The sequence below is a fragment of the Phyllobates terribilis genome, unplaced genomic scaffold (genome assembly GCF_046119375.1).
Source record: "Phyllobates terribilis strain yellow unplaced genomic scaffold, ASM4611937v1 Scaffold_1__5_contigs__length_1240528914, whole genome shotgun sequence".
Classification (NCBI taxonomy): domain Eukaryota; kingdom Metazoa; phylum Chordata; class Amphibia; order Anura; family Dendrobatidae; genus Phyllobates; species Phyllobates terribilis.
In genome coordinates, this window is record NW_027362761.1 from 72807268 (window position 1) to 72929163 (window position 121896).

Here is a 121896-nt window from a genome sequence, read left to right on the forward strand (position 1 = left end):
TGACAGGAGCCCATAGATTCTCCTGCTTCCAATAATATATACTTGACAGGAGCCCATAGATTCTGCTGCCTCCAATAATATATATCTGTCAGGAGCCCATACATTCTCCTACCTCCAATAAGATATATCTGTCAGGAGCCCATACATTATGCTGCCTCCAATAATATATACCTGACAGGAGCCCATACATTCTCCTGCCTCCAATAATATATACCTGACAGGAGCCCATAGATTCTGCTGCCTCCAATAATATATACCTGACAGGAGCCCATACATTCTGCTGCCTCCAATAATATATACCCGACAGGAGCCCATACATTCTCCTGCCTCCAATAATATATACCTGACAGGAGCCCATAGATTCTGCTGCCTCCAATAATACATACCTGACAGGACCCCATATATTCTCCTGCCTCCAATAACATATACCTGACAGGAGCCCATACATTCTGCTGCCTCCAATAATATATACCTGACAGGAGCCCATACATTCTCCTGCCTCAGATAATATATACCTGACAGGAGCCCATAGATTCTGCTGCCTCCAATAATATATATCTGTCAGGAGCCCATAGATTCTGCTGCCTCCAATAATATATACCTGACAGGAGCCCATAGATTCTGCTGCCTCCAATAATATATACCTGACAGGAGCCCATAGATTCTGCTGCCTCCAATAATATATACCTGACAGGAGCCCATACATTCTGCTGCCTCCAATAATATATACCTCACAGGAGCCCATACATTCTCCTGCCTCCAATAATATATACCTGACAGGAGGCCATACATTCTCCTGTCTCCAATAATATATATCTGACAGGAGCCCATACATTCTCCTGTCTCCAATAATATATACCTGACAGGACCCCATACATTCTTTTGCCTCCAATAATATATACCTGACAGGAGCCCATACATTCTGCTGCCTCCAATAATATATACCTGACAGGAGCCCATACCTTCTGCTGTCTCCAATAATATATATCTGTCAGGAGCCCATACATTCTGCTGCCTCCAATAATATATACCTGACAGGAGCCCATACATTCTGCTGCCTCCAATAATATATACCTGACAGGAGCCAATACATTCTGCTGCCTCCAATAATATATGTCAGGAGCCCATAGATTCTGTTGCCTCCAATAATATATACCTGACAGGAGCCCATACATTCTCCTGCCTCCAATAATATATACCGGACAGGAGCCCATACATTCTGCTGCCTCCAATAATATATACCTGACAGGAGCCCATACATTCTGCTGCCTCCAATAATATATACCTGACAGGAGCCCATACATTCTGCTGCCTCCAATAATATATACCTGACAGGAGCCCATAGATTCTGCTGCCTCCAATAATATATACCTGACAGGAGCCCATAGATTCTGCTGCCTCCAATAATATATATCTGTCAGGAGCCCATAGATTCTGCTGCCTCCAATAATATATACTTGACAGGAGCCCATACATTCTGCTGCCTCCAATAATATATACCTGACAGGAGCTCATACATTCTACTGCCTCCAATAATATATACCTGACAGGAGGCCATACATTCTCCTGTCTCCAATAATATATATCTGACAGGAGCCCATACATTCTCCTGTCTCCAATAATATATACCTGACAGGACCCCATACATTCTCCTGCCTCCAATAATATATACCTGACAGGACCCCATACATTCTCCTGCCTCCAATAATATATACCTGACAGGAGCACATACATTCTCCTGCCTCCAATAATATATACCTGACAGGAGCCCATACATTCTCCTGCCTCCAATAATATATACCTGACAGGAGCCCATAGATTCTGCTGCCTCCAATAATATATACCTGACAGGAGCCCATAGATTCTCCTGCCTCCAATAATATATACCTGACAGGAGCCCATAGATTCTGCTGCCTCCAATACTATATACCTGACAGGAGCCCATACATTCTGCTGCCTCTAATAATATATACCTGACAGGAGCCCATAGATTCTGCTGCCTCCAATAATATATATCTGTCAGGAGCCCATAGATTCTGCTGCCTCCAATAATATATACCTGACAGGAGCCCATAGATTCTGCTGCCTCCAATAATATATACCTGACAGGAGCCCATAGATTCTGCTGCCTCCAATAATACATACCTGACAGGAGCCCATACATTCTGCTGCCTCCAATAATATATACCTGACAGGAGCCCATACATTCTCCTGCCTTAGATAATATATACCTGACAGGAGCCCATAGATTCTGCTGCCTCCAATAATATATATCTGTCAGAAGCCCATAGATTCTGCTGCCTCCAATAATTTATACCTGACAGGAGCCCATAGATTCTGCTGCCTCCAATAATATATACCTGACAGGAGCCCATAGATTCTGCTGCCTCCAATAATATATACCTGACAGGAGCCCATACATTCTGCTGCCTCCAATAATATATACCTGACAGGAGCCCATAGATTCTGCTGCCTCCAATAATATATATCTGTCAGGAGCCCATAGATTCTGCTGCCTCCAATAATATATACCTGACAGGAGCCCATACATTCTGCTGCCTCCAATAATATATACCTGACAGGAGCCCATACATTCTCCTGCCTCCAATAATATATAGCTGACAGGAGGCCATACATTCTCCTGCCTCCAATAATATATACCTGACAGGAGCCCATACATTCTCCTGTCTCCAATAATATATATATCTGACAGGAGCCCATACATTCTCCTGTTTCCAATAATATATACCTGACAGGACCCCATACATTCTCATGCCTCCAATAATATATACCTGACAGGAGCCCATACATTCTCCTGCCTCCAATAATATATACCTGACAGGAGGCCATACATTCTCCTGTCTCCAATAATATATATCTGACAGGAGCCCATAGATTCTCCTGCCTCCAATAATATATATCTGACAGGAGCCCATACATTCTCCTGTCTCCAATAATATATACCTGACAGGAGGCCATACATTCTCCTGTCTCCAATAATATATACCTGACAGGACCCCATACATTCTCCTGCCTCCAATAATATATACCTGACAGGAGCCCATATATTCTGCTGCCTCCAATAATATATACCTGACAGGAGCCCATACATTCTCCTGTCTCCAATAATATATATCTGACAGGAGCCCATACATTCTCCTGTCTCCAATAATATATACCTGACAGGACCCCATACATTCTCCTGCCTCCAATAATATATACCTGACAGGAGCCCATACATTCTCCTGCCTCCAATAATATATACCTGACAGGAGCCCATAGATTCTCCTGCCTCCAATAATATATACCTGACAGGAGCCCATAGATTCTGCTGCCTCCAATAATACATAACTGACAGGACCCCATACATTCTCCTGCCTCCAATAATATATACCTGACAGGAGCCCATACATTCTGCTGCCTCCAATAATATATACCTGACAGGAGCCCATAGATTCTGCTGCCTCCAATAATATATATCTGTCAGGAGCCCATAGATTCTGCTGCCTCCAATAATATATACCTGACAGGAGCCCATAGATTCTGCTGCCTCCAATAATATATACCTGACAGGAGCCCATAGATTCTGCTGCCTCCAATAATACATACCTGACAGGACCCCATACATTCTCCTGCCTCCAATAATATATACCTGACAGGAGCCCATACATTCTGCTGCCTCCAATAATATATACCTGACAGAAGCCCATACATTCTCCTGCCTTAGATAATATATACCTGACAGGAGCCCATAGATTCTCCTGCCTCCAATAATATATACCTGACAGGAGCCCATAGATTCTGCTGCCTCCAATACTATATAACTGACAGGAGCCCATACACTCTGCTGCCTCTAATAATATATACCTGACAGGAGCCCATAGATTCTGCTGCCTCCAATAATATATATCTGTCAGGAGCCCATAGATTCTGCTGCCTCCAATAATATATACCTGACAGGACCCCATACATTCTGCTGCCTTCAATAATATATACCTGACAGGAGCCCATACATTCTCCTGTCTAAAATAATATATACCTGACAGGACCCCATACATTCTCCTGTCTCCAATAATATATATCTGACAGGAGCCCATACATTCTCCTGTCTCCAATAATATATACCTGACAGGACCCCATACATTCTGCTGTCTTCAATAATATATACCTGACAGGAGCCCATACATTCTCCTGTCTCCAATAATATATATCTGACAGGAGCCCATACATTCTCCTGTCTCCAATAATATATACCTGACAGGACCCCATACATTCTCCTGCCTCCAATAATATATACCTGACAGGAGCCCATACATTCTGCTGCCTCCAATAATATATGTCAGGAGCCCATAGATTCTGTTGCCTCCAATAATATATATCTGACAGGAGGCCATACATTCTGCTGCCTCCAATAATATATACCTGACAGGAGCCCATACATTCTCCTGCCTCCAATAATATATACCTGACAGGAGCCCATAGATTCTGCTGCCTCCAATAATATATACCTGACAGGAGCCCATAGATTCTGCAGCCTCCAATAATATATATCTGTCAGGAGCCCATAGATTCTGCTGCCTCCAATAATATATACCTGACAGGAGCCCATAGATTCTGCTGCCTCAAATAATATATATCTGACAGGAGCTCATACATTCTCCTGCCTCCAATAATATATACCTGACAGGAGGCCATACATTCTCCTGTCTCCAATAATATATATATCTGACAGGAGCCCATACATTCTCCTGTCTCCAATAATATATACCTGACAGGACCCCATACATTCTCCTGCCTCCAATAATATATACCTGACAGGAGCCGATACATTTTCCTGCCTCCAATAATATATACCTGACAGGAGGCCATACATTCTCCTGTCTCCAATAATATATATCTGACAGGAGCCCATAGATTCTCCTGCCTCCAATAATATATATCTGACAGGAGCCCATACATTCTCCTGTCTCCAATAATATATACCTGACAGGACCCCATACATTCTCCTGCCTCCAATAATATATACCTGACAGGAGGCCATACATTCTCCAGTCTCCAATAATACATACCTGACAGGACCCCATACATTCTCCTGCCTCCCATAATATATACCTGACAGGAGCCCATATATTCTGCTGCCTCCAATAATATATACCTGACAGGAGCCCATACATTCTCCTGTCTCCAATAATATATATCTGACAGGAGCCCATACATTCTCCTGTCTCCAATAATATATACCTGACAGGACCCCATACATTCTCCTGCCTCCAATAATATATACCTGACAGGAGCCCATACATTCTCCTGCCTCCAATAATATATACCTGACAGGAGCCCATACATTCTCCTGCCTCCAATAATATATACCTGACAGGAGCCCATAGATTCTGCTGCCTCCAATAATATATACCTGACAGGAGCCCATAGATTCTCCTGCCTCCAATAATATATACCTGACAGGAGCCCATAGATTCTGCTGCCTCCAATACTATATACCTGACAGGAGCCCATACATTCTGCTGCCTCTAATAATATATACCTGACAGGAGCCCATAGATTCTGCTGCCTCCAATAATATATATCTGTCAGGAGCCCATAGATTCTGCTGCCTCCAATAATATATACCTGACAGGAGCCCATAGATTCTGCTGCCTCCAATAATATATACCTGACAGGAGCCCATAGATTCTGCTGCCTCCAATAATACATACCTGACAGGACCCCATACATTCTCCTGCCTCCAATAATATATACCTGACAGGAGCCCATACATTCTGCTGCCTCCAATAATATATACCTGACAGGAGCCCATACATTCTCCTGCCTTAGATAATATATACCTGACAGGAGCCCATAGATTCTGCTGCCTCCAATAATATATATCTGTCAGGAGCCCATAGATTCTGCTGCCTCCAATAATATATACCTGACAGGAGCCCATAGATTCTGCTGCCTCCAATAATATATACCTGACAGGAGCCCATAGATTCTGCTGCCTCCAATAATATATATCTGACAGGAGCCCATACATTCTCCTGTCTCCAATAATATATACCTGACAGGACCCCATACATTCTCCTGCCTCCAATAATATATACCTGACAGGAGCCCATACATTCTGCTGCCTCCAATAATATATGTCAGGAGCCCATAGATTCTGTTGCCTCCAATAATATATATCTGACAGGAGGCCATACATTCTGCTGCCTCCAATAATATATACCTGACAGGAGCCCATACATTCTCCTGCCTCCAATAATATATACCTGACAGGAGCCCATACATTCTGCTGCCTAAAATAATATATACCTGACAGGAGCCCATACATTCTGCTGCCTCCAATAATATATACCTGACAGGAGCCCATAGATTCTGCTGCCTCCAATAATATATACTTGACAGGAGCCCATACATTCTGCTGCCTCCAATAATATATACCTGACAGGAGCTCATACATTCTACTGCCTCCAATAATATATACCTGACAGGAGGCCATACATTCTCCTGTCTCCAATAATATATATCTGACAGGAGCCCATACATTCTCCTGTCTCCAATAATATATACCTGACAGGACCCCATACATTCTCCTGCCTCCAATAATATATACCTGACAGGACCCCATACATTCTCCTGCCTCCAATAATATATACCTGACAGGAGCACATACATTCTCCTGCCTCCAATAATATATACCTGACAGGAGCCCATACATTCTCCTGCCTCCAATAATATATACCTGACAGGAGCCCATAGATTCTGCTGCCTCCAATAATATATACCTGACAGGAGCCCATAGATTCTCCTGCCTCCAATAATATATACCTGACAGGAGCCCATAGATTCTGCTGCCTCCAATACTATATACCTGACAGGAGCCCATACATTCTGCTGCCTCTAATAATATATACCTGACAGGAGCCCATAGATTCTGCTGCCTCCAATAATATATATCTGTCAGGAGCCCATAGATTCTGCTGCCTCCAATAATATATACCTGACAGGAGCCCATAGATTCTGCTGCCTCCAATAATATATACCTGACAGGAGCCCATAGATTCTGCTGCCTCCAATAATGCATACCTGACAGGAGCCCATACATTCTCCTGCCTCCAATAATATATACCTGACAGGAGCCCATACATTCTCCTGCCTTAGATAATATATACCTGACAGGAGCCCATAGATTCTGCTGCCTCCAATAATATATATCTGTCAGGAGCCCATAGATTCTGCTGCCTCCAATAATTTATACCTGACAGGAGCCCATAGATTCTGCTGCCTCCAATAATATATACCTGACAGGAGCCCATAGATTCTGCTGCCTCCAATAATATATACCTGACAGGAGCCCATACATTCTGCTGCCTCCAATAATATATACCTGACAGGAGCCCATAGATTCTGCTGCCTCCAATAATATATATCTGTCAGAAGCCCATAGATTCTGCTGCCTCCAATAATATATACCTGACAGGAGCCCATACATTCTGCTGCCTCCAATAATATATACCTGACAGGAGCCCATACATTCTCCTGCCTCCAATAATATATAGCTGACAGGAGGCCATACATTCTCCTGCCTCCAATAATATATACCTGACAGGAGGCCATACATTCTCCTGTCTCCAATAATATATATATCTGACAGGAGCCCATACATTCTCCTGTTTCCAATAATATATACCTGACAGGACCCCATACATTCTCATGCCTCCAATAATATATACCTGACAGGAGCCCATACATTCTCCTGTCTCCAATAATATATATCTGACAGGAGCCCATACATTCTCCTGTCTCCAATAATATATACCTGACAGGACCCCATACATTCTCCTGCCTCCAATAATATATACCTGACAGGAGCCCATACATTCTCCTGCCTCCAATAATATATACCTGACAGGAGCCCATAGATTCTCCTGCCTCCAATAATATATACCTGACAGGAGCCCATAGATTCTGCTGCCTCCAATAATACATAACTGACAGGACCCCATACATTCTCCTGCCTCCAATAATATATACCTGACAGGAGCCCATACATTCTGCTGCCTCCAATAATATATACCTGACAGGAGCCCATAGATTCTGCTGCCTCCAATAATATATATCTGTCAGGAGCCCATAGATTCTGCTGCCTCCAATAATATATACCTGACAGGAGCCCATAGATTCTGCTGCCTCCAATAATATATACCTGACAGGAGCCCATAGATTCTGCTGCCTCCAATAATACATACCTGACAGGACCCCATACATTCTCCTGCCTCCAATAATATATACCTGACAGGAGCCCATACATTCTGCTGCCTCCAATAATATATACCTGACAGAAGCCCATACATTCTCCTGCCTTAGATAATATATACCTGACAGGAGCCCATAGATTCTCCTGCCTCCAATAATATATACCTGACAGGAGCCCATAGATTCTGCTGCCTCCAATACTATATAACTGACAGGAGCCCATACACTCTGCTGCCTCTAATAATATATACCTGACAGGAGCCCATAGATTCTGCTGCCTCCAATAATATATATCTGTCAGGAGCCCATAGATTCTGCTGCCTCCAATAATATATACCTGACAGGACCCCATACATTCTGCTGCCTTCAATAATATATACCTGACAGGAGCCCATACATTCTCCTGTCTAAAATAATATATACCTGACAGGACCCCATACATTCTCCTGTCTCCAATAATATATATCTGACAGGAGCCCATACATTCTCCTGTCTCCAATAATATATACCTGACAGGACCCCATACATTCTGCTGTCTTCAATAATATATACCTGACAGGAGCCCATACATTCTCCTGTCTCCAATAATATATATCTGACAGGAGCCCATACATTCTCCTGTCTCCAATAATATATACCTGACAGGACCCCATACATTCTCCTGCCTCCAATAATATATACCTGACAGGAGCCCATACATTCTGCTGCCTCCAATAATATATGTCAGGAGCCCATAGATTCTGTTGCCTCCAATAATATATATCTGACAGGAGGCCATACATTCTCCTGCCTCCAATAATATATACCTGACAGGAGCCCATAGATTCTGCTGCCTCTAATAATATATACCTGACAGGAGCCCATAGATTCTGCTGCCTCCAATAATATATATCTGTCAGGAGCCCATAGATTCTGCTGCCTCCAATAATATATACCTGACAGGAGCCCATAGATTCTGCTGCCTCAAATAATATATATCTGACAGGAGCTCATACATTCTCCTGCCTCCAATAATATATACCTGACAGGAGGCCATACATTCTCCTGTCTCCAATAATATATATATCTGACAGGAGCCCATACATTCTCCTGTCTCCAATAATATATACCTGACAGGACCCCATACATTCTCCTGCCTCCAATAATATATACCTGACAGGAGCCGATACATTTTCCTGCCTCCAATAATATATACCTGACAGGAGGCCATACATTCTCCTGTCTCCAATAATATATATTTGACAGGAGCCCATAGATTCTCCTGCCTCCAATAATATATATCTGACAGGAGCCCATACATTCTCCTGTCTCCAATAATATATACCTGACAGGACCCCATACATTCTCCTGCCTCCAATAATATATACCTGACAGGAGGCCATACATTCTCCAGTCTCCAATAATACATACCTGACAGGACCCCATACATTCTCCTGCCTCCAATAATATATACCTGACAGGAGCCCATCTATTCTGCTGCCTCCAATAATATATACCTGACAGGAGCCCATACATTCTCCTGTCTCCAATAATATATATCTGACAGGAGCCCATACATTCTCCTGTCTCCAATAATATATACCTGACAGGACCCCATACATTCTCCTGCCTCCAATAATATATACCTGACAGGAGCCCATACATTCTCCTGCCTCCAATAATATATACCTGACAGGAGCCCATACATTCTCCTGCCTCCAATAATATATACCTGACAGGAGCCCATAGATTCTGCTGCCTCCAATAATATATACCTGACAGGAGCCCATAGATTCTCCTGCCTCCAATAATATATACCTGACAGGAGCCCATAGATTCTGCTGCCTCCAATACTATATACCTGACAGGAGCCCATACATTCTGCTGCCTCTAATAATATATACCTGACAGGAGCCCATAGATTCTGCTGCCTCCAATAATATATATCTGTCAGGAGCCCATAGATTCTGCTGCCTCCAATAATATATACCTGACAGGAGCCCATAGATTCTGCTGCCTCCAATAATATATACCTGACAGGAGCCCATAGATTCTGCTGCCTCCAATAATACATACCTGACAGGACCCCATACATTCTCCTGCCTCCAATAATATATACCTGACAGGAGCCCATACATTCTGCTGCCTCCAATAATATATACCTGACAGGAGCCCATACATTCTCCTGCCTTAGATAATATATACCTGACAGGAGCCCATAGATTCTGCTGCCTCCAATAATATATATCTGTCAGGAGCCCATAGATTCTGCTGCCTCCAATAATATATACCTGACAGGAGCCCATAGATTCTGCTGCCTCCAATAATATATACCTGACAGGAGCCCATAGATTCTGCTGCCTCCAATAATATATATCTGACAGGAGCTCATACATTCTCCTGCCTCCAATAATATATACCTGACAGGAGGCCATACATTCTCCTGTCTCCAATAATATATATATCTGACAGGAGCCCATACATTCTCCTGTCTCCAATAATATATACCTGACAGGACCCCATACATTCTCCTGCCTCCAATAATATATACCTGACAGGAGCCCATACATTTTCCTGCCTCCAATAATATATATCTGACAGGATGCCATACATTCTCCTGTCTCCAATAATATATATCTGACAGGAGCCCATAGATTCTCCTGCCTCCAATAATATATACCTGACAGGAGCCCATACATTTTCCTGCCTCCAATAATATATACCTGACAGGACCCCATACATTCTCCTGCCTCCAATAATATATACCTGACAGGAGCCCATACATTTTCCTGCCTCCAATAATATATACCTGACAGGAGGCCATACATTCTCCTGTCTCCAATAATATATACCTGACAGGACCCCATACATTTTCCTGCCTCCAATAATATATACCTGACAGGAGGCCATACATTCTCCTGTCTCCAATAATATATACCTGACAGGACCCCATACATTCTCCTGCCTCCAATAATATATACCTGACAGGAGCCCATATATTCTGCTGCCTCCAATAATATATACCTGACAGGAGCCCATACATTCTCCTGTCTCCAATAATATATATCTGACAGGAGCTCATACATTCTCCTGTCTCCAATAATATATACCTGACAGGACCCCATACATTCTCCTGCCTCCAATAATATATACCTGACAGGAGCCCATACATTCTCCTGCCTCCAATAATATATACCTGACAGGAGCCCATAGATTCTCCTGCCTCCAATAATATATACCTGACAGGAGCCCATAGATTCTGCTGCCTCCAATAATATATACCTGACAGGAGCCCATAGATTCTCCTGCCTCCAATAATATATACCTGACAGGAGCCCATACATTCTCCTGCCTCCAATAATATATATCTGACAGGAGCCCATACATTCTGCTGCCTCCAATTATATATACCTGACAGGAGCCCATAGATTCTGCTGCCTCCAATTATATATACCTGACAGGAGCCCATAGATTCTCCTGCCTCCAATAATATATACCTGACAGGAGCCCATACATTCTGCTGCCTCCAATAATATATACCTGACAGGAGCCCATACATTCTCCTGCCTTAGATAATATATACCTGACAGGAGCCCATAGATTCTGCTGCCTCCAATAATATATATCTGTCAGGAGCCCATAGATTCTGCTGCCTCCAATAATATATACCTGACAGGAGCCCATAGATTCTGCTGCCTCCAATACTATATACCTGACAGGAGCCCATACATTTTCCTGCCTCCAATAATATATACCTGACAGGAGGCCATACATTCTCCTGTCTCCAATAATATATATCTGACAGGAGCCCATAGATTCTCCTGCCTCCAATAATATATATCTGACAGGAGCCCATACATTCTCCTGTCTCCAATAATATATACCTGACAGGACCCCATACATTCTCCTGCCTCCAATAATATATACCTGACAGGAGGCCATACATTCTCCTGTCTCCAATAATATATACCTGACAGGACCCCATACATTCTCCTGCCTCCAATAATATATACCTGACAGGAGCCCATATATTCTGCTGCCTCCAATAATATATACCTGACAGGAGCCCATACATTCTCCTGTCTCCAATAATATATATCTGATCGGAGCCCATACATTCTCCTGTCTCCAATAATATATACCTGACAGGACCCCATACATTCTCCTGCCTCCAATAATATATACCTGACAGGAGCTCATACATTCTCCTGCCTCCAATAATATCTACCTGACAGGAGCCCATACATTCTCCTGCCTCCAATAATATATACCTGTCAGGAGCCCATAGATTCTGCTGCCTCCAATAATATATACCTGACAGGAGCCCATAGATTCTCCTGCCTCCAATAATATATACCTGACAGGAGCCCAAGGATTCTGCTGCCTCCAATACTATATACCTGACAGGAGCCCATACACTCTGCTGCCTCTAATAATATATACCTGACAGGAGCCCATAGATTCTGCTGCCTCCAATAATATATATCTGTCAGGAGCCCATAGATTCTGCTGCCTCCAATAATATATACCTGACAGGAGCCCATAGATTCTGCTGCCTCCAATAATATATACCTGACAGGAGCCCATAGATTCTGCTGCCTCCAATAAAACATACCTGACAGGACCCCATACATTCTCCTGCCTCCAATAATATATACCTGACAGGAGCCCATACATTCTGCTGCCTCCAATAATATATACCTGACAGGAGCCCATACATTCTCCTGCCTTAGATAATATATACCTGACAGGAGCCCATAGATTCTGCTGCCTCCAATAATATATATCTGTCAGGAGCCCATAGATTCTGCTGCCTCCAATAATATATACCTGACAGGAGCCCATAGATTCTGCTGCCTCCAATAATATATACCTAACAGGAGCCCATAGATTCTGCTGCCTCCAATAATATATACCTGACAGGAGCCCATACATTCTGCTGCCTCCAATAATATATACCTGACAGGAGCCCATAGATTCTGCTGCCTCCAATAATATATATCTGTCAGGAGCCCATAGATTCTGCTGCCTCCAATAATATATACCTGACAGGAGCCCATACATTCTGCTGCCTCCAATAATATATACCTGACAGGAGCCCATACATTCTCCTGCCTCCAATAATATATACCTGACAGGAGGCCATACATTCTCCTGCCTCCAATAATATATACCTGACAGGAGGCCATACATTCTCCTGTCTCCAATAATATATATATCTGACAGGAGCCCATACATTCTCCTGTCTCCAATAATATATACCTGACAGGACCCCATACATTCTCCTGCCTCCAATAATATATACCTGACAGGACCCCATACATTCTCCTGCCTCCAATAATATATACCTGACAGGAGCCCATACATTCTGCTGCCTCCAATAATATATACCTGACAGGAGCCCAAAGATTCTGCTGCCTCTAATAATATATATCGGTCAGGAGCCCATAGATTCTGCTGCCTCCAATAATATATACCTGACAGGAGCCCATAGATTCTGCTGCCTCCAATAATATATACCTGACAGGAGCCCATAGATTCTGCTGCCTCCAATAATATATACCTGACAGGAGCCCATAGATTCTGCTGCCTCCAATAATATATACCTGACAGGAGCCCATAGATTCTGCTGCCTCCAATAATATATATCTGTCAGGAGCCCATAGATTCTGCTGCCTCCAATAATATATACCTGACAGGAGCCCATAGATTCTGCTGCCTCCAATAATATATATCTGACAGGAGCTCATACATTCTCCTGCCTCCAATAATATATACCTGACAGGAGGCCATACATTTTCCTGTCTAAAATAATATATATATCTGACAGGAGCCCATACATTCTCCTGTCTCCAATAATATATACCTGACAGGACCCCATACATTCTCCTGCCTCCAATAATATATACCTGACAGGAGGCCATACATTCTCCTGTCTCCAATAATATATATCTGACAGGAGCCCATAGATTCTCCTGCCTCCAATAATATATATCTGACAGGAGCCCATACATTCTCCTGTCTCCAATAATATATACCTGACAGGACCCCATACATTCTCCTGCCTCCAATAATATATACCTGACAGGAGGCCATACATTCTCCTGTCTCCAATAATATATACCTGACAGGACCCCATACATTCTCCTGCCTCCAATAATATATACCTGACAGGAGCCCATATATTCTGCTGCCTCCAATAATATATACCTGACAGGAGCCCATACATTCTCCTGTCTCCAATAATATATATCTGACAGGAGCCCATACATACTCCTGTCTCCAATAATATATACCTGACAGGACCCCATACATTCTCCTGCCTCCAATAATATATACCTGACAGGACCCCATACATTCTCCTGCCTCCAATAATATATACCTGACAGGAGCCCATAGATTCTCCTGCCTCCAATAATATATACCTGACAGGAGCCCATAGATTCTGCTGCCTCCAATAATATATACCTGACAGGAGCCCATAGATTCTCCTGCCTCCAATAATATATACCTGACAGGAGCCCATAGATTCTGCTGCCTCCAATACTATATACCTGACAGGAGCCCATACACTCTGCTGCCTCTAATAATATATACCTGACAGGAGCCCATAGATTCTCCTGCCTCCAATAATATATATCTGTCAGGAGCCCATAGATTCAGGTGCCTCCAATAATATATACCTGACAGGAGCCCATAGATTCTGCTGCCTCCAATAATACATACCTGATAGGACCCCATACATTCTCCTGCCTCCAATAATATATACCTGACAGGAGCCCATACATTCTGCTGCCTCCAATAATATATACCTGACAGGAGCCCATACATTCTCCTGCCTCAGAAAATATATACCTGACAGGAGCCCATAGATTCTGCTGCCTCCAATAATATATATCTGTCAGGAGCCCATAGATTCTGCTGCCTCCAATAATATATACCTGACAGGAGCCCATAGTTTCTGCTGCCTCCAATAATATATACCTGACAGGAGCCCATAGATTCTGCTGCCTCCAATAATATATACCTGACAGGAGCCCATACATTCTGCTGCCTCCAATAATATATACCTGACAGGAGCCCATAGATTCTGCTGCCTCCAATAATATATATCTGTCAGGAGCCCATAGATTCTGATGCCTCCAATAATATATACCTGACAGGAGCCCATACATTCTGCTGCCTCCAATAATATATACCTGACAGGAGCCCATACATTCTCCTGCCTCCAATAATATATACCTGACAGGAGGCCATACATTCTCCTGCCTCCAATAATATATACCTGACAGGAGGCCATACATTCTCCTGTCTCCAATAATATATATATCTGACAGGAGCCCATACATTCTCCTGTCTCCAATAATATATACCTGACAGGACCCCATACATTCTCCTGCCTCCAATAATATATACCTGACAGGAGGCCATACATTCTCCTGTCTCCAATAATATATATCTGACAGGAGCCCATAGATTCTCCTGCCTCCAATAATATATATCTGACAGGAGCCCATACATTCTCCTGTCTCCAATAATATATACCTGACAGGACCCCATACATTCTCCTGCCTCCAATAATATATACCTGACAGGAGGCCATACATTCTCCTGTCTCCAATAATATATACCTGACAGGACCCCATACATTCTCCTGCCTCCAATAATATATACCTGACAGGAGCCCATATATTCTGCTGCCTCCAATAATAAATACCTGACAGGAGCCCATACATTCTCCTGTCTCCAATAATATATATCTGACATTAGCCCATACATTCTCCTGTCTCCAATAATATATACCTGACAGGACCCCATACATTCTCCTGCCTCCAATAATATATACCTGACAGGAGCCCATACATTCTCCTGCCTCCAATAATATATACCTGACAGGAGCCCATAGATTCTCCTGCCTCCAATAATATATACCTGACAGGAGCCCATAGATTCTGCTGCCTCCAATACTATATAACTGACAGGAGTCGATACACTCTGCTGCCTCTAATAATATATACCTGACAGGAGCCCATAGATTCTGCTGCCTCCAATAATATATATCTGTCAGGAGCCCATAGATTCTGCTGCCTCCAATAATATATACCTGACAGGAGGCCATACATTCTCCTGTCTCCAATAATATATATCTGACAGGAGCCCATAGATTCTCCTGTCTCCAATAATATATACCTGACAGGACCCCATACATTCTGCTGCATTCAATAATATATACCTGACAGGAGCCCATACATTCTCCTGTCTCCAATAATATATACCTGACAGGACCCCATACATTCTCCTGTCTCCAATAATATATATCTGACAGGAGCCCATACATTCTCCTGTCTCCAATAATATATACCTGACAGGACCCCATACATTCTGCTGTCTTCAATAATATATACCTGACAGGAGCCCATACATTCTCCTGTCTCCAATAATATATATCTGACAGGAGCCCATACATTCTCCTGTCTCCAATAATATATACCTGACAGGACTCCATACATTCTCCTGCCTCCAATAATATATACCTGACAGGAGCCCATACATTCTGCTGCCTCCAATAATATATACCTGACAGGAGCCCATACATTCTCCTGCCTCCAATAATATATACCTGACAGGAGCCCATACATTCTGCTGCCTCCAATAATATATACCTGACAGGAGCCCATACATTCTGCTGCCTCCAATAATATATACCTGACAGGAGCCCATAGATTCTGCTGCCTCTAATAATATATATCGGTCAGGAGCCCATAGATTCTTCTGCCTCCAATAATATATACCTGACAGGAGCCCATAGATTCTGCTGCCTCCAATAATATATACCTGACAGGAGCCCATAGATTCTGCTGCCTTCAATAATATATACCTGACAGAAGCCCATAGATTCTGCTACCTCCAATAATATATATCTGTCAGGAGCCCATAGATTCTGCTGCCTCCAATAATATATACCTGACAGGAGCCCATAGATTCTGATGCCTCAAATAATATATATCTGACAGGAGCTCATACATTCTCCTGCCTCCAATAATATATACCTGACAGGAGGCCATACATTCTCCTGTCTCCAATAATATATATATCTGACAGGAGCCCATACATTCTCCTGTCTCCAATAATATATACCTGACAGGACCCCATACATTCTCCTGCCTCCAATAATATATACCTGACAGGAGCCCATACATTTTCCTGCCTCCAATAATATATACCTGACAGGAGCCCATACATTCTCCTGTCTCCAATAATATATATCTGACAGGAGCCCATAGATTCTGCTGCCTCCAATAATATATACCTGACAGGAGCCCATACATTCTCCTGTCTCCAATAATATATACCTGACAGGACCCCATACATTCTCCTGCCTCCAATAATATATACCTGACAGGAGGCCATACATTCTCCTGTCTCCAATAATATATACCTGACAGGACCCCATACATTCTCCTGCCTCCAATAATATATACCTGACAGGAGCCCATATATTCTGCTGCCTCCAATAATATATACCTGACAGGAGCCCATACATTCTCCTGTCTCCAATAATATATATCTGACAGGAGCCCATACATTCTCCTGTCTCCAATAATATATACCTGACAGGACCCCATACATTCTCCTGCCTCCAATAATATATACCTGACAGGAGCCCATACATTCTCCTGCCTCCAATAATATATACCTGACAGGAGCCCATACATTCTCCTGCCTCCAATAATATATACCTGACAGGAGCCCATACATTCTGCTGCCTCCAATAATATATACCTGACAGGAGCCCATAGATTCTGCTGCCTCCAATAATATATATCTGTCAGGAGCCCATAGATTCTGCTGCCTCCAATAATATATACCTGACAGGAGCCCATACATTCTGCTGCCTCCAATAATATATACCTGACAGGAGCCCATACATTCTCCTGCCTCCAATAATATATACCTGACAGGAGGCCATACATTCTCCTGTCTCCAATAATATATATATCTGACAGGAGCCCATACATTCTCCTGTCTCCAATAATATATACCTGACAGGACCCCATACATTCTCCTGCCTCCAATAATATATACCTGACAGGAGCCCATACATTCTCCTGCCTCCAATAATATATACCTGACAGGAGGCCATACATTCTCCTGTCTCCAATAATATATATCTGACAGGAGCCCATAGATTCTCCTGCCTCCAATAATATATATCTGACAGGAGCCCATACATTCTCCTGTCTCCAATAATATATACCTGACAGGACCCCATACATTCTCCTGCCTCCAATAATATATACCTGACAGGAGGCCATACATTCTCCTGTCTCCAATAATATATACCTGACAGGAGCCCATAGATTCTGCTGCCTCCAATAATATATACCTGACAGGAGCCCATAGATTCTCCTGCCTCCAATAATATATACCTGACAGGAGCCCATAGATTCTGCTGCCTCCAATACTATATACCTGACAGGAGCCCATACACTCTGCTGCCTCTAATAATATATACCTGACAGGAGCCCATAGATTCTCCTGCCTCCAATAATATATATCTGTCAGGAGCCCATAGATTCAGGTGCCTCCAATAATATATACCTGACAGGAGCCCATAGATTCTGCTGCCTCCAATAATACATACCTGATAGGACCCCATACATTCTCCTGCCTCCAATAATATATACCTGACAGGAGCCCATACATTCTGCTGCCTCCAATAATATATACCTGACAGGAGCCCATACATTCTCCTGCCTCAGAAAATATATACCTGACAGGAGCCCATAGATTCTGCTGCCTCCAATAATATATATCTGTCAGGAGCCCATAGATTCTGCTGCCTCCAATAATATATACCTGACAGGAGCCCATAGTTTCTGCTGCCTCCAATAATATATACCTGACAGGAGCCCATAGATTCTGCTGCCTCCAATAATATATACCTGACAGGAGCCCATACATTCTGCTGCCTCCAATAATATATACCTGACAGGAGCCCATAGATTCTGCTGCCTCCAATAATATATATCTGTCAGGAGCCCATAGATTCTGATGCCTCCAATAATATATACCTGACAGGAGCCCATACATTCTGCTGCCTCCAATAATATATACCTGACAGGAGCCCATACATTCTCCTGCCTCCAATAATATATACCTGACAGGAGGCCATACATTCTCCTGCCTCCAATAATATATACCTGACAGGAGGCCATACATTCTCCTGTCTCCAATAATATATATATCTGACAGGAGCCCATACATTCTCCTGTCTCCAATAATATATACCTGACAGGACCCCATACATTCTCCTGCCTCCAATAATATATACCTGACAGGAGGCCATGCATTCTCCTGTCTCCAATAATATATATCTGACAGGAGCCCATAGATTCTCCTGCCTCCAATAATATATATCTGACAGGAGCCCATACATTCTCCTGTCTCCAATAATATATACCTGACAGGACCCCATACATTCTCCTGCCTCCAATAATATATACCTGACAGGAGGCCATACATTCTCCTGTCTCCAATAATATATACCTGACAGGACCCCATACATTCTCCTGCCTCCAATAATATATACCTGACAGGAGCCCATATATTCTGCTGCCTCCAATAATATATACCTGACAGGAGCCCATACATTCTCCTGTCTCCAATAATATATATCTGACAGGAGCCCATACATTCTCCTGTCTCCAATAATATATACCTGACAGGACCCCATACATTCTCCTGCCTCCAATAATATATACCTGACAGGAGCCCATACATTCTCCTGGCTCCAATAATATATACCTGACAGGAGCCCATACATTCTCCTGCCTCCAATAATATATACCTGACAGGAGCCCATACATTCTGCTGATTCCAATAATATATACCTGACAGGAGCCCATAGATTCTGCTGCCTCCAATAATATATATCTGTCAGGAGCCCATAGATTCTGCTGCCTCCAATAATATATACCTGACAGGAGCCCATACATTCTGCTGCCTCCAATAATATATACCTGACAGGAGCCCATACATTCTCCTGCCTCCAATAATATATACCTGACAGGAGGCCATACATTCTCCTGTCTCCAATAATATATATATCTGACAGGAGCCCATACATTCTCCTGTCTCCAATAATATATACCTGACAGGACCCCATACATTCTCCTGCCTCCAATAATATATACCTGACAGGAGCCCATACATTCTCCTGCCTCCAATAATATATACCTGACAGGAGGCCATACATTCTCCTGTCTCCAATAATATATATCTGACAGGAGCCCATAGATTCTCCTGCCTCCAATAATATATATCTGACAGGAGCCCATACATTCTCCTGTCTCCAATAATATATACCTGACAGGACCCCATACATTCTCCTGCCTCCAATAATATATACCTGACAGGAGGCCATACATTCTCCTGTCTCCAATAATATATACCTGACAGGACCCCATACATTCTCCTGCCTCCAATAATATATACCTGACAGGAGCCCATATATTCTGCTGCCTCCAATAATATATACCTGACAGGAGCCCATACATTCTCCTGTCTCCAATAATATATATCTGACAGGAGCCCATACATTCTCCTGTCTCCAATAATATATACCTGACAGGACACCATACATTCTCCTGCCTCCAATAATATATACCTGACAGGACACCATACATTCTCCTGCCTCCAATAATATATACCTGACAGGAGCCCATAGATTCTCCTGCCTCCAATAATATATACCTGACAGGAGCCCATAGATTCTGCTGCCTCCAATAATACATACCTGACAGGACCCCATACATTCTCCTGCCTCCAATAATATATACCTGACAGGAGCCCATATATTCTGCTGCCTCCAATAATATATACCTGACAGGAGCCCATACATTATCCTGTCTCCAATAATATATATATCTGACAGGAGCCCATACATTCTCCTGTCTCCAATAATATATACCTGACAGGACACCATACATTCTCCTGCCTCCAATAATATATACCTGACAGGACACCATACATTCTCCTGCCTCCAATAATATATACCTGACAGGAGCCCATAGATTCTCCTGCCTCCAATAATATATACCTGACAGGAGCCCATAGATTCTGCTGCCTCCAATAATACATACCTGACAGGACCCCATACATTCTCCTGCCTCCAATAATATATACCTGACAGGAGCCCATACATTCTGCTGCCTCCAATAATATATACCTGACAGGAGCCCATAGATTCTGCTGCCTCCAATAATATATATCTGTCAGGAGCCCATAGATTCTGCTGCCTCCAATAATATATACCTGACAGGAGCCCATAGATTCTGCTGCCTCCAATAATATATACCTGACAGGAGCCCATAGATTCTGCTGCCTCCAATAATACATACCTGACAGGACCCCATACATTCTCCTGCCTCCAATAATATATACCTGACAGGAGCCCATACATTCTGCTGCCTCCAATAATATATACCTGACAGGAGCCCATACATTCTCCTGCCTTAGATAATATATACCTGACAGGAGCCCATAGATTCTCCTGCCTCCAATAATATATACCTGACAGGAGCCCATAGATTCTGCTGCCTCCAATACTATATAACTGACAGGAGCCCATACACTCTGCTGCCTCTAATAATATATACCTGACAGGAGCCCATAGATTCTGTTGCCTCCAATAATATATATCTGTCAGGAGCCCATAGATTCTGCTGCCTCCAATAATATATACCTGACAGGAGCCCATAGATTCTGCTGCATCCAATAATATATACCTGACAGGAGCCCATAGATTCTGCTGCCTCCAATAATACATACCTGACAGGACCCCATACATTCTCCTGCCTCCAATAATATATACCTGACAGGAGCCCATACATTCTGCTGCCTCCAATAATATATACCTGACAGGAGCCCATACATTCTCCTGCCTTAGATAATATATACCTGACAGGAGCCCATACATTCTGCTGCCTCCAATAATATATATCTGTCAGGAGCCCATAGATTCTGCTGCCTCCAATAATATATACCTGACAGGAGCCCATAGATTCTGCTGCCTCCAATAATATATACCTGACAGGAGCCCATAGATTCTGCTGCCTCCAATAATATATACCTGACAGGAGCCCATACATTCTGCTGCCTCCAATAATATATACCTGACAGGAGCCCATACATTCTCCTGCCTCCAATAATATATACCTGACAGGAGGCCATACATTCTCCTGTCTCCAATAATATATATCTGACAGGAGCCCATACATTCTCCTGTCTCCAATAATATATACCTGACAGGACCCCATACATTCTCCTGCCTCCAATAATATATACCTGACAGGAGCCCATACATTCTCCTGCCTCCAATAATATATACCTGACAGGAGGCTATACATTCTCCTGTCTCCAATAATATATATCTGACAGGAGCCCATAGATTCTCCTGCCTCCAATAATATATATCTGACAGGAGCCCATACATTCTCCTGTCTCCAATAATATATACCTGACAGGACCCCATACATTCTCCAGCTTCCAATAATATATACCTGACAGGAGCCCATACATTCTGCTGCCTCCAATAATATATATCTGACAGGAGCCCATACATTCTCCTGTCTCCAATAATATATATCTGACAGGAGCCCATAGATTCTCCTGTCTCCAATAATATATACCTGACAGGACCCCATACATTCTCCTGCCTCCAATAATATATACCTGACAGGAGCCCATACATTCTGATGCCTCCAATAATATATGTCAGGAGCCCATAGATTCTGTTGCCTCCAATAATATATACCTGACAGGAGCCCATACATTCTCCTGCCTCCAATAATATATACCTGACAGGAGCCCATAGATTCTCCTGCCTCCAATAATATATACCTGACAGGAGCCCATACATTCTGCTGCCTCCAATAATATATACCTGACAGGAGCCCATACACTCTGCTGCCTCTAATAATATATACCTGACAGGAACCCATAGATTCTGCTGCCTCCAATAATATATATCTGTCAGGAGCCCATAGATTCTGCTGCCTCCAATAATATATACCTGACAGGAGCCCATAGATTCTGCTGCCTCCAATAATATATACCTGACAGGAGCCCATACATTCTGCTGCCTCCAATAATATATACCTGACAGGAGCCCATACATTCTGCTGCCTCCAATAATATATACCTGACAGGAGCCCATAGATTCTGCTGCCTCCAATAATATATATCTGTCAGGAGCCCATAGATTCTGCTGCCTCCAATAATATATACCTGACAGGAGCCCATAGATTCTGCTGCCTCCAATAATATATACCTGACAGGAGCCCATACATTCTCCTGCCTCCAATAATATATACCTGACAGGAGGCCATACATTCTCCTGTCTCCAATAATATATATATCTGACAGGAGCCCATACATTCTCCTGTCTCCAATAATATATACCTGACAGGACCCCATACATTCTCCTGCCTCCAATAATATATACCTGACAGGAGCCCATACATTCTCCTGCCTCCAATAATATATACCTGACAGGAGGCCATACATTCTCCTGTCTCCAATAATATATATCTGACAGGAGCCCATAGATTCTCCTGCCTCCAATAATATATATCTGACAGGAGCCCATACATTCTCCTGTCTCCAATAATATATACCTGACAGGACCCCATACATTCTCCTGCCTCCAATAATATATACCTGACAGGAGGCCATACATTCTCCTGTCTCCAAAAATATATACCTGACAGGACCCCATACATTCTCCTGCCTCCAATAATATATACCTGACAGGAGCCCATATATTCTGCTGCCTCCAATAATATATACCTGACAGGAGCCCATACATTCTCCTGTCTCCAATAATATATATCTGACAGGAGCCCATACATTCTCCTGTCTACAATAATATATACCTGACAGGACACCATACATTCTCCTGCCTCCAATAATATATACCTGACAGGACACCATACATTCTCCTGCCTCCAATAATATATACCTGACAGGAGCCCATAGATTCTCCTGCCTCCAATAATATATACCTGACAGGAGCCCATAGATTCTGCTGCCTCCAATAATACATACCTGACAGGACCCCATACATTCTCCTGCCTCCAATAATATATACCTGACAGGAGCCCATACATTCTGCTGCCTCCAATAATATATACCTGACAGGAGCCCATAGATTCTGCTGCCTCCAATAATATATATCTGTCAGGAGCCCATAGATTCTGCTGCCTCCAATAATATATACCTGACAGGAGCCCATAGATTCTGCTGCCTCCAATAATATATACCTGACAGGAGCCCATAGATTCTGCTGCCTCCAATAATACATACCTGACAGGACCCCATACATTCTCCTGCCTCCAATAATATATACCTGACAGGAGCCCATACATTCTGCTGCCTCCAATAATATATACCTGACAGGAGCCCATACATTCTCCTGCCTTAGATAATATATACCTGACAGGAGCCCATACATTCTGCTGCCTCCAATAATATATATCTGTCAGGAGCCCATAGATTCTGCTGCCTCCAATAATATATACCTGACAGGAGCCCATAGATTCTGCTGCCTCCAATAATATATACCTGACAGGAGCCCATAGATTCTGCTGCCTCCAATAATATATACCTGACAGGAGCCCATACATTCTGCTGCCTCCAATAATATATACCTGACAGGAGCCCATAGATTCTGCTGCCTCCAATAATATATATCTGTCAGGAGCCCATAGATTCTGCTGCCTCCAATAATATATACCTGACAGGAGCCCATACATTCTGCTGCCTCCAATAATATATACCTGACAGGAGCCCATACATTCTCCTGCCTCCAATAATATATACCTGACAGGAGGCCATACATTCTCCTGTCTCCAATAATATATATCTGACAGGAGCCCATACATTCTCCTGTCTCCAATAATATATACCTGACAGGACCCCATACATTCTCCTGCCTCCAATAATATATAACTGACAGGAGCCCATACATTCTCCTGCCTCCAATAATATATACCTGACAGGAGGCTATACATTCTCCTGTCTCCAATAATATATATCTGACAGGAGCCCATAGATTCTCCTGCCTCCAATAATATATATCTGACAGGAGCCCATACATTCTCCTGTCTCCAATAATATATACCTGACAGGACCCCATACATTCTCCAGCTTCCAATAATATATACCTGACAGAAGCCCATACATTCTGCTGCCTCCAATAATATATATCTGACAGGAGCCCATACATTCTCCTGTCTCCAATAATATATATCTGACAGGAGCCCATAGATTCTCCTGTCTCCAATAATATATACCTGACAGGACCCCATACATTCTCCTGCCTCCAATAATATATACCTGACAGGAGCCCATACATTCTGATGCCTCCAATAATATATGTCAGGAGCCCATAGATTCTGTTGCCTCCAATAATATATACCTGACAGGAGCCCATACATTCTCCTGCCTCCAATAATATATACCTGACAGGAGCCCATAGATTCTCCTGCCTCCAATAATATATACCTGACAGGAGCCCATACATTCTGCTGCCTCCAATAATATATACCTGACAGGAGCCCATACACTCTGCTGCCTCTAATAATATATACCTGACAGGAACCCATAGATTCTGCTGCCTCCAATAATATATATCTGTCAGGAGCCCATAGATTCTGCTGCCTCCAATAATATATACCTGACAGGAGCCCATAGATTCTGCTGCCTCCAATAATATATATCTGTCAGGAGCCCATAGATTCTGCTGCCTCCAATAATATATACCTGACAGGAGCCCATAGATTCTGCTGCCTCCAATAATATATACCTGACAGGAGCCCATAGATTCTGCTGACTCCAATAATATATACCTGACAGGAGCCCATACATTCTGCTGCCTCCAATAATATATACCTGACAGGAGCCCATAGATTGTGCTGCCTCCAATAATATATATCTGTCAGGAGCCCATAGATTCTGCTGCCTCCAATAATATATACCTGACAGGAGCCCATACATTCTCCTGCCTCCAATAATATATACCTGACAGGAGGCCATACATTCTCCTACCTCCAATAATCTATACCTGACAGGAGGCCATACATTCTCCTGTCTCCAATAATATATATATCTGACAGGAGCCCATACATTCTCCTGTCTCCAATAATATATACCTGACAGGACCGCATACATTCTCCTGCCTCCAATAATATATACCTGACAGGAGCCCATACATTCTCCTGCCTCCAATAATATATACCTGACAGGATGCCATACATTCTCCTGTCTCCAATAATATATATCTGACAGGAGCTCATAGGTTCTCCTGCCTCCAATAATATATATCTGACAGGAGCCCATACATTCTCCTGTCTCCAATAATATATACCTGACAGGACCCCATACATTCTCCTGCCTCCAATAATATATACCTGACAGGAGGCCATACATTCTCCTGTCTCCAATAATATATACCTGACAGGACCCCATACATTCTCCTGCCTCCAATAATTTATACCTGACAGGAGCCCATATATTCTGCTGCCTCCAATAATATATACCTGACAGGAGCCCATACATTCTCCTGTCTCCAATAATATATATCTGACAGGAGCCCATACATTCTCCTGTCTCCAATAATATATACCTGACAGGACCCCATACATTCTCCTGCCTCCAATAATATATACCTGACAGGAGCCCATACATTCTCCTGCCTCCAATAATATATACCTGACAGGAGCCCATAGATTCTCCTGCCTCCAATAATATATACCTGACAGGAGCCCATAGATTCTGCTGCCTCCAATACTATATACCTGACAGGAGCCCATACACTCTGCTGCCTCTAATAATATATACCTGACAGGAGCCCATAGATTCTGCTGCCTCCAATAATATATATCTGTCAAGAGCCCATAGATTCTGCTGCCTCCAATAATATATACCTGACAGGAGCCCATAGATTCTGCTGCCTCCAATAATATATACCTGACAGGAGCCCATAGATTCTGCTGCCTCCAATAATACATACCTGACAGGACCCCATACATTCTCCTGCCTCCAATAATATATACCTGACAGGAGCCCATACATTCTGCTGCCTCCAATAATATATACCTGACAGGAGCCCATACATTCTCCTGCCTTAGATAATATATACCTGACAGGAGCCCATAGATTCTGCTGCCTCCAATAATATATACCTGACAGGAGCCCATAGATTCTGCTGCCTCCAATAATATATACCTGACAGGAGCCCATACATTCTCCTGCCTCCAATAATATATACCTAACAGGAGGCCATACATTCTCCTGTCTCCAATAATATATATCTGACAGGAGCCCATACATTCTCCTGTCTCCAATAATATATACCTGACAGGACCCCATACATTCTCCTGCCTCCAATAATATATACCTGACAGGAGCCCATACATTCTCCTGCCTCCAATAATATATACCTGACAGGAGGCCATACATTCTCCTGTCTCCAATAATATATATCTGACAGGAGCCCATAGATTCTCCTGTCTCCAATAATATATATCTGACAGGACCCCATACATTCTCCGGCCTCCAATAATATATACCTGACAGGACCCCATACATTCTCCTGCCTCCAATAATATATACCTGACAGGAGCCCATACATTCTCCTGCCTCCAATTATATATACCGGACAGGACCCCATACATTCTCCTGTCTCCAATAATATATATCTGACAGGAGCCCATAGATTCTCCTGCCTCCAATAATATATATCTGACAGGAGCCCATACATTCTCCTGTCTGCAATAATATATACCTGACAGGACCCCATACATTCTCCAGCTTCCAATAATATATACCTGACAGGAGCCCATACATTCTGCTGCCTCCAATAATATATATCTGACAGGAGCCCATACATTCTCCTGTCTCCAATAATATATATCTGAAAGGAGCCCATACATTCTCCTGTCTCCAATATTATATACCTGACAGGACCCCATACATTCTCCGGCCTCCAATAATATATACCTGACAGTAGCCCATACATTCTCCTGCCTCCAATAATATATACCTGACAGGAGGCCATACATTCTCCTGCCTCCAATAATATATACCTGACAGGAGCCCATAGATTCTGCTGCCTCCAATAATATATACCTGACAGGAGCCCATACATTCTGCAGCCTCCAATAATATATACCTGGTAGTAGCCCATAGATTCTGCTGCCTCCAATACTATATACCTGACAGGAGCCCATAGATTCTGCTGCCTCCAATAATATATACCTGACAGGAGCCCATACATTCTCCTGCCTCCAATAATATATACCTGACAGGAGCCCATAGATTCTCCTGCCTCCAATAATATATACCTGACAGGAGCCCATAGATTCTCCTGCTTCCAATAATATATATCTGACAGGAGCCCATACATTCTCCTGCCTCCAATAATAAATACCTGACAGGAGCCCATAGATTCTGCTGCCTCCAATAATATATACCTGACAGGAGCCCATAGATTCTGCTGCCTCCAATAATATATACCTGACAGGACCCCATACATTCTGCTGCCTCCAATAATATATATCTGTCAGGATCCCATACATTCTCCTGCCTCCAATAATATATACCTGACAGGAGCCCATAGATTCTCCTGCTTCCAATAATATATACTTGACAGGAGCCCATAGATTCTGCTGCCTCCAATAATATATATCTGTCAGGAGCCCATACATTCTCCTACCTCCAATAATATATATCTGTCAGGAGCCCATACATTCTGCTGCCTCCAATAATATATACCTGACAGGAGCCCATACATTCTCCTGCCTCCAATAATATATACCTGATAGGAGCCCATAGATTCTGCTGCCTCCAATAATATATACCTGACAGGAGCCCATACATTCTGCTGCCTCCAATAATATATACCCGACAGGAGCCCATATATTCTCCTGCCTCCAATAATATATACCTGACAGGAGCCCATAGATTTTGCTGCCTCCAATAATACATACCTGACAGGACCCCATATATTCTCCTGCCTCCAATAACATATACCTGACAGGAGCCCATACATTCTGCTGCCTCCAATAATATATACCTGAAAAGAGCCCATACATTCTCCTGCCTCAGATAATATATACCTGACAGGAGCCCATAGATTCTGCTGCCTCCAATAATATATACCTGACAGGAGCCCATAGATTCTGCTGCCTCCAATAATATATACCTGACAGGAGCCCATAGATTCTGCTGCCTCCAATAATATATACCTGACAGGAGCCCATAGATTCTGCTGCCTCCAATAATATATACCTGACAGGAGCCCATACATTCTGCTGCCTCCAATAATATATACCTGACAGGAGCCCATACATTCTCCTGCCTCCAATAATATATACCTGACAGGAGGCCATACATTCTCCTGTCTCCAATAATATATATCTGACAGGAGCCCATACATTCTCCTGTCTCCAATAATATATACCTGACAGGACCCCATCCATTCTTTTGCCTCCAATTATATATACCTGACAGGAGCCCATACATTCTGCTGCCTCCAATAATATATACCTGACAGGAGCCCATACATTCTGCTGTCTCCAATAATACATATCTGTCAGGAGCCCATACATTCTGCTGCCTCCAATAATATATACCTGACAGGAGCCCATACATTCTGCTGCCTCCAATAATATATACCTGACAGGAGCCAATACATTCTGCTGCCTCCAATAATATATGTCAGGAGCCCATAGATTCTGTTGCCTCCAATAATATATACCTGACAGGAGCCCATACATTCTCCTGCCTCCAATAATATATACCTGACAGGAGCCCATACATTCTGCTGCCTCCAATAATATATACCTGACAGGAGCTCATACATTCTACTGCCTCCAATAATATATACCTGACAGGAGGCCATACATTCTCCTGTCTACAATAATATATATCTGACAGGAGCCCATACATTCTCCTGTCTCCAATAATATATACCTGACAGGACCCCATATATTCTCCTGCCTCCAATAATATATACCTGACAGGAGCCCATACATTCTGATGCCTCCAATAATATATGTCAGGAGCCCATAGATTCTGTTGCCTCCAATAATATATACCTGACAGGAGCCCATACATTCTGCTGCCTCCAATAATATATACCTGACAGGAGCCCATAGATTCTGCTGCCTCTAATAATATATATCTGTCAGGAGCCCATAGATTCTGCTGCCTCCAATAATATATACCTGACAGGAGCCGATAGATTCTGCTGCCTCCAATAATATATACCTGACAGGAGCCCATAGATTCTGCTGCCTCCAATAATATATATCTGTCAGGAGCCCATAGATTCTGCTGCCTCCAATAATATATACCTGACAGGAGCCCATACATTCTGCTGCCTCCAATAATATATACCTGACAGGAGCTCATACATTCTACTGCCTCCAATAATATATACCTGACAGGAGCCCATACATTCTGCTGGCTCCAATAATATATACCTGACAGGAGCCCATACATTCTCCTGCCTCCAATAATATATACCTGAAAGGAGCCCATACATTCTGCTGCCTCCAATAATATATACCTGACAGGAGCCCATACATTCTCCTGTCTCCAATAATATATACCTGACAGGACCCCATACATTCTCCTGTCTCCAATAATATATATCTGACAGGAGCCCATACATTCTCCTGTCTCCAATAATATATACCTGACAGGACCCCATACATTCTCCTGCCTCCAATAATATATACCTGACAGGAGCCCATACATTCTGATGCCTCCAATAATATATACCTGACAGGAGCCCATACATTCTGCTGCCCCCAATAATATATACCTGACAGGAGCCCATACATTCTCCTGTCTCCAATAATATATACCTGACAGGACCCCATACATTCTCCTGCCTCCAATAATATATACCTGACAGGAGCCCATACATTCTGATGCCTCCAATAATATATACCTGACAGGACCCCATACATTCTCCTGTCTCCAAAAATATATATCTGACAGGAGCCCATACATTCTCCTGTCTCCAATAATATATACCTGACAGGACCCCATACATTCTCCTGCCTCCAATAATATATACCTGACAGGAGCCCATAGATTCTGTTGCCTCCAATAATATATACCTGACAGGAGCCCATACATTCTCCTGCCTCTAATAATATATACCTGACAGGAGCCCATAGATTCTCCTGCCTCCAATAATATATACCTGACAGGAGCCCATAGATTCTCCTGCCTCCAATAATATATACCTGACAGGACACCATACATTCTGCTGCCTCCAATAATATATACCTGACAGGAGCCCATACATTCTGCTGCCTCCAATAATATATACCTGACAGGAGCCCATAGATTCTGCTGCCTCTAATAATATATATGTCAGGACCCCATAGATTCTGCTGCCTCCAATAATATATACCTGACAGGAGCCCATAGATTCTGCTGCCTCCAATAATATATACCTTACAGGAGCCCATAGATTCTGCTGCCTCCAATAATATATACCTGACAGGAGCCCATAGATTCTGCTGCCTCCAATAATATATATCTGTCAGGAGCCCATAGATTCTGCTGCCTCCAATAATATATACCTGACAGGAGCCCATACATTCTGCTGCCTCCAATAATATATACCTGACAGGAGCCCATAGATTCTGCTGCCTCTAATAATATATATCTGTCAGGAGCCCATAGATTCTGCTGCCTCCAATAATATATACCTGACAGGAGCCCATAGATTCTGCTGCCTCCAATAATATATACCTGACAGGAGCCCATAGATTCTGCTGCCTCCAATAATATATACCTGACAGGAGCCCATAGATTCTGCTGCCTCCAATAATATATACCTGACAGGAGCCCATAGATTCTGCTGCCTCCAATAATATATACCTGACAGGAGCCCATACATTCTGCTGCCTCCAATAATATATACCTGACAGGAGCTCATACATTCTCCTGCCTCCAATAATATATACCTGACAGGAGGCCATACATTCTCCTGTCTCCAATAATATATATCTGACAGGAGCCCATACATTCTCCTGTCTCCAATAATATATATCTGACAGGAGCCCATACATTCTCCTGTCTCCAATAATATATACCTGACAGGAGGCCATACATTCTCCTGTCTCCAATAATATATATCTGACAGGAGCCCATAGATTCTCCTGTCTCCAATAATATATACCTGACAGGACCCCATACATTCTGCTGCCTTCAATAATATATACCTGACAGGAGCCCATACATTCTCCTGTCTCCAATAATATATATCTGACAGGAGCCCATACATTCTCCTGTCTCCAATAATATATACCTGACAGGACCCCATACATTCTGCTGTCTTCAATAATATATACCTGACAGGAGCCCATATATTCTCCTGTCTCCAATAATATATATCTGACAGGAGCCCATACATTCTCCTGTCTCCAATAATATATACCTGACAGGACCCCATACATTCTCCTGCCTCCAATAATATATACCTGACAGGAGCCCATACATTCTGCTGCCTCCAATAATATATGTCAGGAGCCCATAGATTCTGTTGCCTCCAATAATATATATCTGACCGGAGGCCATACATTCTGCTGCCTCCAATAATATATACCTGACAGGAGCCCATACATTCTCCTGCCTCCAATAATATATACCTGACAGGATCCCATACATTCTGCTGCCTCCAATAATATATACCTGACAGGAGCCCATAGATTCTGCTGCCTTCAATAATATATACCTGACAGGAGCCCATAGATTCTGCTGCCTCCAATAATATATACCTGACAGGAGCCCATACATTCTCCTGCCTCCAATAATATATACCTGACAGGAGCCCATAGATTCTGCTGCCTCCAATAATATATATCGGTCAGGAGCCCATAGATTCTGCTGCCTCCAATAATATATACCTGACAGGAGTCCATAGATTCTGCTGCCTCCAATAATATATACCTGACAGGAGCCCATAGATTCTGCTGCCTCCAATAATATATACCTGACAGGATCCCATAGATTCTGCTGCCTCCAATAATATATATCTGTCAGGAGCCCATAGATTCTGCTGCCTCCAATAATATATACCTGACAGGAGCCCATAGATTCTGCTGCCTCCAATAATATATACCTGACAGGAGCTCATACATTCTCCTGCCTCCAATAATATATACCCGACAGGAGGCCATACATTCTCCTGTCTCCAATAATATATATATCTGACAGGAGCCCATACATTCTCCTGTCTCCAATAATATATACCTGACAGGAGCCCATACATTCTCCTGCCTCCAATAATATATACCTGACAGGAGGCCATACATTCTCCTGTCTCCAATAATATATATCTGACAGGAGCCCATAGATTCTCCTGCCTCCAATAATATATATCTGACAGGAGCCCATACATTCTCCTGTCTCCAATAATATATACCTGACAGGACCCCATACATTCTCCTGCCTCCAATAATATATACCTGACAGGAGGCCATACATTCTCCTGTCTCCAATAATATATACCTGACAGGACCCCATACATTCTCCTGCCTCCAATAATATATACCTGACAGGAGCCCATATATTCTGCTGCCTCCAATAATATATACCTGACAGGAGCCCATACATTCTCCTGTCTCCAATAATATATATCTGACAGGAGCCCATACATTCTCCTGTCTCCAATAATATATACCTGACAGGACCCCATACATTCTCCTGCCTCCAATAATATATATCTGACAGGAGCCCATACATTCTCCTGTCTCCAATAATATATACCTGACAGGAGCCCATAGATTCTCCTGCCTCCAATATTATATACCTGACAGGAGCCCATAGATTCTCCTGCCTCCAATAATATATACCTGACAGGAGCCCATAGATTCTGCTGCCTCCAATACTATATACCTGACAGGAGCCCATACACTCTGCTGCCTCTAATAATATATACCTGACAGGAGCCCATAGATTCTGCTGCCTCCAATAATATATATCTGTCAGGAGCCCATAGATTCTGCTGCCTCCAATAATATATACCTGACAGGAGCCCATAGATTCTGCTGCCTCCAATAATATATACCTGACAGGAGCCCATAGATTCTGCTGCCTCCAATAATACATACCTGACAGGACCCCATACATTCTCCTGCCTCCAATAATATATACCTGACAGGAGCCCATACATTCTGCTGCCTCCAATAATATATACCTGACAGGAGCCCATACATTCTCCTGCCTTAGATAATATATACCTGACAGGAGCCCATAGATTCTGCTGCCTCCAATAATATATATCTGTCAGGAGCCCATAGATACTGCTGCCTCCAATAATATATACCTGACAGGAGCCCATAGATTCTGCTGCCTCCAATAATATATACCTGACAGGAGCCCATAGATTCTGCTGCCTCCAATAATATATACCTGACAGGAGCCCATACATTCTGCTGCCTCCAATAATATATACCTGACAGGAGCCAATAGATTCTGCTACCTCCAATAATATATATCTGTCAGGAGCCCATAGATTCTGCTGCCTCCAATAATATATACCTGACAGGAGCCCATACATTCTGCTGCCTCCAATAATATATACCTGACAGGAGCCCATACATTCTCCTGCCTCCAATAATATATACCTGACAGGAGGCCATACATTCTCCTGTCTCCAATAATATATATCTGACAGGAGCCCATACATTCTCCTGTCTCCAATAATATATACCTGACAGGACCCCATACATTCTCCTGCCTCCAATAATATATACCTGACAGGAGCCCATACATTCTCCTGCCTCCAATAATATATACCTGACAGGAGTCCATACATTCTGCTGCCTCCAATAATATATACCTGACAAGAGCCCATACATTCTGCTGCCTCCAATAATATATATCTGTCAGGAGCCCATAGATTCTGCTGCCTGCAATAATATATACCTGACAGGAGCCCATAGATTCTGCTGCCTCCAATAATATATGTCAGGAGCCCATAGATTCTGTTGCCTCCAATAATATATACCTGACAGGAGCCCATACATTCTCCTGTCTCCAATAATATATACCTGACAGGACCCCATACATTCTGCTGTCTTCAATAATATATACCTGACAGGAGCCCATATATTCTCCTGTCTCCAATAATATATATCTGACAGGAGCCCATACATTCTCCTGTCTCCAATAATATATACCTGACAGGACCCCATACATTCTCCTGCCTCCAATAATATATACCTGACAGGAGCCCATACATTCTGCTGCCTCCAATAATATATGTCAGGAGCCCATAGATTCTGTTGCCTCCAATAATATATATCTGACCGGAGGCCATACATTCTGCTGCCTCCAATAATATATACCTGACAGGAGCCCATACATTCTCCTGCCTCCAATAATATATACCTGACAGGATCCCATACATTCTGCTGCCTCCAATAATATATACCTGACAGGAGCCCATAGATTCTGCTGCCTCCAATAATATATACCTGACAGGAGCCCATAGATTCTGCTGCCTCCAATAATATATACCTGACAGGAGCCCATACATTCTCCTGCCTCCAATAATATATACCTGACAGGAGCCCATAGATTCTGCTGCCTCCAATAATATATATCGGTCAGGAGCCCATAGATTCTGCTGCCTCCAATAATATATACCTGACAGGAGTCCATAGATTCTGCTGCCTCCAATAATATATACCTGACAGGAGCCCATAGATTCTGCTGCCTCCAATAATATATACCTGACAGGATCCCATAGATTCTGCTGCCTCCAATAATATATATCTGTCAGGAGCCCATAGATTCTGCTGCCTCCAATAATATATACCTGACAGGAGCTCATACATTCTCCTGCCTCCAATAATATATACCCGACAGGAGGCCATACATTCTCCTGTCTCCAATAATATATATATCTGACAGGAGCCCATACATTCTCCTGTCTCCAATAATATATACCTGACAGGAGCCCATACATTCTCCTGCCTCCAATAATATATACCTGACAGGAGGCCATACATTCTCCTGTCTCCAATAATATATATCTGACAGGAGCCCATAGATTCTCCTGCCTCCAATAATATATATCTGACAGGAGCCCATACATTCTCCTGTCTCCAATAATATATACCTGACAGGACCCCATACATTCTCCTGCCTCCAATAATATATACCTGACAGGAGGCCATACATTCTCCTGTCTCCAATAATATATACCTGACAGGACCCCATACATTCTCCTGCCTCCAATAATATATACCTGACAGGAGCCCATATATTCTGCTGCCTCCAATAATATATACCTGACAGGAGCCCATACATTCTCCTGTCTCCAATAATATATATCTGACAGGAGCCCATACATTCTCCTGTCTCCAATAATATATACCTGACAGGACCCCATACATTCTCCTGCCTCCAATAATATATATCTGACAGGAGCCCATACATTCTCCTGTCTCCAATAATATATACCTGACAGGAGCCCATAGATTCTCCTGCCTCCAATATTATATACCTGACAGGAGCCCATAGATTCTCCTGCCTCCAATAATATATACCTGACAGGAGCCCATAGATTCTGCTGCCTCCAATACTATATACCTGACAGGAGCCCATACACTCTGCTGCCTCTAATAATATATACCTGACAGGAGCCCATAGATTCTGCTGCCTCCAATAATATATATCTGTCAGGAGCCCATAGATTCTGCTGCCTCCAATAATATATACCTGACAGGAGCCCATAGATTCTGCTGCCTCCAATAATATATACCTGACAGGAGCCCATAGATTCTGCTGCCTCCAATAATACATACCTGACAGGAGCCCATAGATTCTGCTGCCTCCAATAATACATACCTGACAGGACCCCATACATTCTCCTGCCTCCAATAATATATACCTGACAGGAGCCCATACATTCTGCTGCCTCCAATAATATATACCTGACAGGAGCCCATACATTCTCCTGCCTTAGATAATATATACCTGACAGGAGCCCATAGATTCTGCTGCCTCCAATAATATATATCTGTCAGGAGCCCATAGATACTGCTGCCTCCAATAATATATACCTGACAGGAGCCCATAGATTCTGCTGCCTCCAATAATATATACCTGACAGGAGCCCATAGATTCTGCTGCCTCCAATAATATATACCTGACAGGAGCCCATACATTCTGCTGCCTCCAATAATATATACCTGACAGGAGCCAATAGATTCTGCTACCTCCAATAATATATATCTGTCAGGAGCCCATAGATTCTGCTGCCTCCAATAATATATACCTGACAGGAGCCCATACATTCTGCTGCCTCCAATAATATATACCTGACAGGAGCCCATACATTCTCCTGCCTCCAATAATATATACCTGACAGGAGGCCATACATTCTCCTGTCTCCAATAATATATATCTGACAGGAGCCCATACATTCTCCTGTCTCCAATAATATATACCTGACAGGACCCCATACATTCTCCTGCCTCCAATAATATGTACCTGACAGGAGCCCATACATTCTCCTGCCTCCAATAATATATACCTGACAGGAGTCCATACATTCTGCTGCCTCCAATAATATATACCTGACAAGAGCCCATACATTCTGCTGCCTCCAATAATATATATCTGTCAGGAGCCCATAGATTCTGCTGCCTGCAATAATATATACCTGACAGGAGCCCATAGATTCTGCTGCCTCCAATAATATATGTCAGGAGCCCATAGATTCTGTTGCCTCCAATAATATATACCTGACAGGAGCCCATACATTCTCCTGCCTCCAATAATATATACCTGACAGGAGCCCATATGTAGCGTCGGCGTCTCTGCCTCCTGCTAGGCAGGGACGCCGTTCCCCTCACCTCTCCGTGCCCGGCGGCTTCCTCCCGCTCTGCTGGCAGCGCGCGCCGCTTCCAGGCCTCTGTGCTTAGGGCGCGCGCGCACGCGCCCCCTCTCTTACAGGGGCCGCGCTCGCCGTCCTAAGGAGTCCCCGGCCAATGGCCGGAGGACCTCACCATATATAAGGCACCTCCTCCAAAATGGAGGTGCCCGAGCAATGTTGTTGCAAAGCCTTTCAACTCTGCTTCAGCCCTCAGGTCCCGTTACCAGTTACCTGCCAGTTACCTGCCAGTCACCTGCCAGATTCCTGCCTGTTACTTATCTATCTGCGGTCCGACAGTCTGCTTACCAGCCCTGCCAGTCTGTCTATGGATCAGTCTGCCCGCTCACCTGGGAGCGCTCACCTACTACCTGTCTGCTAGCCTACCTGGAGGCTCCGCCGTCACGTGCTGTGACCACCTGCCTGTCCAGAGACTCTTGCCCGCTCACCCGCTACCTGCCCGCTAGCCTACCTGGAGGTTCTGCCGTCACGTGCCGTGACCACCTGCCTGTCCAGAGACTCTTGCCCGCTCACCCGCTACCTGCCCGCTAGCCTACCTGGAGGCTCTGCCGTCACGTGCCGTGACCACCTGCCTGTCCAGAGACTCTTGCCCGCTCACCTGGGAGCGTCCACCTGCTACCTGCCTGCTAGCCTACCTGGAGGCTCTGCCGTCACTTGCCGTGACCACCCGCCTGTCAAGAGACTGTCCCCGTCACCTGTCGTGTCCTCCTGCCCTTCTACCCAGAGACTGTCCCCGTCACTAGTCGTGACTACCTGCCCGCCTTCCCTGGGAGCCATCCGCTTCCTTACAAGGACTGCCCCCTTGTATAGTTGCTCAGAGGTTCCAACTCCCAGACCCGTTACAGTTTGCTCGGGCCATGGAACCCGGTGGCACCCAAACTCCCTCGCTCTCGGACCTATGCCATGAACTGTCCCGTCAGAGGTCCCAACAGGAGTCCATCCTGAGCCACCTGCGGAACGTCAACTCTCGCCTGGACACTCTGACTGCTCCACCAGCAACCACCGCTAGTGTCTTGACTCGCAACCCGGCAGCGCCGCTGCCCACCAATACCATGGCATCCTGCCCCGATCCTCGGCTTTCTGCACCTCCTCGCTTCGGAGGCGACCCCGCTCAAGCTCGGGGCTTCATTAACCAGTGCACCCTGCACTTTGAACTCCTGGCCCACCAGTTTATCTCCGACCGAGCCAAAGTGGCATTCATCATGTCCCATCTCACTGGGGAGGCACTGGCATGGCTTAACCCTCTGTGGGAGAGAGGGGATCCCCTGGTGTCCGACCTGTCGTCTTTCCTCGCTGCTTTCCGAAGGGTCTTCGATGAACCGGGACGAAAGACCTCATCTGCCTCCTCTTTGCTACGTCTCCGCCAAGGGAGTCTCACCGTGGGCCAATATGCCATACGATTCCGCACCCTCGCTTCTGAGCTTGCCTGGGATAATGAGGCCCTGGTGTCCGTCTTCTGGGAGGGCCTTTCCGGTCGGATTAAAGATGAGCTTGCCAGTCGGGACATTCCTACCACCCTGGATGACCTGGTGTCTCTGGCTACCCGGATTGACATCCGGTTTCAAGAACGTACCAAAGAGACCACCCGTGGGAGAAGGTTTCCCCGCCTAGCTCCTACTTTCCAGAAACCTGTCTCCTCTTCTGTCACTCCCCGGGCGCACTCACCCGAGTCCATGCAGATCGACCAGACCAAGTTGGTCAAATCTCGCCAAGAGTCACGCCGAGCCGAGGGGAGCTGCTTCTATTGTGGCAGTAAAGAGCACCTGATTCGTTCCTGCCCGGAGAGGCCGGGAAACTCCAGTGTCTAGGACCGCTCGGAGAGGTCGCCCTAGACAAAAATAAGTCCTCTCCAACCCTGACTTTGTCTGTATCTATCTCCTGGGGAGAGAACCGTCACTTTGAACTCGCCCACCTGGACTCTGCATCCGCTGGAAACCTCATCTCTCAGTCCCTGGTTGAGAAATATCGTATTCCCACCAAGTCTCTGGCTGAACCTTTGTCAGTCGCCTCCGTGGATGGAAGACTCCTTCCGGTGACCATCCTGCTCGTCACGGAACCCATAACCCTGCAGGTGCGAATGCTGCACTCTGAGGTAATCTCCTTCCATGTGTTGTCCGGACTCTCCCACTCCCTATTGCTAGGTCTACCTTGGCTCCAGACACATGAACCCGTGTTGAACTGGCATTCCGGTGAAGTACTCCGGTGGGGGCCGGCCTGCCATAAGACCTGCCTGGTTCCGGTTCGTCCTCCACCTATCCCAGCTAATTTACCCGGTCTTCCGGCTCCTTACTGGCCCTATGCTGACATCTTTGGTAAGAAGGAAGCAGAGACATTGCCACCTCATAGGCCATATGATTGCCCGATCTACCTGGTACCCGGCGCCACTCCACCCCGTGGGCGTATTTATCCGTTGTCTGCGGCAGAAACCCGGGCCATGTCTGAGTACATAGAGGAGAATCTGGCCAGGGGATTCATCCGGAAGTCTACTTCCCCGGCTGGAGCCGGATTCTTCTTTGTCAAAAAAAAAAGATGGCTCGCTTCGCCCCTGTATTGACTATAGAGGACTCAATCAGATCACGGTTAAAAATAAATACCCCCTTCCGCTCATCTCTGAGTTATTTGATCGCCTTAAAGGCGCCAGGATCTTTTCCAAGCTGGATCTACGTGGAGCATATAACCTGGTCCGTATCCGTCAGGGAGACGAGTGGAAAACAGCATTCAATACCCGGGACGGACACTATGAGTACCGTGTGATGCCCTTCGGTCTCTGCAATGCTCCCGCCGTCTTCCAAGAACTGGTCAACGACATCTTCCGCGACCTTCTTTACTCCTGCGTGGTGGTATACCTGGACGACATCTTGGTCTTCTCTCCGGATCTTCCCACACACCGGAGGGATGTTCGTCAGGTCCTGCTTAGGCTCAGGCAGAACCACCTCTATGCTAAATACGAGAAGTGCCTTTTTGAGCAGACCTCTCTTCCTTTCCTGGGCTATGTTATCTCCCAGACAGGCTTGCGAATGGATCCCGAGAAGCTCTCTGCTGTCCTAAAGTGGCCCCGTCCGGAGGGCTTGAAGGCGATACAGCGATTCCTGGGCTTTGCTAATTACTATCGTCTCTTCATTCCTCACTTCTCGTCACGGACTGCGCCCATATCTGCGCTCACCCGTAAGGGAGCAAATCCCATGGTATGGTCATCCGAAGCTGAGGAGGCCTTCCTTTCCCTAAAACAAGCCTTCTCCTCTGCCCCTGTGCTGCACCGTCCGGACTGCAACAAACAGTTCTACCTGGAGGTTGATGCCTCCTCCTCTGGAGCCGGAGCGGTGCTCACCCAAAAGTCTTCCTCCGGGAGAATGGTAACCTGCGGCTTTTTTTCTAAAATCGTCTCCTCCTCTGAGCGCAATTATTCCATAGGAGACCGAGAACTGCTAGCCGTTAAATTGGCGCTGGAGGAGTGGCATTACCTGCTTGAAGGGGCTCTATACCCGGTGATCATCTACACGGATCACAAGAACCTGGCATATCTCCAAAATGCCCAGAGACTTAATCCACGTAAGGCCCGGTGGTCTTTGTTTTTTGCCCGCTTCGATTTCATCCTTCATTTCCGCCCGGCGGACAAAAATGTCAAAGCTGATGCCTTGTCCCGATCCTTCCTGTCCTCCGACCAAGAGGAGGAGCCTATGCACATTATCGACCCCTCCAAGGTGATGAATGTGGCCCCCTTGGATTTGACTCGTCTTCCACCCGGCAAGACGTTCGTGGCGCCTCCAGACCGTGAGAGGGTTCTTCGTTGGGGTCATTCTTCTAAACTAGCTGGCCATGCCGGCCAAAAAAAACCCTTCCTACTCATTTCCCGGCATTACTGGTGGTCTACCCTGCGTAAGGATGTGGTAGACTTCGTCTCTGCCTGTTCATCTTGAGGCCGCAACAAAGTTCCCAGACACTTACCAGCTGGTCATCTCCTGCCGCTTCCCATACCTGTTGCCCCGTGGCAACACATCGCTATGGACTTCATTACCGATCTTCCTGTCTCTGCCGGGTGTACTGTCATTTGGGTGGTCGAAGACCGCTTCTCTAAAATGGCCCACTTCATTCCCCTGCCTGGTCTTCCGTCTGCACCTGAGCTGGCTAAGGACTTTATCCGCCATATCTTCCGTCTCCATGGCCTACCCCTCCACATCGTGTGGGATCGAGGGGTTCAGTTTACCTCACGCTTCTAGAGAGCCACATGTAAACTGCTGGACGTCACCCTGGACTTCTCCTCCGTTTACCACCCTCAGTCCAATGGTCAAGTGGAGCGGATCAATCAGATCCTTATCAGCTATCTCCGGCACTTTGTTAATGCCCACCATTCTGATTGGGTGGACCTCCTTCCTTGGGCCGAGTTCACTTATAATAACCACAAGAGCGAATCCTCTTCCAAGTCCCCATTCTTTATTGTCTATGGCCAGCACCCCCGGATTCCGTTTCCCGTCTCCGCCTCTGTGGACAACCCTGCCGCGCAGTCTCTTGTCTGCGAGTTTTCTACCATTTGGGAGAGTACTAGGTCTGCACTTCTTCAGTCCTCCGAGCGGATGAAGCGTTATGCTGATAAGAGACGTCAGGATCCGCCTCAATTCCGTCCGGGAGACAAGGTTTGGCTCTCTTCCAAACATGCACGGCTCAAGATACCCTCCTACAAGTTAGGTCCTCGCTTCATCGGTCCTTTCGAAATCCTCAGGCAAATTAATCCAGTGGCCTACAAATTAAAACTCCCAGCCACCTTACGGATTCCCAACTCCTTCCACGTATCTCTCCTCAAACCCGTTGTCTTTAACTCTTTTTCCAACAATCCAGGTACTCCTCCTGCTCCGGTTTCCGCTGAACACGTCTTTGAGGTAGAGCGTATTCTGGCCACTAAGAGGGTAAGAGGAAAGACTTTTTTTTTGGTAGATTGGAAGGGGTTTGGTCCTGAGGAGAGAACATGGGAGCCCAGGGAGAACATCCATGCCCCTCTCATCCTTGCTAAATATCTCTCTGGCCTAAAAAAGGGGGGGCCTAAAGGGGGGGGTACTGTAGCGTCGGCATCTCTACCTCCTGCTAGGCAGGGACGCCGTTCCCCTCACCTCTCCGCTCCGTGCCAGGCGGCTTCCTCCCGCTCTGCTGGCAGCGCGCGCCGCTTCCCGGCCTCTGTGCTTAGGGCGCGCACTCCCCTTCTCTTACAGGGGCCGCGCGCGCCGTCCTAAGGAGTCCCCGGCCAATGGCCGGAGGACCTCACCATATATAAGGCACCTCCTCCAAAATAGAGGTGCCCGAGCAATGTTGTTGCAAAGCCTTTCAACTCTGCTTCAGCCCTCAGGTCCCGTTACCAGTTACCTGCCAGTCACCTGTCAGATTCCTGCCTGTTACTTATCTATCTGCGGTCCGACAGTCTGCTTACCAGCCCTGCCAGTCTGTCTATGGATCAGTCTGCCCGCTCACCTGGGAGCGCTCACCTACTACCTGTCTGCTAGCCTACCTGGAGGCTAAGCCGTCACGTGCTGTGACCACCTGCCTGTCCAGAGACTCTTGCCCGCTCACCTGGGAGCGCACACCTGCTACCTGCCTGTTAGCCTACCTGGAGGCTCCGCCGTCACGTGCTGTGACCACCTGCCTGTCCAGAGACTCTTGCCCGCTCACCCGCTACCTGCCCGCTAGCCTACCTGGAGGCTCTGCCGTCACGTGCCGTGACCACCTGCCTGTCCAGAGACTCTTGCCCGCTCACCTGGGAGCGTCCACCTGCTACCTGCCTGCTAGCCTACCTGGAGGCTCTGCCGTCACTTGCCGTGACCACCCGCCTGTCAAGAGACTGTCCCCGTCACCTGCCGTGTCCTCCTGCCCTTCTACCCAGAGACTGTCCCCGTCACTAGTCGTGACTACCTGCCCGCCTTCCCTGGGAGCCACCCGCTTCCTTACAAGGACTGCCCCCTTGTATAGTTGCTCAGAGGTTCCACCTCCCAGACTCGTTACACCATACATTCTGCTGCCTCCAATAATATATACCTGACAGGAGCCCATAGATTCTGCTGCCTCCAATAATATATACCTGACAGGAGCCCATAGATTCTGCTGCCTCCAATAATATATATCTGTCAGGAGCCCATAGATTCTGCTGCCTCCAATAATATATACCTGACAGGAGCCCATAGATTCTGCAGCCTCCAATAATATATACCTGACAGGAGCCCATAGATTCTGCTGCCTCCAATAATATATACCTGACAGGAGCCCATAGATTCTGCAGCCTCCAATAATATATATCTGTCAGGAGCCCATAGATTCTGCTGCCTCCAATAATATATACCTGACAGGAGCCCATACATTCTGCTGCCTCCAATAATATATACCTGACAGGAGCCCATACATTCTACTGCCTCCAATAATATATACCTGACAGGAGGTCATACATTCTCCTGTCTCCAATAATATATATCTGACAGGAGCCCATACATTCTCCTGTCTCCAATAATATATACCTGACAGGACCCCATACATTCTCCTGCCTCCAATAATATATACCTGACAGGAGCCCATACATTCTCCAGCCTCCAATAATATATACCTGACAGGAGGCCATACATTCTCCTGTCTCCAATAACATATATCTGACAGGAGCCCATACATTCTCCTGTCTCCAATAATATATACCTGACAGGACCCCATACATTCTCCAGCCTCCAATAATATATACCTGACAGGAGCCCATACATTCTGCTGCCTCCAATAATATATATCTGACAGGAGCCCATACATTCTCCTGTCTCCAATAATATATATCTGACAGGAGCCCATACATTCTCCTGTCTCCAATAATATATACCTGACAGGACCCCATACATTCTCCTGCCTCCAATAATATATACCTGACAGGAGGCCATACATTCTCCTGTCTCCAATAATATATACCTGACAGGACCCCATACATTCTCCTGCCTCCAATAATATATACCTGACAGGAGCCCATACATTCTCCTGTCTCCAATAATATATATCTGACAGGAGCCCATACATTCTCCTGTCTCCAATAATATATACCTGACAGGAGCCCATAGATTCTGCTGCCTCCAAAAATATATACCTGACAGGAGCCCATAGATTCAGCTGCCTCCAATAATATATACCTGACAGGAGCCCATACATTCTCCTGCCTCCAATAATATATACCTGACAGGAGCCCATAGATTCTGCTGCCTCCAATAATATATACCTGACAGGAGCCCATACATTCTCCTGCCTCCAATAATATATACCTGACAGGAGGCCATACATTCTCCTGCCTCCAATAATGTATACCTGACAGGAGGCCATACATTCTCCTGTCTCCAATAATATATATCTGACAGGAGCCCATACATTCTCCTGTCTCCAATAATATATACCTGACAGGAGCCCATACATTCTCCTGTCTCCAATAATATATACCTGACAGGAGCCCATAGATTCTGCTGCCTCCAATAATATATACCTGACAGGAGCCCATACATTCTGCTGCCTCCAATAATATATACCTGACAGGAGCCCATACATTCTCCTGTCTCCAATAATATATATCTGACAGGAGCCCATACATTCTCCTGTCTCCAATAATATATACCTGACAGGACCCCATACATTCTCCTGCCTCCAATAAAATATACCTGACAGGAGCCCATACATTCTGCTGCCTCCAATAAAATATACCTGACAGGAGCCCATACATTCTGCTGCCTCCAATAATATATACCTGACAGGAGCCCATACATTCTCCTGCCTCCAATAATATATACCTGACAGGAGCCCATACATTCTGCTGCCTCCAATAATATATATCTGACAGGAGCCCATACATTCTCCTGTCTCCAATAATATATATCTGACAGGAGCCCATACATTCTCCTGTCTCCAATAATATATACCTGACAGGACCCCATACATTCTCCTGCCTCCAATAATATATACCTGACAGGAGGCCATACATTCTCCTGTCTCCAATAATATATACCTGACAGGACCCCATACATTCTCCTGCCTCCAATAATATATACCTGACAGGAGCGCATACATTCTCCTGTCTCCAATAATATATATCTGACAGGAGCCCATACATTCTCCTGTCTCCAATAATATATACCTGACAGGAGCCCATAGATTCTGCTGCCTCCAATAATATATACCTGACAGGAGCCCATAGATTCTGCTGCCTCCAATAATATATACCTGACAGGAGCCCATACATTCTCCTGCCTCCAATAATATATACCTGACAGGAGCCCATAGATTCTGCTGCCTCCAATAATATATACCTGACAGGAGCCCATACATTCTCGTGCCTCCAATAATATATACCTGACAGGAGCCCATACATTCTCCTGCCTCCAATAATATATACCTGACAGGAGCCCATACATTCTGCTGCCTCCAATAATATATACCTGACAGGAGCCCATACATTCTGCTGCCTCCAATAATATATACCTGACAGGAGCCCATACATTCTCCTGCCTCCAATAATATATACCTGACAGGAGCCCATACATTCTGCTGCCTCCAATAATATATATCTGACAGGAGCCCATACATTCTCCTGTCTCCAATAATATATATCTGACAGGAGCCCATACATTCTCCTGTCTCCAATAATATATACCTGACAGGACCCCATACATTCTCCTGCCTCCAATAATATATACCTGACAGGAGGCCATACATTCTCCTGTCTCCAATAATATATACCTGACAGGACCCCATACATTCTCCTGCCTCCAATAATATATACCTGACAGGAGCCCATACATTCTCCTGTCTCCAATAATATATATCTGACAGGAGCCCATACATTCTCCTGTCTCCAATAATATATACCTGACAGGAGCCCATAGATTCTGCTGCCTCCAATAATATATACCTGACAGGAGCCCATAGATTCTGCTGCCTCCAATAATATATACCTGACAGGAGCCCATACATTCTCCTGCCTCCAATAATATATACCTGACAGGAGCCCATAGATTCTGCTGCCTCCAATAATATATACCTGACAGGAGCCCATACATTCTCCTGCCTCCAATAATATATACCTGACAGGAGCCCATACATTCTCCTGCCTCCAATAATATATACCTGACAGGAGCCCATACATTCTGCTGCCTCCAATAATATATATCTGTCAGGAGCCCATAGATTCTGCTGCCTCCAATAATATATACCTGACAGCAGCCCATAGATTCTGCTGCCTCCAATAATATATACCTGACAGGAGCCCATACATTCTCCTGTCTCCAATAATATATAGCTGACAGGAGCCCATAGATTCTGCTGCCTCCAATAATATATACCTGACAGGAGCCCATAGATTCTGCTGCCTCCAATAATATATACCTGACAGGAGCCCATACATTCTCCTGCCTCCAATAATATATATCTGACAGGAGCCCATACATTCTCCTGCCTCCAATAATATATACCTGACAGGAGCCCATACATTCTCCTACCTCCAATAATATATACCTGACAGGAGCCCATACATTCTCCTGTCTCCAATAATATATACCTGACAGGACCCCATAGATTCTCCTGTCTCCAATAATATATACCTGACAGGACCCCATATATTCTCCTGCCTCCAATAATATATACCTGACAGGAGCCCATACATTCTCCTGTCTCCAATAATATATACCTGACAGGAGCCCATACATTCTCCTGTCTCCAATAATATATACCTGACAGGAGCCCATACATTCTCCTGTCTCCAATAATATATACCTGACAGGAGCCCATACATTCTCCTGTCTCCAATAATATATACCTGACAAGAGCCCATACATTCTCCTGTCTCCAATAATATATACCTGACAGGAGCCCATACATTCTCCTGTCTCCAATAATATATACCTGACATGAGCCCATAGATTCTGCTGCCTCCAATAATATATATCTGACAGGAGCCCATACATTCTCCTGTCTCCAATAATATATACCTGACAGGAGCCCATACATTCTCCTGCCTCCAATAATATATACCTGACAGGAGCCCATACATTCTCCTGCCTCCAATAATATATACCTGACATGAGCCCATAGATTCTGCTGCCTCCAATAATATATATCTGACAGGAGCCCATACATTCTCCTGTCTCCAATAATATATACCTGACAGGAGCCCATACATTCTCCTGTCTCCAATAATATATACCTGACAGGAGCCCATACATTTTCCTGTCTCCAATAATATATACCTGACAGGAGCCCATACATTCTCCTGTCTCCAATAATATATACCTGACATGAGCCCATAGATTCTGCTGCCTCCAATAATATATATCTGACAGGAGCCCATACATTCTCCTGCCTCCAATAATATATACCTAACAGGAGCCCATACATTCTGCTGCATCTAATAATATATACCTGACAGGATCCCATAGATTCTGCTGCCTCCAATAATATATGCCTGACAGGAGTCCATAGATTCTCCTTCCTCCAATACTATATACCTGACAGGAGCCCATACATTCTGCTGCCTCCAATAATATATACCTGACAGGAGCCCATACATTCTGCTGTCTCCAATAATATATATCTGACAGGAGCCCATAGATTCTGCTGCCTCCAATAATATATATCTGACAGGAGCCCATACATTCTCCTGCCTCCAATAATATATACCTGACAGGAGCCCATATATTCTCCTGCCTCCAAAAATATATACCTGACAGGAGCCCATACATTCTGCTGCCTCCAATAATATAAACCTGACAGGAGCCCATAGATTCTGCTGTCTCCAATAATATATACCTGACAGGAGCCCATACATTCTCCTGTCTTCAATAATATATACCTGACAGGACCCCATAGATTCTGCTGCCTCCAATAATATATACCTGACAGGAGCCCATACATTCTCCTGCCTCCAATAATATATACCTGACAGGAGCCCATACATTCTCCTACCTCCAATAATATATACCTGACAGGAGCCCATAGATTCTGCTGCCTCCAATAATATAAACCTGACAGGAGCCCATAGATTCTGCTGTCTCCAATAATATATATCTGACAGGAGCCCATACATTCTCCTGTCTCCAATAATATATACCTGACAGGACCCCATAGATTCTGCTGCCTCCAATAATATATACCTGACAGGACCTCATACATTCAGCTACCACCAATAATATATACCTGACAGGAGGCCATACATTCTCCTGCCTCCAATAATATATACCTGACAGGAGCCCATACATTCTCCTGTCTCCAATAATATATACCTGACAGGAGCCCATACATTCTCCTGTCTCCAATAATATATACCTGACAGGAGCCCATACATTCTCCTGTCTCCAATAATATATACCTGACAGGAGCCCATACATTCTCCTGTCTCCAATAATATATACCTGACAGGACCCCATAGATTCTGCTGCCTCCAATAATATATATCTGTCAGGAGCCCATAGATTCTGCTGCCTCCAATAATATATACCTGACAGGAGGCCATAGATTCTGCTGCCTCCAATAATATATACCTGACAGGAGCCCATACATTCTCCTGTCTCCAATAATATATACCTGACAGGAGCCCATACATTCTCCTGTCTCCAATAATATATACCTGACAGGACCCCATAGATTCTGCTGCCTCCAATAATATATACCTGACAGGAGGCCATAGATTCTGCTGCCTCCAATAATATATACCTGACAGGAGCCCATACATTCTGCTGCCTCCAATAATATATACCTGACAGGAGCCCATACATTCTCCTGCCTCCAATAATATATACCTGACAGGAGCCCATACATTCTCCTGCCTCCAATAATATATACCTGACAGGAGCCCATACATTCTCCTGTCTCCAATAATATATACCTGACAGGACCCCATAGATTCTCCTGTCTCCAATAATATATACCTGACAGGACCCCATATATTCTCTTGCCTCCAATAATATATACCTGACAGGAGCCCATACATTCTCCTGTCTCCAATAATATATACCTGACAGGAGCCCATACATTCTCCTGCCTCCAATAATATATGAAAAGGAGGAGAAAGTCTCAGCATATCATTGCAAAAAATATATTTTTTTATTTCATATTACACATATTTAGAAAAATGGGTATAGCAACCAGACAAATTATGGGTAAAAGATGACCAATAGCAAACACACTAATACTCAAATATAAGTGCTCAATATCAGATAGCCTAATAGTAGAATTGCACGCTAGCCCAAGGCAAAATATCCATCAAAAAATAGTGGAAGCCATTAAAGTGCCATATATATAATGTAATGCAGGCAATCCACTTTACAAAACATAGAGTAATGCTCTTATTGTAAAAAAAAAAAAAAAAAAAAAAAAAGAGAAAAAAGGATATCGCCATATGTCAAGGGGGCGTACCAACAGTAACCTGATATCAGGATAAAGAGAGAGTATGATGATGCAAGGTATGTTTACCTGTAACAGAGCTCTCACAGGCAAGGTGGAGAGGAGGGTGAGAGTAAGAACGGGTGGTAGTGCCTCAAAGCCCGACGCGCGTTTCGCGGGAAAACCGCTTTCTCAAGGGCAGGTCATGAGTAGTAGGCGCCCCCTAAACATATATATATGTGTCTAAATGAATCAATAATGGCAAAAACATGTGCAGCTGTAAAGTGGGACGCGCTCCCGGAAGTGGCCAGCTAAACCGGGGGCGCGTCCCACAATATCACATGACGCGAGACGGACCCAGTATCGGCGCATGCGCGCGGGCGAGAGGAGCGCGCCGAGCGCGACACGGCCGTCAAGCCGCTACCGCGCACGCGCGGACCAAAAGGGTTCGAGCAGGCGCGGAGAGGCAGAAAGACGGCCGGGACGGCGCGCGGCGCAAACAACCCCACCACGCACACACGCGCGCCCCGCGTCAGTGAATACAGCTGCCATATACAACCATGGTGCACAGGAGAACAAGGGCATAAGGTCAGAGCAACCACGGAGGGATATAGCAATGTTAATAATACAGTAATTAAACAGTCAATGATACAAGTGCCCATGTAAATCTGAAAGATCAGCCATATCCACTCGCGTCATCCCGGCAGAGATAGTCTTATTCGTGGTGCTCATATCTGGACGAAACTCCCGTGATAGTTAATAACCATAGAATTCGCCATATCACATAAAATAAGGAAGCAGCCAAATAATCCTGAAACCAGAACACAAGACAAAAAATATCACAGTTAAAACTGATAAAAAGAAACAAATGGATATAAAACATAACAGAACCACCCAATATATACTTTATAAGGAGATATCTATAACTCCAAATAAAAAGTGCAGGAAAAGTGGCTATAAAAATGGGGAGAAGCTTAGAGACTCATTCAAACCATGAGGTGTTACGGTGTTTAGTCGTACAATCCACTGTGACTCTTTCTGAGCCAATATCTTTTTAGCATTGCCACCCCGTATCCCCAGATGTATTGCATCAATACCACGTACCATGAAAGAGCGGGGGTTACAGTTATGTTTCGATTTAAAGTGCCGTGGTATTGTTTTTAGCTGGGTTAAATCGTTCACCGAGGTGGCTGCTATAATGTCACAAATGTGCTCACGTGTGCGAACCCGTAATTCCCTTGTGGTTAAACCCACATAAATCATGGGGCAGTCACACGTGGCATAATAAATGATATTGGATGTACCGCAGGAAATATGATGCCTAATGTCAAATGTTCTGCGGCCATCAGCTGTGGAAAAGCTGGTACACCTCAAGACATTCGGACAAGCAACACAGTGTCCACATTTGTAAGTGGCTTTGATGGGACCACCAGCACCAAAGAGTCGCGTTACCGGTGCAACATAGTGGCTATTAGTTAATATGTCACCAAGGTTCCGACATCTCCTTGGTGTCATAGATGGAACGGGCCCCAGGTGTCCTCTCAGGGAGGGCTCCACCATCAAGACACTCCAATGTTTATGGAGTATGGCTCTCATGCTATCCCATTCGTGGTTATAGGTGGAGATGAAGCGTATTTCTGCCTCTCCGCGCCTGCGCGAACCCTTTTGGTCCGCGCGTGCGCGGTAGCGGCTTGACGGCCGTGTCGCGCTCGGCGCGCTCCTCTCGCCCGCGCGCATGCGCCGATACTGGGTCCGTCTCGCGTCATGTGATATTGTGGGACGCGCCCCCGGTTTAGCTGGCCACTTCCGGGAGCGCGTCCCACTTTACAGCTGCACATGTTTTCGCCATTATTGATTCATTTAGACACATATATATATGTTTAGGGGGCGCCTACTACTCATGACCTGCCCTTGAGAAAGCGGTTTTCCCGCGAAACGCGCGTCGGGCTTTGAGGCACTACCACCCGTTCTTACTCTCACCCTCCTCTCCACCTTGCCTGTGAGAGCTCTGTTACAGGTAAACATACCTTGCATCATCATACTCTCTCTTTATCCCGATATCAGGTTACTGTTGGTACGCCCCCTTGACATATGGCGATATCCTTTTTTCTCTTTTTTTTTTTTTTTTTACAATAAGAGCATTACTCTATGTTTTGTAAAGTGGATTGCCTGCATTACATTATATATATGGCACTTTAATGGCTTCCACTATTTTTTGATGGATATTTTGCCTTGGGCTAGCGTGCAATTCTACTATTAGGCTATCTGATATTGAGCACTTATATTTGTGTATTAGTGTGTTTGCTATTGGTCATCTTTTACCCATAATTTGTCTGGTTGCTATACCCATTTTTCTAAATATGTGTAATATGAAATAAAAAATATATTTTTTGCAATGATATGCTGAGACTTTCTCCTCCTTTTCTTATGATAGTTTCAGCGTGCGTATGGACGGATGCTCGCCAAGTGGCTGACTATCCGCCCATCTTTTTGTAGTTACCATGTGGCTTTCTGTATATCTCCAATAATATATACCTGACAAGAGCCCATACATTCTCCTGCCTCCAATAATATATACCTGACAGGAGCCCATACATTCTCCTGTCTCCAATAATATATACCTGACAGGAGCCCATAGATTATGCTGCCTCCAATAATATATACCTGACAGGAGCCCATACATTCTCCTGTCTCCAATAATATATACCTGACAGGAGCCCATAGATTCTGCTGCCTCCAATAATATATATCTGTCAGGAGCCCATAGATTCTGCTGCCTCCAATAATATATACCTGACAGGAGCCCATAGATTCTGCTGCCTCCAATAATATATACCTGACAGGAGCCCATACATTCTCCTGTCTCCAATAATATATACCTGACAGGAGCCCATAGATTATGCTGCCTCCAATAATATATACCTGACAGGAGCCCATACATTCTCCTGTCTCCAATAATATATACCTGACAGGAGCCCATACATTCTCCTGCCTCCAATAATATATACATGACAGGAGCCCATAGATTCTGCTGCCTCCAATAATATATACCTGACAGGAGCCCATAGATTCTGCTGCCTTCAATAATATATACCTGACAGGAGCCCATAGATTCTGCTGCCTCCAATAATATATACCTGACAGGAGCCCATACATTCTGCTGGCTCCAATAATATATACCTGACAGCAGCCCATAGATTCTGCTGCCTCCAATAATATATACCTGACAGGAGCCCATACATTCTGCTGCCTCCAATAATATATACCTGACAGGAGCCCATACATTCTCCTGCCTCCAATAATATATACCTGACAGGAGCCCATACATTCTCCTGCCTCCAATAATATATACCTGACAGGAGCCCATACATTCTCCTGTCTCCAATAATATATACCTGACAGGACCCCATAGATTCTCCTGTCTCCAATAATATATACCTGACAGGACCCCATATATTCTCTTGCCTCCAATAATATATACCTGACAGGAGCCCATACATTCTCCTGTCTCCAATAATATATACCTGACAGGAGCCCATACATTCTCCTGTCTCCAATAATATATACCTGACAGGAGCCCATACATTCTCCTGTCTCCAATAATATATACCTGACAGGAGCCCATACATTCTCCTGTCTCCAATAATATATACCTGACAGGACCCCATAGATTCTGCTGCCTCCAATAATATATATCTGTCAGGAGCCCATAGATTCTGCTGCCTCCAATAATATATACCTGACAGGAGGCCATAGATTCTGCTGCCTCCAATAATATATACCTGACAGGAGCCCATACATTCTCCTGTCTCCAATAATATATACCTGACAGGAGCCCATACATTCTCCTGTCTCCAATAATATATACCTGACAGGACCCCATAGATTCTGCTGCCTCCAATAATATATACCTGACAGGAGGCCATAGATTCTGCTGCCTCCAATAATATATACCTGACAGGAGCCCATACATTCTGCTGCCTCCAATAATATATACCTGACAGGAGCCCATACATTCTCCTGCCTCCAATAATATATACCTGACAGGAGCCCATACATTCTCCTGCCTCCAATAATATATACCTGACAGGAGCCCATACATTCTCCTGTCTCCAATAATATATACCTGACAGGACCCCATAGATTCTCCTGTCTCCAATAATATATACCTGACAGGACCCCATATATTCTCTTGCCTCCAATAATATATACCTGACAGGAGCCCATACATTCTCCTGTCTCCAATAATATATACCTGACAGGAGCCCATACATTCTCCTGTCTCCAATAATATATACCTGACAGGAGCCCATACATTCTCCTGTCTCCAATAATATATACCTGACAGGAGCCCATACATTCTCCTGTCTCCAATAATATATACCTGACAGGACCCCATAGATTCTGCTGCCTCCAATAATATATATCTGTCAGGAGCCCATAGATTCTGCTGCCTCCAATAATATATACCTGACAGGAGGCCATAGATTCTGCTGCCTCCAATAATATATACCTGACAGGAGCCCATACATTCTCCTGTCTCCAATAATATATACCTGACAGGAGCCCATACATTCTCCTGTCTCCAATAATATATACCTGACAGGACCCCATAGATTCTGCTGCCTCCAATAATATATACCTGACAGGAGGCCATAGATTCTGCTGCCTCCAATAATATATACCTGACAGGAGCTCACACATTCTCCTGTCTCCAATAATATATACCTGACAGGAGCCCATACATTCTCCTGTCTCCAATAATATATACCTGACAGGAGCCCATACATTCTGCTGCCTCCAATAATATATACCTGACAGGAGCCCATACATTCTCCTGCCTCCAATAATATATACCTGACAGGAGCCCATACATTCTCCTACCTCCAATAATATATACCTGACAGGAGCCCATAGATTCTGCTGCCTCCAATAATATAAACCTGACAGGAGCCCATACATTCTGCTGCCTCCAATAATATATACCTGACAGGAGGCCATACATTCTCCTGCTTCCAATAATATATACCTGACAGGAGCCCATACATTCTCCTGTCTCCAATAATATATACCTGACAGGAGCCCATACATTCTCCTGTCTCCAATAATATATACCTGACAGGAGCCCATACATTCTCCTGTCTCCAATAATATATACCTGACAGGAGCCCATACATTCTCCTGTCTCCAATAATATATACCTGACAGGAGCCCATACATTCTCCTGTCTCCAATAATATATACCTGACAGGAGCCCATACATTCTCCTGCCTCCAATAATATATACCTGACAGGAGCCCATACATTCTCCTGCCTCCAATAATATATACCTGACATGAGCCCATAGATTCTGCTGCCTCCAATAATATATATCTGACAGGAGCCCATACATTCTCCTGTCTCCAATAATATATACCTGACATGAGCCCATAGATTCTGCTGCCTCCAATAATATATATCTGACAGGAGCCCATACATTCTCCTGCCTCCAATAATATATACCTGACAGGAGCCCATACATTCTCCTGCCTCCAATAATATATAACTGACATGAGCCCATAGATTCTGCTGCCTCCAATAATATATATCTGACAGGAGCCCATACATTCTCCTGTCTCCAATAATATATACCTGACAGGAGCCCATACATTCTCCTGTCTCCAATAATATATACCTGACAGGAGCCCATACATTCTCCTGTCACAAATAATATATACCTGACAGGAGCCCATACATTCTCCTGTCTCCAATAATATATACCTGACAGGAGCCCATACATTCTGCTGCCTCCAATAATATATACCTGACAGGAGCCCATAGATTCTCCTGCCTCCAATAATATATACCTAACAGGAGCCCATACATTCTGCTGTCTCCAATAATATATACCTGACAGGAGCCCATACATTCTGCTGCCTCCAATAATATATACCTGACAGGAGCCCATAGATTCTCCTTCCTCCAATACTATATACCTGACAGGAGCCCATACATTCTGCTGCCTCCAATAATATATACCTGACAGGAGCCCATACATTCTGCTGGCTCCAATAATATATACCTGACAGGAGCCCATACATTCTGCTGCCTCCAATAATATATACCTGACAGGAGCCCATACATTCTGCTGCCTCCAATAATATAAACCTGACAGGAGCCCATAGATTCTGCTGTCTCCAATAATATATATCTGTCAGGAGCCCATAGATTCTGCTGCCTCCAATAATATATACCTGACAGGAGGCCATAGATTCTGCTGCCTCCAATAATATATACCTGACAGGAGCCCATACATTCTCCTGTCTCCAATAATATATACCTGACAGGAGCCCATACATTCTCCTGTCTCCAATAATATATACCTGACAGGACCCCATAGATTCTGCTGCCTCCAATAATATATACCTGACAGGAGGCCATAGATTCTGCTGCCTCCAATAATATATACCTGACAGGAGCCCACACATTCTCCTGTCTCCAATAATATATACCTGACAGGAGCCCATACATTCTCCTGTCTCCAATAATATATACCTGACAGGAGCCCATACATTCTGCTGCCTCCAATAATATATACCTGACAGGAGCCCATACATTCTCCTGCCTCCAATAATATATACCTGACAGGAGCCCATACATTCTCCTACCTCCAATAATATATACCTGACAGGAGCCCATAGATTCTGCTGCCTCCAATAATATAAACCTGACAGGAGCCCATACATTCTGCTGCCTCCAATAATATATACCTGACAGGAGGCCATACATTCTCCTGCTTCCAATAATATATACCTGACAGGAGCCCATACATTCTCCTGTCTCCAATAATATATACCTGACAGGAGCCCATACATTCTCCTGTCTCCAATAATATATACCTGACAGGAGCCCATACATTCTCCTGTCTCCAATAATATATACCTGACAGGAGCCCATACATTCTCCTGTCTCCAATAATATATACCTGAGAGGAGCCCATACATTCTCCTGCCTCCAATAATATATACCTGACAGGAGCCCATACATTTTCCTGCCTCCAATAATATATACCTGACATGAGCCCATAGATTCTGCTGCCTCCAATAATATATATCTGACAGGAGCCCATACATTCTCCTGTCTCCAATAATATATACCTGACATGAGCCCATAGATTCTGCTGCCTCCAATAATATATATCTGACAGGAGCCCATACATTCTCCTGCCTCCAATAATATATACCTGACAGGAGCCCATACATTCTCCTGCCTCCAATAATATATAACTGACATGAGCCCATAGATTCTGCTGCCTCCAATAATATATATCTGACAGGAGCCCATACATTCTCCTGTCTCCAATAATATATACCTGACAGGAGCCCATACATTCTCCTGTCTCCAATAATATATACCTGACAGGAGCCCATACATTCTCCTGTCACAAATAATATATACCTGACAGGAGCCCATACATTCTCCTGTCTCCAATAATATATACCTGACAGGAGCCCATACATTCTGCTGCCTCCAATAATATATACCTGACAGGAGCCCATAGATTCTCCTGCCTCCAATAATATATACCTAACAGGAGCCCATACATTCTGCTGTCTCCAATAATATATACCTGACAGGAGCCCATACATTCTGCTGCCTCCAATAATATATACCTGACAGGAGCCCATAGATTCTCCTGCCTCCAATAATATACACCTGACAGGAGCCCATACATTATGCTGTCTCCAATAATATATACCTGACAGGAGCCCATAGATTCTGCTGCCTCCAATAATATATGCCTGACAGGAGCCCATAGATTCTCCTTCCTCCAATACTATATACCTGACAGGAGCCCATACATTCTGCTGCCTCCAATAATATATACCTGACAGGAGCCCATACATTCTGCTGGCTCCAATAATATATACCTGACAGGAGCCCATACATTCTGCTGCCTCCAATAATATATACCTGACAGGAGCCCATACATTCTGCTGCCTCCAATAATATAAACCTGACAGGAGCCCATAGATTCTGCTGTCTCCAATAATATATACCTGACAGGAGCCCATACATTCTCCTGTCTCCAATAATATATACCTGACAGGACCCCATAGATTCTGCTGTCTCCAATAATATATATCTGTCAGGAGCCCATAGATTCTGCTGCCTCCAATAATATATAACTGACAGGAGCCCATACATTCTGCTGCCTCCAATAATATATACCTGACAGGAGCCCATACATTCTGCTGGCTCCAATAATATATATCTGACAGGAGCCCATAGATTCTGCTGCCTCCAATAATATATACCTGACAGGAGCCCATACATTCTGCTGCCTCCAATAATATAAACCTGACAGGAGCCCATAGATTCTGCTGTCTCCAATAATATATACCTGACAGGAGCCCATACATTCTCCTGTCTCCAATAATATATACCTGACAGGACCCCATAGATTCTGCTGCCTCCAATAATATATACCTGACAGGACCCCATAGATTCTGCTGCCTCCAATAATATATACCTGACAGGAGGCCATAGATTCTGCTGCCTCAAATAATATATACCTGACAGGAGCCCATACATTCTCCTGTCTCCAATAATATATACCTGACAGGAGCCCATACATTCTCCTGTCTCCAATAATATATACCTGACAGGTGCCCATACATTCTGCTGCCTCCAATAATATATACCTGACAGGAGCCCATACATTCTCCTGCCTCCAATAATATATACCTGACAGGAGCCCATACATTCTCCTGTCTAGAATAATATATACCTGACAGGAGCCCATACATTCTGCTGCCTCCAATAATATATACCTGACAGGAGCCAATACATTCTCCTGCCTCCAATAATATATACCTGACAGGAGCCCATAGATTCTGCTGCCTCCAATAATATATACCTGACAGGAGCCCATAGATTCTGCTGCCTCCAATAATATATACCTGACAGGAGCCCATACATTCTGCTGTCTCCAATAATATATACCTGACAGGAGCCCATACATTCTGCTGTCTCCAATAATATATACCTGACAGGAGCCCATAGATTCTGCTGCCTCCAATAATATATACCTGACAGGAGCCCATACATTCTCCTGCCTCCAATAATATATACCTGACAGGAGCCCATACATTCTCCTACCTCCAATAATATATACCTGACAGGAGCCCATACATTCTGCTGCCTCCAATAATATAAACCTGACAGGAGCCCATACATTCTGCTGCCTCCAATAATATATACCTGACAGGAGCCCATACATTCTCCTGTCTCCAATAATATATACCTGACAGGAGCCCATACATTCTCCTGTCTCCAATAATATATACCTGACAGGAGGCCATACATTCTCCTGCTTCCAATAATATATACCTGACAGGAGCCCATACATTCTGCTGCCTCCAATAATATATACCTGACAGGAGCCCATAGATTCTGCTGCCTCCAATAATATATACCTGACAGGAGCCCATGGATTCTCCTGCCTCCAATAATATATACCTGACAGGAGCCCATACATTCTCCTGTCTCCAATAATATATACCTGACAGGAGCCCATAGATTCTGCTGCCTCCAATAATATATACCTGACAGGAGCCCATGGATTCTCCTGCCTCCAATAATATATACCTGACAGGAGCCCATACATTCTCCTGCCTCCAATAATATATATCTGTCAGGAGCCCATACATTCTCCTGTCTCCAATAATATATATCTGACAGGAGCCCATAGATTCTGCTGCCTCCAATAATAGATACCTGACAGGAGCCCATACATTCTCCTGTCTCCAATAATATATACCTGACAGGAGCCCATACATTCTGCTGGCTCCAATAATATATACCTGACAGGAGCCCATAGATTCTCCTGTCTCCAATAATATATACCTGACAGGAGCCCATAGATTCTGCTGCCTCCAATAATATATACCTGACAGGAGCCCATACATTCTGCTGCCTCCAATAATATATACCTGACAGGAGCCCATACATTCTCCTGTCTCCAATAATATATACCTGACAGGAGCCCATACATTCTCCTGTCTCCAATAATATATACCTGACAGGAGCCCATACATTCTGCTGCCTCCAATAATATATACCTGACAGGAGCCCATACATTCTCCTGTCTCCAATAATATATACCTGACAGGAGCCCATACATTCTCCTGTCTCCAATAATATATACCTGACATGAGCCCATAGATTCTCCTGTCTCCAATAATATATACCTGACAGGACCCCATACATTCTCCTGTCTCCAATAATATATACCTGACATGAGCCCATAGATTCTGCTGCCTCCAATAATATATACCTGACAGGAGCCCATACATTCTCCTGTCTCCAATAATATATACCTGACAGGAGCCCATAGATTCTGCGGCCTCCAATAATATATATCTGACAGGAGCCCATACATTCTCCTGTCTCCAATAATATATACCTGACAGGAGCCCATACATTCTCCTGTCTCCAATAATATATACCTGACAGGAGCCCATACATTCTCCTGTCTCCAATAATATATACCTGACAGGAGCCCATAGATTCTGCTGCCTCCAATAATATATACCTGACAGGAGCCCATACATTCTGCTGCCTCCAATAATATATATCTGACAGGAGCCCATACATTCTGCTGCCTCCAATAATATATACCTGACAGGAGCCCATAGATTCTGCTGCCTCCAATATTATATACCTGACAGGAGCCCATAGATTCTGCTGCCTCCAATAATATATACCTGACAGGAGCCCATAGATTCTGCTGCCTCCAATAATATATACCTGACAGGAGCCCATAGATTCTGCTGTCTCCAATAATATATATCTGACAGGAGCCCATAGATTCTGCTGTCTCCAATAATATATATCTGACATGAGCCCATAGATTCTGCTGCCTCCAATAATATATACCTGACAGGAGCCCATACATTCTCCTGCCTCCAATAATATATACCTGACAGGAGCCCATACATTCTCCTGTCTCCAATAATATATACCTGACAGGAGCCCATACATTCTCCTGTCTCCAATAATATATACCTGACAGGAGCCCATAGATTCTGCTGCCTCCAATAATATATACCTGACAGGAGCCCATAGATTCTGCTGCCTCCAATAATATATACCTGACAGGAGCCCATACATTCTGCTGCCTCCAATAATATATATCTGACAGGAGCCCATACATTCTGCTGCCTCCAATAATATATACCTGACAGGAGCCCATAGATTCTGCTGCCTCCAATATTATATACCTGACAGGAGCCCATAGATTCTGCTGCCTCCAATAATATATACCTGACAGGAGCCCATAGATTCTGCTGCCTCCAATAATATATATCTGACAGGAGCCCATAGATTCTGCTGCCTCCAATAATATATACCTGACAGGAGCCCATACATTCTCCTGCCTCCAATAATATATACCTGACAGGAGCCCATAGATTCTGCTGCCTCCAATAATATATATCTGACAGGAGCCCATAGATTCTGCTGCCTCCAATAATATATACCTGACAGGAGCCCATAGATTCTGCTGCCTCCAATAATATATACCTGACAGGAGCCCATAGATTCTCCTGCCTCCAATAATATACCTGACAGGAGCCCATACATTCTCCTGTCTCCAATAATATATACCTGACAGGAGCCCATAGATTCTGCTGCCTCCAATAATATATACCTGACAGGAGCCCATACATTCTCCTGTCTCCAATAATATATACCTGACAGGAGCCCAGAGATTCTGCTGCCTCCAATAATATATACCTGACAGGAGCCCATACATTCTTCTTCCTCCAATAATATATACCTGACAGGGGCGCATAGATTCTGCTGCCTCCAATAATATATACCTGACAGGAGCCCATACATTCTCCTGTCTCCAATACTATATACCTGACAGGAGCCCATAGATTCTGCTGCCTCCAATAATATATACCTGACAGGAGGCCATACATTCTCCTGTCTCCAATAATATATACCTGACAGGAGCCCATACATTCTGCTGCCTCCAATAATATATACCTGACAGGAGCCCATACATTCTGCTGCCTCCAATAATATATACCTGACAGGACCCCATACATTCTCCTGCCTCCAATAATATATACCTGACAGGAGCCCATAGATTCTGCTGCCTCCAATAATATATACCTGACAGGAGCCCATAGATTCTGCTGCCTCCAATAATATATACCTGACAGGAGCCCATAGATTCTGCTATCTTCCAGAATGTATTGGCTCCTTCCAGGTCCTGCAGGTCCTGACTAGAGAAGACGCTAGAATGTATGGGCTGAAGTCAGGACCTGGAAGGAGCCCATGCATTCTAGGCTCAACCTACAGAACAATGTAGTTGCTGTGCGCAGGCGCACAGGAGCAGCTCTTTCTACACACAGCCGTCCTGTTACAAGCCGCCCTGTACCTGGGAGGTGGGCGTGGCTACAATGTAACCCGGAAAGGAGGTTTCGACCCCTCACAACATCCGGGTCGCTCTGAGCCGCTGTCACAGCTGAGTGAGTATGTGGTGTGTGAGTTTACTGTGCGGGACTGCGGTTGTATGTGGAGCTTGTACAAACATCCCGTGCAGGTGACAGATGACTGCTCCGGGGCTTGGGCCGGCTCCCTGAGTGCTGCAGTGATAATAACTCTCGGTGTTAGCACACGGGACAGGCGCTCGCCCGTGTCCTGGTCACAGGCTGCCCCCGGCGCTCGTCCTGTACTATCAGCAGCAGTCTGGAGTGGGTTGGGATTTCTTCACACGTCATATATGGGGCAGGGCAGTGGTCTGTGGCCACCATGAGCTGAGAACCACCTCCTACATGCTGCCATCCGTGGCTCTTCTTTTGATTAATGTGCTTATTTTGATGTCACGTGCGGTTCTCGGCTCACGGGCGGCCACCGACCACAGTCCTGCCCCTAGCAGGCTTGGAGTTTTGGTGGCTGTTGTATTTTGTTGAATGTCACAATGCGACAGCAGGTAAGATTCCTAGCTGTGATGTCATAATCTGGGTATACATAGCCTTAAAGAGATTGTCCAGCAAAAAACAAGTTATCACCTATCCTAAGGACATCTGATATCTTACTGACCGGCAGGGGTCCAACTGCTGAGACCTGGTCAGAAGAATGGGGAATCTTTATCCCCATTATAAATTGTAGCAGAAGGTTGGATTTCTGAGCCATTTTAATACATGGCTGCAGGATAAAGTTGATCACAGCCACATAAGCAGTGAATGGAGCACTGGTCTGATATACGCATTGCCGCTCCATTCTGTCGGGAATAAAGGCTTCCCGTTCTGCTGATCAATGCTGGTCCCAGCGATCAGACCCCTCATTGATCAATAAGTTATCTCCTGTCCTGTAGATAGGTAATAACTTGTTTTAGCCTAACTACCCATTTTAATTGTAGATGTATGTTCTTCCATGTAAATGAGCACATCAGAGGACTGCCTTCAGCAATACATTCTGAACTGTAGTGACTTTGGGTTTTCAAGACGTCATATATGAAGATGTGAACTACTTATTTTCCCTTAAAGGGAACTGTCACCAGGAAAAATGCTATTAACCTACAGATATGGGGTTAATATGCAGGTTAAGAGTGTTATTAACCTGCCTGCACTTATTTGAGCGCTGCAGGGAGAAAATTAACTTTATACCCCCCCACAGTGATGAGATTTCAGTCAGGGGGGCGGTACGAGTGCAGGTTCAGTCACCGCACTGAGTATACAAAGCGGCTGCTGTAACCGCGCCCTCGACCCTGATTGACAGCTGAGCCTCAGTGCAAAGCGAGCATCAGTCAGGGCCGGCGGTGCAGTTACAGCAGCAGCTTTGTATACTCAGAGCGGTGACTGAAACCGAATACTGTGGGGGGGGTGGATAAAGTTAATTTTCTCCCCGTAGCTTTCGGTTAAGTACGGGTGCCAGACAGGTTTGTAACCCTATTAACCTGCAGGTTACTAGTGTTTGTTCCCTTTAAGGCCAATGTTTAAGCCTACAACCTGCAGTAACCACCACTGCACGACCAGCTCTACTCTCACCTACTTTATCCTCACCCATCCCTTGTAGATTGTGAGCCCTCGCGGGCAGGGTCCTCGCTCCTCCTGTACCAGTCGCTGTCACATTGTGTTCAAGATTATTGTAATTGTTCTTGTATGTATACCCCTTTGTCACATGTAAAGTGCCATGGAATAAATGGCGCTATAATAATAATAATAATGTTCATTTCTCCTTCCCCCATGACGGCACCACGGAGAGAGGGGATCCGCCCTTCAAGGACAGGAAACCTACAGATAAAAGGGTGGTACCTCTCTCCTACATCACTTGGTTTCCTGTCCTTGATGGGATCCTACAGTTCCGGAGGAGGCATACCTTCGGGGTGCCTGAAGATGATATTCGTGGGATGCCAGGCCCGGCCAGTCCGATCCAGGCAGCGGGGGTTCCCTGCCTCGGCTGGTGCGGTGCCCTGATGCGCCACCGCTGGGGTCAGTGGGCCGTGTGTGTGTGTGTGTGTGTGTGTGTGTGGGGTCCAGACGAAGAGGACGGGGCCTGCCGAGTTTTCTGTGCTGGACCCCCTTGGTTGCGGCAGGTGGGAGCGCGGCGCAGCCCGCACGCGTTCTTATGAACTTCCGGGTCTCCCCCGGGGGAGCCTCCTGATGGGTAGCCGGTCTACGCAGGCGTCCTCCCGCAGGTGCGGGGGAGGAGGGGGCGCCGGGTCATCGCAGGCACTATGGGAGGGACTCCCAGTGCCTTAAAAGACAGCTGAGAACGCCAGAAGCTGCTTCTTAAAAGCTCTGGCACGCTGTCAGTAAGAAGAAAAAAAATATATACAGTGGTGGCCAAAAGTATTGGCACCTCTGCAATTCTGTCAGATAATACTCAGTTTCTTCCTGAAAATGATTGCAATCACAAATTCTTTGGTATTATTATCTTCATTTAATTTGTCTTCAATGAAAAAGCACAAAAAGAATTGTCCTAAAGCCAAATTGGATATAATTCCACACCAAACCTAAAAAGGGGTGGACAAAAATATTGGCACTGTTTGAAAAATCATGTGATGCTTCTCTAATTCGTGTAATTAACAGCACCTGTAACTTACCTGTGGCACCTAACAGGTGTTGGCAATAACTAAATCACACTTGCAGCCATTTAACATGGATTAAAGTTGACTCAACCTCTGTCCTGTGTCTTTGTGTGTACCACATTGAGCATGGAGAAAAGAAAGAAGACCAAAGAACTGTCTGAGGACTTGAGAAACCAAATTGTGAGGAAGAATGAGCAATCTCAAGGCTACAAGTCCATCTCCAAAGACCTGAATGTTCCTGTGTCTTCCGTGCGAAGTGTCATCAAGAAGTTTAAAGCCCATGGCACTGTGGCTAACCTCCCTAGATGTGGACGGAAAAGAAAAATTGACGAGAGATTTCAACGCAAGATTGTGCGGATGGTGTATAAAGAACCTCGACTAACATCCAAACAAGTTCAAGCTGCCCTGCAGTCCGAGGGTACAACAGTGTCAACCCGTACCATCCGTCAGCGTCTGAATGAAAAGGGACTGTATGGTAGGATACCCAAGAAGACCCCACTTCTTACCCAGAGACATAAAAAAGCCAGGCTGGAGTTTGCCAAAACTTACCTGAGAGAGCCTAAAACGTTTTGGAAGAATGTTCTCTGGTCAGATGAGACAAAAGTAGAGCCTTTTGGGGAAAAAACATCAACATAGAGTGTACAGGAAAAAAAAAAAAGGCATTCAAAGAAAAGAACACTGTCCCTACAGTCAAACATGGCGGAGGTTCCCTGATGTTTTGGGGTTGCTTTGCTGCCTCTGGCACTGGACTGCTTGACCGTGTGCATGGCATTATGAAGTCTGAAGACTACCAACAAATTTTGCAGCATAATGTAGGGCCCAGTGTGAGAAAGCTGGGTCTCCCTCAGAGGTCATGGGTCTTCCAGCAAGACAATGACCCAAAACACACTTCCAAAAGCACTATAAAATGGTTTGAGAGAAAGCACTGGAGACTTCTAAGGTGGCCAGCAATGAGTCCAGACCTGAATCCCATAGAACACCTGTGGAGAGATCTCAAAATGGCAGTTTGGAGAAGGCACCCTTCAAATATCAGGGACCTGGAGCAGTTTGTCAAAGAAGAATGGTCTACAATTCCAGCAGAGCATTGTAAGAAACTCATTGATGGTTACCGGAAGCGGTTGTCCGCAGTTATTTTGGCTAAAGGTTGTGCAACCAAGTATTAGGCTGAGGGTGCCAATACTTTTGTCTGGCCCATTTTTGGAGTTTTGTGTGAAATGATCAATGATTTGATTTTTGCTTCATTCTCTTTTGTTTTTTTTCCTTGCAAGCAAATTAAATGAAGATGCCATTAAATCCTTTCGGGGGGGGGGGGGGGGTAAAAGGATTAAAAGGTTAAAAAAAAAAAACAACTAAAAACATATCCCCCGAGTCCGGATCTAGCAGTTCTGAGAATGGCGGAGATTCGGACACATCCGTCTCTTCATCTTCCTCGTCCACAGATAGGGAAACAGCTCTGTCCTCCTCTATCGAGGAAACAGCCTCATTAAGGCAGTCAGGTCTACCATGGGGTTAGCAGATCCCCGGCTCAAGAAATCTATTCAGGACTTAATGTTCAGCGGTCTAGAGCTAAAAAAGAGATCTTTTCCACTAAATGAGCATGTTCACTCTTTAATTAAGAGAGTGGAAAAGACCGGAGAGGAAGGGCTTCCTTTCCCCTAAACGAAAGTACCCGTTCGATGACCCTGCATGTTCCTTTTGAGAGAGAGCGCCAAAACTGGACGTCGCCATAGCCAAGGCCTCAAAGAAATACTCCTTTCCATTTGAGGACATGGGCGTCTTAAAAGACCCCATGGATAAAAAAGTAGACACCTTCCTAAAGGGTTCCTGGGAAGCCGCTGGGGGGGAGGGTTAAAACCTGCGATAGCTGCCACATGTACGGCCAGGTCATTAATGGTCTGGCTGGACAAGCTTGAAACACAACTGAAGCAGAAAACATCTAGAGACACAATTCTTGAAACTATCCCAGTAATGAAAGGGGCAGCGGCCTTCCTAGCTGACGCCTCAGCGGACTCCGTCAGATTAGGTGCTAGGGCGACAGTGCTCGCTAACGCGGCCAGACGAGCCCTGTGGCTCAAATGTTGGCCCGGGGATCTACAGACTAAATCAAGACTGTGCTCCATCCCCTGTGAGGGTGAGTTTCTATTCGGGCCCCCCCTTGATGACTTCTTGGAAAAAGCAGGGGACAATAAGAAGCGGTTCCCTATCCTGTCTAACACTGCTTACAGAAAACCTTTTCGGAGCAAAAGGTTTATCCGTAGAACCCCCCCCCCCCCAAAGAGCAGGATAGGAGAGAAGACAGGAGAAGGAAGACCAAAGGGTTCCTATTTAACAAACCCCCCCCAACGATAACAGAAAGCCCTCCCAATGAGGATTTGCCCCAGGTGTGTGTGGGGGGGGGGCTATCTGGCTTTCTCCCAGCCTGGGAATTCATATCAGACAGCTCATGGATTCTGAGCCTAATACAATCGGGCCTGAAACTCCAGTTCCTCACATTCCCTCAGCCAAACTTTGTCGTGACCCCCGAAAGGTCCTCAAACGAGGAGCAGCTGGCCTTGGAGAAGGAAATCCGGGGACTGGTAGGGAAGGCAGTCCTTCAGGAGGACCGGGGGGGGTTAAGGCAAGGGCTTCTATTCTTTGTTATTCCTAAGGAAAAAAACAGATGGGACATACAGGACGATTGTAAATCTAAAAAAGCTGAACAAACTTTTGAAGGTGGAAGCCTTCAAAATGGAAACAATAAAATCATCAGTAAAAATGCTGTTTCCCGATTGTTTCATGGCCGTCCTGGATTTAAAAGACTCACAAAGACTACCAGAAGTTCCTCAGAGTAGCAGTTCCTATAGGTGGAGTGGTCAAACACTATCAATATACGGTCCTCCCATTCGGCATCGCCATAGCCCCAAGGGTTTTCACCAAAGTTGTTGCAGAGGTAATGGCTCATCTTAAGGAACATAACACCCTGGGGGTCCCATACCTAGACGACTTCCTGGTAATAGGAATAGGCAGCTCCTTCCTAAACTACAAATCCCATCTGGGAAAGGTCATGGATCCTTTGACTCGCTTAGGATGGCTTTTGAATCTGGAAAAATCCAAAACAGAACCATGCCAGATACAGGAATACCTAGGCATCGTGCTGGATTCAAAAAGTCAGGAGTGTCGTCTCCCCACAGGGAAAATTCACAAAATCATAGGCCAGATATCGCGGGCAAAGTCCCACCCGTCTATATCCCTACGGAAAGCCATGTCCCTTCTAGGCTCCCTGACAGCATGTTTCCCGGCCGTCTAATGGGCTCAAATACATACCAGGATCCTACAGTGGGAAATCCTAGAGGCAGAAAAATCCCTAAAAGGGCATTTAGAAGGGCAGCTAACGCTATCTGCAGAAACCACACTTTCCCTAGAGTGGTGGGGGAACATAGACAATCTAGCCCGGGAAATTCCTTGGACAATCCCTACACCTCAAATCCTGACCACAGGTGCAAGTCCCGGGGGCTGGGGGGGCTCACCTCAACAACCTTGTAGTTCAGGGGGTCTGGACAGAACTCCTAAAGCTAGTTTCCTCAAACGTGAAGGAGCTCCTGGCAGTAGAGCGGGTACTCCAGGAATTCATGCATACACTACAAGGCCACCACGTGAGGGTCTTCTCAGACAACCGAGTAGTAGTGGCGTACCTGAACCACCCAGAGGGGTACTTGGTCCCATTTCCTAATGCAGGCGAAAGAGGTCATCTTTCGCTTAGCCGAGAAAAACTTACAATCCCTATCAGTCTTGCACATAAAAGGGATAGAAAATCACACCGCAGACTTCCTGAGTCGGACACAGCTAAAGCAGGGCGAATGGGAGTTAAATCAGTCAGTTTTTCGGCAGATTGTACAAATGTGGGGACGTCCCTCCATAGATCTGTTCGCCAACAATCAGAACAAGAAAACACACTTTCTGCTCCCTTGGACCCCAAAGGAAACCCCGTAGCTGTGGATGCCTTCATGATCCCATGGAGTTACCCTCTAGCTTACGCTTTTCCTCGGACCACTCTGATTCCAGCTGTTCTGAGGAAAATCAGGGAAGAGAAAGCGAGGGTAATCTTGATAGCCCCCTTTTGGCCAAAGAGGGCGTGGTTTTCGTGGCTGAGGATGTTATCAATCTCCGACCCATGGGTTCTTCCGGAACTTCTTTCTCAGGGTCCGGTTCTCCATCCTCGGGCTTCAAACTTCTGAAGGACAAAGGTTTCTCCCCAAATCTTATCACCACGCTACTTCAAAGTACTTAACCTGTGACCACCAAACTGTATGGGAAAACCTGGAAGAAATTCCTTTCAGTCTCAGGTTCCAGGCTAGGAGGGGAGGTTCCATTGACAGCTATCCTGGAATTTTTACAGAGGGGGTTTGGAGCAGGGTCTGGCCACAAGTACCTTTAAAAGTTCAAGTTGCGGCCCTGGGAGCGCTCTACAATTTTGATCTGGCTAGGGATAGATGGGTATCTAGGTTCATTAGAGCATCATCTAGATCCCGACCCATCCCATCCCGAAATACTACACCTTAGGATTTAAACTTGGTCCTTTCAGCTTTAACGGAGGCCCCTTTTGAACCTAAATCGGAAGCATCCCTAAAAATTCTGTCACTCAAAACAGCGCTCTTAGTAGCTCTCACATCCGCACGTAGGGTTAGTGATATTCAGGCCCTATCGGCAGGCCCCCCCCTTCACACAAATCTTGGAAGATAGGCAGGGTCGGTTTTCAGAGTAACCCTATCTGCCAAAAGTGGCGTCAAGATTTCACAGGTCCCAGGAAATCACCCTCCCTTCTTTCTGCCCCAACCCTAGGAACACGAAAGAGAGGGTCTTGCATACACTAGACGTCAGAAGGTGCCTAATCCGATACCTAGAGGCGACACGAGTGTAAGGAGGATAGTTCTCTTTGTTTGCTTTCAGAGCCCTCGTAAGGGGAAGAAAGCTTCTAAGGGCACGCTGGCCAGATGGATAAGGGAGGCCATCACACTATCGTACTCCTCACGCGGGGATGCTGCCTCGGAGAAACTGAAGGCCCACTCAACAAGAGCGGTGGCAGCCTCCTGGGTGGAGAAGGCCGGTGCTACGATAGATCAGATATCACAGCAACCAAGAGAATCACCGAACGTAGGGTCCAATTATCAGCATGACATATTTGAATCCATGAATAAAAAACCTTTATTACAGAAATGGTTACAATGGCACAACAAGCACAAGAATGTGCTCAGATGTAAAAGGAAGTAGTTATAAAGGTCTCATAATGGGAGAAAAAGGAAGAAAAGCGGCATAATATACCTGATAGGCAGTCCAGGAAACTGAATGCGGAGCGCTCCCCGACGCGCGTTTCGGACGCAAAGTCCTTCGTCAGGGGGAGGACTTTGCGTCCGAAACTCTGTAATTCTCTCCGTGGTGCCGTCATGGGGGGAAGGAGAAAGACGTAGTTACTTACTGGTAACGGGATTTCTCAGCGCCCATGACGGCACCCGTACATTCCCTCCTTTCACGTGTGGGTGCGCACACTTATTAGTTACCTGTTGTAGCCACACGGTGTTTCTGATAAGTTCTTAAATTGTAAAATTTTGTGTTACTAACCTGGTGGTCCTCTCATGCTCTGTAAACAACTGATGCGGGAGAGAGGTACCACCCTTTTATCTGTAGGTTTCCTGTACTTGAAGGGCTGATCCCCTCTCTCCGTGGTGCCGTCATGGGCTCTGAGAAATCCCGTTACTGCTAAGTAACTAAGTCTTTTTATGTCTTAATTTTTCCTTCCCCCTTTTTCAAGGAGCCATAACTTTTTTTTTTTTTTAATTTCCCATCCGCATAGTCTTATGAAGACTATGAAGACTCACAAGAGCAGGGTAATGCTGAAAAATGCATTTCCACCTTTTGGTTTTTAGGTTTCTTTCTTATAGCTTTAATTGTGCCATAAAAATGACTTGGCGACATGATTCTTCTGGTCAGTTTGAGTGCAGCAATACTAAACTTGTATAGCTTTTTTTTCTTTTTTTTTTTTTTTTTTTTTTTTTTTACTATTTTATTGGTTTAAAAAATTATGAACTTTAAACAAAAAGTTGGTACTTTTCCCTTTTTTATTCTTTTAGTACATGCAGTTGTTTAATCTCTTGTACTATAAACTGCAATACCAGAGTATTGCTGTATGTAGTAAAAATCACGGTCTTCTATGAAGTTCAGCTTGTGGCAGGAGAACGAGAATGGTAGTTATGAGAGCCATCAGCAGGCCCGTTGTGTTAATTGCATTGTGAGGGATCTGATGGGCACCAGGATGAACATAAATGTCAGTGATTGACACCAGCATTTAAAGAGCTAACAGCAGCTGCTTTTAGAGGCAGTTACGTTACATAGCCGACATCTTTCTGTGTATAGCGGGCTCCGCTCCTGAGCCTGCTCCTCACACCCTGATTCGGTCCATGATGTATATGTCTGTCGTAGAACGTTAAGGGGCAAATGATTTATCCTTAGGATAGGTCATTAACCCCTTTAAAGCCCATGATGTACTAATACGCGTCTGTGCCCTGGGACTTAAGAGCCTGACCCATATTAGTACGTCATCGTGATCGCGCGTGCACACAGGCTGTGCGGGCGCGATCGCCGCCGGGTGTCAGCTGTGACAATGTACAGGGAGTGGTCCTGCACCGCTCCCGGCACATTAACCCCCGCAATGCTGCGATCGAAGTCGATCGCAGCATTGCGGTGGCTAAGGGGAGGTGATCGGGATACTCGCCTCCTCTTACGGCCTCCAGCGCTGTCTGCCGCGGCTTCCCGGGTGTTGCCATGACGACCCGATGTCATCATGACAACATCCGGGTCACCAGACAGCAGGAAGATTGTTTGGTCATGCGCAGTGCATGACCAAACAATCTTCTCACTGTGCAGCGCTGACTGCCTGCATGGCACAGGGATTCTGCTCCATCCCTATGCTATGCAGGCGATCAGAATAAAAAAGTGAAAAAAAAAAAAAAAATTGTAAAAATTAATCCACCAAAAATAAAAATATAATGTACCCATCGATAAATATTATTATGAAAAAAAATAAACAAACAATAAAAGTACACACATTTGGTATCGCCGCGTCCATAACGACCTGACCTATAAAACTGTCCCACTAGTTAACCCCTTCAGTGAACACGGTAAAAAAAAAAACGAAGCAAAAAACAATGCTTTATCATCATACCGCCAAACAAAAAATGGAATAACGTCATCACCCATACTCTGATCTTATGCACGGCCTATAGTCCTGCCCTGATTCAACAGTATACTGGAATCAAGTCTCAGATGTGATAAAGACTATTTGGGGCCCAGGATACACTCTCTCTCCATATGTAGCCATACTAAATCATTGGAATAACCCAGAAAATCCTGACCAAAAATCAAAAGGCCCCCCCCAAAACTGCTTCATACTCTACTCCTCCTGGCAAAAAAACAGTTACTTAAACATTGGCTGGATCCTATCATTCCCCCTATAGCAGAGCTAATAATCCAAATGAAACATTTTATGGGAGTAGAGCAATTAGATGCCCTTAGTAACAAAGAACAGCAAGCTGGCAAATTTCTATCAAAATGGAAACAGTTTATTATAACTTGCTGTTCTCTGTCTGAAAAGAATAAAATTGTCCAACCATTTACCTCTACAGAATGGTATATTCTGGAGGATCTAAATAATAACCTAGGACTCTTACGTGTTAACTAAAGAAGGGGAGAAATTCATCACAATTTATAGTTATTTAATTAATTCCATTCAATGTAGATGATTGTAACTTGCTAATGCTTAGTTTAGATGTCTATTTGTTAAGCCAGCTAACCGGAACTTATTGATTATTCATTGTACATGATCTGTGTACAGGTCCCTTATTTTGTACATCCTAGCTTTGTTTTATTTGTTTTATATGTTTTTCTATGATTTGTTCTGTTAAAAAAACAAATAAAAATGATGTTTGAAAAAAAAATGGAATAACACGCGATCAAAAAGACAAATATAAATGGTACCGCTGAAAACGTCATCTTGTCCCGCAAAAAACAAGCCGCCATACAGCTCCATCATCCGAAAAATCAAAAAGTTATAGCTCTCAGAATAAAGCGATGCAAAAAAATAATTTTTTCTATAAAATAGCCTTTATTGTGTAAAAGCGCCAACATAGAAAAACGATATAAATGTGGTACCACTGTAAATGTACTGACCCGAAGAATAAAGCTACCTTATCAATTTTACCACACGCGAAGTAGAATAAAAAAAAAAAAAAAATTCCTGAATTGTTGGTTTTTTGTTTATTCTGCCTCCCAAAAGCTGGAATAGAAAGCGATCAAAAAATGTCACGTGTCTGAAAATGGCACCAATAAAAATGTCAACTCATCCCGCAAAAAACAAGCCGTCACATGACTCTGTCGGCCAAAATATGGAAAAATTATAGCTCTCAAAATATGGCGATGCAAAAACTAGATTTTACAAAATGTGTCTTTTAATGTGTGACAGCTGTCAGTCATAAAAACCCGATATCATTCTGGTATCTCTGTAGTCGCACCGAGCCGAAGAATAAGGTCGTCTAATCACTTATACCGTACTAGGAATGGCGTAAAAAATAAACGCTGGGGTTGGGGTTAGGGTTGTGCTAATGTTAGGGTTGGGGTTAGGGTTGTGCTAATGTTAGGGTTGGGGTTAGGGTTGTTTTTTTCAAAAGTAAAAAAAGAAAAAAAGATGACATGGCAACTAGTGTTGAACGCAAGTGCTCGCTACTTGAGTTTGCATCGGGTGCTCGGGTATGCATTGAGTATCGCGGGTGCTCGAGTCTGTGCCTCATATGCTTCGCGGCCAAAAAAAACTCGCGTGGATTGCCTGCCATGCACGAGCGATCCCCGCATGTATTTTTGGGGGTGTCTAATAACCGTGAAACATGCGGGCGGGGACTCGAGCATTTCACTTGAGCACCCGTGATACATGGTGCATACCTGAGTACCCAATGCAAACTTAAGTAGTGAGCACTTGCGCTCAAGACTAATGACAACTTATTCAATATGATGACCTAATGTCATCAAATTCTGTGTCGTACCTCTGGGTTCAAAATGTTCACTATACCCCTTGATAAAATCCTTGAGGGGTGTAGTTTCCAAAATGGGGTCACTTGTGGGGGGTTTCAACTATTTAGGCACATCAGGGGCTCTCCAAACGCGACATGGCGTCCGCTCTCGATTCCAGCCGATTTTGCATTCGAAAAGTCACACAGTGCTCCTTCCCTTCTGAACTCTGCCGTGCACCCAAACACTGTATTTTCCCCACATATGGGGTATTGGCATACTCAGGAGCAATTACACAAACGTTTTTGGGGTCCATTTTCTCCTCTTACCTTTGTGAAAATAAAAAAAATTGGGGCTAAAACATCATTTTTGTGGAAAAAGTTTGATTTATTTTTTTTTTTTCACGTCTCCATGTTATAAACTTCTGTAAAGGACTTGGGGGTTCAAGGTGCTCACCACACATCTAGATAAGTTCCCTGAGGGGTCTAGTTTCCAAAATGGTGTCACTTGTGGGGGGTTTCCACTGTTTAGGCACATCAGGGGCTCCCCAAATGCAACATGGCGTCTGCTAATTATTCAAGCAAATCTTACATTCAAAGAGTCAAATGGCGCTCCTTCCCTTCCGAACCCTGAAGTGCACCCAAACAGTGGTTTTCCCCCACATATGGGGTATCTGCTTACTCAGGAGAAATTGCACAACAAACTGCATGGTGCAATTTCTCCTGTTACCCTTATGAAAATGCAAAAGTGGGGGCTGAAAAACATTTTTGTGGGAAAAATTTGAAAATTTTTTTTACGGCTCAATGTTATAACCTTATGTGAAGCACCTGGGGGTTCAAGGTGTTCACCACACATCTAGATAAGTTCCCTGAGGGGTCTAGTTTCCAAAATGGTGTCACTTGTGGGGGGTTTCCACTGATTAGGCACATCAGGGGCTCCCCAAATGCAACATGGCGTCCGCTAATTATTCAAGCAAATTTTACATTCAAAAAGTCAAATGGCGCTCCTTCCCTTCCGAACCCTGCCGTGCGCCCAAACAATGTTTTTCCCCCACATATGGGGTATCTGCTTACTCAGGAGAAACTGCACAACAAGTTTTGGGGTCCATTTTTTCCTGTTACCCCTGCGAAAATAAAAAAAAATTGGATCTAATGTAACATTTTTGTGAAAAAAGTTAAATGTTCATTTTTTTCTTCCACATTCCAAAAATTCCTGTGAAGCACCTGAAGGGTTAATAAAGTTCTTGAATGTGGTTTTGAGCACCTTGAGGGGTGCAGTTTTTAGAATGGTGTCACTTTTGGGTATTTTCTGTCATAAAGACCCCTCAAAGTGACTTTAAATATGATGTGGTCCCTAAAAAAAATGGTTTTGTAAATTTTGTTGGAAACATTTTTAACCCTTATAGCTCCCCAATAAAAAAAAATTTTGGTTCCAAAATTGTGCTGATGTAAAGTAGACATGTGGGAAATGTTATTTATTAACTATTTTGTGTGACATATCTCTCTGATTTAAGGGCATAAAAATTCAAATTTTGAAAATTGCTAAATTTTCTAAATTTTCGCCAAATTTCCGTTTTTTTCACAAATAAGCGATATCGAAGAAATTTTACCACTATCATGAAGTACAATATGTCACGAAAAAACTGTCTCAGAATCAGGGGGATCCGTTGAAGCGTTCCAGAGTAATTACCTCATAAAGTGACAGTGGTCAGAATTGTAAAAATTGGCCTGGTCATTAACGTGCAAACCACCTTGGGTTGTAAAGGGCTTAATATCAGAAAGGGGTCCAACATACAGCTCCCCCACCAATCATCTCTTTGCTGGTCAGTCAGCAGTCATATAGTAAGCAGTGCATGGAGTGGAACGCCACATGTCCATATATTGTGTAGTTGTCATTTTCGAGTGCTGCAGCTCAAATCACATTCGCTTCAGTAGTACGAGCTGAACTGCGGCACCTGGGAACGACCACTACACATTGTATGGAGCTATGATGTTCCCCTTACGCACATTGTGTACATCAGGACACTGTGGGATTGGTGGAGGGTGGTGTTGGAACCCCACCAATCTGATATTCATGACTCAACCACTGGGTACGTTATCAATATCTGGTGGTCCAACACCCTTGCAATTTTGTCACATGACACTAAAATCAGTGTCTCGCATTGTGACATTGGATGTAATGATGTTTTATGGTGTCGCATTGTGACCTTCGGCGACAGTCACAAAGGTTTCCAAATGTGTTGGATTTCGTGTCGAAAATTACTCGCATGCCATAGACTTCAATGCAAGTCATATGCGATTTTGACTTGACTGCCTGTGATTTGTTCATTTCTTTTTAAAGCAGAATCTCGGCTCCAAAATAGTCACGCAACAGCAAGCCAAACATAAGTTACATAGGATTTTTGGTTTGGGGAGTGTCTGAAAAATGCTGTCGCCAAAATGTTGCTACCAGCAACATACCGCGATGTGACCCTATAAAGTAGCTGCGTGATAGTTGAAAAAAATTTTGAGGGTCACTCAACTTTTTTGTCACTCCACAACTCTTGTCCAAGGGCCATGTCTCACTGAATACCTGTTTGAGTAACCCATTTGGTAAATGCTTGGCTGGGATATTGAAAGCCCAGAATTTTACTAAAGCAGCAATGTCAGAACAGGTATCAGGTCGTCTATAATAAATTCTTGTGTTGTCCATAGAACGGATTAAGATGCTTTTCTCTGTTAAATACTCATATTTTTGTCTATTATAGGCACTTCTTGGTTCTTCACTCTCAGGTGTGGCTTAAGGTGATAAACTCTTGAATTGGCATAAGGATACTGTGCCTATCAGGATGGACTCTGAGCCAGTGACAGACCCTAAGCTTGATGAAGAGAGGACATTGCCAGCTGCTGTCCGGGCAAGGATAGAGCGAAATAGGCAACGGGCATTGATGTTACGACAAGCCAGACTAGCCAGCAGACCGTACCCTACTGGTGAAGGTGAAAAGAATGTGAATACTCTTTTTCACTTATTTATTTTCTTTTGTTATTATTCAGTATTCTAGTTTTATATTTTCAGATCATTTGAATGGTAGCTGATCTGCAAGAGTGGCCACTAAACAGAGTGGTGGTCCTCCGCTCTATATACTGTTATATACAGTGGGTATGGAAAGTATTCAAACCCCTTTAATTTTTTCACTCTTTGTTTCATTGCAGCCATTTGTTAAATTCTAAAGAGTTCATGTTGTTTCTCATTAAAGAACACTCTGCTCCCCATCTTGACTGAAAAAAACAGAAATGGAGAAATTTTTGCAAATTTATTAAAAAAGAAAAACTGAAATATCACATGGTCATAAGTATTCAGACCCTTTGCTCAGACACTCATATTTAAGTCACATGCTGTCCATTTCCTTGTGATCCTCCTTGAGATGGTTCTACTCCTTCATTGGAGTCCAGCTGTGTTTAATTAAACTGATGGGACTTGATTTGGAAAGGCACACACCTGTCTATATAAGACCTCACAGCTCACAGTGCATGTCAGACCAAATGAGAATCTTGAGCTCAAAGGAACTGCCCAAGGAGCTCAGAGACAAAATTGTGGCAAGGCACAGATCTGGCCAAGGTTACAAAAGAATTTCTGCATTACTCAAGGTTCCTAAGAGCACTGTGGCCTCCATAATCCTTAAATTGAAGAAGTTTGGGACCACCAGAAGTCTTCCTAGACATGGCCTTGGTGAGAGAGGTAAAGCAGAACCCCAAGATCACTGTGGCTGAGCTCCAGAGATGCAGTAGGGAGATGGGAGAAAGTTCCACAAAGTCAACTATCACTGCAGCCCTCCACCAGTGGGGCCTTTATGACAGAGTGGCCCGACAGAAGCCTCTCCTCAGTGCAAGACATATGAAAGCCTGCATAGAGTTTGCTCAAAAACACATGAAGGACTCCCAGACTATGAGAAATAAGATTCTCTGGTCTGATGAGATGAAGATAGAACTTTTTGGTGATAATTCTAAGCGGTATGTGTGGAGAAAACCAGGCACTGCTCATCACCTGCCCAATACAATCCCAACAGTGAAACGTGGTGGCAGCATCATGCTATGGGGGTGTTTTTTCAGCTGCAGGGACAGGACGACTGGTTGCAATTGAAGGAAACATGAATGCGGCCAAGTACAGAGATATCCTGGATGAAAACCTCTTCCAGAGTGCTCTGGACCTCAGACTTGGCCGAAGGTTCACCTTCCAACAAGACAATGACCCTAAGCACACAGCTAAAATAACAAAGGAGTGGCTTCAGGACAACTCTGTGACCATTCTTGACTGGCCCAGCCAGAGCCCTGACCTAAAACCAATTGATCATCTCTGGAGAGACTTGAAAATGGCTGTCCACCAATGTTCACCATCCAACCTGACGGAACTGGAGAGGATCTGCAAGGAAGAACGGCAGCGGATCCCCAAATCCAGGTGTGAAAAACTTGTTGCATCATTCCCAAGAAGACTCATGGCTGTACTAGCTCAAAAGGGTGCTTCTACTCAATACTGAGCAAAGGGTCTGAATACTTATGACCATGTGATATTTCAGTTTTTCTTTTTTAATAAATTTGCAAAAATGTCTGCATTCCTGTTTTTTTCAGTCAAGATGGGGTGCAGAGTGTACTTTAATGAGGAAAAAAATGAACTTTTTAGAATTTACCAAATGGCTGCAATGAAACAAAGAGTGAAAAATTTAAAGGGGTTTGAATACTTTCCGTACCCACTGTATATAACAGTATATAGAGCGGAGGACCACCACTCTGTTTAGTGGCCGCTGATTTGAAGGGGTGCTGGGTTTCAGACCTCCTGCTGAAGGCCCCTGTTGCTGTCATTTTGGTACTCCTGTGAATCAGCCACAGGTTGAGCTTTATAAGGAGATGTAGATTTACTGTGGTATTATACTGTGGATAAAACTACAAGTATTGCAGTGTATAGTATACGTGATACAGGTTCACGTCCCTTAACCTCTCAAGGACCGAGTAATATTTCTTTTTTGAGCTAACGTGTTTTCCTCTTTTTATTCCAAGAGCCATAATTTTTTTTTATTTTTCCATCAACTTAGCCGTGTCAGGGCTTGTTTTTTTGCGGGACGAATTAACTTTTGAATGAAACCATCTGTTTTATTATGTGATGTACTGGAAAACGGGGAAAAAAATAACAAGTGTGGCAAAATAGCAAAAAAAAAAACACAATTCTGAAACTCTTTTTTTTTTTTATTATTATTTAGAGCTTTCATTTTGCAGTAAAACTGACCTGGCTATGTGATTCTCCAGGTCTGTACGATTATGGAGATACCAAACATGCATAGTTTTTGTTTTAATGAAGTGGTGAAAAAAAAATTCAGAAATTAGTTAAATAAAACAAAATAAAAAATTTGCTTGTGTCACCATTTTCCCAGAGCTGTAACGTATTTGATTTTTGGGATATGGAGTTGTGTGAGGGCTTGATTTTTGCACCCTCAATCCAGTGGTTTTAATGATACCATTTTGAGGTAGATACGATGTTTTGATCGCCTTTATTACATATTTTGTGTTGTTGCAGTGGCCGAAAAATTTAATTCTGGCGTTTTGATTTTTTTTTTTCTTGATACACCATTTACTGATTAGATTAATTTATTCTATATTTTGATGGTTTGAACTTTTACGAACGCAGCAATACCGAATGTGTGTTTGTTTTTTGTTTTTTTTATTTCATAATTTTTAATGGGGGTAAAAGTGGGGTGAATTTAACTTATATTTTTATTTTTTCAAACTTATTTTTTTACTTTTCACTGTATTTGTGTGTCCCTTATGGGACTTGAACCTGCGAGTGTGTGATCACTTCTATTACATACAGCAATATATATAGTTTATAGCAAAAATCACAGTCTTTTATGAACGCCAGCCACTGGCTGGCTTTCACCGGATTTACCATTATGACAGGCACATGGAAGACACCTGGCCGTCATGGCAACACATCAGCGCCCCATGATCACGTCACAGGAGTGCATAGAACGGTGCGCTGTAAATGCTTCTGTAACAGATTGATAGTGGCATTTGACTGGTTAACAGCCATGGGTGGAGCATTGTCTTTGAGACTAAGGACAGATTCATACATCCATGTGTTGCGGTCTGAGTACGGAGCACGATGCGCGGACTGGTTGCGGTTTTCCCTACCCGAACTTCACAGCCTTTGAGGCTGTTGAGTTTGGGTCGGGAGACCTGCAGACTGTCTGTGCATCACAAAGTGTGTCCTATGGATGTGTGAATGCAGCTTAACGGAGATAGCCGAGCACTGTACTTGGATGGAATGGAGCAGCAGTATACATGCAGGTCCATCATTGTATTCAAAGAGATACTCTAGAGCCTTGTTCTCGAGATTAAGCGCTTGCGTAGACGACCGTATTTTTGCTCCGAGTGCTAACAAAACATCGGATCTCACTCGGACCAATGTTATTCTATAGGGCTGTGCACATGTCCGATTTTTTTTGCATGGGACACAGTCTGTTTTAGGAAAAAATTGCAGCATGCACACTTTGCATTTGTAAATCAGATTGCACTCGGCCATGCAAAAGTCATTGAGTCCGTTGAAACCATCATTCTGCGCTCGGATGACATCTTAGTGCTGTCCAATTTCCACTGGCTGACACAATGGAGAAGATGGAGACATTTATTTTCTCCATATTCTCCTCATCCGAGAAAATCTGCTATGCTCAGAGTTTGATCCAATTCGCCCCAATTCTCTCGGATGAGAAAACATACGGTCATATGCAGGAGCCCTTATAGTGATAATTCATGCTAGTATTGTGAACTCTTAAATGCTCTTGGTCTTTTTATAAAATGCTGAATTACCTAAATCTTTCACTCTTACTTAGGGATTTTTGCTGTGAAGGCTTCTCCAAAGATCGTAGATTCAGGTGGAGGATTCTTTATAGAAGAGGAAAACACAGAAGAGAAAACTGTTGAAAACGTGGTACATCAGCCAGGTAAGACAATAAAATATTCCAAATTGCCAAATGAAACATATTTAAGGCCACATTCACACATCCGTTTGTCACGGTCTAAGCATCTACTGAGATGTGTGGACTGTCAGTGGGTCTCCTGACCCAACCTTGACCATGTATAAACATGTATGAGGCTGTCAAGTTTGGGTCAGGAGACCCACAGATGGTCTGTGAATAACAAACCGTGACACATGGATATGTGAATGCGCCCAAAACTTGTATGTTGTCTCTATTATTCTTCTTATTGAGAGAGGATTTTTATTGGAGTATTCTGGTTTTAACAAGTTAATGTACTTGTATCATGACAATCCAGTTTTACAATATACTTTACCTCTATTTCTCTTGGCGTTCAGGATCTCTGCTTGCATTCATTCATTCATGTGGATGGAAATCTGTCCTGGTCATGTGTTGGAGTCACAGGTGTATGGCTTTACAAGACATGTCTCTGATAACGGTGCTGTACCGAGCTGCCCCTCACGTGACCAGAAATCATCTGTTCATAAGGAAGTAAACTATGATGTTTATTGGTAAATGACAGCAAGCAGAGTTCTCAAAAGGTGATGTTTTTTCACTGAAAGCATAATTGAAACGTTAAATATGTATTTGAATGTTCCATTAAAAGGGTACCCCAGTCTAAACAAGTTAGCAGCTATCCTTTTTATAGGTGATGATTGTTAGATTTGTGTGGATCCTAAAACTGACCCCCCCCCCCCCATTGACCGCCAGAACGAGTCTTTTGTGTCCCCCCTCCTCTTCCATATGTACAGTACAGACCAAAAGTTTGGACACACCTTCTCATTTAAAGATTTTTCTGTATTTTCATGACTTTGAAAATTGTACATTCACACTGAAGGCATCAAAACTATGAATTAACACATGTGGAATTATATAGTTAACAAAAAAGTGTGAAACAACTGAAAATATGTCTTATATTCTAGGTTCTTCAAAGTAGCCACCTTTTGCTTTGATGACTGCTTTGCACACTCTTGGCATTCTCTTGATGAGCTTCAAGGGGTAGTCACCGGAAATGGTCTTCCAACAATCTTGAAGGAGTTCCCAGAGATGCTTAGCACTTGCTGGCCCTTTTGCATTCACTCTGCGGTCCAGCTCACCCCAAACCATCTTGATTGGGTTCAGGTCTGGTGACTGTGGAGGCCAGGTCATCTGGCGTAGCACCCAATCACTCTCCTTCTTGGTCAAATAGCCCTTACACAGCCTGGAGGTGTGTTTGGGGTCATTGTCCTGTTGAAAAAGAAATGATGGTCCAACTAAATGCAAACCGGATGGAATAGCATGCCGCTGCAAGATGCTGTGGTAGCCATGCTGGTTCAGTATACCTTCAATTTCGAATAAATCCCCAACAGTGTCACCAGCAAAGCACCCCCACACCATCACAGCTCCTCCATGCTTCACGGTGGGAACCAGGCATGTAGAGTCCATCCGTTCACCTTTTCTGCGTCGCACAAAGACACGGTGGTTGGAACCAAAGATCTCAAATTCGGACTCATCAGACCAAAGCACAGATTTCCACTGGTCTAATGTCCATTCCTTGTGTTCTTTCGCCCAAAGAAGTCTCTTCTGCTTCTTGCCTGTCCTTAGCAGTGGTTTCCTAGCAGCTATTTTACCATGAAGGCCTGCTGCACAAAGTCTCCTCTTAACAGTTGTTGTAGAGATGTGTCTGCTGCTAGAACTCTGTGTGGCATTGACCTGGTCTCTAATCTGAGCTGCTGTTAACCTACGATTTCTGAGGCTGGTGACTCGGATAATCTTATCCTCAGAAGCAGAGGTGACTCTTGGTCCTCTTTTCCTGGGGCGGTCCTCATGTGAGCCAGTTTCTTTGTAGCGCTTGATGGTTTTTGCAACTTCACTTGGGGACACTTTCAAAGTTTTCCCAATTTTTCGCACTGACTGACCTTCATTTCTTAAAGTAATGATGGCCACTCGTTTTTCTTTACTTAGCTGCTTTTTTCTTGCCATAATACAAATTCTAACCGTCTATTCAGTAGGACTATCAGCTGTGTATCCACCTGACTTCTGCACAACACAACTGATGGTCCCAACCCCATTTATAAGGCAAGAAATCCCACTTATTAAACCTGACAGGGCACACCTATGAAGTGAAAACCATTTCCTCTGACTACCTCATGAAGCTCATCAAGAGAATGCCAAGAGTGTGCAAAGCAGTCATCAAAGCAAAAGGTGGCTACTTTGAAGAACCTAGAATATAAGACATATTTTCAGTTGTTTCACACTTTTTTGTTAAGTATATAATTCCACGTGTGTTAATTCATAGTTTTGATGCCTTCAGTGTGAATGTACAATTTTCATAGTCATGAAAATACAGAAAAATCTTTAAATGAGAAGGTGTGTCCAAACTTTTGGTCTGTACTGTATATCGGATGAAATATCAAGAACGCGCTCACCAAATGAAGTTGTGAAAACCACAGACACAACACTGATCTTAGTAATTTATAGATCACTATTGGCTGCTGCTCCACCTGAGATCCAGGATACAAAAGCCAAATATCAGCATAGAGAAGCGGGATTCCACACAGACGCTGCCGATTTGTTGGATGACCAGCAATGGAAACAGGAATATATTTATTTGTAAAGTGTAACGCGTTTCAAAATTGATTTTGATGCCTTCCTCAGGCACCTAAACAGTACTTAAAGAAGTATTCCCATTTCCAGGATCCTATCCCAATATGTAGTAGGTATAATAATATTATTAGCAAACACCTCCAGTTCGAAATATAGTATAATTCTTCTGATAAGCTATGTCGCTTACTGCAATGCCCTGAACATGGGGTATCTTGGGGATCCATGGTTACGACCACTCATAGTGACAGTTAGTTGTTAGTGGTCGTAACAATAGATACCTAAGCTACTGCAATGCCCTGCACATCGGGTAAGCAACCTAGCGAATCAGAAGAACTATACTACATTTCTAATTGGAGGTATTTGCTAATATTATTATTACACCTACAACAAATTGGGATAGGGTCTTAGAGATGGGAACACCCCTGTAAAAATTAACAGCTAACAAGCGGACACTGACCTCATTAAAGGACATTGTGGTGAGAAGGAGTTGAATGGTGCAGCAGGTTGCACATGTGTCCTGCAGCTCTATTCACGTGTGTCCTGCAGCTCTATTCACGTGTGTCCTGCAGCTCTATTCACGTGTGTCCTGCAGCTCTATTCACGTGTGTCCTGCAGCTCTATTCACGTGTGTCCTGCAGCCAGGGCCGGCTCCAGGTTTTTCTGGGCCCCGGGCGAAAGAGTTTGTGGGCCCCTTTAACACATACCACGATTCATGATGCAGAGATACGGTGGAGAAATAAATAAATATATATATATATATATATATACACAGTACAGACCAAAAGTTTGGACACACCTTCTCATTTAAAGATTTTTCTGTATTTTCATGACTATGAAAATTGTACATTCACACTGAAGGCATCAAAACTATGAATTAACACATGTGGAATTATATACTTAACAAAAAAGTGTGAAACAACTGAAAATATGTCTTAAATTCTAGGTTCTTCAAAGTAGCCACCTTTTGCTTTGATGACTGCTTTGCACACTCTTGGCATTCTCTTGATGAGCTTCAAGAGGTAGTCACCGGAAATGGTCTTCCAACAATCTTGAAGGAGTTCCCAGAGATGCTTAGCACTTGTTGGCCCTTTTGCCGTCACTCTGCGGTCCAGCTCACCCCAAACCATCTCGATTGGGTTCAGGTCTGGTGACTGTGAAGGCCAGGTCGTCTGGCGTAGCACCCCATCACTCTCCTTCTTGGTCAAATAGCCCTTACACAGCCTGGAGGTGTGTTTGGGGTCATTGTCCTGTTGAAAAATAAATGATGGTCCAACTAAACGCAAACCGGATGGAATAGCATGCCGCTGCAAGATGCTGTGGTAGCCATGCTGGTTCAGTATGCCTTCAATTTTGAATAAATCCCCAACAGTGTCACCTGCAAAGCACACCCACACCATCACACCTCCTACTCCATGCTTCACGGTGGGAACCAGGCATGTAGAGTCCATCCGTTCACCTTCTCTGCGTTCCACAAAGACACGGTGGTTGGAACCAGAGATCTCAAATTTGGACTCCTCAGACCAAAGCACAGATTTCCACTGGTCTAATGTCCATTCCTTGTGTTCTTTAGCCCAAACAAGTCTCTTCTGCTTGTTGCCTGTCCTTAGCAGTGGTTTCCTAGCAGCTATTTTACCATGAAGGCCTGCTGCACAAAGTCTCCTCTTAACAGTTGTTGTAGAGATGTGTCTGCTGCTAGAACTCTGTGTGGCATTGACCTGGTGTCTAATCTGAGCTGCTGTTAACCTGCGATTTCTGAAGATGGTGACTCGGCTAAACTTATCCTCAGAAGCAGAGGTGGCTCTTGGTCTTCCTTTCCTGGGGCGGTCCTCATGTGAGCCAATTTCTTTGTAGCGCTTGATGGTTCTTGCAACTGCACTTGGGGACACTTTCAAAGTTTGCCCAATTTTTCGGACTGACTGACCTTCATTTCTTAAAGTAATGATGGCCACTCGTTTTTCTTTGCTTAGCTGCTTTTTTCTTGCCGTAATACGAATTCTAACCGTCTATTCAGTAGGACTATCAGCTGTGTATCCCCCTGACTTCTGCACAACACAACTGATGGTCCCAACCCCATTTATAAGCCAAGAAATCCCACTTATTTAACCTGACAGGGCACACCTGTGAAGTGAAAACCATTTCCGGTAACTACCTCTTGAAGCTCATCAAGAGAATGCCAAGAGTGTGCAAAGCACTCATCAAAGCAAAAGGTGGCTACTTTGAAGAACCTAGAATATAAGACATATTTTCAGTTGTTTCACACGTTTTTGTTAAGTATATACTTCCACATGTATTAATTCATAGTTTTGATGCCTTCAGTGTGAATGTACAATTTTCAAAGTCATGAAAATACAGAAAAATCTTTAAATGAGAAGATGTGTCCAAACTTTTGGTCTGTACTGTGTATATATATATATATATATATATATATATATATATTACAATGCAAAGATTTCACTTCTTACATTACATGAGTGATATCTATTGTAAATTCCACAATAGCTCAGAAACCGGTGAATCGCTCCACACACAATACTGGCCCCCATATAAGGCTCCATACGGAATACTGGCCCCCATATAAGGCCCCATACGGAATACTGGCCCCCATATAAGCCCCCATACGGAATACTGGCCCCCATATAAGGCTCCATACAGAATACTGGCCCCCATATAAGGCTCCATACAGAATACTGGCCCCCATATAAGGCCCCATAAGGAATACTGGCCCCCATATAAGGCTCCATACAGAATACTGGCCCCCATATAACGCTTCATACGAAATACTGGCCCCCATATAAGGCCCCATACGGAATACTGGCCCCCATATAAGGCCCCATACGGAATACTGGCCCCCATATAAGGCTCCATACGGAATACTGGCCCCCATATAAGGCCCCATAAGGAATACTGGCCCCCATATAAGGCTCCATGCGGAATACTGGCCCCCATATAAGGCTCCATGCGGAATACTGGCCCCCATATAAGGCTCCATGCGGAATACTGGCCCCCATATAAGGCTCCATGCGGAATACTGACCCCCCATATAAGGCTCCATGCGGAATACTGACCCCCATATAAGGCTCCATGCGGAATACTGACCCCCATATAAGGCTCCATACGGAATACTGGCCCCCATATAAGGCTCCATACGGAATACTGGCCCCCATATAAGGCTCCATACGGAATACTGGCCCCCATGTAAGGCTCCATGCGGAATACTGGCCCCCATATAAGGCTCCATGCGGAATACTGGCCCCCATATAAGGCTCCATGCGGAATACTGGCCCCCATATAAGGCTCCATGCGGAATACTGGCCCCCATATAAGGCTTCATGCGGAATACTGGCCCCCATATAAGGCTTCATACAGAATACTGGCCCCCATATAACGCTCCATACAGAATACTGGCCCCCATATAACGCTCCATACAGGATACCGGTCCCCTTATAACGCTCAATACAGGATACTGGCCCCCATATAATGCTGCATGCAGGCTGTTACCCCCCACATAATGCCCCATACAGGCCCCCCCCCTTTTAATGCTCCATGCAGGCTGTTACCCCCCACATAATGCCCCATACAGGCTGCCCCCCCCTTATAATGCTCCATGCAGGCTGTCCCCCCCCCCCCCCCACATAATGCACTATGCAGGCTGCCCCCCCTTTATAATGCCCCATGCAGGCTGTTCCCCACATTATAATGCCCCATGCAGGATGCTCCCCCCTCTTTATAATGCTCCATGGAGGATGCCACCCCCCCCCTTCTCTTTATACTGCCCCATGCAGGATGTCACCCCCCTCTTTATAATGCCCCATGCAGGATGCCCCCCCCTCTTTATAATGCTCCATGGAGGATGCCACTCCCCCCCCCCCCCCCCCCTCTCTTTATACTGCCCCATGCCTCCATACATTAAAAAAAAAAAAAAATCAAATACTCACCTCCCTTCTCCTCCCCTGCTGCCCGCTGCTCGGGTCCGAACTCCAGCGTTGTCAGCGCTCCCTGTGACGGCTCAGGGGAGGGCGCGGTGTAAAGAAGTCACCACGCCCTCTGACCTGAGACGTCACAGGGAGCGCAGAGCACGGAAGACAGCTGATCTGCGGAGGCACGGGGAGAGGTAAGTATCCAGCTGCCGGGGCCCTGAGCAAGCTGCGGAGAAGGGCGGGCGCTGACACCGCTCTCCTCCGCCCATAGCCCAGCGGGGTGCGCGACCGCCAGTGGGCCCCTCTGCCTGCTCAGGGCCCCAGCAGTTGCCCGGGTGCGCTGGGTGCTGACGCCGGCCCTGCCTGCAGCTCTATTCACGTGTATGACTGAAGATAGCCGAGTACTAGGTTATATTGGGGTAATTTTCATAGACACAAGAGTGCGTGACCTGTTGCCCATTTACCTCCTCCTGGCTGTGGCCTTGTTGTCAGGGGAGAACATGAGACTTATGGGACAATCGGTGGGTTTCCGCCTAGGTTGTTTAGGGAATTTTAAGCTTAGAAGATTTAAAGTGTAAACGTTCTTTAATTTTTATTTCAGAAATCATTAGTACACATGAAAATAAGCAACTTTCTATCTATCTTATCTGTTTCTTTTTTTCTCGTGGACTGATCAATCATTTTCAAAATTCTCAATTCAAGGGTGTTCAGCGAAGACAGATTTTTATGTTACTGAGATAGCAGATGACAGTTACTGATAAGATTCTATGTAGAGGGGAGAAGATGAGGAAGGAGGAACTAGACAGAGCATACTCCCCTATCCGGCTTACATAGAATCTTATATGTAGCAGTTGCCATCTCCTATCTCAGTAATGTAACAATCTGTCTTCACTGAATACAGATTTTAACAGTGAATTGAGAATTTTAAAAGTGAAGGATCAGTCCAACAGTCGAAAGAAGCAGATTTCTCAGCGAAGATATATTACTAAGTTTCTTATTTTCATGTGTACTATTGATTTTATTTTTTGTTTTTATTTTTTTTACACAAAAATGAAAGGGACAGTTACTTTTTAAGACTTCATGTTTCAAGGAGTCTAAAAAGAAATCCCAATATCTAAAGGGAACCCGATTCATATTACCTAAACCACACTTAGCATGCGTCTGGTCTTGGCTGAACGATTGCAACCAGATATATTTTTCTTTAAAGTTAAATTTTATCCAAAATGCCTTAGTGCTTCAATGACTCAGCCAGGGGACCATAGCTGGAGACCAGACCAGTCCAGTCCATCTCCACCCCCTTCCGGACCTTCCTATGGCGGCTGCAGTTGATTGACAGGTCTCTCCCTATATGCACACGAGAGAAAGACCTGTCAGTCTGCTGCAGTAACACTGGGAGATTGGTAAAGTTTATTTTTATTGCCACAATTTTGAGCTACATAACATAAAATGCCATCACCGTGCGGTAAAAGTGATAAGAAAACCTTATTCTTCGGGTCAGTATGTCCCCAGTTATACCACATTTATCTAGTTTTTTATGTTTTTTCACTCTTGCACACGAATACCTCCCTTTTTTTCTTTTTTTTTTTTTTTTTCCATAACATTTCAAGACAAATATTTCGGAATGCAATAATGCAGCCAGTCTCTGCTGCATGAATCAGGTAATGGATTCCCTTTTAATAAATATATATATACTGTATATATGTACAGTACAGACCAAAAGTTTGGACACACCTCATTAAAAGATTTTTCTGTATTTTCATGACTATTCACACTGAAGGCATCAAAACTGAATTAACCCATGTGGAATTATATACTTAACAAAAAAGTGTGAAACAACTGAAAATATGTCTTATATTCTAGGTTCTTCATAGTAGCCACCTTTTGCTTTGATGACTGCTTTGCACACTCTTGGCATTCTCTTGATGAGCTTCAAGAGGTAGTGTGAATGTACAATTTTCATAGTCATGAAAATACAGAAAAATCTTTAAATGAGAAGGTGTGTCCAAACTTTTGGTCTGTACTGTACATACATACATACATACATACATACATACATACATACATACATACATACATACATACATACATACATACACTAATCACAAAAGGTTAGGAATATTTGACTTTTGGGTGAACTTTATGGAAAACATAAAAAGTTCACTCTACAGTGATATTTTATCATGAAAGTAGGGCATTTAAGTAGAAGCATGCAACGGTGATTTCCTCATCTCAAACAATTTATTGAAACAAAAGCCTACAACAGTGGTGGGTATACCCCAACAAAAATGTCAATGCCTCAATATCTTGTCATGTGGCCTTGAGCATCATTTACAGCTTGACAATGATGTCTCATGCTGTTCACAAGTCAAGTTATTGTCTGCTGAGGCATTGCATCCCACTGGTTCTGGGGTACAGAGTTACGAGCCTCTACACGGCAATTCAGCAATAGGTTTTCTATGGGGTGCAGGCCACTCCATTTGAGGTACCCCAGTCTCCAGCAGCCGTTCACTAATAATGCGACCTCAATGAGTTGCAGCATTGTCACCCATGAAGATGAAATTAGGCCTTTGCTGTTCATGCAGAGGCACAATGACTGGATTAATGATGTTATTCACGTAGCAGGGGCTTGTCATTGTACCAATCACAAAGTGTAAGGCAGTTCTGTACCGACTAGACACACCTGCCCACACTGTAACAAGAGTACGTCTTTTTTTTTATATAGTGTATTTTTCGGACTATAAAACGCACCGGTCGGACCACAAGACGCACCTAGGTTTTAGAAGAGGAAAATAGAAAAAAACATTTAAGCAAAAAATGTGGTCATGATACACTGTTAAGGGGGAGGGGGTCTGCTGCTGACACTGGTATTGGGGTAATGTCCCCAATTCTGTTACTATCCCCTATCCTGGTATATATGGCCCCCTCCTACCTGTTATGCATGGCACCCCTCATCCCCATCCTGGATTTATTTTCCGGAATGCTTTATAAAGGGTATTGGGAAAAAACAAGACTACACACACATGTAAAAATATCCTAAAATGTGCTACAATGGTAAGTTAATCAAATAGTATGGTTCAGTTATCTAAGGTGCCCCAATCTTCAGATATTATGTCAGGTCTCCACTCAGCTTTTGCTTGACAAAGGACATCGTTTCCCATGCCAGCAGTGCTGCATGTGAAGGAATAGCTGACTGGATCATTTCAGTAGCCTAGCCAGCCCCATTTTTTTATTGGTCAGCCCCTTTATTGCATATGTACCAATAGTGACAATGTGCAAATGGTTTACACTTACGGAAACATATGAGTAATGTACCATTTAGTCATTAACATTTGTAAAGTGGTTCTAAACACATTAAATTAAATTTACAACAAGCATTTGCTTTCTTTAACTTTAATTCTTAATCTGGAAAGAGATGTGAAACACTTTGGGCTAAATATCCTTTGTTTCTTTAGGTCCAGTACTGGAATTCGATTATCTAATATGTGAGGAATGTGGCAAAGATTTTATGGATTCATACTTAAGCAATCACTTTGATTTAGCTGTTTGTGATGGATGCAGGTAAATTAACACTTGCAGTTTCTTGTTTTTTTATTATTTCATTTGCACATTTTTTTTTCAGCTTGAACTGCTAGCTGAATATATGCTTTTTTTTTTTTTTTCATTCACACATTTATATACGCACGACTAGTTCTATCTGTGCTCTTACTTTGTACTCCTAAATGACCTAAATCATTGACTTTGGTTAACAATGAGTGGGTTCAAGTTCCAACCACTTTGCAAACAATAGAGCTGATTCCAATGTGTGCTTAGTAAATGGTGGAAATGTTGCACACCTGTCACACAAGGTGAGGGAAGGACTAAGTGCACAACAAAGGAAAGAGAGGGAGGAAGCCCAAAAACTAGGGAAAGGGGGAGTGGAAACCACTAGGCAGATCTGACCATACTCTGTGTCCCCTAACGTCCCCAAATAGATTCCACACCTATCGCCGAGCTGGAAACCTAATCCCTGACTGCCCCTACCAATAGGCCCTAGATAGGGAGGGGATGGGGTGAGCACTAGTCAGCCCCCACTACAACTAAAGACAAACAGGTAAACAGACAAGGGAAACACTTAGCTTGAGAAGACACCAGAGAGTTCACGCCAACTATCCTCCAAGGGAACTCCAAGAAGACACAAGCCGACGATTAGTACTTCAAGCCTGGACAGAGGAAAATCGAGCTATCACCGGCGACTCTCTGGAGAGACTGAAGGTATTTAAACATCCAGCAAGGGTGTTTCAATTAGCAGCAGAAGGTGGAGATCACTGCTAGGTCCTAGAGGGAGAAGGATATCACTACACTGCAGAGATGAAAAGATCAAGAAGGTGCCTGCAGAACCAAGCGCAATAACCTTCTACAGTTGGATCCAAAACGACTGTCTGTCACACCTGACACACCCTTGACAACACCAATGTTTAAACCAGTTAGGTCACACGAGCATATAACATGTGATAAAACATTGCATACCACTCAGACCAATGTTACTCTATGGGGCAGAGCAGATCTACGATTTTCTTATGCCAATTCGGCATGATAAAACAATCGTAGCATGCTGCGATCGCATCCGAGAATCAAATCACACTCACCCATACAAGTCTATGGGTGTGTGTGTGAAACAGCGGACTGTACTCAGATGTCATCCCAGTGCAGTCCGATTACCGCTGATGCCGGCAATGGAGGAGATGGAGAAATTACTTTCTATATCTTCTCCGCACCTGCGAGAGGATCTGAGCACAGTGCACTGACATTCGGCTTATGCTCTAGTTTGAGCCGAGAGTCATTAGCATATTTCATGAGATGCTATACACTAATGTAACCCCTGGCCTTAGTGGTTGTCTCAAGATGGTGTTTTGCCATGGTCACACCACTGGTCCAAACTGTGCTTTCCCATGCCGATAACCGATGTATAGTGAAGGAAATAATTATTTGATCCCTTGCTGTTTATGTAAGTTTGCCCACTGACAAAGACATGAACAGTCTATAATTTTAAGGGTAGGTTAATTTTAACATTGAGAGATATAGAATATCCAAAAAAAATCAAGAAAATCACATGTATAAATAAGATCATTTTTTTTCGCATTTTGCAGTGCGAAATAAGTATTTGATCCCTCTGGCAAACACTTAATTGGTGGCAAAACCCTTGTTGGCACAGCAGTCAGACGTTTTTTTTAGTTGATGATGAGGTTTGCGCACATGTCAGGAGGAATTTTGGTCCACTCCTCTTTAGAGATCATCTCTAAATCATTAAGATTTTGAGGCTGTCGCTTGGCAACTAGGAGCTTCAACTCTCTCCATAAGTTTTCTGTGGGATTAAGGTCTGGAGACTGGCTAGGCCACTCCATGACCTTACTGTGCTTCCTTTTGAGCCACTCTTTTGTTGCCTTGGCTGTATGTTTTGGGTCATTGTCTTGCTGGAAGACCCAGCCACGACCCATCTTCAATGCTCTTACTGAGGGAAGGAGGTTGTTGGCCAAAATCTCGCGATACATGACCCCATCCATCTTCCCTTCAGTACAGTACAGTAATCATCTCCCCTTTGCAGAAAAGCTCCCCTAAACTATAATGTTTGCCCCACCATGCAGCATGGGGAGAAGAGGAGGGGGATTGAAGCTAATTGGACCCCCATATTGAAGCATAGAGCCTGCTTGTGCCGCATGCTCCTTACTTAGGTTACCAGCCACAATAAGACTGCAGGCTGTCAAATTCAGCATAATTTCCATCACAAAAGTGGCGTAACATTATGTCAGAATAGTACACAAAATTTCTGCATGCCAGCTGCAAGACGTGCCACATTAATACTGTCGGAGAGTGTTTTCTGAATTAGCTTGTCCCCGTTCTTTTGCAGATTATGAATGCTTTCTGTATTAATTGGAAGATGATTTCTATTTGTCATTTTCATTTCTTAGAGATACAGAAGAAAAACATAAACTCATAACAAGGACTGAAGCCAAGAAAGAGTACTTACTGAAAGACTGCGATATGGATAAAAGGGAGCCTGTGCTGAAGTATATTTTAAAGAAAAACCCGCACAATTCTCATTGGGGCGACATGAAACTTTATTTGAAATTGCAGGTACAGAAACATGTTTATTTTCTTTTCATGCTATATTCTCGTTCAACCTGCGGCCCTCAATGCTGACCCTCTGGGCACAGACATGCTTGTCTAGTGGCTTCTCACGGTTTGATTCTATGTCAGATGAGTAGTGTCATCTTAGTGTAACAAGTACTAATGGTCAACAGTGTGGCTATATGCAGAGAATGATGTCTCTTGACCCTTGTTTAGCCCTCCATAAAGGGGTTGGTAAGGTGAAAAAGTGGTAATCTCTGCGTGCGTCTTTCTCCACTGCAGTGTAAGGAGTCCACAATTCTCATATCTTACATTAGACAGCACTACATGCACGGTCTCTTCCAGTCTGGAGTCCCAGATAGGGGGAGAAGGGGACTTCAGTTCTCCTGATAGGTGGAAGTCAGTGGGACTCACATCTATCAGACATTTATGGCATGTAATTTCTGTATGCCATAAATCTCTTAACCCCGGCATGATGTGGCCAATTTTCATTTTTGCATTTCTATGTTTTCCTCACCTTCTTCCCAGAGCCATACCTCTTATTTTTCTGTCCACATGGACATATGAGGGCTTGCTTTTTGTGGGTTGTAGTTTAGAATGACACCATTCAGTTTACCATATTTGTGTACTGGAAAATGGGAAAAAAAATTAAAGGGGAGAGAAGCTGTGAAAAAAAGAACTCTCAATTCTGACCTTTTTTTTTATTTTTTTTTTTACGATGTATATTTGGTAAAAATTACCATACAATATGATTCAGACCCTCAGTACGATTACGATACCAAACGTCCAGTTTTTTTTTATTATTTTAGTGGTAAAAATGTTACGGGTCTCTGAAAATGGTAACACAACCCAAAATTTTTCTTTTTTTTGCAAACTTCCGATTTGTTTTTTTTCATTTTTGGTCAATGGAACTGTGTGACTGCTTATTTTTTTTCCAGGGTGAGACAACATTTTTATTGATACCATTTTGGGATAGATGTGATGTTTTGATATAATTTTTTGTGCTATTGCAGCAACCAAAAAACCTAATTTAGGCATTCTTGAATTTTTTTTCGTTTAATCTTTTTAAATATTTTGATCAGAGTTTTTTGAACACTGCGATACCTGGTGTATTTTTGGTGTTTTTTATTTTTAACGGGAGAAAGGGGGGTGATTTGAACCTTTGTTGTAATATATATATATATATACATTTACATAGAGCCCCTTAATTTTTTAGATTGTTCAAATCATACCAACCCTTTAATCTCCTAATAATGGACCTTGGTATTTAGTTCGCTGTGTCTGCTCTACCATAATGCGATTGGAAACTGTGGTGCGTGATGTTCTTCTGCTGTTCCTTTACTCTTTTAGATAGTTAAGCGTTCTTTAGAAGTGTGGAGTACTGAAGAGGCTTTAGAAGAAGCGAAGGAAATGCGGCAAGAAAACAAAGATAAAATGAAGCAGAAAAAATTTGACAAGAAAGTAAAGGGTAAAGTACCAAAATATGCCTTATTTGTAGAATTACGTTGCAGTATACATAAGTATTATAGGACTTGGTTGCAGAAGAATACCAGTTAAAATAACTGTCTTAACAATATTATATGCACAATATATAATATCCTATATATTCAGGGTGTATGTATGCCTAAATTTAGCAGCTTTTTCTTTAAAGCAGACCTGGAAAAAAATCCATAGAGCTTGACCACCATTGCCTGGTGAGTATGTGCAGTAGTTACAATCCAGGCTCTGAGGCATTGACTCCTAATATCCAAGTCAGCTCTCTTAAGCCTATTGATTTGTATACAGCAGTTAACTGCTCACCTCCTTTATCGCTCCCTCCCCTCATTCTTTGTTCTTAACAAGCTACTGTTATAAATCTTGCAAAATCACCAACGCCCACTATCACTGCTCCCAGAGTTCTCCAAATCACGGCTCCCACTGTCCGCTTGTTCAAATGCTATCAGTGGTTGGTCTGGATAGTCTAATGGGTTACAGCAGAACTTGGGCTGAGTTTTATAAGGCTACTCCTACAAGAGTTCTGGTACTCACCAGAACCGTCACTCAAGGTAGAGAGCCTGCCCTGCCAGAAACCAGGAAGGAAGTAGACTGCAGAATTGTGAGCTGCTCAAGAGGCAACTTGAGAATAGCTCTTTAAAGGTGTTATATAGCTGTTCGCTTCCACAATATCAGGTGATTGCATCAACACATACCTGTGTGCACGTATCTTGACTGGTATACATTGATGTGACATCTTTGCCATGTCTCTTATAGTGCTGTAAAAGTGAATAATGTTGGACAACCCATTAACTTTAGTACTGATTTTTGACTTGTGCCTCCCAAAAATATATAGTTACAACCATGAAATCCAACATGTCCGAGCCTTCTTTTGACTAACTTATTCAATAAATGGAGTGTCAGTACACCAGCATTCACATCAGATGGTTGGCCTTTCCTGATATTCATCAAATGTGCTTTACCTTATCCTTAATCTTCTATAATGTGAGAATATTGACATAACCCATCTGTTCTACAGAACTTCGTCATGCTGTAAGGAGCAGTTTATGGAGAAAAGATGTTGGTGGCCATCAACACGAATATGGGCCAGAGGAACATGTTGAAGAGGATATGTATAAGAAGACTTGCACAACCTGTGGTCATGAATTAAATTATGAGAAAATGTAAATTTCTTGGAAAACTAACTTTTTACATTTGAAATATATATCAATTTGCACTAAGTTTTATTGCTTATGTACTCACTTTTTTGGTGCTGTGAACTATGAAGAATGGATTTAGAAGACTTAAGAACAAAGCTGGGCGCATTGCATAACAAGACTTCCGATAGGATGGGAAGAGAAAAGGAGGCGTGCCCTGTGCCGCACATTGGTCAGTTTGTTGGTGGGGGCGTGGTGGGGGTGTGCGCTGATTGTATGCTGCGCACTGGTGGGGGCTGTGGCTAGCTGCAGCGCCGGAGAACGAGAGAATGCGATTGGGAAAAAGAGCGCGCAGCAATTTGATGCGCACTGAAGCAGGAGGGGAGGGGCGTACCAGGGACAAGGAAGAAGGGTTAAAATGGCTTCCTGATCACCGGCGTCGAGACCGCCGCTGAAAACCCGCTATTGGAAGCTGTGGCGGTCCCAACTACTTCATGGCGGGGGTTTTCCCTGCCATGCTTCACAGTTGGGACGGTGTTCTTGAGGTTGTACTAATCCTTCTTTTTCCTTCAAACATGGCGAATGGAGTTGATACCAAAAAGTTCTATTTTGGGCTCACCTGATCACATTACCTTCTCCCGTTCTTCCTCTGGATCATCCAGATAGTCATTGGCCAACTTCAAACGGGTCTGGACACGTGCTGGCGTGAGCATGGGGACCTTGCGTGCCCTGCTTGATTTTAATCCTACTCTCTTCAGGTCATTGACCAGGTCCTCCCGTTTAGTTCTGGGCTGATTCCTGACCTTTCTCAGAATCATCCTTACCCCACGAGGTGAAACTGCATGGAGCCCCAGACCGGGGAAGATTGACAGTCATCTTGTGTTTCTTCCATTTTCTAATAATTGCACCAACAGTTCCCTTCTCAACAAGCTGCTTGCCTATTGTCCTGTAGCCCATCCCAGCCTTGTGCAGGTATATAATTTTTTCCCTGGTGTCCTTAGACAGCTCTTTGGTCTTCGCCATGGTGGAGAGGTTGGAGTGTGATTGATTGTGTTGACAGGTGTCTTTTATACAGGTAACAAGTTCAAACTAATGCAATTAATACAGGTAATGAGTGCAAAGTAGAAGGGCTTCTTAAAGAAAAACGAACAGGTCTGTGAGAGCCAGAATTCTTGCTGGCTGGTAGGTGATCAAATACTTATTTCATGTAATAAAATTAAATTTAATTATTTAAAAATCATACAATGTGATTTTCTGATTTTTTTTTTTTTTTTTACGATTCTGCCTCTCACAGTTGAAGTGTACCTAAGATAAAATTACAGACCTCTCCATTCTTTGTAGGTGGGAAAACTGGCAGTGTATCCAATACTTATTTTCCCCACTGTATAAACCACTGTCAGGGACACTCCAGAAGGGATCGAAGGCATAGCAGCTTCACAAGTCTTAACACATACTGGTAAAGGAAATATTTTTAGGGATTTAAGCCCTAGTGGTGAACTGGGCAGGTTGTGCAATACCAACAAGTAAAATGTCCAGTTTGGGAGGATGGAAAGATCTGATGAAAAGAAAATCAGCCGTCTGTCTGAAAATCAGCCGTCTGTAATACCTGAGTGCATCACTAGTAAACACAATAGCTTGTAGTGTACTTGTTCTCAACAGGAAGCAATCATCAGAAAATGTTTATATAGAAAAGTTGAATCTCATTGGATGTTTTATTCACAAGTGTATTGTACACCACTAAAAAGAATTAAATAATAGAAAAGGGGAGGTTTAATTATGTGAATAAAATATAACCTTTACCAATTTTATATATGTAATAATAAAGTATCACATGCCCATTGTACTGGGCATATATTTGTTCACTGCTGTATGCGTGTGGTTTATGTGCTGTACAGTTGTGAGCCAACAGAGTCCTGGATTGCCGTTTCAGGATATTATACAATAATTATAAATATTAATAAAGCGCTAACCCATGTCCCTCATATAATTAAATTGGCCAGGGCTAAAGGATCTCTATATGTTGATAGGTCAATATAAAAAAAAAATATTAGAAACTCTGATCAGATGTCATTAGTGTCCATAAATTGTGTTGTGGCAGGATCATTAAATAGGAGTGTCCATTCCTATTTTTACACAAGTGCAGGGCAGGCACTTGGCACTCTATCCTGCAGGACAACCATCAGCGGTAAGCTGAGATATGTGGTATCACTACGCAGGAGGCAATGCCGCACCTCTGTTACACCTAGTGTTCTAATGCTGACACGCTGCTTCAGCGCTCCACAAAGTGTCACAATGTGCCAGCGGTTGGTTGGAGGGAAGTTAAACCCTCACTGCACTGACCCTATCTGATCTGGGATATTTACAGCTATCTGACCCTCATATACACCTGATCTGCAAAGCGGGACATATGTCCCTGATGCGTGTTTCGCCATAATACCGGCTTTCATACAGCAGTGAACCAATATATGGCCAGTACAATGAGCATGTGATACTTAATTAAATTGGTAATTTTATATATATTTATGTACTGCTCAAAAAAATAAAGGGAACACTTAAACAACAGAAAATAACTCCAAGTAAATCAACTGTCCACTTAGGAAGCAACACTGACAATCAATTTCACATGCTGTTGTGCAAATGGAATAAACAATAGATGGAAATTATTGGCAATTATCAAGACACCCTCAATAAAGGAGTGGTTCTGCAGGTGGGGACCACAGACCACATCTCAGTACCAATGCTTTCAGGCTGATGTTTTGGTCACTTTTGAATGTTGGTTGTGCTTTCACACTCGTGGTAGCATGAGACGGACTCTCTAACCCACAGAAGTTGCTCGGGTAGTGCAGCTCATCCAGGATGGCACATCAATGCGCGCTGTGTCTGTCAGCGTAGGGTCCAGAGGCTGGAGGCGCTACTAGGAGACAGGCCAGTACACCAGGCGACGTGGAGGGGGCCATAGGAGGGCAACAATCCAGCAGCAGGACCGCTACCTCTGCCTTTGTGCAAAGAGGAACAGGAGGAGCACTGCCAGAGCCCTGCAAAATGACCTCCAGCAGGCCACAAATGTGCATGTGTCTGCACAAACTGTTAGAAATGACTCCATGAGGGTGGTATGAGGGCCCGACGTCCACAGATGGGGGTTGTGCTCACAGCCCAACACCGTGCAGGATGCTTGGCATTTGCCGCAGAACACCAGGATTGGCAAAGTCACTACTGACGCCCTGTGTTCTTCACAGATGAAAGCAGGTTCACAATCCGCACATGTGACAGAGTCTGGAGACGCCATGGAGAGCGATCTGCTGCCTGCAACATCCTTCAGCATGACCAGTTTGGCAGTGGGTCAGTTATGGTGTGGGTTGGCATTACTTTGGAAGGCAGCACAGCCCTCCATGTGCTCGCCAGAGGTAGCCTGACTGCCATTAGGTACCGAGAGGAGATCCTCAGACCCCTTGTGAGACCATATGGTGGTGCGGTTGGCCTTGGGTTCCTCCTAATGCAGGACAATGCCAGACCTCATGTGGCTGGAGTGTGTCAGCAGTTCCTGCAAGATGAGGGCATTGAAGCTATGAACTGGCCTGCCCGTTCCCCAGACCTGAATCCGATTGAGCACATCTGGGACATCATGTCTCGCTCCACCAGCGTCACGTTGCACCACAGACTGTCCAGGAGTTGGCAGAAGCTTTAGTCCAGGTCTGGGAGGAGATCCCACAGGAGACCATCCACAACCTCATCAGGAGCATGCCTAGGCATTGTAGGGAGGTCATACAGGCACGTGGAGGCCACACACAATACTGAGCCTCATTTTGACTTGTTTTAAGGACATTACATCAAAGTTGGATCAGCCTGTAGTGTGTTTTTCCACTTTAATTTTGGGGGTGACTCCAAATCTAGGCCTCTATTGGTTAATAAATTTGATTTCCATTGATGATTTTTGTGTGATTTTGTTGTCAGCACATTCAACTTTGTACAGAACAAAGTATTCAATGAGTATTTCATTCATTCAGATCTAGGATGTGTTAGTGTTCCCTTTATTTTCTTGAGCAGTATGTGTATATATATATATATATATATATATATATATATATATATATATATATATATATATATTAGTACAGACCAAGAGTTTGGACACACCTCATTTAAAGATTTTTCTGTATTTTCATGACTATGAAAATTGTACATTCACACTGAAGGCATCAAAACTATGAATTAACACGTGGAATTATATACTTAACAAAAAAGTGTGAAACAACTGAAAATATGTCTGATATTCTAGGTTCTTCCAAGTAGCCACCTTTTGCTTTGATGACTGCTTTGCACATTCTTGGCATTCTCTTGATGAGCTTCAAGAGGTAGTCACCGGGAATGGTCTTCCACCAATCTTGAAGGAGTTCCCAGAGATGCTTAGCACTTGTTGACCCTTTTGCCTTCACTCTGCGGTGCAGCTCACCCCAAACCATCTCGATTGGGTTCAGGTCTGGTGACTGTGGAGGCCAGGTCATCTGGCGTAGCACCCCATCACTCTCCTTCTTGGTCAAATAGCCCTTACACAGCCTGGAGGTGTGTTTGGGGTCATTGTCCTGTTGAAAAATAAATGATGGTACAACTAAACGCAAACCGGATGGAATAGCATGCCGCTGCAAGATGCTGTGGTAGCCATGCTGGTTCAGTATGCCTTCAATTTTGAATAAATCCCCAACAGTGTCACCAGCAAAGCATCCCCACACCTCCTCCTCCATGCTTCACGGTGGGAACCAGTCATGTAAAGTCCATCCATTCACCTTTTCTGCGTCGCACAAAGACATGGTGGTTGGAACCAAAGATCTCAAATTTGGACTCATCAGACCAAAGCACAGATTTCCACTGGTCTAATGTCCATTCCCTGTGTTCTTTAGCCCAAACAAGTCTCTTTTGCTTGTTGCCTGTCCTTAGCAGTGGTTTCCTAGCAGCTAATTTACCATGAAGGCCTGCTGCACAAAGTCTCCTCTTAACAGTTGTTGAAGAGAAGTGTCTGCTGCTAGAACTCTGTGTGTCATTGACCTGGTCTCTAATCTGAGCTGCTGTTAACCTGCGATTTCTGAGGCTGGTGACTCGGATAAAGTTATCCTCAGAAGCAGAGGTAACTCTTGGTCTTCCTTTCCTGGGGCGGTCCTCATGTGAGCCAGTTTCTTTGTAGCGCTTGATGGTTTTTGCAACTGCACTTGGGGACACTTTCAAAGTTTGCCCAATTTTTCGGACTGACTGACCTTCATTTCTTAAAGTAATGATGGCCACTCGTTTTTCTTTACTAAGCTGCTTTTTTCTTGCCATAATATAGGGAAAATATATATTCTTGTACCGTGTTAGCCAGTAGATAGAAAAATATTTAGATTTGAGAGTCCTCAGTGGTTGATACCTTTTAATGGCTAACTGAAAAGATGGTAACAAATTGCAAGCTTTCGAGACTACTCAGGTCTCTTCATCAGGCATAGTATAACACAAAATCTGAAGAGTCCCATATTTATACACAATAAGACACACAAGAAAAATAAAAAAAAAAATAAATGCAATAGGTAAGACAGGTGATGAAAAGCAGAGTTATTATGGAAGAAATAAACAGTTCTGGCTATAAATATTTTAGCAGTTAATAGATAAGGAGTGTGAAGGTTTTATTGTCCTGTGTCTAGTGTTGTGATGACCTCACAGGTCTGAGAGTCTGAGGAGCACATTCCTTAGTTGATGTAGAATGACATAAATCCATGTGACACATTCATTCCTGCTCTGAAAGTGTTAAAGGTCATCATCAGTTTATATTCTGAGACTCTCCTTTCTCTCTGAGATTTGAAGTTACCTTTTAATACTAGCATTTTCATATCTTTTATGCTGTGATCAGGGGAACAAAAATGCTTGGCTACAGGCAGAGCTATTCTTTTTTCTTTTATTGTGTGGTGATGATGATTCATCCTTGTTTTAAGTTTTTGCCCTGTCCTCCCCTACATAAAGACCCCCAGCTGGACATTTGGTACATATAATTAAGTACACTACATTAGATGTGATACAGCTGAACGTACCTGGGATCTTATAGTCCTGATGTGAATTGGGGATCTTTATCTTGTCTGTGGTCTTTATACTTGGATAGGTTTTACATTTTTTCTGGTTGCAAGGAAAGGTACCTGTAGCTGGTGGAGATGACAGGGAGCTTCTGACAATGATGCTTCTTAGATTTGGGGGCTGCCTGAAACACAGAAGTGGGGGGTCTGGAAATATGGATTGTAATCGGGCATCTTTTTGTAGTAAGGGTTGTAGTTTCCGTGCAGCTCTCCTTAGCGCCTCCAGATTTGGATTGTAGGTGACTACTAGAGGCACCCGGTTGCTTTCTTGTTTAGTTTTGTAATGTAGGAGATGATTCCTCGATATTCTGGTGGCTCTTGTAATCTGGTTCTCAATTGTTCTTGGATGGTAGCCCTGTTTCAAAAAGGTCTTGCTGAGGCCATCAAGGTGTTTGTCTCTATCCATCTGGTTGGAACATATCCGATTGTATCTGATGGCTTGGCTGTAAACAATAGAGTTTTTTATGTGTTTTGGATGGAAACTGTCCCATTTAAGGTATGTAGGACAGTCGATTGGTTTCCGGTACAAGGATGTCTCTATTTCATTGTTCTGTAGCTTGATGATGGTGTCCAAAAAGTTAATTTCAGTACAGGAGTAGTTGAGTGTTAGGTTGATGGTGGGATGAAATCGATTAAAGTGTTCATGGAACGTCTTCAGCTGTTGCTCAGACCCCGTCCACATGATTAAAATATCGTCAATGAAACGATAGTAGGCCAGAGGCCTGATGGGACATGAGGACAAAAAGTCACTTTCAAGCTTGGCCATGAAAAGATTTGCGTACTGTGGAGCCATTTTACTTCCCATCGCTGTACCAGTTTCCTATAGATATATGTTGTTATCAAATTCAAAGTAATTGTGGGTGAGGATGAATTCTGTAAGAAGCAGGTGCAGTCCTTCTTGGGCACCGCAGGGTACTATAGACGCTTTGTACAAGACTATAGTAGCCTTGCGAAGCCCTTGACAGACCTCACCAGGAGGAGCCTACCCCATTCAGTCAAATGGACAGATGAATGCGAGGTGGCCTTTCGGGCTTTGAAGACTGCCCTGAGCAGCTCTCCTGTGCTAAAGGCGGTCGACGGCACACGGCCACTCTTCGAACAGACCGACGCCAGTGAGTTTAGCCTCGGTGCTGTACTCAGCCAGGTCGACTCGGGGAACCAAGAACACCCGTGTTGTACCTAAGTCGTTAACTGCTGCCGAGGGAAGTGGCCTATTCCACCATAGAGAAGGAGTGCCTGGCCATTGTATGGGCCCTCAACCGTTTACAGCCTTACTTGTACGGGCGCCCCTTCACTGTCGTGACTGACCACAACCCCCTCAGTTGGCTGCACACTATGTCCGGTGCCAACGGAAGGTTGTCACGCTGGAGCCTCACCCTCCAGCAGTACGACTTCACCGTTCAACACCGCAAAGGCAGCGAGCATGGCAATGCCGATGGGTTGTCCCGGCGAGGGGAGCCTCCAGAGATACACCTGCAGGAGTACCAGAAGGTCCTACCTCCATAGCGCAGTCTAAAAAGGGGGAGGTGTCAGGCAAAATGTCTTTTTGTCCTAGTTTTAAAAAATGAGAGATGTCTTAAATCTCCACCCCCTGTTCATTTGGAAGAGGCTACATAGAACTTCTCTGCTTCCCCCAAACCAGGAATTTTTATGACCGCCATAAAGCCTCAGCCCAGAGCAAGCATTCTGGTCTAAACTGGAAATTCCCTCCAAGATCCTATTGTCTAACTGTACAAACTTTTAATGTCGATTTTAATAATGCACATGACTGTCACAAACACAGGGACCACATTTTTGAGATGTTCACCTTTTTCCAATTGTGATGGTGTGGTTTTCGTGGCTGGGAGACCACCAGGAACCTGGGAAATGGATTCTGAGCTTCTGAGCGTCATAGAGATATCATATTTGATATCCATCTTCATGAATAGTGGTGACGGCAAACATGATGTCTCCATCTTGGATGTGGGACCCCCCCATACCAAGATATGAAATCTGAAGGATTTGGGTGGGTTCACAAAACCGAGCCCCCGTGTGAGGTAAACAACATGGGTGTCTCCTAATGTTTTGGCCCCTTACTAAAAACCAGAATGGCCATTTTAATTCATTCTTACCCGGGACGTCAGACGCATGCACTCCTCGCTGCGTGGAAGAATCACATTTAATTTCCGGGGAGCCGTCCCCCCACAGAATCTGAGATCATCACCTCGTGGCGCAGGTTTTGCTATTACTTATCCCTTTTATTTTAATAACTGTTTTATGCATATATGTAAATTGTCTCTTTTATAATATCTTGAATATCTTTTGTAAACACTGCCCACTTTCGGGAGTAAATCATTATTATTTACCAGCTTCGTTCTTCTTGTCCTATGTCGAGCAAACACGTTCCTCACCCGCTAATTCACGTTACCTAAGGGATACCCGATCCACCTGTTAAGCGATCGGTGGTGGCAGTATACCAGTATTTATGTGATATTGTGGTTTGAGGGTGGCTGGACGGAGGTATATATACGTTCCTGGAAGGAACTGGTGGTATATATACGTCCTGTCACATCACGTGCCACAATAGTCGACATAAATTAGAGCAGCTGCGCCCTGTTGCTTATCCTCGGTCAATACCATGTTTGACCAGCAGGATAAAGGGGCGCCAGAGGGCTGCAAGGTCTGACCAAGTGTGTTTTCGTGACAATTGAAATCATCATTAAACCTGCTGACAAGGGTGGTGCAATAGTCATGATGAACATATCAGACTACATAAAGGAAGCAAACAGACAACTGGTGGACATGCGCTACTACAAAAAACTGGAGTCTGATCCTACACAGGACTATTACAAGGAACTAAACAAGTTGGTATCGTGTCTGCCTGACGAATCCATAAGAGCCGATGACCTGATACCAGAGAGTCCAAGAATGGGGACATTCTGTATGCTCCCCAAAATCCACAAATCTGGAAATCCAGGAAGACCAATTATTTCATGTGTGGGTACCCTTACTGAGCAAGTTTCTGGATGGGTAGAGTGTGTTTTTAAACCCCTGGTAAAGAGTACACCCAGCTACATTCAGGACACGACAGACCTACTGAATAAACTAGCAGCAGTAGGTCCTCTACCAGAAGGAACCATCCTGGCCACCATGGATGTGGAATCTTTGTATTCTAATATCCCACACAAGGATGGATTAAATGCCTGCAAAATCTTCATAGAAAATACAGGAATTGTTGCTGATTCTGTGGTAAATCTTACAGAATTCATCCTCACCCACAATTACTTTGAATTTGATGACAACATATATCTACAGGAAACTGGTACAGCGATGGGAAGTAAAATGGCTCCACAGTACGCAAATCTTTTCATGGCCAAGCTTGAAAGTGACTTTTTGTCCTCATGTCCCATCAGGCCTCTGGCCTACTATCGTTTCATTGACGATATTTTAATCATCTGGACGGGGTCTGAGCAACAGCTGAAGACGTTCCATGAACACTTTAATCGATTTCATCCCACCATCAACCTAACACTCAACTACTCCTGTACTGAAATTAACTTTTTGGACACCATCATCAAGCTACAGAACAATGAAATAGAGACATCCTTGTACCGGAAACCAATCGACTGTCCTACATACCTTAAATGGGACAGTTTCCATCCAAAACACATAAAAAACTCTATTGTTTACAGCCAAGCCATCAGATACAATCGGATATGTTCCAACCAGATGGATAGAGACAAACACCTTGATGGCCTCAGCAAGACCTTTTTGAAACAGGACTACCATCCAAGAACAATTGAGAACCAGATTACAAGAGCCACCAGAATATCGAGGAATCATCTCCTACATTACAAAACTAAACAAGAAAGCAACGGGGTGCCTCTAGTAGTCACCTACAATCCAAATCTGGAGGCGCTGAGGAGAGCTGCAAGGAAACTACAACCCTTACTACAAAAAGATGCCCGATTACAATCCATATTTCCAGACCCCCCACTTCTGTGTTTCAGGCAGCCCCCAAATCTAAGAAGCATCATTGTCAGAAGCTCCCTGTCATCTCCACCAGCTACAGGTACCTTTCCTTGCAACCAGAAAAAATGTAAAACCTGTCCATGTATAACGACCACAGACAAGATAAAGATCCCCAATTCACATCAGGACTATAAGATCCCAGGTACGTTCAGCTGTATCACATCTAATGTAGTGTACTTAATTATATGTACCAAATGTCCAGCTGGGGGTCTTTATGTAGGGGAGACAGGGCAAAAACTTAGAACAAGGATGAATCATCATCACCACACAATAAAAGAAAAAAGAATAGCTCTGCCTGTAGCCAAGCATTTTTGTTCCCCTGATCACAGCATAAAAGATATGAAAATGCTAGTATTAAAAGGTAACTTCAAATCTCAGAGAGAAAGGAGAGTTCTCAGAATATAAACTGATGATGACCTTTAACACTTTCAGAGCAGGAATGAATGTGTCGCATGGATTTATGTCATTCTACATCAACTAAGGAATGTGCTCCTCAGACTCTCAGACCTGTGAGGTCATCACAACACTGGACACAGGACAATAAAACCTTCACACTCCTTATCTATTAACTACTAAAATATTTATAGCCAGAACTGTTTATTTCTTCCATAATAACTCTGCTTTTCATCACCTGTCTTACCTATTGCATTTTTTTTTCTTGTGTGTCTTATTGTGTATAAATATGTGACTCTTCAGATTTTGTGTTATACTATGCCTGATGAAGAGACCTGAGTAGTCTCGAAAGCTTGCAATTTGTTACCATCTTTTCAGTTAGCCATTAAAAGGTATCAACCACTGAGGACTCTCAAATCTAAATATTTTTCTTGCCATAATACAAATTCTAACAGTCTATTCAGTAGGACTATCAGCTGTGTATCCACCTGACTTCTGCACAACACAACTGATGGTCCCAACCCCATTTATAAGGCAAGAAATCCCACTTATTAAACCTGACAGGGCACACCAGTGAAGTGAAAACCATTTCCGGTGACTGCCTCTTGAAGCTCATCAAGAGAATGCCAAGAGTGTGCAAAGCAGTCATCAAAGCAAAAGGTGGCTACTATGAAGAACCTAGAATATAAGACATATTTTCAGTTGTTTCACACTTTTTTGTTAAGTATATAATTCCACATGTGTTAATTCATAGTTTTGATGCCTTCAGTGTGAATGTACAATTTTCAAAGTCCTGATAATACAGAAAAATCTTTAAATGAGAAGGTGTGTCCAAACTTTTGGCCTGTACTATGTGTGTGTGTGTGTATATATATATATATATATATATATATATATATATATATATATATATATATATATATAATAAAGGTTATTTTATTTACACAACTAATCCTCTCCTTTCTTGTTATTTAATGCTTTTTAGTGGTGTACACTTATGTGAATACAACATCCAATGAGATTCAACTTTTCTATATAAATGTGTAAAGAGAGAGAGAGGGAATATATATATTCGGGTTCAAGTTTGGGTACACTTCTGGTAGCCAGACCGAACTTTGGACTAAACTTCGGGTCGGGTACCAGAACCCGAACTTCCACGGGTCTGCTCATCCCTAAAGATGAAATATATATTGCAGAGAAATTGGAAAAAGAACTAGATGAAATTACCCCCAAGATGGATAAGCTGGAGAGGAAAATTGACTTGGAGGAGGGTTTCAAACAAAACTAGCAATATATCTATAAGATAGAAAACAAAGTAAAGACACTGGAAAGGAGGAAATATTCACAAGATAAATTAGATTACTCTAAGGGCCAGATTCATGATTGGGGAAAAATAAATCCCAACATATTAAAAACAACAAAATAAAAGATATGAGAACCAGAGATGGGAATTTTCTGACACAGACACGGAAAAGTAATGTCTCAGAATCGGACTCGGAATAACCCTCTCACAGACCTATAAGAACAGATAAAGAGAGGAATGCTGACCAGTTCAAATAAGAACAGGAAACAATAAAAAAAAAAAAAACTGATCACAGTAATGTAAACTCCTTTAGGCCACGTTCACATGTTTAGTATTTGGTCAGTATTTTACATCAGTATTTGTAAGCCAAAATCATAAGTGGAACAGTCAGGAATCGAAATACGAGCACCACTTCTGTAGTTTGCACCCACTCCTGGTTTTGGCTTACAAATACTGAACGAGTGAACTTGGCCTTAGGATAATTATATAGCCTACAGTTGGGGAAAAAAAGTATTTGATATACTGCCATTTTGCAAGTTTTCCCACCTACAAAGAATGGAGAGGTCTGTAATTTATATCATAGTTACATAGTTAGTAAAGCCGAATAAAGACTTGCGTCCATCAAGTTTGACCTGTTAGTTCTGTAATTGCTAAAGTTGATCCAGAGGAGGGCAAAAACCCCAAATGATTTAGCCAATCTTCACCTGAGGAAAAATTCCCTCCCGACTCTGAAACCAGCAGTCAGAATAAATCCCTGTATCAACCTACTATTTTATTTTATTTTTAAGTATATGCTGAAATCTGCCTGGTATCTAGAAATGCATCCAGTCCCCGCTTGAACTGGTTTAGTGAATCCGACATTACCGTCTCCTCACTCAGTGAATTCCATATTCTCACTGCTCTTACCGTAAAGAACCCCTTCCTATGCTGGTGCTGAAACCTTTTCTCTTCCAGTCTTAGTGAGTGCCCTCTTGTTACCGTAATATCCCTCCTTTTGAACAAATCCCGGGCAAGGTCTCTATACTGTCCCCTAACATATTTGTACACATTTATTATGTCCCCCCTCAACCTTATCTTTTCCAGGCTGAATAGTCCTAGTTTTGCCAACCTCTCTGGGTATTGCAGTCCCTCCATTCCCCTTATTAATTTTGTTGCCCTCCTTTGTACCTTTTCAAGCTCATTTATATCCTTTCTATATATTGGGGCCCATAACTGAGCACAGTATTCCAAGTGTGGTCTGACCAGTGCTTTGTACAGTGGAAGAACAATGTTCTCATCCTTTGCAGCTATACCTCTTCTGATACATCCCATTACCCTGTTTGCCCTTACAGCAGCCGCCTGACTTTGGGCACTCCAATTTAGTTTGCTATCAATCAAGATGCCCAAGTCCTTCTCCATCTCTGAATTCCCCAATGGTTTCCCATTCAGTGAGTACTGGTGACTTCCATTTTTCCTTCCCATATGTATGACCTTACATTTCTCCTCGTTAAACCTCATTTGCCATTTAATGCTCCACCTACCCAGCTTATCCAAATCCCTCTGTAGGTCTTCACTATCCTCTTTTGTATTAATTGTTTTACATAACTTTGTGTCATCTGCAAATATTGATATTTTACTATTTATCCCGTTGACTATGTCGTTAATAAAGATATTAAATAACATTGGGCCTAGTACAGACCCCTGTGGTACCCCACTAGTGACGCTTACACAATCTGAGTATATTCCATTTATAACCACCCTCTGCCTTCTATCCTTTAGCCAGTTAGCTACCCACTTGCAGACATTTTCCCGAAGCCCCATCATTCTCATTTTGTATACCAACCTATTATGTGGCACGCTATCGAACGCTTTTGAGAAGTCGAGATACACGACATCCACTGGTTCCCCCTGATCTACTCGAGAGCTAACCTCCTCGTAGAAGTCAATCAGGTTTGTTTGGCAGGAGCGATTCCTCATGAATCCATGTTGGTTCGGGGTTAATAGATTATTAGCATCAAGATGCTCCATGATTGCCTCATTAATAAAGCCTTCAAAAATTTTGCCCACAACGGACGTCAGACTCACCGGCCGATAGTTTCCGGTGTTACTTTTTGCTCCCTTTTTGAATATTGGCACTACATTCGCCTGTCGCCAATCAAGTGGTACAGACCCAGTCTCAACAGAGTCCTTAAATATAAGATATAACGGTCTGTCTATCACATTACTTAGTTCCCTTAGTACCCGTGGGTGTATGCCATCAGGTCCTGGTGATTTGTTTATTTTAATCTTACTGAGGCGTTTCTGTACCCCAGCTTGGGTTAGATTTGTCATACTTAGTGGAGGATTAAGTTTGTCACTTCTCATTTCGCCTGTTAGTTCTTTTTCCTTTGTGAAAGTTGACGAAAAAAATGTATTTAATAGATTAGCTTTATCCTCATCTTTCTCTATGATTTTGCCTTCATCACTTTTTATCGGTCCAATATTATTCGATTTAATCCTTTTACTATTTATATACGTAAAGAACAGTTTGGGATTTGATCTACTTTCCCTAGCAATACATCTCTCTGTTTCCTCCTTTGCTATTTTTATTTGTTTTTTACAGGTTCTCGTTTTTTCCTTGTAACACATTAGTGCCTCCTTGCTGTTTTCCTGTTTTAATCTCTTGAATGCCTCTTTTTTGCTATTTAACGCCCCTTTTACGTTCTTATTCAACCATATTGGTTTCCTCTTATTTCTGGCCCTTTTATTCCCATACGGTATATACCTCTCGCACTGAGTATTCAGAATTCTTTTGAAGGTTTCCCATTTACTATTCGTATTTCCTTGATTAAGAACTTTGTCCCAGTCTATAAGTTGAAGGTTTTCTTTCAGCTGATCAAACTTCGCCCTCCTAAAGTTTAATGTTTTAGTTGTTCCCTTATTGATAACCCTACTGAAGGGCATTTTGAAATTGATAATATTATGATCGCTATTACCTAGGTGCCCCCCTATCTGTACCTCAGTTATTCTATCAGGCCTATTAGTCAATATTAAGTCCAACACTGCCTTCCCTCTCGTTGGTTCCTGCACTAGTTGGGAGAGATAATTATCCTTGATATTTATCAAGAACCTTTTTCCTTTCTGCGATCTACAGGTTTCTGTTTCCCAGTCAATATCCGGGTAGTTGAAGTCCCCCATTACAATCACCTCATTATGTTTTGCTACTTTGTCTATTTGTCCTAATAGCAGTTTCTCATTCTCCTCTGTTATGTTAGGTGGCTTATAGCAGACCCCCAGTAATATTTTATTATTATTTTTTGCCCCCTCTATCTCTACCCACATGGACTCGACCCCCTCTTCTCCCTCTCCTATATCTTCCCTTAGTCTGGGCTTTAGACGTGACCTTACATATAAGCAGACTCCTCCGCCCTTCCCCTGTTTCCGGTCCCTTCTAAATAAACTATAATCTGTTAAATTTACCGCCCAGTCGTAGCTATCGTCTAGCCAAGTCTCTGTTATACCTACGATGTCATACCTCTCCTCCGATATAAGCGCCCGCAGCTCATCCGCCTTATTGGTCAGGCTTCTTGCGTTGGTCAGCATGCAAGATAAAACTTTGGGGTTATTTAGCATCCTATTCTTCTCTAACGATCTAACTGTACTATCCCCACCCCCCTCTCCACCCTCATTATATTCACTTCTCCCCTTCCCCCTTGCTTGCCTCACATCCCACCTATTTCCTTGGTTCCCCCCCCCCATCTCTAGTTTAAAAACTCCTCCAACCTATTAGCCATCTTCTTCCCCAGCACCGCTGCACCCTCCCCATTGAGGTGCAGCCCGTCCCTACGGTAGAGCCTGTAGCCGACAGCGAAGTCGGCCCAGTTCTCCATGAACCCAAACCCTTCTGCCTTGCACCAACTCTTTAGCCACTTATTCACCTCCCTAACCTCCCGTTGGCGCTCCTGTGTGGCTCGCGGGATTGGTAGTATTTCTGAGAAAACTACCTTAGAGGTCCTTGCCCTAAGCTTCCTACCTAGATCCCTGAAATCATTTTTAAGGACCCTCCATCTACCACTCACTTTGTCATTGGTGCCAATGTGGACCATGACCGCTGGGTCTTCGCCAGCCCCACCCAGTAACCTGTCAACCCGATCCGCGATTGGCCGGACTCGAGCGCCAGGGAGGCAGCACACCGTTCGGCGATCCCGGTCTTTGTGACAGATTGCCCTGTCTGTCCCCCTAATAATAGAGTCACCCACTACCAGGACCTGTCTAGCCTGCCCTACACTTCCCCCCTCCCCCTCATTACTGGAGCATACACTCCCCCGGCGGTCAGAGGATCTGTCGTGCTCCAATAATGCCGGTTCTGAACCAGCCTTCCTATACTTCTTCCCTCTATCCCTTCTAACTGTTACCCAGCTCCCTGCCTGTTCAGCCTGCGCTTCCCCACTAAGCTCCACCCCCAGTGTTGACCCATTGAGTGTCTGCTCGGTGAGCAGCAAACTCCGTTCCATGTTGTCGATGCTCCTCAGTACCGCTATCTGAGCACTTAGATCCAGGATTTGGGCTTCCAAGTGCACGATATGCTCACATCTCTCGCAGCAGTATGGATCCCTGAGCGGTAGCTCAGGGAATGCATACATTGCGCAAGATGTACACTGCACGGCTCCGGCCAACATGGACGTCATTCTAAATATGGGGATACAGTCAGTATATATGTACAAGTACAAAACACAATTATTTATATATAGGTGTATGGACGGGGATCAATTAGGGATGTGCAAGTGTATCGATTAGATATCGGCGCGGGATCAGTTAAGTATGGACGGGGGATCAATTAAGTATCAATTAAGTATGGACGGGGGATCAGCTGAGTGGGTCAGGTGGATTAATTAAGTATGGACGGTGTGTCAATTAACTATGGACTGGGATCAATAAGTATGGACTGGGGAAATAATTAATTGTGGACTAGGGAATCAATCAATTAATTATGGACAGCGGGTTTAATTAAATAGGATGGGGGGTAAAGCAAATAAATAGGTATGGACGGTGGGTCAATTAACTAAGGACTGGGGATCAATAAGTATCAATAATATCAATAAATATGAACTGGGGAAATAATTAATTGTGGTCTGGGGAATCAATCAATTAATTATGGACAGGGGTTAATTAAATATGGTGGGGGATAAGGCAAATAGATAGGGACTGGGGATGAGTAAAAGTGGACAAGGGGAATCTATTAAATAGGACAAGGGGGATCAATCAATTATGGGCTGGGGGGGTCAATCATTTAAATGTGGTCAGGGGGATCACTTTAATATGGACGGGGGGTGGTCGGGGATCAATTAAATGAGGACGGGGGGGTCAATTTAATGTGGTCAGAGGGATCAGTTAAATATGGACGGGGGTGTTCAGGGGAATCAATTTAAATATGGACGGGGGTGATCAATTAAATATGGACGGGGGGGTAATCAATTAAATATGGACTAGGGAATACAATACAATACAATTACAATACAGATACAAATACAATACAGTACAGTACACACTTGGGTTCAGTAGGGCCGCTTATCGCGGCCTCCTGCCCCTCACTCACCTCCTCTAGGGACGCTACATGCTATCACAGCGCGCTTGTCCCTCCGGTCGCCTCTTACCGGTCCTCCTGATCACCTCCTGGTCACCACCACCTGGCACCCTCCGCTGGCCGGCACTGCACGCTGCCACAGCGCTCTCTTGCGCTCGTCCCTCCGGTCGCCTCCTACTGGTCCTCCCGGTCCGCTCGGTCACCTCCGCCTGGCTCTCCTCCCTTCCCAGGAGCTCTCTCCACACACAGCACAACTCTTGCAGCACACGGCAGGCTCCGCCTCCACCACTTCCTGTCAGGCCTCCTGTCAGGTACACTTCACCTGTGAGACACAGAATCTAAAAAAAAATCTAGAAAATCATTGTATGATTTTTACATTATTAATTTGCATTTTATTGCATGAAATAAGTATTGATACAGTAGAAAAACTTGCACCAATATGGGAGATGGAAATTCAGAGGTTCGAACAACATTGGACAATAAGAAAAACTGATCATAGTTATGTAAACTCCCTTAGGATAATTAATCTATTGAAACATACGTTAACTGGTACCCAAGCGTAAATTGTCAAATAAGTTCTTAACTTTTGCCCTCTCTAAAGAAATTTTATGTAATCAAAAACTTTCATCTTTTCAGCCGTAAGTTGATTTTTAAGAAAATATTTGCACAACAGGCCAGGGCTGGACTGGGACTAAAAAACAGTGCTGCCACATAGACCCCACCAACCCACATCCAATATTGCCATTCCCCGATTCCAAAAATAAAATGCAACATTCCCATGGCATAATATTCTTTGTCACACCGCTTGCCACTCTCCTGCAGGGGTTGTCTGGCAATTCTGAATTGAGAGGTAAACAGCACTAAAGATGACATTTCTACACATACCTATAAGCAAGTTTGCACATTTCCTCAGAATAAGACATGCCTATTGTACTCACCTCTTGATGCAAAAGTGACCAACCTTTATAGGCTGCGTTCACACATTGCATTGCTTTTTGCGGCAATTTTTGAAAATTAGTACACCCAAATGTCAGACATATATTGCAACTTCCCAAGTGATATGCAACAAAACTGATGAAACTAGAGTAGAAAGTAGAAAACCCAGTTTTCATAGGAAGATAACAATAATTTATTTTTTAAAAATGAAACAATTTTATTTCAATTATTTTTTAAAAATTCTTTAAAATATAAAATGCAGGTACTTTCACTTTAACATCTGGTCTACAATACCAGGCATTGCATTTGACAAATTCACAGAGAAATCCCTTTGGCACTGGCACTTTATGTTTATATATGGGATTGTTGCAATCTAAGACAATGAGGATCTACAGTTGCATCTCACTAAATTAGAATATCATCAAAAAGTTTATTTATTTCAGTTCTTCAATACAAAAAGTGAAACTCGTATATTATATAGAGTCATTACAAACAGAGTGATCTATTTCAAGTGTTTATTTCTGTGAATGTTGATGGTTATGGCTTACAGCCAATGAAAACACAAAAGTCATTATCTCAGTAAATTAGAATACTTTATTATAACAGCTTGAAAAATGTTTTTAAAATCCGAATGTTGGCCTACTGAAATGTATGTTCAGTAAATGCCCTCAATACTTGGTCGTGGCTCCTTTTGCATTAATTACTGCATCAATGCGGCGTGGCATGGAGGCGATCAGCCTGTGGCACTGCTGAGGTGTTATGGAAGCCCAGGTTGCTTTGATAGTGTCTCTCATCTTCCTCTTGACAAAACCCCATAGATTCTCTATGGGGTTAAGCTCAGGCGAGTTTGCTGGCCAATCCAGCACAGTGATACTGTTGTTTTTAAACCAGGTATTGGTACTTTTGGCAGTGTGGACAGGTGCCAAGTCCTGCTGGAGAATGAAATTTCCATCTCCAAAAAGCTTGTCGGTAGAGGGAAGCATGAAGTGCTCTAAAATTTCCTGGTAGATGGCTGCGCTGACTTTGGTCTTGATAAAACACAGTGGACCTACACCAGCAGATGGCATGGCTTCCCAAACCATCACGGATTGTGGAAACTTCACACTAGACCTCAAGCAGCTTGGATTGTGTGCCTCTCCACTCTTCCTCCAGACTCTGGGACCTTGATTTTCAAATGGAAATTGGAACTCTGGGACCTTGTGAGTGTGTCAATGACTGCCTTCTGGACATCTGTCAAGTCAGCAGTCTTCCCCATGATTGTGGAGCCTACTGAAACAGACTAAAGGACCTTTTTAAATGCTTAGGAAGCCTTGGCAGGTGTTTTTTGTTAATTTACTGAGATAATGACTTTTGTGCTTTCTTTGTCTGTAAGCCATAATCATCAACATTAACAGAAATAAACACTTGAAATAGATCACTGTTTGTAATGACTCTATATAATGAGTTTCACTCTTTGTATTGAAGAACTGAAATAAATTAACTTTTTGATGATATTCTAATATAGTGAGATGCACCTGTAGATGCTTATTTGTTGCTGTTTATAGATTTTCTGGCCTCCTTAAACCTGCACCTTAATAGTATATACCGTATATTTTTATTGATATGTGGTATCCCAATGTAGAATCTTAAATTCATCTATTTTTGCATTAAAATTAAATATCTATGAATACTAGCAAGCTGTTAAAGTGAAAGTACCTGCAATTTATATTTTAAAGAATTTTTAAAAATAATTGAAATAAAATAAGTTTATTTTTTAAAAAATAAATTCTTATCTTCATATGAAAACTGGGTGTAATGTACTCTAGTTTCATTAGTGTTGTTGCAATTTTTGAAAATTGTTGCAAGTCAGTGAATTTTTGCCACAACTGCAGCAAAAAAACAAACTGACAACAACTTGTAAAAGCAGCCTTAATAAATTGACAATTGGGTGTTATCATTCCTCTGTCAAAAGCCTGAGTCACTACACACAGTTGAACCATTGAATCTAATAAGAGAAGAAATTATGACAGCCAGTTGTGATTTAGGCCATGACTACAGAGAGACTTTGGCTGTGTTCCTACAAAGTAGTTAGTGTCGAAATACCGTATACTAGTATAATACCCCAATGCAGCTAGTAGTGAATCCTCCATAGTTCCTACATGCTGTATAGTAGATGCATACAAGACAGTCAGAGAAGAACTGCTTAGAGCTACAGTATGTTCGCAACAAAAATAAGCACAGACTCATCACTAAGCATATATGGAGGAAATACTTGTGTAAATGTAGTCGCTGAATTATGAGTGCGCCTTTATTAGGATTCTTTCACAAAACGTTTATTTGTTGCTTATAAAAACACATCAAGTCTGATGCATATTTTTGCAAGCCTTTTTTTTTCATTAAAGCACCACTCCAGCGTTTTGTTTTTTTTCAGCGCTGGAGTGGTGCTTTAAGTGTAAATCCCCAGCCCACGGTAATATACTCACCCTCCGGCATCTTCCTTGGTTTCCCGGCGCCATCTTGTGAGCACAGCTTCTGACAGCCGCAAGTCAGAAGCTCCACTCACAATTTCTCAATACAAGTCTGAGAGCCAGAACGAGGCTCTCATAGAGTTGTCTTGAGAAGTGACCTCTGACACACTCCAGCATACCCTGGAGCATGCCGGCAGGTCACTTTTCACAGGAGCCGGACCAGAGCGGCGTGAAAACCAATGAAGGCGGCGGAAGGTGAGTTTATGACAGGTGGCAGGGGACATTTAAAGCACCACTCCAGCGGTGCAATAAAAGAAAACGCTGGAGTGGTGCTTTAAACCACCCTCATTGAAAGCCTAGAGACTTGGCTACAGGTTATGTCGCTCGCTCACATACATATATGCAGATGATGAGGTGCAGATAACACTTATTGACAGAGGAAGAACATTATGGACTATGCATGTTTATAAAACTTGGGCTCACATACCCAGAGAGGGCGATAAGTGCTGAACATATGTGCATTATGGGGCAGACATTAACGTCAGATCACCTATCTGAAGCCAAGGCTAATCTGAACTCGCCCTCCACTGATGGCATGTAGCAGCACCCTGCACTCTAAAAGATGCAAGCCTCCAATACCATGTTGAGCGGTGTTGTACAGGGCACGCGGTCTCTCACTCTGAGGGTCCTGAGCTCTCATCTCGGCACACAATGTTCTACATGACATTCCATGATAGACCTATGCAAAGGATTATTTAAAGGGGTTGTCCAGTACTTTAATATTGATGCCCTATCCTAATTAGGAAGACTCTGGGACCTGATGGTCTGTCCTACTTATATTACAAGACCTTCCAAGATGAACATCTCCCTTCATTAATCCCCTTTTCAGTTATTTTCTAAAGAGAGCCCCGATCCCTGCCTCCATGCTACACTCATTTATAACATTGATTCCCAAACCAGGCAAGGATAGACTAGACTGTAAAAACTATAGACCGATTGCCCTTCACAATTCAGATGTGAAAATATTTACAATAATTTCAGCAATACGCCTGAATCAATGGTTACCTTATATGATCCACAAAGACCAAGTGGGATTTGTCCCTTCTAGACAAGGTGGCGACACCAGAAGGGCAGTTGATCTCATAGAAATAGTCAAAAATCTGGAGAACCTACTCTCCTCCTGAGTTTGGACACTTGATCGCCTCAGTTGGCCTTTTATGCTTAAAGCCCTTGGGACATATGGCATAAAGGGATAAAGGGCCCTCTTTAAAAAGCTATTGAGGGACTGTATTTTAGTTCCTCAGCTACGATATATCTTCCTCATAGCTCCTTTAAACCAATTAAGATTGATAACGGCACCAAACAGGGTTGCCTGCTTTCCCCCCTACTTTTCGTCCTTTGCATTGAGCCTTTGGCTGCTGCTATGCAAGCATCACCAGACATTAAGGAAGTCCGGATTAAAGACAAAGAATTCAAATTATCCCTTTTTTGCAAATGATATCCTTCTAGCACTCACAAAACCTTATACAACCTCCATTCACTGCTTTCAAAATTTGGCCAATTATCAAGGTATAAAACAAATTCAACTTAAACTGAAGCCCTCCCACTTAACATAAATGACCCCCATCTAGACCACCTCCAGAGTAACTTTAAATACCACAGGCGTACCACTTCTCTCAAATACCTAGGAATCAATCTCACAACCTCGTACTTCACTATAGACGAGAACAATTTCCCTCCACAATATAAAGAAATAAGATCCTTACTGCCGAAATGGAAATCACTCCCTCTCTCACTATTTGGACTCATTTCAGCAATAAAAATGACTATTCTCCCAAAACTCATCTTTTTGAGACTTTACTCATATCGGTCCCACTCAGAAATTTGCGTGCTTTTTCAAGCAGTCACTTTAAATTTTGTATGAACAGGAAAACGTCATAGAATTGCAAAGTTGGTAATGTTGGCTGATAAAAAGATGGGAGGGCTAGCGGCACCTAACTTGTTCATTATTATTGGGCATCGCACCTCCGCACAATCCCATCGTGGTCTTCTAAACCTGCCTATATGAAGGGATGGATATTGAAAAATTATGGTTAGCCCCAGACCACCCCAACTCCCTGATCTGGAATGGGGCTTATAATCCCTCTGCAATAGACCTATTAGGTCTAATGATGCAAACCAGAAATATATGGAGGGTCTGCTCTAAAAAAATCAATCTGGCATCAACAAATTCTGCTCTTCCTTAATTTTCCATCCGAATTTCCCTGAAAGTCTAAGCCACTCAATCTGGCTTGTTTAACTTCGCTGACATAATCCACTATAAAAGGCAAATTTTACATTCCTATGATGACCTGAAAACAAAGTTCTCTCTCTATTCGCTTTCATTATTCCAATACATTAAGATAAGGCATTTTGCCTCATCATTATTCCACGGTCTACAGGCGTCCATTCCTACCTCCTTCGAGAGACTATGCAAGAATAGTCAGGGCCGGCCCGAACGTATAGGCGAACTAGGCGGCCGCCTAGGGCGCCGACCCTAAGGGGGCGCCAGAGAAAAAATAGAAAAAATTATAAAAAATCTTTTCAAAAGGCAAAAAGTTTTAGGGATGGAAAGAAAAGTGTACATAAATTTTTTTACCATAAATTTAAAAGAAAAACCGTTGAGCTTCAATTTACGCACGGAAAGGAGGCGCTAAACTACGGACGTGAGTCGTTTGCATCGTCTGCTGACAGGTGTTTGATCCCGCGCGTTTATTTTGCTCCTAAGTTTTCAAATGTTGGCAAAGCAAAGCAAACAACCAAAAATGCACACACTACACTAAGGGGGCGCCCGAGAGAAAAAAATACGTATACTTAAATGGTAGGTGTACCATATGGCCTATTTATACGTAGTTTGGACTTTAGGTACTAGGTACTAGTTGGCGATTATATTGATAGATGTCATCAGCAGTCAATGCGGCTAGTGGGAGGAGTCTGTTTTGATTCATTGGCGTAGACTGCCTGGACTGCCAGTCAGGCCAGCTAAGACAAGGGAGATAGTATCTACGTTTTTTGCATATCGGCGCGCGCGATTATAATATTTTCGAGGTATGTCTCTACTGTTTGCATGCTTTATCATGTGAGCCATTGCTGTTATTTTGTATATTCATTAGATTCATTGTTCCATGAGGTTTCATGAATGCAAATAGAAAATAGGAGGTTTTTAGTAAATTTTTGGCCTAGGTTCTAAAGTGTTAGGCGCTGCGAGCTAGGTATATTGTTTTGATTTTCAAAAATATTGGAAACATTGGAAATTGTTAAAGAAATTTGTGGTTTTTGTCTTAAAAGTAAAATCGTATTATATAACTTTCAGATAACAATTTTAATCGGCGCGTTAACTATTAGGTAAATGCTGTGTGTTGTAACAAGTCATGGCTGATAAGAAGAAAAAACTTTCGGAGTTTCAGAACCGTAAAAGAAAAGCTGAGGAGGAGAAATCACTTTCAAAAATCAAAGGGTCATTTTTAAAATATCTAAGCAATAGAAATGAAGACGCCGAATTCCAAACGTTGGAACAACAGGCTTCTGTTGCCTCGGAAATATCGAATGTGGAAATAGAATTTGTTTCTCATGCTGAAAATAGTGAACTACAACCATCAATATCTGGTGGTAGATCTGATCAATGTACCAGTACTGACATGGAGGCTGGTACATCTATAGAAATACTATGCAAAGACCATTCGGACGATCCCGCTACGTGGACCGTAATCAATGATGACTTACGCCTAGATGTAGTAAAACTCGGCCCCACACAAGTTAAAGATTTCGATTTTCCTTTGGACACTAATCGTAGAAAATTTTCTTGTGTTCACTATAAACGTCGTCTTGTCAATGGTGAAAGTCTTGAACGCAATTGGCTAACGTATTCTATTCAGAAAAATTCAGTTTTTTGTTTTTTCTGCACGTTGTTTCCAGACTCATCACTTCAACTAGGAATCATCAAACGCTCAGCCTTAGGTACTGATGGTGTAAATGACTGGAAAAACATATCTGCTATTTTGGCCAGCCACGAAAAAAGCAAAGATCACATGATTAGCTTTCAAAAATGGAAGGAACTCGAAAATAGACTTAAGATGAACAAGACCATTGACGAAGAACACTTACGCAAAATTGAAGAGCAAGAAAAATACTGGCATCAAATTTTAGAAAGGTTGATAGCTCTAGTGAGGGTACTAGGTACGCAAAAC

General features: G+C 43.5%; 1 protein-coding gene across 2 annotated transcripts; it reads left to right on the forward strand.

Moving 5' to 3' along the window:
• Positions 1 to 62971: 62971 nt before the first annotated feature.
• XPA (XPA, DNA damage recognition and repair factor) lies at positions 62972 to 97033 on the forward strand. 2 transcript variants are annotated; one of them, XM_073664417.1, is made up of 7 exons: positions 62972 to 63117; positions 77458 to 77686; positions 81568 to 81678; positions 91667 to 91772; positions 94160 to 94325; positions 95670 to 95787; positions 96832 to 97033. In XM_073664417.1, exons 2-7 carry the CDS (start codon positions 77539 to 77541, stop codon positions 96978 to 96980), a joined length of 798 nt encoding a protein of 265 aa, XP_073520518.1. In that variant the 5' UTR covers positions 62972 to 63117; positions 77458 to 77538; the 3' UTR covers positions 96981 to 97033. The 2 variants fall into 2 exon arrangements, with proteins under 2 accessions (XP_073520518.1, XP_073520527.1); XM_073664426.1 differs by lacking the exon at positions 62972 to 63117 and adding an exon at positions 63419 to 63581.
• The last annotated feature ends 24863 nt before the right edge of the window (positions 97034 to 121896 follow it).

What these genes read in the sequence shown, in the direction of transcription:
- XPA (XM_073664417.1), top strand. Translation starts at nt 77,539, where the DNA reads ATGGACTCTGAGCCAGTGACAGACCCTAAGCTTGATGAAGAGAGGACA. An exon ending in AAACGTGGTACATCAGCCAG is followed by an intron (nt 81,679 to 91,666) that starts GTAAGACAATAA and finishes TTGTTTCTTTAG; the next exon opens with GTCCAGTACTGGAATTCGAT. An exon ending in ATTTGACAAGAAAGTAAAGG is followed by an intron (nt 95,788 to 96,831) that starts GTAAAGTACCAA and finishes TCTGTTCTACAG; the next exon opens with AACTTCGTCATGCTGTAAGG.